Source organism: Carassius carassius, chromosome 23 (genome assembly GCF_963082965.1).
Source record: "Carassius carassius chromosome 23, fCarCar2.1, whole genome shotgun sequence".
Lineage (NCBI taxonomy): Eukaryota > Metazoa > Chordata > Actinopteri > Cypriniformes > Cyprinidae > Carassius > Carassius carassius.
The window spans coordinates 23289736-23433914 of record NC_081777.1 but is presented as its reverse complement, the minus strand read 5'-3'; the positions used below and the strand labels follow the sequence as shown (position 1 = coordinate 23433914).

General features: G+C 37.2%; 3 protein-coding genes across 6 annotated transcripts; 2 read left to right on the top strand and 1 right to left on the bottom strand.

Moving 5' to 3' along the window:
- Positions 1-35392: 35392 nt before the first annotated feature.
- Positions 35393-112376, bottom strand: zfpm1 (zinc finger protein, FOG family member 1). Its single transcript, XM_059506618.1, has 9 exons — positions 111961-112376; positions 71422-71565; positions 67410-67565; positions 53114-53247; positions 41308-41410; positions 41007-41225; positions 39012-39242; positions 38670-38897; positions 35393-38282 (listed from the first exon to the last, which is right to left on the bottom strand). The coding sequence occupies exons 1-9, from the start codon at positions 111998-112000 to the stop codon at positions 35914-35916; spliced, it is 3624 nt and encodes a 1207-aa protein (XP_059362601.1). The 5' UTR covers positions 112001-112376; the 3' UTR covers positions 35393-35913.
- Positions 112377-115778: 3402 nt separating this feature from the next.
- Positions 115779-122456, top strand: LOC132101565 (carboxylesterase 5A-like). The gene is made up of 13 exons (XM_059506617.1): positions 115779-115932; positions 116107-116302; positions 116888-117026; positions 117158-117291; positions 117413-117566; positions 117862-117966; positions 119177-119278; positions 121023-121163; positions 121278-121358; positions 121562-121703; positions 121785-121931; positions 122104-122176; positions 122239-122456. Exons 1-13 carry the CDS (start codon positions 115863-115865, stop codon positions 122402-122404), a joined length of 1650 nt encoding a protein of 549 aa, XP_059362600.1. The 5' UTR covers positions 115779-115862; the 3' UTR covers positions 122405-122456.
- A 1004-nt stretch (positions 122457-123460) lies between these two features.
- kiaa0513 (KIAA0513 ortholog) lies at positions 123461-143347 on the top strand. 4 transcript variants are annotated; one of them, XM_059506614.1, is made up of 13 exons: positions 123461-123558; positions 128655-129066; positions 129742-129841; positions 131460-131533; positions 131677-131747; positions 132661-132865; positions 132958-132998; positions 133257-133335; positions 139382-139459; positions 139944-139973; positions 142119-142199; positions 142327-142421; positions 142828-143347. In XM_059506614.1, exons 2-13 carry the CDS (start codon positions 128705-128707, stop codon positions 142875-142877), a joined length of 1266 nt encoding a protein of 421 aa, XP_059362597.1. In that variant the 5' UTR covers positions 123461-123558; positions 128655-128704; the 3' UTR covers positions 142878-143347. The 4 variants fall into 4 exon arrangements, with proteins under 4 accessions (XP_059362597.1, XP_059362596.1, XP_059362598.1 ...); XM_059506613.1 differs by having other exon boundaries at positions 128594-129066; XM_059506615.1 differs by lacking the exon at positions 139944-139973 and having other exon boundaries at positions 128594-129066.
- The last annotated feature ends 832 nt before the right edge of the window (positions 143348-144179 follow it).

Below are 144179 nucleotides of genomic sequence, written 5' to 3'. Positions count from 1 at the left end.
GCCGTCACGATGTTTGTAGGATCCTGAAGAGCTTTATGTATAGCGTGTGTTTCTTCTATTGTTCTCATTATCACTGAAGGCGTCCCTGCCCTCCGTTAACACTGTGTTTTCATGTATGTCAGTGTGAACAGGTTCTACACAGTGCAACTTAATTTGTCCTTTCCAGCCTCCGCAGGGTGCCGAATGCCAGAGCTGCTTGGCCATGATACTACAGCGATCACACAGTGGCTGTGTTTCCTCTCTATCCGGTGTGTGTTGTTGTGTTTAAACATATGTTCCTTCTTCTGCAAGAAAACGGCTGTGTCCTTTAAGACATTGATAATTTAGCTGGGCCGTGAAGCCTGGCAAATGAAATGATGTGTAGCTGGACAGTTAGTGTGGAGGTGATTACCTCACTTGTTGTTTAGTGCTTGAGGCGGGACGTAACTTAATAACAGAAATGCTGGTCAATCCTCTTCTAATCAGTTCTATTGATCAGTTCCCTTAATTACAATCAAGGCCTAATCGGCGGAAAAGCTTGCTCTATTACTCTGATCCTCAGTGTCACATGATCCTTCAGAAATAATTTTAATATTTCAGACTGGTCTCATTGTTAATAACAATATGTAACATTTACAGGTAAAAAAGAAAACATACATTTTTAAAACAGAACCATTTTATTGAAAATAAAAAAGAATATCTAAATGTAATGGCCAGAAAAGTGAAGGAAAATGACAATTTTAGAATTAAAAAGATACTTTATTATTATTGTTGAAAACATTTGTGCTGCTTATTATTTTTGTGGAAACTGTGATTTTTTTTCCAGGAATCTTTGATGAAAACAAAGTTCAAAAGAACAGTATTTATTTGAAAAAGCAATGTCTTTCTGTCATTGGTTAAATCACAATTTCTGAATGGAAGTATATATATATACGTATTTATCTTTCTGACCTCAAACATTTGAACAAAAATTTCCAAAGCTTAGTCTGCTCTGCTATAGGGCCACAGCCAAAATGCTCCCATGGCCATTTTTAGAAAAAGAAACCAAAATTTGATATTGGTGAATGTCTTGTACTGTGTGCAGTGCACTTGTCATGTGCGCTTGTACGAAGGTCAAAAAATAAAATGACCTCTCCTCTCAGGCCAATCGCAAGTGCACCTGCTCAACCCCTAAAAGGCAGTAAAGGTAATAAAATGTCAATTGTTAAAGGTGCTCACCTGTTCTTGAACTCAAGGTCTACTCGTTTGATGTCCACACTTGAATGATCGGTTTTGGATTACTGTGCTTGGTTCACAGTAACCACGTAAATGGCAAGACAATGAGTTGTATGGTAATTCTAAATTTAAAAGTGTAGGAAGAATAAAAGACTGTGAGGGTTAGCTGAGAGCCTGTTTTTTAAATGTAGAGGACACAAGCTTGGGGGATACGTGTGTTTTGTTAGACAACAGAGGGAGGATGGCACTTCAAACACACAGTGTACACACAAACCAAAAGAGCACTTCACATGAACAGCTCGCATCAGTCGTATGATCTCATACTGTCTGATTATACAGATATGTTCTCAGTACATTTGCAATGTCAAGGACTGAAAGGAATTATTAAGTCCATAGCAATTAAATAACAATGTAGAACAGATCTCCAGCAGACTAGCACTCAGAGCCCTTGCAATATAGCAAAAGCATTAAAGGTTAAAAGCATGCTGCCTTCCAGCTTCACAGAAAAACTATTAGAGCAAAACGAGGAAAGAAATCTGAAAAGGCCTTCTAGAAGGACTAAAACTTAGATTCTTTTTTTGTCTAGCAAAGAAATATTTAAAATATGAGATTGGCTCTCGTAACCTAAAAAACGACAAGGAAGTGATATTAAATATTAAACTGCTGACAGACAAACAAGAAGGAAATGTAATGCTTCGAACAAACCAACCAAGTGATTTATACTCAAATGACAAAATAATTTGTAGCTGTTTCAGCCTTACCAGCTAAAATGTCAAATTCATAATGTCAAAAACATATAAACCAGTCATATTTTAAGCAGCGCTGAGCTATTGTGTGGCAAGCCGCATGATTTATTCATTAGCTTGTTTTTGTCACAGCAAGTTAGATGTGATTGCTGCCTACCTTCTGTTCCACACTGATTTAGCCACAGGTTGACAAACGCAAGGGGTGGACAGGTTGTGGGGGTGTTTATCGTCATGGCAATAGACAAGGTTACTTCAGTCACGGACTGTGTGCAGGTTAAGAAAACCCCATGTGACATTCTGCTACATGGAGTAACTTGAAAGTCAATGTACTGTAAGTTGCGTTTTGTGAATGACAGTATGGAGGAAGACATCTGGATATTTTTTGTTCAGTGCATCGATCCTGGGAGATGTTTTGATTACATTTGAGTGAAGAAATTAAACTATTTGTACTTCAGCAGCTGAAAAGTGAACAAATACACACACACTAAACCTGTATAGCACATGGGACCTTGTAAAAAGTAATGTACAAGTAGCCATGGAAACAAGTCTAACCCTTTTTCCACTGGAGTAGACGTTTTTCACATTTTAGCTTTCAAATTGGAACATTTCGCTGCATCTGAGTAAGGAAATCAATTACACTCATTTTTAAGAGAAGTACACCCTTATGAAACAAAAATATATTGCAGTATATTGGAAAATATCATGTATATATATATATATATTTATTTTTTCCAATATATTGCAATATATTGAAAGCGGCAATCATTTGTATATTTTGCAATATATTATGTAATATATGTATCATCAATATATTATTAAATGTATTCAAATATATTATATATTAGAAAATAAAAAGGGAAAATAATATATTACAATATATCACAATATATTTTAAGAAATATATTGGTAAATATATTTTCCTTTCGTAAGGGCATTGTTTTTGGGATTAAATAAAATGACCCACTTAAATCATTACCACTGTTAATTATTAAATTATAAAAACAATGCACTTTGTTTAATATTTATATTAATACATCCATGAGTGACTTCTATAAGCCACAATAAATTTTTAATCAGCAAAAAAATTTACTTTGTGAGGCAGTGTGGAAAAAATGGGTTTAGTGAATGAGGACGCCGCTTTGAGAGATGATGAAAATATCAAAACACGGCAAGTGAGAGTAGTAGTGCATTTTGTGGGGGCTTGCTGGAGTGCTTCAGGGTTTAGTGTCGTGTGTAACTATTCAAAGGCAGTCACATGCCAGACTGGCTCTATGAATTAAACATGGCAGAAACACTGGCACAAAGACAGCTGCATGCCCGTGGAGTGGTGATAACCACGTCTTGAGTAGGAGGACGACCTCCAGAGCCCTTTAGCAGAGCCAGACAGAGAAAAACATCCATCAGAGGCTGCAAAAATGCAGGTAGGCTTCATGACAGCACATTAGTAGCTCCTGTTGAGCAGTTCCTTCAGACTGAGACTCTAAAGGCATAGCTGAGAATTACTGAAAAATATATATATTTTTATATTATAGTCCCATTTTATATTAGGTGGCCTTAACCACTATGTACTTACATGAAAAAATAAGTACAATGTACTTTATATGTTTACATTGTATTGCAAAATACTTTTGCTGCTATTGAGGTGGGATACGGGTAAGATTAGGGACAGGTTTGATGGTATGGGTAGGTTTAAGGGTGGGTTAAGGTGTAAGGGATGGGTCAACAGTCTAATTATATAATGCTATTTAAGAAATTAATTAAAGATTACGTACATGCAATAAAAAAAAAAAAAATATATATATATATATATATATATATATATATATATATATATATATATATATATATATATGTGTAAGTACATTGTAAAAATACGCCCACAATAAGTATATCAAATGATTAAATGTAAGTACATGGTAGTCTAGATTACCTAATATAAAGTGAGATGTCTTTTTTATTCATAATTACAGATGTCAGTTGATTAAATAAACTAGATGGTGATTTATCATGCAGCTTTACTTGATATTGATTAATAAATTGTGCCATATTTTCTAACGTGTGCCATCATTGTGTAGCGGATCTGACCCGAATCAGACAAATTAAAGAGTCGATCAGGACTGTGGTTGAAACACGAGCCGAATTCCTCAGAAAGGCAACAGGAAGTCATGAATCATTCCGTGCCACAAGTCCGAATAAAGATAACCAACCAACCAACTCTTTCACAGAATTAACACCACTAGAACAATTATTGACAATTTCAATTCGGAGAAGAGATTGTTAAATTTGGGGCAAGTAATTGAAATGCAATGCCGGACATCACATGTAAACCCATGAGAGTAATAAACACTTCCCCCCAGCTAGCAGAACCAGACTGAAATTCCTAAAGGGGGCCTTTTAACATCTGGTCTCCACAGAACATCCCTATGTCAGATAATGGCACAGAAACTGTCTTTTCTACATATATATGGACCAAAATGAACTCAAAAAGACTTATAAATTAATATCAGTCCATCGCTTCACTCCATTTTCATTTATATGTAACCCACACATTTGACTATCATGTTTATAATCACTTATTGTGTATGTCTTTTAATAACTATGGGATAGCTTAAGGATTCATAATCATGATTGGTATGTTTGTGATTGAATCTGCTTGCTTGAAACAGTCCTGACCATCAGTTATTTGTCAAATGTATCATATTCGTGTTATAGGAATCATGTCCAAAATTATACCCTTCAAGAGCGGGAAAATTCGGACCACATGCTTGATAAGATAACATATGATTTATGATACCCCCGAGCAAAGACGATATCTGATTTGTCAAGACATTTGAGGTGTGACAAACAGGCCAGTTTAAATTGCTTTTAGCTTTTAGCTTGCGTTAAGCTTCTGCTATTAGTCATGCCTGTTTTTAGTTTGCTTTTAGCTTTGCTTCCTAGCTTTAGCTTTTAGCCATGCTTTTAGTCATCACTGAGGGCGGTTCCAGCGTGCTTCAGCCTGCACGCCTGCTGCTACTTAGCCACGATGAGAAGAAACACCACCTAGTCTCGCCAAACTTTACTTCTTTTCTTTTCGGTTTGAGAGTTTCGTGTTCTGAGTTAAGTTTTGTAACGCCGTGTCGGACCTCGACTGCCCATTCAACTTCAACCAGACACACAACTCTGCGTCTTCAGCCAACGTCCAACCACGGGCTTCCCAAGACGTCACTTCAAAGACTACTGAACTTCCAGCCAATCAGCGACATCGGGATACCCTTTTCAACAACAACTTTACACTGGCAATGTACCTCCAGACTGATCTATACTGGTGTATCTAATATAATTTTAACCTCATTGAGGAACTCAATGCGAGGGTTAATTAAGTGATTGATGGTTGTTCATGTCTATGCAATTTAACATATTGCTGTATACTTGGGATTCCATATTTCCATTCTCTTAAACTCATCTTTCCCTAACGTTCGATCTTCCTGCAACTTGTGTGAATGTGTGAGTGCGTGCGTTTATGTTTTAGATTAGTTTATATGTCTTAGATTTATCTAATAAAGCCTTATTCATATTGAAAAGAGAAGTATCTTGTGTTTTGTGTTTACAAGTTAATGTCTTAAACTGCCGATCTTGTTACTGTGCTAATTGATAGTGTTTTCACTATACTTTGGATATTAATATCCAGCGCAGATTTGATGTTAAACGGCTCGTTCAGTGAATCGCAGGGTATCTCAGTGATCAGCCGTGAAACAGTGATTCTGTTCAAATTCCCTTTAAAATCTTAAATGATTCCCTTTGAGCTAAATTGACCTGTTTCCCTTACAATTGCAATGCTGTATATATCAGAAGGCTCAGGTAACTGAAACCAGCTCTATTTTCATGTCTCTCATGTCACTCTGCGGATTCGCTCTCGTTTAAAACAAGGGAAACTGGTGGTATTCCATCTCCTAGCCTGAAAAGTCTGTCTTGCAGGATCGACCAAAAATGAGCTCCTGAAACTAACTGCCAGATTCTGGATGATAAATTCTTCAAACAGAGGTCCAAGAGGATGTCATGCTGGTCCTTCAAGGGTCACTCACAACTTATCTGTCCATAAAGCCTATAAAAATTTTGTCTTAATGTATTTCACAATACTTCCACGTTATTCTTCAGTGAGAGTATTTTTTTTGCATTTTTTGCCCAAGCAAAGTCTCTGAGAACCTGACACATTGCTGGAAACGAAATGGTTCCTGATGGTTTTACACCTAATTCTTCATATTTATTCTTTAATTCTTTTGCAGTTAGCATGTCTTTTCTATTCCACCTGTTATTTCTGACTCCGCTGTCCCAGTGAGCACTTCGCATTCCAATGGTCATGTCTTAACTTTGCAATTTCTGTATTGCGTTAGTTTTGAATATTGAGTTAAACCTCTTTTTTTGCCTCATTTTATCAGTTAAAGAAAACATGCCTAATAATTCTGCACACCTGAATATAAGGAATTTTTCATTTCCAGCTGTCATGGACAATTATATATCACTTATAAATTATTAAATACAAAATCAATAGTAGTTATTAAGATTGATGTGGTTTGGACTTGGTAAAATGTGCTTGGAAAAAAATATCATCAGAATATCAATGTGTCTATAGGGCTGCACAATTAATCGAATTTCTAAACACGATTGCAATTATGGATGGCACAATTACATAATTGTTCAAAGTGACAATTAATCGCTCAAAGTCCACTTATGTTATTCTGTGGCTTAAGATGTGTTTTTTCTTTCTACATGTTATCTTGAAGGTTTTTCCTATTATTTTAATTTTAGTTTTAGTATAACATTATAATACCATTCAAATTCAAATTCAATTTTTTTTTAATATAATTTAAAGAAGAAACCAATCTGATGTATAGTTGACATTTGAGGCTTAATACTATAGAAAAGTACAAAAAGTTTTTCAGTTAGAGTGCTTTCAGCTTGTTTATTTTCATAAAAAAATACAGCATGCAGTTGCATTAATCAATGGTATAAACATCATTCAATGTAAATGGTGATAATCATATATAATAATCACAATTCCAATTTCAAGGAAATAATCAACAATTGTGATTTTTGTCATAATCGTGCAGCCCTATGCTTAATAATTATGCACATGGTGTAAACTAAAATCTGTATTTTTATGTTCCTGTGGTAAGTACTTCATTTAATAAATGAAAAAAAATACACATGCACAAAAATGAAGATGATTCAAAGATATTACATTATTGTGCCAGGAGAAAACAAGAAATAAAAGTCAATATATATAGGTGTGTCCCAAATCATGTACTTATGTATTCTATGACATTTTGTAGTATAAATAGCGAGTAGTGTATTAACACTGAAAATACCAAAAAGAAAAAGTACACTTGAAGTACCTGGATGATGCACTTGATGCAATAACCAAGAAAATGAAGTGTGGAATGTTGGACACTTCATGCAATCAGCTGTCACAGCTTTAATTATGTTGCGAACGGGGAGGGGCAATCGGACTTTGATTATTCATGAGAAAATAATGAATCATTAGATAGGACATTGGCCTAAACCTAATCCACTGGCATAGTCCATGTCAGTTTGGTCTATCTGAGATGTTAATGCTATTCAGCAGCAACTAACTGAATTTATACCTTTTCTATTTATTTACTTTTAGATGAAACTCACGTGGAAATTAAATTATAGACCCAGCAAATTATTATCCCATTAAGCCAATATAGTTTTGCAAGTACTTCTGACTTATCAATGAAATCCTTCCCATTTTATAGTTTTATATATATATCCAGTGCATTGTGGCAAAGATTTCAAATGTTTTTTAATATCCACTAAAATAACTCAAGTAAAGAAGTAACTTTAACTTCTGAAGATATGTTGTTGTGATACTGTTCGCCCGGCTTAACTTTCAAACAGTTTAGTTTGCGTCATGCTTTCTCTTGAGACACACTTAATCCTGCATTCTTTAGTGTCTGGCACCTTTTGGCTACTTCTGAAACACACACACACAAACGAATATGCGGTATGACTCACTGTTGTGAATCAAAATAAGTTCATCTATAAGATCTATATGACTCAGATCTGTGGGTAGCACATGTGTATGGTTTTGTGATCCTTCTGGAAGAAATGTTACACACTCCTGGCGATTCCTGATGGGAAATGGATTAGCCCTTGTGCTGTGGCGGCAAGGAAATTGTCACACTTAATCTCACGGTTCAGCTCTGCTCTGGAGGAAATCCTTCTTCTGGCCCCCAGGAGATGTTGAGGTGAGAAGAATGATTGACGGCTGTTGGGGAGCTCAGGGCACCTCAATTCAACTGTAAGTAATTACAGATCAATGACATCTACTGTCAAGTCTGCCTCATTTGGGGGTCTTCTCTGTCTGTCTCTTTAGTCAGAAAAATAATAATACAAAAAAAGAAGAACCAAGCACCGAGAAGTGTATTCATCTGAAATGAAAATCTAGTAAACTCTGAATGTTTGTGAACATATGCTGACAGTTGTGAGAGGCAGAAAACACATCTGCTCGGCACTGCTGCTATTTATCTGTGTATACCAGGAGCTGATGGCTCAGTGCTTGCTAGAGTCTGATGTTATGACCGTTGTTTATACGCTCTGGTTGTTTTTATGTGTGAATCGATAGGTCAATCTAATGGTGTCTCTCCCCTCCTTGTAAAATGTGAGCTAACACTCATTTGTATGGAGGCTTCTGTGACTCTAAACATAATGTTTGCATTTAAAAATCTAGTTTGGAAATGGAATGGCCTTATACAAAAATGATAAATTGCCTGCCACGTTAACCTCAAAACATCGCCTGTTTCTGGAGTTAACTCTCTCCAGCAGCAAGTAATGCATTGGGTTGGTGAGTGGTTGTCATGCCAGCAGGTAGATGCCTTGTAGGGGGATCATCAGCTCTGTGGTGGGGCCAGCCTCTCGCTGCTTCATACTGATCTTTAATTGCCCTGTAATTAAATTAGGCCCTGTCAGAGAGTCGGCCCAGATTATCTGGGTCATGAGCAATTTTCCCTCGTCTCTTTTGCTGTGTGCAATCGTCTCCTCTGAGCACTCGAGCGTGGATAAATACGATGGCAGCTCCTTCCACATGAGCCGAATGTCCTGCATCTACAACACCTGCTTCTTTATGGAGCCAACCTGCCTGGATTAAAGTGGGGCAATGAATAAAATAGTAAGACATGGATGGAAGGAAGAGAAAGAGGACAAGAAGAAAGAGAAATCGGGTGTAAACATACCAAATAGATGGTAGAGATATAAAGAGTTTGTTACCTTTAGAGCCATATCTAGACTAATAAGAAACCACATAGCAACAACTCAGGAAATGCTACCAAACATCTTGCAAAACACGAGCAATTACCTCGCTAATTGAAACATTTAAGCACAAAAAGACGCATAAGAGCATAATTTAGCACCCACATCTCGCAGCCCATTAAAACTGAATTGTGTTTTGTGTCTTAAACTTGATCGGACAAACACAAACTTGTTTAACTTGAAATATCTGTCTTGGTGAGTATCCTCGAAAGACTGTCTGTTATATTTTAATCGAACTTAAACAGTTGAGAAAGACATTGGATCGCTGATCTATAATATATAAATATATAGTCATATAAAGATCAGTGCATTGGATCCATTTAAAGTGACCGCGCCCAATTTATTATTTACTCTCGGTGTCCAGAAAGGGGTCATGAACTTCCTCTGTTTTTTTTATTATACTCTGAGGTCCACTTATAATGTTATCAAGACTTCAAAATATTACATCATAGAGTTGTAATTTTTTCTACAAGCAGTCATTTGGTACACTGGGTTTAATAAAAACTTTCTTGTTAGTCTAAAAACAACTTAAAGTTCTGAAACTTACAGGATGTTTTTATAGCACACTGACCTCTTACATGTCAAAAGATCAAGGGAGTTCATTACACCTTTAATGTTAACCCAAGAAAATAAAAGAGAAAATCACTCACTGCTTTGAATTCTTAAACAAGAATGAATCTATATTTAATTTATACAGTAAAGACTAATGCTATTTTACATTTGATTATTTAGATTCTGTACCTGAACACCTAAAAACTTAAATCATTGTTAATTTGTATCTTTGTTCTGTTTATTTATTTGTGCAATTTACATAATTTCAAACAGGGCCCACAGACACAAACCGCAGCTATGGCCCTGGAGCGGGGACACTATCACGATAAAGTATCACCAGGTAAAATTAATACAAGGAGAAAAGGAACATAAGGATAAGTGAAATAACTGAAAAAGCATAACCAGTGTGGTAGTGCAGCTATGAGTTACAATTTATTTTTACAGCATTATGCAATGTAACTAATCACAGACATATTTGTTGATGTCTTGCGTGCAATGAGGTGTTGAAGTTAGAATCCATTCACTGCTCGAGTTTTTGTCCAGGGCTAAGTTCTGCAAGCACGATAATCATCTTATTATAACAAAGTGTAGACATGATGTAAATAGGCGATTAATTGCAAAGTGTAGACAGCGTGATTGATTATAACAGAACTTTGTGAGATGGTGATGAACTATGAGTGACAGCTTTTTCGTGATTATAAATGGAGCGCACCTTGAATGGATCCTAGGCTACATTTAGCCCAATCAGAATTTATGTAAAAATTTAGTTTTTCACATACATGCTGCAAACTTTGGGGAATGACTCTTGAAATAGCAATAATTGATGTAGTGAACAGAAATATATGTGAAAATAACCACTGGGCCACTGGGTAATAGTAAACCGCTTTTTTTGGACTACATATAGTGTATAGTCATATAGTATCCCATCATTGTGTGCAACAAAACTGTAACAGACAGAGTTCACGTTAGTTCAAGACTGCACTCCCGAGGTTTCTGAAAAAGCTTCTGGTTGTTTGTGTTGCATCTGTGCTCATGCTAGAGGAACAGAAATGGCTATTAAAATGACCCTTGCCATCAGATTTCTATTCCAGAAGGGTCTCTCTCATAGATCTCAACACCAGGAGTGACCCCTGACCTCTAGTAATAACCCACAACACAACATTCCCTCTTCTCATGAGACGGTGCCTTCCGAAATCTTGAGTTATGTGTGTATTGCATTTGTTCATAATGGCTTTAGGCTTTCCAATCTGTATGAAACAACAACTGATTTATCTACATTTATGTCCATACAAAATATTTCATTGTAGCATGATAGGCCGCTATTCAGAGTTTAAAATGTGTGTCACACCACGCTCTCAAACAGACCAGACAAGAAAACAGCAATGCTATTTGTGAATTAGACTTCAATTATGCTTCTCGCTCTCCACAGAAGATGACTCTCTTGCTTTGTTTTTCTTTTCTGCATCCCCTCGACATCCAACACCCCTTTCTGGCTCCATCAAATGGCTAGGGGAGATGCATGAAAAACAAATTCCCAGCATTTGAAAGAATAGAGAGGACATTGATTTGGGGATTGAGCTGCTTCATCTGAAAAGAGGAGAGACAAAGCGTGTGCATTGACTATGAGTGGCTGAAAAGATGGAGGGAAAACAGGGACAGAGACAGCATGGTGATCGATGGAAGGAAGAAAGAGAGAAAAAGACAGTGGCTATGATTAGGGAAGTAGAACAGCAGGTAGAAAGGGTGGCATTCTTTAGTTATCGCAGAGTCAGGGTCACGGCGGCTTTGGAATATAACTGCACACATGAACACATACTGTAGCCCAGAAGAAAGAGGTAATATAAACCAAATCAGTACTGAAAAATAAACCTTACTCAGACGTGTAACCCCAAGAATTGTTCACCTTTCTCAATATCATGGAAAAGACAACTCAAAAATTATCTCATTGTACTATTACAGACAGAAAACATAGCTGTTAGCACTTGAGAACGTCTCAATTTGAAAATGTCTGACATGTCTGCCAAAGTCTGCCTTACAAAATGACTGAAGCTTACTCTGAGAAAATTACGGTTTCAAGAGCTTTGTAGAAATATACAGTGGGGCCTAAAGTCCATGCTGAAAATCAAAACAAAGTTTTGGGACAACGAAAACATTGTGATGAAAAAGTTGTGAGAAATATTTAATATTATGCCTAAGCACTATTTTAGTTTACTACTCAAATAAACAAATTAAAAGAAAAAAGATACACAGGATACTTTGGATAATTGGCAAATCACACTGGGAAGCAAGATCATCTGGTTGTAAACAAATTTGCTGTTTCTATAAAGTATTACTCTATATGCTTACCAAGGCTACATTTATTTGATGAAAACCCCAATAAAAACTAAATATTGTGAAATATTTGTGAAGGCAAAGCTGAATTTTCACTAACCATTACGCCAGTCTAGTGTCACATGATCCTTCAGAAATAATTCTGATATGCTGATTTGCTTCTCAAAAAATATTCCGTATTAATCTCAGATTTGAAAACAGTTTTTTAACAGTTTTTTTCAGGATTATTTAATTAATAGAACATTTCGAAGATATCACTTTTGAGAAATTAAAGAGTTGTGACTTCCTGTCTGTAATAAAAGAGAAATGGTGGTAGTTTGGGTGGAGTAGACGTGGTGAAACAGTAATTTTAATGGAATATAAACTGATCATGTTGTGTGTTGTGATTGGCAGGATTATATGTACCTCACATTTATTGGTACAACCCGAATTCCGGAATAGTTGGGACGTTTTTTAAATTTGAATAAAATAAAAACTAAAAGACTTTCAAATCACATGAGCCAATATTTTATTTCACAATAGAACATAGATAACATAGCAAATGTTTAAACTGAGAAAGTTTACAATTTTATGCACAAAATGAGCTCATTTTAATTTTGATTTCTGCTACAGGTCTCAAAATAGTTGGGACGGGGCATGTTTACCATGGTGTAGCATCTCCTTTTCTTTTCAAAACAGTTTGAAGACGTCTGGGCATTGAGGCTATGAGTTGCTGGAGTTTTGCTGTTGGAATTTGGTCCCATTCTTGCCTTATATAGATTTCCAGCTGCTGAAGAGTTCGTGGTCGTCTTTGACGTATTTTTCATTTAATGATGCGCCAAATGTTCTCTATAGGTGAAAGATCTGGACTGCAGGCAGGCCAGGTTAGCACCCGGACTCTTCTACGACGAAGCCATGCTGTTGTTTTAGCTGCAGTATGTGGTTTTGCATTGTCCTGCTGAAATAAACAAGGCCTTCCCTGAAATAGACGTTGTTTGGAGGGAAGCATATGTTGCTCTGAAACCTTTATATACCTTTCAGCATTCACAGAGCCTTCCAAAACATGCAAGCTGCCCATACCGTATGCACTTATGCACCCCCATACCATCAGAGATGCTGGCTTTTGAACTGAACGCTGATAACATGCTGGAAGGTCTCCCTCCTCTTTAGCCCGGAGGACACGGCGTCCGTGATTTCCAACAAGAATGTCAAATTTGGATTCGTCTGACCATAAAACACTATTCCACTTTGAAAAAGTCCATTTTAAATGAGCCTTGGCCCACAGGACACGACGGCGCTTCTGGACCATGTTCACATATGGCTTCCTTTTTGCATGATAGAGCTTTAGTTGGCATCTGCTGATGGCACGGCGGATTGTGTTTACCGACAGTGGTTTCTGAAAGTATTCCTGGGCCCATTTAGTAATGTCATTGACACAATCATGCCGATGAGTGATGCAGTGTCGTCTGAGAGCCCGAAGACCACGGGCATCCAATAAAAGTCTCCGGCCTTGTCCCTTACGCACAGAGATTTCTCCAGTTTCTCTGAATCTTTTGATGATGTTATGCACTGTAGATGATGAGATTTGCAAAGCCTTTGCAATTTGACGTTGAGGAACATTGTTTTTAAAGTTTTCCACAATTTTTTTACGCAGTCTTTCACAGATTGGAGAGCCTCTGCCCATCTTTACTTCTGAATGAATCTGCTTCTCTAAGACAAAGCTTTTATAGCTAATCATGTTACAGACCTGGTATCAATTAACTTAATTAATCACTAGATGTTCTCCCAGTTTTGAATCTTTTCAAAACTGCTTGCTTTTTTAGCCATTTGTTGCCCCCGTGCCAACTTTTTTGAGACCTGTAGCAGGCATTAAATTTTAAATGAGCTAATTAAGTGGATAAAAGTGTAAAATTTCTCAGTTTAAACATTTGCTACGTTATCTATGTTCTATTGTGAATAAAATATTGGCTCATGTGATTTGAAATTCCTTTAGTTTTCATTTTATTAAAATTTAAAAAACGTCCCAACTTTTCCGGAATTCGGGTTGTAATTTGCCATCCAACCTTTATCTACAAAATTTTTGAGTAAATAGGAAATGTTTCTGATATGACTGACTTCATGAGTGGGAAAAAAATGAATGAGGAATAAAAGAGGACCTCGTATAGCAGAAAGAAATGCTTGGCAGATGTCCACAACACACAGTGTAAATCTGCAACGTCTCGTGTTCCAACTAAAGACTATGTTTGCTTTTCTTTGCTTTGCTCTCAAGCTCACTATTTAAATCTGGTATAACTTTAGTCTTCAGTGTCATAATGGTCCTTCATAAATCATTCTAATATGCTGATTTGCCAATGTCAAAATCGACAGCTCTTATTTTTGTGTTAAATATGATAGATTTGTTTTTCAGCATTCTTTGATGAATAGAGAGTTTGAAAGAATCTCATTTATTTGAAATAGAAAGCTTTTGTAAAATTGCAAATGTCAGATGTCTACTGTTACTTTTGATCAATGCATCCTTGCTGAATAAAATTATTATTTTTTAAATGAATATTTCTGACCCCAAATTTATGAATGGTGATTATGTAAATACAGCATTACATATTAACATCTGATGTGTTGCCTTTAGTTCAGCTAAAACTATGCAGACCGGAGGACGGAACAACATTTGAAAATAATGAACAAAATTAATTAAAAAACCTAATGGTACAACACCATCCCTGAAAGAATCTAGCTGACAGTGTAATGGGTCCAAGACTCTTAAAGGATCAGAAGTCAAACTCAGTATAGAAAAGATGTTCTTGAAACTTGAAAATGTCAGAGCGAACACAAGCAAACTTGAAGAGCTCATTCCAAGATGAAAACCTTGACCTCCTGGGCGCTTTGTACTTTATGTATTGCAGACGAAAAGGGCTCTATTAAAATTGATCCACTTAAAAAATCTGAACCCTCTTCTTCCACAGAACCAGGCTCTAACAATGACAAAAATGACCACAGATGAACCGTAACGTTATTTGAGTAACCTGTCACCACATATGAATACAACTTATGTTCATGGTGCCTATTTGTCAATTACGGAGCTTCACAGGTCCTGCGCAACTTTCACTTTAATTGTATGAAAAAAAAAAATTAAGAAAGAAAATGCAAATCTGAGACAACATTAAAATAACTGCTTGCACTATTGATTTAAGTGAGCGTCCATCATTTATCTACATAATAAAACTAGTTGCAATTTCATGTTTCATGTGGCTTTACATAACGGACACAATTAGCTGTGACCCCTTCAAATTTCAAAGTATAAATCCACTGACATGCTTTGGCCGAATGTCCCTAATCTTTGTAATGAGCCTTGTGGAAACATATTTGAGGAGAAAAAGAAACAGCAGAAGAAATATAATAGACCTATAATAGACCTTCTGTAGAGCACATGAATGGACAATAGTTTCTAATACAGTGGCCTACTGGATTCTCAAAAGACATTATTTGGCCTCTATTTAGAAAATGTGTAGATTTAGAAAATTCTGTCCCATAACTTAAGACAGTTCAGCTAAAAATGAAAATTCAGTCTTTATTTGCTCACTCTTGTGTTGTTCTGAACCTGTATGACTTTCTATACAATTACAATAAATAGGGACTGAAGCATTCTTTTTGAAGCTTGAAAGACTCATGCCCATGATGACTATTTGAATGGAACATTGCGACCAAAACCATTAAAAAAAAATTCATTTTATTTTTCACGGAAGGATGTCAAACAGGTTTGAAATGACACAAGGTTGTGTAAATGATGACAGAATTGTTCCTTCAAGCCTTCTATCAGCAAAAGACCAGCAAAAACACATTCATCTGACTGCTCAATTGTCTGAGGATGACAAGATCTGAGAGCCTTTGGTCCTTTTATTCTCATACGCACACTTTTAGACTGACAGTAAGAAAAAAGACACTTACAAATGCCTGACTTCTTGTATAACACATAAACTTACAGTGACCTTTAAAGTTGAGATAGTGGTAGCCGAGGTAGTGAAATGTGACGGACGAAATGACCAGTCAGTGGCAGCTGCCTGAAGGGCCATTGAGCCGTTACCACATGCTGAGTCATTGGGGAAATAGTGGCTGGTGTATCTAGAGGTGTTGAATATAATAACAAAATCAGACATACATCCACATGTCAAATAAACACACAGATCAAAAATACAAAAGCAAAAGGGGGGAGACAAAGGCCCACTGATAGAAAAGCAGGTCCATGGAGAGACAAGTCATTTTAATAATGGAAGTATACACAAATTACACAGACTTTATTTAGTCTAAATGATTTTTTTATCAAGAGAAATCATGAGAATGTTGCAGCGAATCTTTTGAGCCTTTGAGGAGCAGGCTTCCGTAATTACAAGCCAGATAATAACCTGTGTGATATTCTCAAATCGTCTTTAATAATGCCTCGTGAGGGAGCGCTGATGGGCTGCAAATGGGCAGAAAACTGATGGAGAAATTCCAGAGATGGAAACAAGGATGAAACGAAGCGACTATCAGTGAACTTTTCACACGAGGCCGTTCCCAGATTGCATGTCACTCTGCGCCTAATGAAAATGAGTTTTTATCTGTAAGAGCCTGGTCGTCATGGCCTCTTTTTTCTCATCTCCTTTATGTTGTTAATTAGATATTCCACCGACAGACTGCGGAGATGTCATTCCTAACGCCCCGCGTAACACGTTGGCGAGATATTGGTCATGATTGTGACTCAGTATATCGCAACTGTAAGGCTGCAGAATTAGACAGAAAAACATTAATTATGATATGAGTCTTTCAGAGAAAATCACAGCCACTGATAATATTTATTATCTGAGAACAACCTCCTAGGCTCTCAGTGAGTTTTTAATAATTTTGACAATTTTAAAATAAAACAATATGGTTAAATACGAATTATTTTATTAACATATATGTATTATCTTCTTACGTTATACATTATGCATAATACATTTATAGATATGTTAATGCTTTGAAAGAAGTCTCTTTTGCTTACCATGGCTGCATTTATTTTAATGGAAAAATATAGTAAAAACAGTAATATTGTGAAATATCATTACAGTTTAAAATAACTGTTTTCTATTTCTATAAAAAAAAATTATTGATTTCTGTGCTGGCAAATCTGAATTTTTGGCAGCCATCACTTCAGCTTCATTTCTCATTATTATCATTATTCAGCAAGCACACATTAAATGAATCAGTAACAGTAAGTACTTTTATGTTAGAAAATATATTTCTCTTTCAAACAAATGCTGTTCTTTCGAATTTTCGTTTCATAAAAGAATCCTTAAAAACATCTATCACGGATTGTACAAAAAAAAATTAAACAGCAAAAAACACCAATAATAATTGATCAAATTCAACTTTACAAGAAGAAATTATATTTTAAAATATACTCAAATACAAAACTGTTATTTTAAAATGTAATGTTATTTCAAAGTATTACTGTTTTTAGTGTATTTTCTATTCAAATAAATGCAGCCTTGCTGTACATAATAAGAAATGTTTTAAAAAAAATGTAGTGAAAAAATCTAACAATTTATTTCTGTAGAATTACAATGACTCGCGATGTCTGCATTATAGTAATCTCTTTATTGTGAATCTTGTATTCCTGATCTTCTGCATAGCTACTACAAGTGATCTGTTCTCTGTCATACAAACAGAGCCAAAAGGAACAGCATGGTGAAATCTTGCCTGCCAGCATACAGCTTCTGTTTGTGACCTCGGGTCTCTGAACAAATATAACTTGGAGGGGGCGAGAGAGAGAGAGAGAGAGAGGGGGGACCGGCAAAATGAAAGAAAGTGCACAAGAAAGAGAGAGGATGCATCCGTCAGGACAAGAATTCATTTTAATTCAAAACTGAGTTCTCAGGATTCCTGTTGAATTGCTCACTCGCCCAGAAGTGACAGCACATAGTTTAAGAGTGTCATCATGCTTGAAGGCCAGTGCAGTTTACCATCAGCTAAATCTACACCCGAGGTACTGATGATTCTCAGCTTTGTGTTTCATAGCTGACTCATCTCCCCTCAAATCAATCTTCACACATCTACTCTCAGCCCACTTTCTCTTTAAACCAATTCTAGACTGTAAGGGCTCTTATGGTACAATTTAGTAGTGATTTGGGTCAAATTCACACAGCATTCAGCATTTTTCAACTGGTGCACATCATTTAGATCCAGAATAAAGTGGGTAAAATCGAGTCAGCCAGTGGATGAGAGTTTTACTGTATAGTGCATTGAAGCCCAAAAATGGCAATGGTCGTTTAGCAATTCATTTTGAAAAGACTCGTTTTTAGAAAGACTACTTTATTACTGAATCATTAAAACATAAAAAAGCAAATATACTGAAAATAATTTCAGCTAAACCAAAGATGACCGGTTTAATCTCTTGGATTTGCAAAAGTTAAAAACTGGTTAAAAGCAGGTAAACTCAGGTACTGATTACAACTACTATGCAACACATATGAAAGCACAACTGAGCTTACTGACAAGATACGCCTTGGTGTGACTCACTGCCATGGCAACCGCAGGATAGAGAGAGAGAGAAAGAGAGAGAGAGCATTTGATATCTGGCTCTGCATTTTCTGTAAGAGAAAAGGGCAACTTACTGACATTAGCACTGATGATTTCATCAATTTCAGCATTGAGGGGATTAAAACAGGTACTGGTTAATGAAAGCAGGCAAACCAGGTAATAACTGCAGGTGCCCTGTGTAGGAGTGAGGGTTTATGCACTGTACACACAATAATGAGACATGACATGACTATGAGTCACAGCTGTCTGAGAATGGACATGAGAGCTGGATTCACGTTGAGATTAATCAATCTCTTGTAAAACTCTAGTAAAATGTCTAAAGTACTTTTTGAAAGTCTTTCCAGTAAATTGTGTTTTTAGAAAAGCGGGCATATATGCCTTATTTATATAGTTTGGAATGTTTCATAATGCTTCACTTTCTTAACGCTTGCATGTTTTCATTTTGCAGGCACTTTCATCTATACAGTTTATTCTAACTGGACAGGAATATTGTTATGTTTTCAAACATTTAAACCAGATAGAGTTAACCTTACAGTATAGTACTCAACACTGATTATTGTTACTTTCAAAATCCTTCATCACTTAAATTGAGATTATTAAAATGATTTATAAAGATGATATTTCATACTAAAGCACAGCCACCACAAAATCAGACTTGCTTTGAGACCATTCTGAAGTTAAATACAGATTTAAAACCATATCAAGAAATAGTTTAGTAGCTATTATACTGTTTTTGAAATCAAAATCAAATCTTTGCATAGTTATGACAGGAAACGCTGGCATCTAACAATGCCTTGGAATAAAAACAAACCGTTAATCTTAAAAAATAAAGCAATAATACAAACCCCAAAAAGGAAATTACCTATTCTGTGTACTAAAGTCCTGAAACATTAGTGTCTCATATTTTAGAGCAGTCCCTGCAAATTATGAAAGAAATCAATTAAATTTGTATGTGGGTGTGTGTGAAAAAAAAAAAAAAAGTATCAGAAAATTAAAAATATTACCCCCTTTGTAATCATTAACACTCTCATAAATGACTAAATTAATTACACACTTTTTTCTCGCTAACTGTAACTGATAACAATTACTTTTATTTTGTAATTAAACTAATGTACATAATTTAGTTAAGTGTCCCCAACACTGTGAAGTAATGACTGGTGGAAATTCAGTTAAACAAATTACATTTTAAAATATATTATAATATAGTGCATTACAACAAAAGTCACTTTTAATTGTAGTTATATGTCACAAAATATTTATACAGTTTTTACTGTATTTTTTTATCAAATAAATGCAGCTTTAACTTGGTGAGATAGAGATATAAAGAGATAGATCATTCGTAGTCATTATATAAGTTTTGCTACTTAAGTGTCTAAACACTTTTTGAGGCCATTGTAGTTTTTAAAACAGTAATTTTCATTTGGAAAGTGAAAAGAGTAGTATATAAGAGTGCTACGGATAAAAAATGGCAAGGATAAAAATATGCATTTATAAGTGAAGATTGAATGAATTAAAAGTATTCAAAGACTGTAATCATAATCATCCTTCTAAGCAATCTATTACTGAATAAATAATCAGCTAATATAATATCAAGCAAGAATATAAGATAAAAGAGTTAATTGCATTGTTCATGTTAATTGTATCATTCATTTTTAATCACAGCCAGATGCACTTAAACGCTAGAGTCTCTCCAGCCTGCGAGTTCACATCTGACCCTGACTACTCGCTCCGAAGAGACTTCCTCGCTAGAAGAAACTCTCATGTAATGTGTAGACCCCGAGGTCTTCAGAGCCCTGGGAGCTCAGCGGGCCTTGCTTAAGGCTGATAATTTTCCAATCAAGCAGTTCAAAGTAAAGCATCAACTGTAGCTCGCAACTCGATTTGGCTCAGGCTATAACAATAGAGGGTTTTTTTTCTATCTTCTCCCTCTTTTTCCCACGTTTCTATGGAGGCATTTTACAACCAACAGTACCGTGATGATGACTGCTTTAAACATGACTTCCTTCCTTCTACAACATTTTAAACATATTTTGTTTAACATTACCTTTTAGAGAATACAATAAAAGCCTTAATAGAAATCTGTCAATAGTCAGTCATACTAGCTCTCACTGGTGCAGCTGCCATCACACTATTTATGTGAAATTATAAGTCACTAATGATATTCATGAAGAAAAAAAAGAAGAAGTGTGAATAATTAGTTAACCTTTCAAAAATCATCCAGCCATCCATCCTTGGTTTAGAAGGAACAGGCAGATCTGCATACATTAGATAGCAAATTAGCAGTGCAGTGCCCTGCATCATTTAACCCAAAAAGCCTTTTTGTTGATTTCAGAATAATTAACTGCACCAGGGAAAAAAGTAAGCATGCAAACAAATTAACAACCAATTAATTCTTTTAAGACTAAACTTTTTTTCATACAACTTTTATATGAGTCATTTTTGAAGGTCTCAGGCATGAAAATGTGAAAACCACTGGAATATAAGTTTCAATATTATAGATAAACATAACATTTGACTGATGGTAAGATTTAAGCATCTAGTGAATGATATTAAGGACGTTGAGGTCATTTATGAAGTAATGGCTTGTGTTTTCCTCATTTCCTCTATTCTAAAAAAGCATCTGCCAACTCACAGATTGAAAGAGCTGTGAATTTTAAGCAGAAAAGGCCAGCGCTGTCAAAGCCTCATACCAGATTTACATGCTTATTGGCTGTAGGACTATTCAACCCAAATCTAAAGAGGCTTTTTACATATTCAGTTTATCCTTATTAGTTGTTATAATCATGGACTCTGAGGGTAAAGCTCAGCTGTATTTATGAACAGCAACCATCCATCCATCCTTTTCGGAGCTGAGATCAGGGCACTATGATCTGACAAATATAGCAATGCTGTTGCTCTAATTGCTCCATCATTTGAGATCAAAACCAACTCTGTATAAAGTTCTTGAATAACAAGGTATTTTCTTGAATGGCTGAAATGCAAAATGTATATTTGTGTCTAGTGGGTTGTGTGATCCAGATTAACATGTCAAGCACAAGCACACATAATGTCAAAACACATCACTCTTGTAAGCAAGGCACAGCATCAAGCACTCACCAACAGGCAATTTGTTATTTTTGTAGCACTTAACATCACCACTCATTATCAGTTAATGTCCACTTAAGTGCAATATGGAGTGAGTGCATCAACATCTCCCTTCACTGGGGTCTGGCTGTTCTAATTTACTGTAGCATCCTTTTTTGTCAAGTGTTTTCATCCTTATACACCTCCTTTTGTCATTAACCAACTAATGATACCTTTGATAGATCTGTAGCATGTCACGGGACAGGGGTCTGCAAGTCCCTGCTAAAAAAATAAAAACAGCCAAATCCAGTCTGTTGGTGTTTGTTGGTTTAAGCTGGTTTAGACAGTTTAAACCTTTTACTAATATTTTGAGTTGGAATGTTACAGGGTGGAAAGTCACTGAAAACAAGCCTGATGACGTTCTTAATTAAAAAATATCATTACACCACTGTCGTGCCACATTCCTGTGCTCTAGTATATTTTTAGCAAAAAAATATCACTGATTTTCCCCATAACCGAAAAGTACAGAGAAATGTCCATGTGGTGAAAACACTTGAACAATTATATCACACACTCCTTAAAAATACGATGTCCAAAAGATCCTGGGAATAACAATAATTTTAAATGGAGGAATTATCACAGCAAGCTTGGAAAAGTACCAAATCTACTCAAGTAAAAGTAAAAAGTAGCTCTTTTAAAATTTACTTGGGTAAAAATTACTTAATTTTACCAGTGGGAGGGAGGCAAAAATGGGATAGGCCAAGGGTGTTAAACTGAGTTCCTGGAGGGCCACAGCCCTGCACAGTTTAGATATAATTCTAATTAAACACATCTGATCCAGCTAATCTAATCATTTAGGCTTATTTGAAAACTATGGTATGCGTGTTGGAGCAGGGTTGGAACTAAACTCTACAGGGCAGAGTCTGACACCCCTGGGATAGGCCTATAAATCTCAAACCAGTTGTTTTTAATTAAAGGAATTAGTAGTTTAGAATAATAAGACTTTTGGGCTGTTACCAAATAAATTAAATCAGTATCAACAAAAATAAATGTTTGCAATGCAGAGGAAACACGGAAGCTTCAACTGAACTGGAATTTACATTTATTTACACACTGTTAAATGCAAGCATGAATGCATTTAACCTGCAGTTACAAATGCAGAAATAATATTTTGATATAAAAGACATAAAGGGCCCTATAATGCACCTGGCACAATACGACACTAGGCGCAGCAGTTTCAGTCCGGCGCCGTTCGCATTTTCCCATCCAGCGCATTTTCCCATCCATATATATATATATATATATATATATATATATATATATATATATACATATATATATGTGTGTGTGTGTGTGTGTCAGAATTAGGCTATCTATTTGAAGCATTCAGTCTTTGCGCTTGCCAAATTCCGCCGTGTAATAGTAAATCCGTCATGGCACGAGCGCAACTGGCTCTTAAAGGGAATGGAAGATGAGACTCTGATTGGTTTATTGCACGTTACGCCCAAAAAACACCCATTACTCATTAAGAGAATAGGGACAACCTGTTTAGACCATGCGCCTGGGCGCGCCAACCGTTTTTCCGTCGTTAAAATAGCAAAAGTGGATTTGGACATAGTGTCGCATACTCATTTGAAATTAGCCTGAACCTCTGTCTTTTTGGCTAATCTGTGCTTAATTTAAACCTTAAATTCAACAATGCAAGTAAGGCAAGGCAAGGCAAGGCAAGGCAAGGCAAGTTTATTTATATAGCACATTTCGTACACAATGGTAATTCAAAGTGCTTTACATAAAAGAAAGTAAAATAATAAGAATAAAACAAGCAATTTTAAAACTTTTAAAATTATTAAAAATGACTTATTTAAAATGAATTTAAAAAAGTTTTTACATAAAATAAAATAAAACAAAACAGTGAAAATATATATTGCAATCAGTTCGTACATTGCACAGTGCTCATTCAATAAATGCACAGCCAAACAGATGAGTTTTAAGTCTAGATTTAAATGTGACTAGTGTTTTAGCACATCTGATCTCTTCTGGAAGCGGATTCCAACTGCGGGCGGCATAGTAACTAAAGGAGGACTCCCCTTGTTTTGTGTGAACCCTTGGTATTTCTAACTGACTCGATCCTAATGATCTGAGTGGTCTGTTAGGCTTATATTCAGTGAGCATATCTGAAATATATTTCGGTCCTAGGTCATTTAGTGACTTATATATGAGTAAAAGTACTTTAAAATCAATCCTAAATGTAACTGGAAGCCAGTGTAAGGACCTGAGGACTGGTGTGATATGCTCAGATTTTCTGGTTATAGTCAGAATCCTGGCAGCAGTGTTCTGGATGAGCTGCAGCTGTCTAATGGTCTTTTTGGGAAGGCCGGTGAGGAGCCCATTACAATAGTCCACCCTGCTGGTGATGAAGGCATGAACAAGTTTCTCCAAGTCTTGGCTGGAAAAAAAAGATCTAATTCTTGCAATGTTTTTTAAATGATAGTATGCTGATTTAGTTACTCCTTTGACATGACTACTGAAACTAAGGTCTGTCTCCAGAATCACACCAAGATTCCTGACTTGATTTTTAGTTGTTTGACCCCTAGAGTTAAGGTATGCATTCACCTTGAACACTTCATCTTTGTTTCCAAATGCAATGACTTCAGTTTTTTTCCTTGTTTAACTGAAGAAAGTTCTGGCACATCCAACTATTAATTTCATCAATGCATTGGCAGAGGGAGTCGATTGGGCTGTAGTCATTTGGAGATAAAGCTAGGTAAATCTGGGTATCATCAGCATAGCTGTGATAGGCAATTTGGTTCTTTCTCATTATTTGACTTAGTGGAAGCATATACAGGCCAAACAAGAGCGGTGCAAGAATTGGCCCTTGTGGGACTCCGCATGTCATGGACGTCCACTTAGACTTATGCTCTCCTATACTCACATAATAGCCTCTCCCTTCTAAGTATGACCTGAACCATTTGAGTACCATCCCAGAAAGCCCGACCCAGTTTTCCAGTCTCTCTAGTAGTATGTTATGATCGACAGTGTCAAACGCAGCACTAAGATCTAGCAATACCAGCACCGATATTTTGCCAGAGTCACAATTTAAGCGAATATAATTTATTATCTTAATGAGTGCTGTCTCTGTGCTGTGATGCAGTCGAAAACCAGATTGAAAATTGTCCAGGTATCCAGTTGAGTTTAAGTATTTGTTCAGCTGATTAAAAACGACCTTTTCTATAATTTTACCTATAAAAGGAATATTAGATATTGGTCTAAAATTGCTCAAAATGGTGTTATCAAGATTGCTCTTTTTCAGGAGGGGCTTAACAACTGCATTTTTTAAGGAGCTTGGAAATGTCCCAGAAAGAAGTGAGGCGTTCACCACTTCTAAAAGATCTGCTTCTAAGCAGTTAAGCACACTTTTGAAAAAAGATGTGGGAAGTGTGTCAAGATAGCAGGTTGACGATTTTAGGTGCTGCAATATGTCTTCCAGAATTTTGCTATCAATTGCTTCAAAAATCGACATAGTATCTTTTTGATATTGTGGCCTAATCTGTCTGACCTCTGCATTACTTGAGGATGTGCTAATCGCCTTCCTGATATTGATGATCTTCTCAGAAAAGAAGGATGCAAACTCATTGCATTTGCTGTCTGAGAGCATTTCACTGGGAATCTGACTTGGGGGGTTTGTCAGTCTCTCAACAGTGGAAAAAAGAGTACGAGTGTTATTTAAGTTACTGTTTATAAGGTTTGAGAAGAAATTCTGTCTAGCTGTGGGTAGTTTCACATTAAAAGCATGAAGGCTGTCTTTATAGATGCTATAGTGAATTTCAAGTTTTGTCTTCCGCCACATCCGCTCGGCTTTTCTGCATTGTCTTTTCATAGTCTGAACTGCTGTTGATCTTCTCCAAACTGATTTCTGTCTGTTTGTTTTATTACTGACTATTATTGGAGCAATATCATCAATAACATTCTTAACTTTTGAGTTGAATGAATCAAGGAGAATATCAACTGAGTCTGCAGAAATGCCTGGTGTTAAAGATATAGCCTCCATAAATAATACACTTGTGTTCTCGTTAATGCATCTCCTTCTGACAGAGACCGATCTAGATTCAGTTGTAGCAGACATCAAAATATCAAAGAAAATACAGAAGTGATCAGATAGTGCTATGTCCTTAATAACAATGGATGAAATGTTTAGACCCCTACTGATGATTAAATCTCGAGTGTGTCCACCTTTGTGTGTGGGTCCATGCACATGCTGAGTCAAGTCAAAAGTGTTTAGAAGTGTTATCATTTCTTTTGTAGTTTTGTTTTCTGAATTATCTATGTGAATATTAAAATCCCCTGCAATAGCAAAACAGTCAAACTCTGAGGAAATCATTGATAACATTTGTGTGACCTCTTCAACAAAGGCTGGAGAGTATTTTGGAGGCCTGTAAATAATAATAAACAGAAAGCGTGGAGCACCTTTCAGCACAATCCCTAGATATTCAAAAGACAAGTACTGACCAAATGACACTTGCTTGCATTGATAGACATCTTTAAAGTAAGATCTGATTAAGCCATAAATGTCAATATGTGTATATATATATATATATATATATATATATATATACTTAAACTTGAGCTCTGTTATTGGCTCTCAGCTCTTGTACCTGAGAGATATATCATCACATGCCAATAAAGGACTGGAATGGTCATAGCGTGACAGTAAAAGATCTCTAGCTGAGTGAGAGAATCAAAGGTGTTTTTAGAAGTGTGTGTTTGGACTAATGAGAGATGCTGTGAGGAAAGAGTGACTCACAAATGCCTCAAACGGGGGTCAGATACCTTGACCTTGCCAGTATCTGTTTGATTGCAATATGTTGTGTATAACAGCATCTGATTTTACCTCTTCTTTCACACTTCATCACTTGCTGTGAGACCAAAAGGGCAAGGTTTGGCCTTGCAAATCGTGTACTATACACTATTTCTTCTACCTTTTTTTTCCAGAAGATGAATCATCTGATCGGGGTGGTGACATCTGTAAAGCCCAGCATTAAAACCAGCTATTTAAGTTGACGGAAAGAAAAGACTACTCAACTCTCCTGCTGACTGTGTGTTCGGTTTTACTGTTTTAATAGCTTTTTCATTCCTCTGCATCACTGATTTTTATGTCTGCCAGCAAAGAATACATCTAGAACAGAAGAAAGATAAAAGGAAGAGAGGTCAGAACTATGTAGCCTAGCTCAGTTCATTAGTTTATCAATGTTGAGAGGTTAGACACCTTAGAAGCTGATAGGACCTTTGTAGTATAACATTTTTCATCCATAATGCTCGTTATAACAACTCTTTGAATGCTGCTTGAAAGGATTCATGAGAAAGGTTCGTCAGTTATGTGCCTCTGATAAAAAAACAAACAAAAAAACACCTCATTAGGACTGTTGACGGTTGGTCGTTAAGGAACTGAGTGTCTTGTGGTGTGTCTTAAATTAGTCTCTGCTACAGTCGATTACTTACTCTCGATACCAAATAATCATCTTTTTAATAACTTTTCTGAATTTTATAACTCATTGTAGCTCAACAATGCATTACAAATAAAAACACCCCAAGATATTGCTGTAGGCTACGTTCAGCATTTACAAAATAATAAAAAATCTACAAAAATGTGTTTTCTATCTATCTAAAAAATCTATCTATCTATCTATCTATCTATCTATCTATCTATCTATCTATCTATCTATCTATCTATCTATCCCATTTATGTACATTAAGTTACAGGGCCCCACACCGGGCCCCGTGTCAGCTAAGAATGGACAGTCACAAACGTCAACATCATACAACTGCATCTCGCTGGACAAGTAGCTTGTTGCAGCTGTAATTTCTTAGCAAGCTACTGATTACAGCTGACCTATATCATTACTGTTGATAAATAGATTTAGATAGAGTTTAGATTTGTGCAACTTTTAGTTACTGACCCTATCACTAAACTTCCAGCCCAGAAGAGATAGAGAATGTGTGCAACATAAAAAGGGAAGAACTGCAAGAAAGAGTGAATTATGATATTTTGTTGTTTTTATTGTTAAACATGCTGTATAACAAAAATTGAAGAGCATTTCCATGGGCAAGGATATGACTGTTCATCTCCACTATTGCTGTCAGCCCTGAAGTCATTAAGAAAATGAAAAACACTGATGGAATAAAGAAGTGCCAAAGCATATTCGGAGATGAGCTCAGCGAAGGCCAGGGGAGGTTGCAGAAGATCTCACACTTGATGTGTATTGAGGATGCCAAAGTGGACAGCTATCTGCTTTGGGTACTTCAGAATAATAGACCACCTGACTTGGATTGCTGTTACCAAAGCCACTCAGAATAGCACCTCCACTTTAATGTCATTTTTTGGAAGGTTTAACCTATGCAGAAAGACAGGTGGCAGACACAGACAGGTACAGCAACATCACGACACATGATTGAAAAGACATTCAGAAAATTCAAAATCGGCTCGAGAATACACAGCATCTGAAATTGCATTCATTGACTTTATCTGCATTGCCAGCTGTCTCACTAAAGGCTGTGCCATTTTACAGCATTCAGATGACTAAGAGGAAAAAAGAATTGTCGCCAGATACTAAAAGCGTGAATTATGGACCACTTAAAGATAATCTGACCTTCATGAACATGCACTTGATTACATGGGCCACTTGGTTATAATCATCACTGTCTGTTACATGCTGTGCTAAATTGCATTCTTGCACTACAGGTGAGCTTTGTTCTCATATTCCTTTATTGATTAGTGTATTTTGCACAGACAGACTCTATTTTCACTCTTTGTCTCTGTTCCAAGGGAGATCTATGGGTCACAACTACAATAAATGGGAAATACGTTAACTGAATCCTAAATTAGGTTTTCAAAACTACTACAAGGAAAAACATGTCAAGTTCTTGTAATAGTCCCTAAAGAGGAGACCTCTGGGTCATGATTCTCTAACCCTTTTATTCTGTATTCTAGACATGCTTGGCTATGAATTAATCAAGTTCAGTATGTTTTATGACCTGGTATGTGCAGTTGAAAATGGTTGAATTAATTTCAGTGTGCAATAAATACTTGTACACTCTTTAATAAAAGGTTCTTGGGGGAACCAAAAAAATTAATCTATGGCATTGCTGCAAAACCGGAATCTATTTTTAAGAGTGTACATGCATTACTTTATGGACTGATGTTATGGGCTACCCTTGACTTCAGAACATTTTAACCCTTGAAAATGATTGTTTTTAGATAGATTGTATTCTACTTGGATTATCAACAATAAAGCCTCCTCGTATATTCATGTACATTCAACCGTTGCAAGTCATAGATTATTTTAAATAACTAAATTCTAGCAGGATTTGTGCATCATTATGCAGAAACGGAAATGTTAAGTTTTCACCACTACAATTTGTGAGGTATTATGACCATTAAAACACCTAATGGATTTTAAATACCATTCAACAAAACATTTTCCTTAAAATAACATTCATTTTGACTATGAAAGCTGAAAGGCTAAATTGCCCTCCACTCCCTTTAGGACAAGAAGTTATTCATTATTCAAATCTTAAAGTCCGCGTCAACCGGAAGTTGCAAACGACTTTTCTCCAGTGTTGTGACGTATTACCGAGAGAAACAGAATACTAAATGAGGAAAAATAGTGGGTGTGGCTTTTTCCAACTAGCACCTGATTGGATCTAGAAAAGTAGTTAATGACAGATATCTCACAAACCCGTGTTCTGTCCAATTTCTCCAAGGTATTCAAGTGTGAAGTGCTTCGAGCATACCCTTGAGCTCTCTTTTATCACTCCTTCCTCGAAATGTAAAAATTCGAGCCATCTGGACCGTAACGAGGGAATTTTAGGGAATGGGAAAAGTGTTTCGTGAGTGCCACAACCAAAAATGCACCTCCTCGCCATCTCTCCTTTCACGCGCTGTCAATTCTCGCTGCTGCATCCGAAAACTGAAAAATGCTGCCTTCGGAGGTCGCACGTCCGAAATCAATGTCAGCTTCATTTCCTGTCTCCTGAGATGCCTTCATCTGGCCGGTTTTTGAAGGCAGCATAGATGCATCCTTCGCTGCCTTTGATATCCCACAACCTGGGCGTTCCATTCTGTGACAGTTAAGCCAAAAAATTAAGATGGCGTCTGAAAGTTGCGGTCGGTGGTCAGTTTGTGTGTAAATGTATGTTTCTGAACAACGTTTTCCACTTTTTATGTAATTTCTAGCGAGAAATTAATATTGCAGTAATGAAATTTCCACTTAGTTATCACCAAAGCTCTCTATATTTTCCTGTAGATCATTAAACCATTACTCCGCCTCAGAAGCCTGTCCGAAATCCGTTTCATGAGGTGCCTTCGGGCAAAAACGCTGCCTACAAAGTCATTGCCTGAAAAGACCATAGACAGTAAAAGAAATGGACACAGCGACCCCATTGGATTCAACAGAGAAAAATGAAGTCAATTAGAAGCACGCACTTCCTGGGGGTCGAGCGTACTGCGCAGACTCAAACTGAGCTTGATGACGTAGATGTCATGTGAGCAACCTGTAAGTCTTCTAATCGCTGTGCCAAGAGAAATCTGAATCAACCACCAAATCTTCCAGAGAAGGCGAGCGTGAACAGGAGCAAAGTTTGGAAAGTATTCTGATTAATTATCTTCCTTGACTTTATGCCTCCACGTTCCCCCAATAGCCTCATAGACCGTAAAAGAGTGCCTGCGAGCTTCTCCTCCTGTCCATACGGTAATTTTTCTACTGTGCGACAGAGAGTCGCTGGTTATGACGCAATCGTTAGCCTATTTTTTACAAAAACTGCTTCTACGGGACCATAATGTAAGATACAACGTAATGGAGCCTTTTATACATTTTCGTGTTTCTTTAGAAATAATTAATGGACAAATGGAGTCTTTAAACGCCTCAGATGTAAAGTAAGTCGCTGTCAAAGTGATGCCAAAATTAACGGGAGTCAATGGAATGCTAACAGCAGGTGGGGGTCCGCTAGCCAATGGCGGCGCCCAGGGGTGCTTCAAAAAAATATGAAACCCTGCCCCCCTGGATTAGACAGTAAGGCAGCAAGTCATCTGCCTAAGTTTTCGGATGCAGCCACAGGCAGCCCGTGACCCGTCAGTTAGAGGGCCGTGGTTACATGGCTTCTTGTCAATTTCTCACTGCGGTATTCAGGATTGGGAAAACCTTGATTTTCCAATGTCTTCATGTACAAGTTGCACATGGATCTTAGCTGGACAACCTCTTTGCATTCAATCACATTCCTAAGAATGTAATCCTTTACCACACAATATGACTTGTTATGTGCTGCTATCTTCTGGGCCTGCAGGCTGTCAGTGTTGTCTGCTGCCTTTTCTACTCTCTACCTTCCACGCTCATGGGTTTGGTACTGTGTTGAAGTTGTTTCTGCATGATGGATGATACTTAGCTTCCATTACAAAAAGGTCCTTGCCCTGCACCTTGCGATAAAGAGCCTCTTTCTTTAATTCCTGTGCCCTAGGTACTAGTCAATAACTTTCCAGGCTGGTTCCTTGTGTTTCCAACTCTTAAACTTTGTACGCTCTTCAGTCTTGCCCTTGAACTTGGATTTTGCTTTGTCACAGAAAATGCACTGATTGGGAAACAAGAAGGAACACCTTCTTGGAGCTCCTTCAGATTGAACTGACAGTGATTTGACATGGCACAGAGAGTCCCTTTTTAATGATAATGATTCACCAGATGTAGAAGCCTTTGACACTTGTAAACGATCTACACTCACCTAAAGGATTATTAGGAACACCTGTTCAATTTCTCATTAATGCAATTATCTAATCAACCAATCACATGGCAGTTGCTTCAATGCATTTAGGGGTGTGGTCCTGGTCAAGACAATCTCCTGAACTCCAAACTGAATGTCAGAATGGGAAAGAAAGGAGATTTAAGCAATTTTGAATGTTGCATGGTTGTTGGTGCCAGACGGGCCGGTCTGAGTATTTCACAATCTGCTCAGTTACTGGGATTTTCACGCACAATCATTTCTAGGGTTTACAAAGAATGGTGTGAAAAGGGGAAAACATCCAGTATGTGGCAGTCCTGTGGGCTAAAATTTCCTTGTTGATGCTAGAGGTCAGAGGAGAATGGGCCGACTGATTCAAGCTGATAGATAAGCAACTTTGACTGAAATAACCACTCGTTATAACTGATCTATGCAGAAAAGCATTTGTGAAGCCACAACACGCACAACCTTGAGGCGGATGGGCTACAACAGCAGAAGACCCCACCGGATACCACTCGTCTCCACTACAAATAGGAAATAGAGGCTACAATTTGCATGAGCTCACCAAAATTGGACAGTTGAAGACAGTTGTTGCCTGGTCTGATGAGTCTCTGATGATTTCTGTTGAGACATTCAGATGGTAGAGTCAGAATTTGGCGTAAACAGAATGAGAACATGGATCCATCATGCCTTGTTACCACTGTGCAGGCTGGTGGTGGTGGTGTAATGGTGTGGGGGATGTTTTCTTGGTACACTTTAGGCCCCTTAGTGCCAATTGGGCATCGTTTAAATGCCACGGCCTACCTGAGCATTGTTTCTGACCATATACATCCCTTTATGACCACCATGTACCCACATCCTCTGATGGCTACTTCCAGCAGGATAATGCACCATGTCGCAAAGCTTGAATCATTTCAAATTGGTTTCTTGAACATGACAATGAGTTCACTGTACTAAAATGGCCCCAACAGTCACCAGATCTCAACCCAATAGAGCATCTTTGGGATGTGGTGGAACGGCAGCTTCGTGCCCTGGATGTGCATCCCACAAATCTCCATCAACTGCAAGATGCTATCCTATCAATATGGTTCAATATGCCACTTTCTATATAATTTTTTGATTTTTCGGGTTCCGGTCGGGTGCAGCAAAGGGTTAAAAAAGAACCCCTTGGGACATTATTTCAGCTTGGTACCTGGCAGAACATGAAAATAGACACTTTAAGGATTTTTTAAAATCAGGTGGCATAAAAAAAGCCGGGGGGTGCGCGTGGACCCCTATTTCCATCTAGACTAAAAAGCAAAGAGCCTTGAATTAATATGAGATGTAAAGAGGAGATAAGTATTTATATATATATATTTTGATTAAAGAGTGAGTAATGAAGTTACAATGACGAATTATCCACAGGTACAGGCATCCAACAATCTTTTTCAAGAGCAGGGGGCGGAATAGCCTTGATACTTTATTCATATAATTACCGCTCTGGTTTAGCGAGTGTGCTGTAAAAGCATGCTGCCTCTGGAATGGCTGCGTGAGCAATACTTTTAAATCGACGAAAACACACAATAATGGCCAAAAAGTAAAATAAATGAGTAATAATTCACCTTGTACAACAACCTTCAGTCTGTGAATGTAAATATTGATGTGAACTTGCTTGTAAGCTGGCTGTAGTATAGAACAGAACATCCTTTCGACACTGATTTGTGCTTCTTGTTAGCAGGTACAAAGACTGTATTAAAAAGATCCCTCAAAGTTGTTCAAGTATTTTTTTGTTTCAAGGGCTAATTCAAGGGCTGATTTTTGGACCATTCATGCTATTTGTTCGCCCCATGCAACTACTAGTGGAGATTTTTCTACTGTCCAGTTAAAAATAAAAATAAAAAATAAAACACAAAGCACAGTAAATGCAAGATAGTCAGTTAATAATGACTCCAATTTTGGTCTGTTGTACACAAAGATATTTTTCTGTAAACTACACATTAAAGTATGGTTTCAGAAGATGTGTAATGGGCTTTTATTTGCTTTTTGTGGAACTTCACAGTAAAAACACTCCGTCTGGATATTCTTCTCAATAAATATTTTCAAAAATAAATTAAAAAAATAAAGCAGGGCTTGATATGGTCCAATTTTAATTTTTTGTGTGAACTATCCCTTGTTCTCAGACACATAAAAGTAAAATATGCCACCAATACAAACACTATGTGTTAAAAGGTTGAGCCAAAGAGAAAAATAAATAAATCACTTAAAATAACAATGGTATGCAAAGTTCCCAGAAAGCAGAATGTGTGTTGTATCACAGTCTACAAAATACTTGGAGAGAGAAGAGTACGACAAGTTGTCATGCACTTTGAATGTCCTTCTGGACTCTTTATTTCCCATGCATAGTTTGGACAAGTGTGTAGTGGAACTTTTTGTAGCTGAAAAAAAAAGAAGAAAAAAGGAAAAAGGTTGACATTCATAATTTTTCCATCAACAATTTTAATTATTCACAAAGTATTTTAATTATCTTTAATTCGTTTTAGAATGTTCTAAATTCATGATTAAATCCTTCGGGGATAGGTTTGGACAAGGAAAAGTGCTGTAAAAACATAAATACATACAAAAAAGCTTCTAAAACTAAAACATTCAGCATTTTTTGTACAACACAGTGCAATAGAAAAGGGATCTGGAAAGATAAAAGGTTTTCAGCACTGGTCTTTTGGACTTGTGACAGTTGCTAAATGATAAAACAATGGAATTGTAAACGCCTCTGTGTGAGTTCATGACGGGTGCAGCACCTTTTCAAACCCACAACAGCATAGAGAAATTTAAACTGTTCTCATTTGTACTCGTTCCTGTTCTTAACACAGAGACGACTGAGGTTGCATTTTTGTAACACAGGAAATGGGAAACACCACTGGTAACATACACAAAGTCCACTTAGTGGGGGAGAGTGATGAGCATTGTGGACGTTAAGTGACCCGTTGTTTCAGACATATTGATGAGTCTTTGTTAAGGCTTTGCCAAGGTAGCCTGCACAGGAGGATAGATTGCATGACGCTGTTCTTTTCAACATACACGCACATGTAAAGGAGCATACACATCACAGAGTCATCATTGAGAATGTGAAATTGAAAAAGGGAGAGAAACCGAGCGAACGAGAGAAGGACAAGAGGGACACTGGGTTGCAATACGAAAGAAGCAATACGAGCAATGAGTCAGTTTCAAATTCTCTTGCTTTCAGTGGCCTTCAACATCATTCAGCAGTGTGCAAGACATCGATGTGAATCTATTCTATGCTATACTTCATTTCAAGCTTAAAAAAAAAGAAACAAAGACCAAACAAACATGCTTTTCTTTGCATGTCCATGACGGTTCGTCTAGAGTACAGATGGCACTTTTTCAGTAGGTCAAAAGGGTTATGGATTTGAATCTGTGAATGTTTTGTGTTCAGCAAGGTGACTAGAGACAACATCTAACACTGTTTGAAATCCAAACCCTAAAACCCCAAGACAGTCCTTAGATCCATGATGCACATCCATCTAATGGAAAATGTGTCTGGAAACGACGACCAAATACTGAGACAGTACAGTGTGTGCCGTCTTCTCCCTTGCTAGACCAACACTTATAGAATTTCCTCTCGAGTCCCAATGATCAATACAAAAAATTCAAATATGACACACATTCATATGCAACAACCAAGAAAAACACCACACTGAAGATTGAAATGGTTCCTTTTTACAGTTTGAAAACGAAAACAAAATCTTTCTTTCAAAAGAAACTAGGTAGTATTTAACTTGCATGAAATGCATGAGCATGATAGATGATAAATAATTTCTTCACATTTTTTATCATTCAAAAACTTTCATCTTGAACTGGTAACCAGATGACACCAATTTCAACTGGGTTTCTCAGTATTTACTCCATTGTTTTTTTTTTGAGTCAGTGTATTGACAAAAATCTGCAGACAGGGGTTCTATAAAGACCTCCACTAGGGGTCAGAATTAACCCCAAATCAGTAATTTAACACAAAACAAAAATGGCTCAGTCAAACAATCTTACCAATTTACAATGCCACCATTGATTAAAATGAACATAAAAACTTAGGAGTGATTAAAACAGCATTTCCAAAGCTAATTAAAGGGCAAGATGTTATTTCCATCAGCAGATTTTTAAACTCACAGATGAAAGAAGATGTCTGCATGGATAAGAAGATTGGTCAGTGGGGCACATTCTGTGTGTGCAGGTAGTCTCATCTCTTAGTGTAATACAAACTTGACCCATAACGTGTAATAAGTTACGATAGTAACAACACCAGATAACGCGGTCGGCATGAAGATGTCCGTATCTGGCTAGTAACAGTCCCGCTATCATGCTCTGGTCAGGCAATGCCGTGATTGGCACTTTTATGCATGAGAGGAATTGCAGAATTGACTTGGTAGAGGGCTCACTTGACATGTTCGGCACTGTGAGAGGAACAGTAGTATTTTTTGTGTGCAATGAAAGTGGAGAGGCTGCTGAATTTGATGTTGCACAGCCGGCAGTAGCGGGTGTTCCCATTTTGCAGAGGATAGGCGAGGGATGTTTTAGGTGTGGACAGAGTTGTGTGGACGTGGCTAACAGCAAGACCTGCCTTTTCAAGGAGGAGTTTGGGTAATGGGGTGTGGCCTAGCTGCCCAACCTCTCTTAACGCTTCAGGCACAGGTGACACAGTTACTCCTGTAGGGGAGAGGGCAGGGGGTCCGGTTTTCGGAGAACCTGACCCCACAGACTGGGGTTCTAGCGGACTTCCATTAAGCACAGGTGAGGAAGGAGATGTAGCTTCAACCTTGATGCTCCGGCCATTCACGCTATCCTTACGGTGACGAGGGCTTGGTTTTTTAGGAGGGGTGAGAGGAGCTCCTTCCCGTGGACTAAGGCTAGGACTAGGACTGACTCCTGAGGACTGCGTTGACTCGGCATGTTGTTGTAGTGTGAGCACCAGACCATGAGTGGTTTTAAAATGCTCCATCAGATCACAGGTCAGTGGTCTGTTGGGAGGGCAGTAAGGACACACCACTGGGGAGGTGCTGGGGGTCTTTGCTCCCTGCACATGTGGTGGAGTGGATTCAGAGCCAGGTAGGGTGGATGGATGCAGAACCGCTGCAGTTTTGCCCGTCTGAAGCCCTTTGGTATCAGGGTGCACATCCAGTGCTCGGTTCTTTGGAGAAGTGGAAGCAGGTCTCTTCAACCGGTTAAGCTGTTCAATAGTGTGTGGTTGCAGGGTTGTTGCAGGGCAGTAGTAAGTCTTGTGGGCTAGGTAGTTCTCGATGCTGTTGAAGCTAATGCTGCAGGCAGTACACTTGTGGTAGTCAGTAAGGGGCAGTGCAGGAACACTGCCCCCTCTCTGGCTTTCTCTTAGTCTGGGTCTTTTACTCAAGTCGATGGGTCCATCACCTTCAGGGCTTGAGCTGCGTGATGGGGTGGATACTTGGGGCAATGGAGGAACGGAAGGGCCCTCTTGTTTTAGCCCCAGTCTTGTTGCTGCAGGTAAAGCAGTGGCATTGGCCAAAGCCTCAGTTTGAGCCATGTGGATCTCATACATCTTCTTGCGCTTGCGTGTGCGGATAGGTTGGGGAAGGAAGGCGGCCTTACCAGAATTGGCCCTCTGGTTGGTGGGATCATGTCTTGAGGCGCAGTAGAATCTCTTGTGGACAATGTAGTTATCATGGCGGCTGAATCGGATGTTGCAGGCCTGGCAGAAGGTGCGAGTGGGATCATCATCTTGGTCTTCAGCAGAGCCACTAGGACTTTGGCTACCCTCGCTGGCCTGTCCTCCCCCAGGTCCCTCTCCCTCTGAGGAGGACGAGCAGGTGGCCTCTTTCAGCCCTGGATCCTCTGTTTTCACCTCCACTAACTTGGGCTCCAAGGCCGTGCCTCCTGGGGCAGGGTCAGGGTAGCTTGGAGAGGCCGAAGCTGCGCGGCTGACCGGTCTGGCCTGGGGTGAAGCAGCATGAGCAGCAGGAGGAGCAGCTGCTGTGACTGCTCCTTCCTTCATTAGACCCGCTGCCTCACCTTGCTGATGCCTGCTGGAGCAGTAAAGTCTCTTGTGGACGTAGAAGTTGTTGATGTTGTTGAAGGTGATGTCACATTCGAAGCAAGTGGCTCCTTTGTGAACGCTAGCAGGAGAGCCTGGAGGGTAGAAGCTCTGCTGTCCAGCTGCTGGTCCTTGTCCCTGTTTAAGTCTACTGTGTACCATCTCAGACATCTTTGCCAGGATTTCAGACGCTTGCGGCATTATGGCAGCTTCAGAATTGAACATGTACTGCGGTAAGAACACTGCACCTCCAGGGAGAACCGAACCGCCTGTTCCAGGGTGTATGGGACTGGAACCTGGAGTGGGACTGGCTGGCTCCGTCTTAACCGCCACTACTGTGGGGCTCTTAGGTGAAGCAGAATGAGATGAGCTTGCCTCCACAGCATTTCTTTGAGGACTGCCTGCCTGTTCTTCTTCCTTTGAGTCATTTTCATAGTCTGAACGTGGCTCCTCTTTGATATTGAGTTGGCTGAGGGGACTGCAGCCTTGAGAGGCTGAGCTGCCATTGGCTCCTGGGCTGGAGGAATCTGGTCGGGGCACACAGGCAGCAGGCTCTGTCTCTTGCAGCTCTGGAAGCTCAGGGGAAGGAGGACTGCTCTGGCGAGGCACAGGGCTCCTCTCAGCTGGAACCCTTACTTCCAGGTGTGTGTGAACATGCTGCTGAAGTAGTGCAGGTGTGTCAGCGGAGTAGCCGCACACTTGACATTTCAGAACAATGCCAGAGTCTCCTGGACTCAAACCTGTCACAAAAAAAAGAAATGAGACTTTCAGATACAGGACGACTCCTTTAAATCTTGTAATTAAGAACACTTATGTCTAACATACAGTATTTCAGCAGATCTGATGAATAGTTCTGACAACGTTTTAAGGACAGGATTTCATGTGTGAGTATACTGTGTAAACATGTATTTGAGTTATTGACATGATTTGAACAAACTGTTGTGTGAATAAAATGTATTCACTTATTTTTTTCTAAATACATTTTTCTAAACTAACATGCTTGAGAATTTTTTTTTATATAAATGTAAAGAATTACTAAAAGTATGAGGTACCAATATGCAGCATTGAAACTAAGTTTGCACTGGATTTGTTTGTGATCTGCAGACTTCACATATTAGAGTGGTTACCTGCAGCCAGAGGCAGTTTGGGTGAGTACACCTCACTGTGAGAGCCAGGCTGGCAAACCATGTGACTGGTGACCAGGTGGCTATACAGGATGTCTCGCGTTGTGGAGATGAAACCACAGCCGTGACACACACCATTCAGTGAGTCTGTGTGAACCTTCAAGTGCCGCTCACAGTTCGCCTTGGTGGTGAAAGCCGACAGGCAAATCAAACACACAAACGGACGCTCTCCTGGAGACACATTAGGAGACAAAGACATACTTACAAATCAGTCATACTGGATAATTCACTAGTACACATTTACCAATGCACACGTGCCCATGTCAAGGAATGAAAGAAACTCACCGCTATGTGTTCTCATGTGGATCTCCAGAGAGCTGGCACTGGGGCAGCTTTTGTTGCACTGTGGGAATGGACACAGCCTCTCGTTAGGATACGAATCTTTAGGCTTGTCCTGTGGAGGAGAGGCCGAGGTCTGCTGCTTCTGTCGGCTTGCGCAGTAGTACATAAGATGGGCCTGGAGATTTCTCTCACTCCTGTACCAGATCCCACAGTCTTTGCAAGGAAAAATGTCTTCTGCACACACAAACACACAAAATACAAGTAAGAACAAAGCTAACAAACTATTTATATCTCGAAAGAATAATCAGTTATAACAGAGAAAGGGTTTAGGGAAAGGATATCCACTAATTTCCTGGTGCTGTGTAGTTTTGTGCATTGTGTGAACAGACAATACATGGATTATACAAAAAAAAAACTTATTAGAAAACTCATACTTAACAGAAAAATGTAATGCTATTTATCCCATTTATTCTAATTCATACACTTCATGCATTTAATCATAAGTGGTATGTTTAATGTTTAGTAATGCACTCACTGGATATATAACCACACGCAAACATAATACACACACAATTATAAATCAGAGAAAGCAATCAGAATTGTTCCATCATCTCCACGGCAACGGGCACAGTGAGTTTGTGATGTGTGCAAGAGTGTGTGTGCACGTAATCGGGCCGATCTGGTGTCAGGGCAGACGTTGAACAGGCTATATTTGACAACGACCGTCACATCCCAATTATCCATCTACTGGCCGCCCAGCTAATGCAGTGGGAAGCACAAAGTTGGGCTGATCATGTTTTACCCTTTTAGCCTTATTTACAGTGATTATTCATGTCTTCATCATGGCATGTCCGTGTCCACTTCCACTCTTCATGCAGTTTAGAAGAGGAAAGGGCTGTTCCAGCCAATTAACGCTGCAGCTGTTGGAACTGACTCAACACTGCCACCTACTGATGATGAGTATGAATGACAAGCAGCTTAAAGGTGAATGGTGTGCCATTTTTTCCATGTTAAAATACTTAAGCATTTCATACTTGAAAAATTAGTTTTTTCCTGTTCAGTTTCTGTTTCCTTGTCTGCTGAACTACGGTCTTTTTCATTTTAAATCCTGTTTGCAACATCTAGCAACTAATATGTATCTTACACAAGTTTTGTCTCATTCCCCAATCAAATGTACAGTGATTCTTTAGATTAACATGTGAGAAACATACAAAACTATATTAGTCAGTGATTATGTATAAAATGTATTCACTTATTTTAAATTTATTTCTTAAAAATGTTAATATGCACACAATCATTCAAAGGTTTTGGGTAGGCATGATTTTTGTTTTTAACCATTTCTAAAATAAGTAACACGCTCTCCAAGGCTGTATTAAAAATACAGTAAAAATTTGAATACTGCGAAATATATAGTTTTAATAAATGAAAAAAAAAACAGTTATGCTGCCTAATATTTTTGTGGACACTGATTATTTGATGGACAGAAATTTCAAAAGATTAGCATTTCAAATAGTAAAGACTTTTCACATTGCTACAGAAGATTTCTAATTTCTGATCAATTTAATGCATCATTGCTGAATAAAAGTATTAACTTCTTACAAAAAAGAAAATAATCTTAACTTTTGAATACCAATGTGCTACTGAAAGACTACCAAATTCATATACCATGGTATATAAATGGTATATGTTATGATCATAACATATGATCACAACATATACCTACAGGGTACGTGTCCATTATAACAGTATTAAATGAATATTGCCATGTAATAGATAGTACTCATGGTACTTTTTGTGGAAGCAGAACTGTGGAAAGAAGAACTTTTAATGTCCTAAAAAAAAAAACATGAACATTCATTTTACTCCAAGTACTATACGTCATGATTTTTGCACATATGCACAAACACGGCCCACTATCCCTAATCACAGACATAAACACTCATAATAATGCAAGAAACTGTATAGACATGCTGTGTTTATCAGCAAGCAGTGACTCACTATTAACGACAGCAGTTGCTAAGATGGCAGCCATGCCAGCCTGTTGAGGGAGGAGCTGGATCTCAGAGTGCAAAGCTGCAGGGTACACAGGCTCCTCCTTCACCCGCACGCTCTGGGCCTGAGTCCCCACTGAGTGTTCCGTGGTGGAGCAGGACAGTGTTGCAAAAAGTGCATCTCCACTGGACAGCTCCTGCGTCAGCTTACAGAATAACACTCCTCCTGTAAATCGAACAGTCACTGTTAGAGTCTCCATCTAATCATGAATGTGAAAGGTGTATATGGGAGTGTTTTGGTGTTGTACCCTGATTGTAGATGATGCAGTTTGACTCGGTGGGGCTTGAGGTCACAGGAATCCTTCTGAGCCAGCAGTCTGCCTCCTCACACTCCAGAGACATTACAGGCCTCTAAACACACACAAAGGCAAAGAGAAACAAGGTCAGCTGTGCAATTTTAAAAGAACACGGGCAGATTTAGAGCAACACTTCCAGCAGATTTAACACAGAGGGTATACAAAAGAAACTGTTATGTTAAAACGAAAGCTATTTATGGTTAAGATTTCTCATTTCCTGTTTTATAATCTGGGTTAATTTGTGTCCTTCATACATATATATACATATATATAAATATATATATATATATATATATATATATATATATATATATATATATATATATATATATATATATATATAAATTTTAATTAATTTAAATTAAATTAAATTTAAATTAATGCATTTAGCAGACGCTTTTATCCAAAGCGACTTACAGTGCATTCAAGCTAACATTTTTTTTTACCTAACATGTGTTCCCTGGGAATTGAACCCACAACCTTTTGTGCTGTTAAACGCAATGCTCTACCACTGAGCCACAGGAACACATATACCGGTATATACATACGAAAGATCTTGAATATATTTAAAGGGTTACATAAAGGGGAAAATTGTGTCATTAATTACTAACCCTCATGTAAAATAGCTTAACAATCTCTCTACACATAGATTCAAGTAGTACATTTAAAAATAGCATTTTAATATTTTTAAAATGCAAGATGCAAGTTCAGTTAACATAACATTTAACATTCACAGAATATGGTAAAGAAACATCTTAAAAATAAATAAATAAATAAATAAACTTAATTTAAAAATCTAAAATATATTTTCTGTTATAACATTTTCATTTTGAGACTTGCCATTAAAGCAGACATAAAATAAGCTTCTCTGAGATAAATAATTATAACAATTTTGTATATTATTATCATTAGTAGTAGTTTTATGTTTAAATTAATATTAGCTTAAGAATATATATATATATATATATATATATATATATATATATATATTCGAATAATATTTTTAATTGGTCATGCCTTTAAAATAAACAATACTTATTCTGCAGCATAGTATACACTCATTTCTGGCTTTCTATGGATTGGTAACAATTTAGCCATTGGAAAACCCTTATAGGCTGAACATTACTAACTGTCCTCAGTTCCCATACATTTTCTGCCGTCTATACAAAATATATACTTTTGAATTGCACTTTTCAAGAGACAGCCACCTGTTTATCTGTGAGAGACACAATGACATTTCTTTCAGCTTAAGAAATGGCTTTATGTTATGTTCAAGGAAATACAAATAGCACATTCACATTTAATCCCTTCTTCCTGATAATGTGCCATTAAAATTCAGCATGAAGCATGCCTCTTTTAAATTTCAATATTATAGAACCAGAATTCCTGACCAATAAATAGTTTCTAATTTTGCTTCTAACCACAGACATTAAAAGGGTAAAAAAGGACAAAAGACATCCTAGTATGGGGACTGGGTAGAAGGATGCAAGGAGTGAAAACAGATGGGGGGGGGGGGGGGGCTTGGGGGGGCTAAACAAAACAGAAAATCTCCAAGAAATTCTGGAGGTTTGAAAGTGGATGTGGGTATAGCAGATCCATTTCAACCGAACATTTTCAGTAAACTTAAAGTATGCCAAGGCAAGCTGGCATATATCTGAATAAACAAACCTGAACTTTTCCACAAAAATGTTTCATTGTTTAGCTGAGGTATACTTAAATAGATTTAATTGGAAAAACACCCGACTCAACTTTAGATTTAACAGAAATTCTCTCACAATGAACTGCAGAACGACTGACAAACTGTCCCAATCCAACCACAATAAGAGCATTGTACGGAGATGATAACAGTGTGTATATAATAGAAAAGGTTGTCTCAATTTTGTTTTGGCTTAAATTCAGAAAACTGATTGACTTGACTCATCCATTTCACTAGGTGGCAGCATTTCTACAGGGCCAGTTCAACAACAGCCTCATATTTAAGAAAAGCTTCCTCACTCATTCATTCACTCGGCTACACAAAGTTAAAAACTTGCCCTTGGGAAGACTAGTCCTTCTATCCCTGACATGCTACCAAATCAACTTTAAAGACAAATGAAAAGACATTAGTTCAACTGTGTAAAGGAGGATAAAAAGCCACCAGTCGAGAGGATGAGGGGAAGAGATGGGCCACAGAGGAGGACAGCTGAAGGGTTTCTTTCTAATTCTGTCTGTTCTTGCCTGAAGATACAGTCCGTATTGTATTTCATGGGGAACCAGTGCTGATAAGGAGATAGGGCTCCTTTTGTTTTAATTTGAAACCCAATGCTGGAGCCGTCTGTGGCATAAGTGCTGCGTGCTTCTGCTAATTTGTTTCAGACTCATTTAACACGACTCGACTTTAAGCTTCACAAAAGGAGAGGGCAGCCTGGTCAGCCCTCGCCTTTGACAAAACACTTCCAGACAAACGCGCTCTCTAATTAAACACACACACATATTGACACACAGACAGATCCGCATGTGCAGATGCACACGAGGAATAAGTGAAGATGTAAATGGTTATGACCCACTATCAATAGCGAACAAGAACCGGTTCAAAACAATCAAGACGATTATTTCAATCTCTCTAAATAAAAGACGGCTTTAAGTGGCCAGGTGACTAGACACATCACTTGGGCAAAAAAGGACCGCAAGATCTAGCAGAAAAAGGCCAATATTTAATGAGGCCCAAAGTTTTGGTAAAATCACAGCATAGGATTTTTTTCCAAATCTTTAATACAATATTTTTTCCCCCAAGGATAACATTTTAAAAAATTGTAAGAATGATCATCTGATGATGAATTAAGTGGCACAAGTGATTCCAGACTACAAAATGTAACATCTGTTGTGACTTGCATATCTTCTAACGGCCTTCACATCAGTTGAAATTTCATCATCAGAAGTTTATCTTGGAAAGCAAGCGTTTCTGCTTCAGAACTCCATGTTGTGACACATGAGGTACAATCCAGACCCATGCAGTCTTGTGCAATATCATGGATTCGCTCTAGACCTCTTGGTGGCTTCTGTTTATTTCAGGATTGAAACATGAAGAACTTAACAATAAAGAAAACAACATAAATGCAAAATTTAATTTTGGCTCTGCACTGCAAACAATTCAATTCAAAGATATTTAATTCAAAAGTTAAACCATCTAAAATCATTTGAAACAAGGTAAATTTACTTGAACAAACAACACTGAATAAAATATTAAGAATATTGAATTTTTTGAAACAAGTGCATCCTGTGTTGAAAAAAACAAAAACAAAACCGACTTATATCGAACACGTTCTCTAAAGAAAATTCTAAGAACAGTTTTACTTCAAGTGAATTTATCTGGTTTCATCCACTTTAAGACATTGAACTGGTAAACAGACTAATTAAAAACCAGTTTTTGCAGTGTACTGGCCAAAGGCAGGTAAACTGGGACAATCTCACTGCCTTTTTCACTATTTAAATGAATAAATATTGTGGCTTAATGCGAGAAATTGACAAATAGACAAAGTTACCAGCTAAATGAAGAACAATATATGACAATATATCAATTTTGGATCCTGTTTAAATGTATTTGAACATCATATATTAATACTTGTAAATCATGCTTGAGTTGTCAAGTGTCAAAGATGCCAAATGACCAACAGTTTTTTGTGACCAACAAAAAGAAAAAAAAAAGAAAGAAAGATGTATTCTTCTTGTAGCAAGCCTGAAAATGCAGGAAACAAGTCATCATGGCACCTCTGTGTGGGTGGCTAAAAGACCTACACAGAAGACCATCCTAAAGGAAGAGCGCCACATGTATTAGAGTGTAACCCTGGCGTTGGTGAATATACCCCCCACCCCCTGACGCACAAGGAACTAGGGTACTTTGAGAGCGGTGCTTTAAGCCCCACCGAGTATGGGGCTTTGAGGAACAGTCTAAGCCCCCTCGTCCGAGCCCTGCTCCCTCATGAATATTAATGACGACGGCCGTGCTTTAATCTGCCTGATCCCCGCACTGCTGCCGCCGCCCTGATAGCGAATCTAATTATTTGGTCTGATATTAACCAGCCCCCTCCCTCCCTCCTCCTCACACACTCACAGCATCAGGAAAAGACGTAGATGTACCTTTCCACACACACTTGTGTACCACCAGCATACCACAACACGTTAAACACACTCCCACAGTCAAACCCGCAGCGTTATCATTCTTAAAAACACCCTCCTCTCGTTCTGATAAAAGTTGAATGCATATGATTCTTGGATGATTTTCGTTTCTCATTTTACACGTCTCCTATTGGCAGGGCAAAAAATCTTTCACCGTCTCTTTTTAAAGAGAGAAACAGGACCGTATCTCTCTGTGACCCAACAGTGTGACCCCTCGAGTCAAATCCATCCAGGTTTACGGAGCCAATTAAAATCCATCAAATTGACTGACCTCATCTGCCGGCAGTCAAAGGAGAGGCCGGTCTTTCTGACATTCTTAGAAATCATTCATGCATCTCTGGAACACACACTCACTATGCTTCACATGTGAATGTTTTACGCATTAAACTGTGTGCAAATACACTAAAACCGATGATACAGTGGAACAAGGTTTTAAACGGTGTTTGCTGAAGATGTGACCGTATGCGTCTCACTATGTGAAATCCTGCAGTTGTCTGTGATGCAACACTTGCAAGAAATAAAACAAAGCTCTGGTGTGTCATAAAATAGCCTTTGTTAACAGACGCCCACTTAAGTGTTAATTGTCTCAATTCAGTGAATTACTGAAGAAAAATGTTTCTTGACTTTGCAATAATGAATATGAGATGGAAAAGTTGAATCACAGCTTTAATTTGACAAAAATATAACCAAGGAAAAAAAATCTGCTCTAACTGAAAAAGCTATGCACCAGCCGTTACGAAAATTAACCATGATTTTATTGTAGTAAAAGTGTAGTAACCATGTTTTTGGGTGTATTGATTAGCATATGTATTACCGCAGATTTACTACTAATACCATGATTAAACGATGGTTAATCTGTGGTTACCGTGGTTTTACTATAGTAAGCAAGGTTTTTTTTTTTGGTTTGATTACTTTTCAAAACTGTTTTCTAGTAGGCTGACTGGCTCATTTAAACATACTGCTGTACATGCACAATAGAATACAGTTTAAAAGTGATCTTTTTTTCCATTTTAAAATTTAAAAATAGTTTATTTCTGTGAATTTTCAACCATCATAACTCAGTTCTTTAGAGCCACACAATCCTTCAGAAATCATTCTAATATGCTGATTTTGGTGCTTAAGTAACTTTTTTTTATTATGACATTTATAATAAAACATTTGTGATGCGTATTATTTTTTAGGAAAGAAATGTTTTCAGGATACTTTGGTGAATAGAAAGTTCAAAAGAACGGCATTTATTTCAACTTGAACTCAAACTTCTTATTCTTAAGCATCAAACAGATCTCACTTTTGATCAGTCTGATGCATCCTTGTGGAATAAAAGCATCAAGTAAAAACTATTTGAATGGTAGTGTACGTATGAGAATAAGTGATATCCACAATATTAGTTTGAACTGTTACATGCTAGTCCAAAGTGTATAATACTAAACAGTCTCTAAGAAAGGGAATTTTGCACGACAAAGAATTTGGTCTTTGACAGTCTGATTTGGTTTTGTCATTTTGCACATAATCAACAGGATTACAATCAGGAAATCTTGGCCCCTATTCTGACATAAATTACATTGAATTCATTACACTGGATGAATTCTGCTGGAAATGTTGCAGGCCTATTGAGTTATTCCCATATTTCACATTACAAGTCAGCTCCAATCGAACAAAAATTTTATTGTGTGGATAAAAATTATACAACGCTTCAATCAGAATAAAATAATGACTTCATCTAACATATGTTTGTCATAAGGAGAACGATGACTAAAAGGAAACTAACACTGCACCCACTGTACAGTATGTTTCTTCAGAAACAGTGTCCTTTATCCCTTTCGTTCTCATTTTTCAGCTTTTTACTCCAGCGTTATCTTCTTCTGTTCCTGTTTCTCCACTATCTCCACCTTTATCCCTCTCCTCATCTGTCCATATCCCTCTTTTATGCTCCGCCACACTCTTTGTCTCCATCTCCTTCTTGCTATCTATTCGTCTTCATATCTCTCCACACATCCCTTTCTCACTTTTCCATCCCCCTTGCTTTCTCTTTCTCCCAATCCTATCCCCCGTCTTCCCCTCTCTCTATCTCCTTTCCACAGGAAATGGTTTCTTTCCCAAAAGGGGGTGGGTGGGGGTAGAAAAGGGGTTCATACTGTCCCAAACAAAGAGGTCAGTGTGTGAATCCTCCAAAAATACAGAGAAGAAAAGGAAGGGCGATAACAATCAGAAACCTTCTCTCATCCGCCTCTCTCACACACACATCCTTTTTTCCCCTCTCCTTTTCTCCATCTTTTTTTTTCAGACCTTGTTCACACACACACATCCAAACAAATGCACTTACGCACAAGTATGAATCCAAAGCAAATAGCAGCACATCTTCACATACTGTACACATCCCTCCAAAGAAAGCAGCAACCAGGTGTTATGAGCAGCATGCAAATGACATGTAAAATGGGAAACTCTGATACTTAAAAAGGTTTGATAAGAGATTTGAAAATGAGGAACTCTTGGAAAACGGGCTCCTGATCTGCCAGTGATCGGGTTTTGAGATAGACGAAGGTTTCCTCTCTCCACTCCTCAGCCATCATATCTCTTTCTGTCGTTTTCTCCACCGTAAAGCATGCAAATCCAAGTACATGACGATCAAACGCTAACCGAACGTCTTCACACGTATCTCTCACGTGATGTGTGTTGCTGCTTCCCAAAAAAAAAGCAAGTATGCTTTAAATTAATCAAAAATGGCAGTAAAAACTCTTACATCGTTACAAAATATTTATATTCAAATAATTGCAGTTATTTTGAACTTTCTATTTTACAAAAAAAAAATTATATAAAAAAAAGGTTAAATATTATCCACAAAAACATTAAGCAGCACAACTGTTTTCAACATTGATAATAACAAGAAATGATTCTTGAGCACTAAATCTCACTAGAATGAATTCTGAAGGATCATGTGACACTAAAAACTAAAGTAGCGGCTACTAAAATTCAGCTTTACCATCTCAGGAAGAAATGAACCTTCTAAATATATTAAAATAGAAAACTATTATTTTAAATTGTAGTAATATTTTACAGTATTACTGATTTTTGATCAAATAAATCAAATAAATAAATCAAAATGATCTGCATAAGAAAAAAAAATCTTACAAATCCCAAACAAGAAAGAAGTTGAATTGTGTAAGATTTTTAGTTTTAATAGAATATACTGTATGTATATACTGAATTAATAAGAAAAAATAAAAGGGAGGTATATGCCTATTTGCCAATAAGGTAATACAAATTAAATTTATTTAAATGAGTTTTTTCTATTTAATTAAAATTTAAACTACAAGTACAAAATAGTCTTTGATTGATTGTTAATAATTAATTAGAAAGTTATTAAATCAAACAATCAATATTTAGACATTTTTAATGAAAAAGACACAAGACTTTACACTTCATCCGTGTTTTGTTCAAATCTAATTTTCTGCACATTTTTTAATCATCGCCTTCTGATGTTCCAACCTCTACATTTCTCAACTTCTACGGGTGGAGAGTAGGGAAAGGTCCTTAGAGAAGTCCACAGGTGCCAGTGTGTGATGCTCTCAATTGGACTCCCATTTGAAGCCTGACTAGCTTCCCCTTTTATCATTATGTTGATAATTGAGAGGAGCAATAATTAAGGGTATTCATGCATTCCTTTCAGGGAAAAGCATGTGTAGCGAGGGGTGACTCTCTGAGATCACTCTACTGACAGATGTAGATAAACCAGAGATTGGGATGAGGGTAAACAAACCCTGTTGGTGCGAAAAAGAAGGTTGGGTGAGAGAGGAAAAAAGAGAGAAGATGAAGAGCACTCACCTTCACGTGTCCTTTGTGGGGTGGCAGGGGGGGGGGGGGGGGGGGGTGCAGGGCTCCCCCCAAAAAAGTGGGCTGGAGAGCAGTGGGTGGCGGGGCTTATCTGAGCAGTTCTCCTGGAGAGATTATTGGGGGATTAGTTGGGACGCTTGTTTCTAAAACATGATGAAAAGGCGCTCGGTGCATGATAACGCTTTGAACTCCCCACCCGCTTCCATCGTGCCTTAAGGCGATGTTCCACGAAATAACAGGAGATGCGAAGCGGAAAGAACAATGGCGACGTGGAAGTGGGAGTCTGGAAGTGAGAGTTGTTCTGCTCTCGCAACTAGCGAATGTTTTTTTTGAACACCAAAAGTCTGACTGACAGTTCTGCTCGTGTCAACATCAAAACTAGGCTAATCATGGCATCAATGGCAAGTCCTTAAATGTTTACAGTACAATGAATACAGATGCATAAGGATAGAAACATGGAAAATATTATTATATATGAAATATAAAATTCAGTGCTGGGCAACGCTTAATTTTTTTTTATTGCGATTAATCACATGATTTTCTGCGATTAATCGCATTGTTATGCACAGAATTCAATAATGAATTCAAAAGTAGTGTATTGTGCACTTTTTTCATTTAAAAGTATTGCTATATGAACAAAAGTGCAATAACATTTGGTTTGCAAACACTTTAAACAAATAAAGTGTTTTTTTAAAGCAGTATACATTTTACATAGTAGCAGTTAAAATATAAAATATACTTGTAAATTTCAATTTAGCCTATTACATAAATGTAATTAAATTAAATACAAAACCATTTGCCACTTCCAGGGCATTAACATTTTTATAGAAAATATTTGTATAGTTTGTTATAGAAAAACAAGTTATGTTCAGAGTCCAGAGTCTCGATCATAACATTATAACGGGCATCTTCCGTGTAGAGGCCTGCACTATTGCGGGACCCAATGTAAACCCAACGTAAAAGAGGTGGGCCAGACCACAGTTCAGTTGGGTAAAAGTGATAGATCTGTAAAGCAATACATTGTGAGAGGGCCGTGTGTTACCGCGGTCTAAACGACTCCAAATAATAAACCACAAAGTTAAATGATGCACTCCACTGTGCTGAGCTAGAGCGCTTCTCCGTTGTCTTAACCAGCAATCAATAATGAAGTCGTGATTACAAGCACGTTGCATTCTTTTCTGTTTAAAAATAACAGTGGACAGTGGTTTGTGAACATTGTGTTTGGCCAAAATAATTTTATCAGGTGCGTTCATGTGAGTGCTGCTGAAGTCTTAGGGCCACCTCAAATGCTCTCATTGGTTGAGATGCATGATGACTGTCATCCCAAGCCAGTACTGATCAACATCCCACACCTCCTGTGACCCATGGTTTGTCTGTATGTGTTTTCAGAGCCAGTGAGCAACAGACTCTCATAATAATAATAAAAAACTGCGTTAATGCGGTTCAAATAATTGACGGCGTTAATCAATTAATTTGTTAACAAGATAATAACGCCTCAGCCCTAATAATATTCTATGTTCAAAGAGTGGGGTCATTCAATTTTTTTAAAGAAATAAATATAACTTTTATTCAACAGGGATGCAATTAATTCAAAGGTGAGGGTAAAAACTTTTAATATATGCTGTTCACTTACGCAAATAAATGCTGTTCTTTTGAATTGTCTATTCATCAAATAATCCTGAAGAAGCTAAACTGTTCTCAGTGTTAATAATGCTAAGAAATGTTTCTTGAGCACCACCATAAGCATATTAGAATGATTTCTGATTGATCATGTGACACTGAAGTCTGGAGTGATATTTGCATAATAAAACTGTTTTACTGTATTTTTGATGAAAACAAAATGTCTTAGATTTTTCTCAAAAAAAGTATAATATTACAAAATTACATAATATTATAAACCTTATTAATTTTAGTAAAAATTTGTGAATACTTTAGGACAGTTCAGTCACACTTAATGCCTATAACAAACAGCAAGAGCTAAATTTACTGTAAGTGTATATAGGTTTCCCTCAAATTCACACAGACTCCTGGTTTGTTCTATAATCTAAAAACGTTCATATATTTTTCTATTTGTCCAAATGAGCTTTTGGCACACTGTAGCTCATTAACGTTTTGTTAGATGTCTATTAAGAAAAATAGGTGTGTTCATAGCAGTTATTTCACATCAGCTTTCAACGTGTCTCAACCAATAAGATTTTGGAGCAAAAACATTTGTGACGGTGATAATGGATCTTTTCCAGAAAGAATCATTAATAGAAAAAATTTCAACCTTCCTTGAAACAGTGAAATGACAGTTCATATAATCTTTTTCAGTCTTTGGGTTATCAAAGACGAATTCAAATAGATAAAAGATGTTATAGTGGTTTCAGTAAAGATGCAAATAATAGAATTTACATAAAACAGCCAGCTGAAAGTGATAATCAATACAAAAGGATCTGTTTTTAATGGATGACAAATTCAGTTTCTCTCTTAACATTTTAAATGTTACAAACTCCTCACACACACAGTATGACCAAAATAAATACATCTGGGTATAAAAGTGTATTTGGAAAGAATACAATATCATACTTCATTGTCAGTGTTTGCAAATAGCCCACTTTGCATTAACCCAACACATTTTGTGTCTCAGATGAAACTCTACAACAGAGAGACTGAGAAAACACAAGCACAGCCATGACAGGACGGACCCTGACGCCCAGTGACCCCAACAGCTCCAGACTCAGGAGGATGTGGAGGGGCGGTGAGAGATGCCGTAGGAATGTGAGATGCGACACACTATCTCTGCCAGATACACACTCCTTCAACGAAGAGATAGCGGAGCAAGAGCAAACGCGATAGAATGTGAATGTGAAAGTTCTGAGCCGAAAATCATCAACAAAGCCCTGCCTCGATAATGAGATTTTTTTTTTTTTTAAGAGAGAGAAAAAGGAAGGGAGAGAGATTAGGCGGAGGTTGAGGAAAGGTACAGAGAGGGGAGGGAGCGCTGGGAGCACGGCCTTAGAAATTCTCATAATAAATGAAATCTTAGAAATGAGAGCCTATCAAGTAGAAATCAATCACTGGGGTTTGTTGTCCAAGAGGATGGCGCCACGCTGAGATAAAAGAGAAGCGTCCGTCTCGGGGGTAGTGGGGGGGGGGTCTAACCAATCTCATGCAGGAACGGCTGAGCACAGTTCAGGGGGACAAAGATGACACTCGCTCAAGACATGCATTGACATTTGCATCCACCCATACTCCCATGGATTACTCCTCACTTTGAATCAGTGCAACGCAGACGTCCGCCCATCCTTATCCTCAATTTAACAGGTCAGCCAGGGAGGTGAATGATAAATTAATTCCCGTTTTACTTCACACTATACACAATACTTATATTTCGCTGCCTAAACACACCAGTTTAGAAACTGACATCATATGCAATTTTTGTATGCTTCCATCTTCTACGGAAATCAGCCAAGCGAGGAACTTTGCCTGTGTGTAAGAGTGTGTACGGGCCTGTGTTATCTCTGAAATGTTTGAGAACATGCCAGGAGCCAGGAAACCTCTCCCTAAGCTGATATCACATGATCAGATAGACCTACAACATATGACTGAAACTCTAATACAACACAAGGCTACGGTATATGGTAACGTGTCCACTGATATTCCCAATTCCTATATGGTAGCACCATGTTATTTTTACCAGGGTTATTATAACTAATGCTATGACACAACAAAGCTGAGTATCTTAATCAAATATCTAAATATATCGCTGACCCCTACTTATCCCTCTTACCTCATTGGCAGGTCCATCTGTGGTCTCCCCTGATTGGATGCTGCCAGAAAACGGACCCCACACGGTGTCACCTGACAGGTCCCTGAGGGCCAGGACCTTGAAGTCATCAGCACTGCCGCTCAGCATAAGATCATCTGTTTAAACAAAAAGCAAGAAAGAGTGTAAATACTTCAGAACAACAATTAAAAGCAGGTCGAGCAGGAGTGTTAGTTTGTTTTTCAGTGGTGTTTGATTAGGTAACAGCTATTTCTCATATTTAAGTAGTGAAGCACCAATATCACAATTTAAGCTGATAAGTATTTTCATGTTATGGCCGATAACTGATAAATGGATGCTTTTAAAACTCTATACAATTGTGTCTAAAAAAATAAATAAAAAACAAACACCAAAAACCAATGGTTTTCAATGTTGAGAAATTATGTTCTTAGCAATGCATATTACTAATCAAAAATTACGTTTTTATATATTTATGGTAGGAAATGTACAAAATATCTTTACTTAATATCCTAATGATTTTTGGCATAAAAGAGAAATGTATCATTTTGACTTACACAATGTATTGTACAAATATACCCGTGCTACTTATGACTGGTTTTGTGGTCCAGGGTCACATATATTAGACTGAAACAATCAAATGAAAAAAAAGAGAACACAGAGAACTAATCTAGGAGCCAGAATACCATAGTTATGTATGCAACAGTATGCAACAACCTACTGTAAGAAGTAGCAACCACACAGCAATTTGCTAAAACCACTCTGAACACCATAGAAAACCATATCTACTTCTGTCTTTAGCATCATTGAGCATCAATTCCAAAATCGACTACGAAGTCTAGTACCACTAGGGGGAGTTTGGCACTCACCGAGCAGTGACACTGGACCAAAACAGAGAGAACTTCTGTACTTCCTATAAAAGATAAGTGCAGTGTGATGGGAGTCAAGGCTTTGGTGAGTCACAAACACAGGCCTGACACAGGAACAAACACAGGCTCCACAAATAGAGATATGGAGCAACTGACACCTAAGCCAACCATTCACTCAACCTAGAATTTGACATATTTCGATTTTAGATACATTTATTAAAGAAGCTCAAAATGTTCTTGCTACATTTGGTAACAGAAGGAGTTTCCCTGAGGAGGACGACCAGTGGTTGTGCTCCACTCCATTCTAGCATCTTCGTCCCAGTGAAGCTCTGTTTAACTACCCCCCTCCCTTTAGCCCCCCCCACCGGTCTCGCTTTTGGGGGTCGGGCTAAAGTGCTGGGTCCGATAAGAGTGTTTGTCTAACACTCTCCATGTCAAAACACTCATCTATCTTCTCTGTATCTATCCCCACCAGAGAACAACAGACAGACGCTGATAAAATGGCTTTCCCACAGCCAAGACGTGGAGCAGGGGAGGGCGTGAGGGAGAGAGAGAGGGCAACAGGAGCGAGAGAGAAGGGTACATAGGTGGAATGGGACAGATGCTGGACAGAAACACGGCACAGAGCGAGACTTGTCAGGAAATATAACTGCAGTTGTCTAAAAGGTAGTATTAAATGATTAGTTATAAATCGGTCAGTGGTGGGTTTGGTTGGATTGGGGTGTTATTAATGACAGGCTGGGCCTCTATCAGCAGTCTGAAGTCCAGTGTTCTACATCCACAGCCCAAAACTCCTATCTACTGTATGTTTTCTAATCTAAGCTCAGCATCAGTGTCCACCCTGACCTCTCACATGACCATATCTAATCACTACAGCAGCCATTATTAATAGACTTTTCTCTTGAAACAGGTAGCCTTTCAAGAGAAAAAATAAATATATGAATCAATTCTGAATAGGTGAATTCAATGAAAAAGTTAACAAAAAACTAAAAAGGATTTTGAGAAATTTTTACCAGATGTGACTTTTCTTGTTTTTGCAATTTATTTTTACTCTCAAAGTTGATTCTCATTAGTTTATATATATAAAAGTTTTATATAATTACATTGAAAATAAAAAAAAGAAGCCACTTATCTATTAAAATAGTTGTATTAATAGTAAATAATAGTAATAATAAAAATAACTGATGTATAACCCTTAATTATTATTACAACTATACACTAATAAGTATTAAGACTCATAATAAATAAAAAATAATTACTGTTAACATTATGTTATATATAATGTAATATATCAAATGTATTATATTTATATTATCCAATATATACATTTAATATAGAAAGGGGGGAAAGAGAGAGAGCGAGAGCTTATAAATTCTTATCTTTATCTTCACATTACAGTGTTAAGAATGAATGATTTTTGTATAAAATAAATTAAATATTTCAAAATACTTTAAAATATTAACAAATTAAACATTAATATTTAATACATTTATAATATTAAAAATATTTTTTAAATAATTAAAAAAAATATTAAAGATTAGGATTAAATAATAATTTAAAGATTTAAATAAAAATAAAATAAATTATATTGTTAAATACAACACACACGTTCTCAACAGATTTCATGAAATTCACCCAAATGTGGTCATTCGTAACATGATGCACCTTTCCATCAAGCTAAACAACCATAACCCTCGTGAGCAACCCAAACACCTCCTCTGTAAAGACCAAGAAGTCTTATCTTTAAAACCCTACCATTTTCCCATACAATACACTGACACACTCATGACGCTGAACCTTGTGTTGAGCCACAGCAACTCCCCTACAATAACCCCATCAACCTTATCGATAGCTCTGCGTGACCGGTTCCCAAAAATGTACGCCACCCGATAGCGATGAGTCCACACAGCTCTTATCAATAGCTCTACACACTGGCAGTGTCCACATGAGCCTTATCAATACTCCTGCCTCCACAGACACCGAAGCAGCCAGTGTGCTATATATGAAAAAAAAGAAAAATCACCCCATCATTAATGCAACACCATCATACAAAACAAGAAAGAAAGAAAGCTGAGTCCATCTATAATAACATACTAGAGGGAAACGGTCTACAAAAAAAAAGCACTTCTGGAGCAGCAACATTGTGGTAAACACCCTGAAGGCAACACAAATCCCTCCACGGTGGGTGTTGTGCGACCGGTCGTACTCAGAGTTATCACAGCCACACACTTCCTTTGAAGGAGATTCACCTTAACTCAGCTAAACCAAACCAAAAAATAAATAAATCAGTGACATCCGAAATTTCCTACAGTCTCATTTAATGACCAGTTTTTTTAAACAAATATATTTTTTCTTCTTGTATGCAGGGTTGTTTTTCAAAGATATTCTGGGTTACCCTGTAACTGTTGTTATGGTTAGTCCGACTGTTAGTTAGAAAAGCCAATGCTTGACAATAAAACTACCAGAAGAGAGAGAGAAAAAAGTAATTATTACAAATGTCAAATGTTTTCCACTAGGAATTGTGTATGCTAACACACACACACACAGGAGAATTAAATAAACAGTAAAAAAATTACATCACACACACATGCAAGATTTTGCAATTATGTCTCTGTCAAAACCCGTTTTATTATTTTAGCGAATCTGAAGTTAAAATAACTAGGGATACCGATAAATTGAAACCATATTGGCTATCAGTCAGTATTTGATCATTATGGACACATATTTTGTCCAGAAGCGACAGCATTAAGCACTTTTAGCTTCACAAGACTTTAATTCATGGACTAGAGTTGTGTGAATTACTTGTGGATAAATGTAATGTTTTTATCGGCTGTTTGAACTCTTATTCTGATGGCACCCATTCACTGCAAAGGGTCCATTAGGGAGCATGTGATTTAACGCTAAATTTAAGTTTAATAAATTTAACTTTAACTTAATTAAAGCTTTAATTTCCGTGTGAATTATTCCTTTAAACTTAATATAAAAAATAAAAAAACCCTAATAAAATGAGAAACCATTTTTATACTGAGCATTATAATGCTCTGATACCGAACTTCACTTGTAGCATTTAAAATGACTGATTTTAGTTATTTTCTTTATTCATTTAGACAAACAATATAGAACTTTGATATCCACCATTTATCTGTTATTACACACAACATTTAATTAAATTATATTCAAATGTATTAGTACAATGCATTTCACAAAACATGTTGTTTTAAAGCAGCATCACACAAAATGTATGTTTCAACGGCACAATCAGGAAGTAACCCGTTATCAGTCAAAGATGAGTCTGTCACACAAAAAATAATGATTAACTATTATTAAATATTAACCGTATCTGCAGAATTTGAATCCCTAAAAACAATGCATTCAATTAAACAACACAATTCGCTCTTAGTAAATTATCCCCTCAATATATTTTGATATTTGACAGGTAACAAATTTCCCTTTCAGCTTTAACCTTATCAGAGATGTTCTTGAAAAACACTCGATATCAGTCCAACACAAACAAAGATCCTCATATTCTCATAACAGCAACATTGAGTAACTTCATCTTTTTAAAGCCCCAGTGACTCCTCTTTATTAGCTAAAAAGAGCATGTAGTTATCCAGTCGCACCTATTCAGGTTTCCGTGGCTCCTTTGGCTTCTCTATCAGGACTAATTGATTTTTAAAAAGACTATTGTTGATATCAAGTGAGCAGATCGCTCCACGGCCATTGATTTTTTGACACAGTACAACAGGAAATCTTTATCTGAGCCACACTCCGACCCTACGCTAATAGGTGGGGTTTAACCTCTGCTGAATGACAAATCCCACACTTTCTTAACCCGTACAGAGTGGAAATAGAGTGTTTAAGTGTGTTCACAGCAAGCATGTGTGTGCAAAGGAGTGGTTATTCTGTAGTTCAACAGGAGTGATCAACAGACACACACACACACACACACACAAAACACACAGTCCCTGATAACTCACCCAAGCATCCGTGGGTCAAAGAGTTTAGTTGAGAAGATACAAATTTCTGGGATAGGCATCGTATATTCAGCGCGGCATCATTTCCATTTTACCCTTCTTTTGCTGGGTGGAGATAAGACACCTGCGTTGCCACTCTCATCAGATGAGCTTCAACAGAACTTTATCATTGACATTTACTACTGTTTACACAACTAATTTCTCTTAACTGTACTTCTGAACTTTTATCAGACCAACACAAGGCCTGGAGAAGAGCCGATGCCAAACAAAAAATATGCAAAGGGGTAGGGAAGATGAACCGTGCTCAAACAGAATGCATTCCACACTGCTGCAAAGATGTGGCTTTGAAGACACACGCCTGGAGAAACAAATAAAGACTTTGAGCTATATGTTAAATTCCACCATGGAGAAAAAAAATTGAAGTGTTGAAGCAAGTTTATAGCAGAAATACAGGTCTGATAGAATTATATTTCGGTATAAATAATGTTTGACCAGGATAATGTAACAAGAAATAAGGAATCAAGAGAATAAAGGACTGTAACACAACCTCACCACCAAACGTGGCAAACGGCTGCTCGACGACTTGGTGTGTCCCGGGCTTTACACACAACCTCACCACCAAACGCGACTTTCAGACACAAGGGGTCAGTAGGCTTTAGGTCAATCACAGCCATAAACCATGTTTTGCTACAGGGACATTAGTTTCTAGGTAGATTTTGACTGGACCAAAATGTCCTACATGAGAAACATTGTGCATTTTAAATGCAAATATATATCCTAGAAGGATTTTAGCCTACATAATGAACCAAAATGTCATCCTACGTGAGAAACATTGTGCATTTTAAATGCAAATATATATCCTAGAAGGATTTTAGCCTACATAATGAACCAAAATGTCATCCTACATGAGAAACATTGTGCATTTTAAATGCAAATATATATCCTAGAAGGATTTTAGCCTACATAATGAACCAAAATGTCATCCTACGTGAGAAACATTGTGCATTTTAAATGCAAATATATATCCTAGAAGGATTTTAGCCTACATAATGAACCAAAATGTCATCCTACGTGAGAAACATTGTGCATTTTAAATGCAAATATATATCCTAGAAGGATTTTAGCCTACATAATTAGCTTTAAAGCAAATGCACATGAACTAAATTCCACAAAACTCTAAATTTGATTTCATGGGGGATTTAAATGATGTTTAACAGGTAATACATTGCTTTGGGATACTAATTTTGTGTTTAATTCTCACCCTTAATGCTGTGATTTAATTAATTTATATATTTGAATGTCTTCTGGTTAAGAGACCATATAGATGCTCTATAATCTTCTGGATGACTGCAGGCCTGATCTCGCGTGTGTGTGCGCGTTTTTTCCTTGTCTTCCACCACTGTTACCCTTTCACAAATTGAAAGTGAGGACCTTCCAGAAACTCGTCCTGATAATCACACATAAATTAATTAGAAAATGTTTCTTGACATTCTCGCTGCATAGACAGGGGAAAAGACTCCGGGAAAAGCCATCAAATTAATTGTACGGTATGTGACTTTGATAATTAATTCAATAATTATTTCATGTCTACTTTAGCAACTCCTTCTGGCTGGAAAAAAAAACACATTTTGATGATAGCGGTGTAAGGATTTAAGTTCTGAAAAGAAAATATGGGAAATTACACTGAAATACAGCAGTGAGAGAATTTAAATACCAAAAACATGACTTTGGTGGGCGAAACCACACATTTGGACATTTAGAATGCATGCATAACACTGCATTAAATAACAAAATATAAAACCAAGTGGAACCTGCAAACAAATGATTCTAGACTTTTTCTCAAAACATTTTACTAATTGCTTCAACCAAACCAGCTCCAAGGTAATAAAGTATTTTTGTAAACTGTTTATGCTTTAAAAGAGTCCTTGGGGTTTCTTTCTTTACAATAAATGCCTGAATTGTTAAGTATGGTTTGAGTCCATTACATGTTGCAAATTAATTAAATTGTGTTTGTTGTACTCTATAAAACAAAAACAACATGGCAGACGTGGGAAAAAGGCCCCATTTCTACAAAATAAAATGTTTCCAGATATTTCTCACAAATTTAAACATGCTCAACTGTTTTCAAGTTACGAATGACAGATGCAAGTGGCACACAGAGAAGTCAAGGCCTGGTGGAGGGAAGATATAGGGCAGGAGGGAGAAAAGACAAACTGAAATGCGGGGCACAGAGAGAGACAGGAAACGGCAGGAAAGCGCAGGCATCTGATAGGGCTGGTAATCGGCGTGCCAGTGTCCCGGCTGCTGCTGCCAGTTCGTGGGCCACATGGAGCAGCTGGAGAGATAGCAGCAGGGGACGGCAGTGAGAAATGTTTCTCCAGATTAAAGCCCACACCTCTCAATCATCAACATGGGAAGTGAGTGACAGACAGAGAGGGAAGAGTATGTTCTTAATTACAGATAAATGCCCCTTCCTTCACAGTCAATCATCATTGTGTGATCTGTATGCGCAATTCACACACAATGCTTCTAAATATAAATTGTTTCAGTCGGAGAGTTTTGTGTGACGTATATTAGGTTGCCGTTGAGCTCCGTTTAACCACAAGTGTGGGACGATTGTCCCACAGCCCACTGTGCACAGTAAAGTTCCAGCATTCTGCAGGTGTTTAGGATGCATGCCAAAAGCAAAAAAAAAAAACAATACTTTCATCAGTGTAAAAATATAAACTGATAAATTCAAGATATTTGTTCATGTTAACTTATGATATGAGTTTTAACTTAACTGAGTATAGCTCATCAGAAAATGTAAGTCGAATTTGGTTTCTTCTTTCATTTTCTGTCAGATGTTGCAAAAAATCATGCACCAGTGGCTGTGCCATGCCCAAAAGTAGCAAACCAAAAAGAAAAAAATAATAATAAAAAAAAATTTTTTTTTATATATATATATATATATATATATTCTGAATGCATTTAAATTCTTAATGCATTTAAGACATGTTAGTCTAGCAGCAGGGATGCCAATATTACATATTGGGCCAATACACTGAGAAAAAAAATGTAGAAACCGTTTTAACTCAGAAATTGCTAGTAAATTTCACTATTGATTACAAAGATACAGCAGGTAACACACTGAATTAAATGTGAAATTTAAGTAGAAAAACTGAAATAGTATTTTCTTGTACAACAGTCTAATAATACTTTACCGATAGGTGATAGTCACAAACAGATATAGCTAATAACCGGATATTAAAATACGATTTTGTGAAAAAAAAAAAATCACCCAAATTGACTTTTAACATTGTAAATGTTTGACTTTACTTTTTACTATGCAGTATTATAATGCAACATATGGATATTAATGTTGTGATTTGCTGACGATTAGATTTAAATGTGTTTTTTAATTATTAGTGTTGTTAAAGATAAACTTTAAGTGAGCGTTAGATGGCAGCAAAGATGATCTAAATGTAAAAACAAGAAATGAGCATGCACAAATTAAATATTCAATATACAACCATTATTAACAGATACAGATAAATTACAATTCCCACATGTCAGGTAAGGAATCTGGGGAACACGCTGCGCTGGGATAACAGGGTAACGTGGGGAAGTGAGAGCGACTGAGAATTGAAGTTAACGGTCTGACGCTGGTCCCGCTCTGCTCAGCCTCAGATAACAGCTTCGCCCGAGTCTCTCATAGTACAGCACGACCACAGCCGGATCTCAGGAAGAAATAATGAAAGATTGCAAAAGAAGGCAAGATAATCAGAATAACTGAAAACCATCAACTTCACAGGCTGCCATTCTGACATATCTGTGCTGCGAAAACATACACGCCAACACAGGAATGAAGAAAAAAACACATTAAGTTTAGTACCTTGGCAAAATACCAGGTGCTGTTGTACAGTACAATGGCACTTTCAGTAGCTCTCTGAAAACACCTGCTATCATGCTCCTTTTTTCCATGAACCCATTACAGCATTAAACTTTCCAGTTTTCTCTCTAAATGTATTTTTCTAAAGAACCAAAAGAGCTCCTACAGCATGCAGAAGATTAATGGTCAGACACAATTACAGATCTGTGTATATCTGATATCATATTGTTTTAAGTTTATGTACTTGAGCCTTTTTTATGGTTAGTATTTATTTTGTACTGTTATGTGTAACCTAAATCAGCTTAACCACACTAACCACATAACTGATGAGTCTGACAGCATGTCAAGATTATTAGCATGTTTAGGCTGAGCTGAATTTTTCAGAACAGAGACCAACATAGCAGTTTCAGGTTTCCACTAACCTATGCCCCAAAAGACACACAAGAAATTATAAGAATGGGAAAAAAAGAAGAAATTCAGCTTTGTTCAGCAGGATATAGATCATCAAAGGTCTAGCAAAGCATCAATGCCACCAATGCCCTTCCATTTAGAGTGACAGCAGATCAAAATAAACTTGTGAATGAATCTTTTGAATCAACTTTGAAATGCTGAGGACAATTGGATATTATATCCATACACTACGGCGCTCTGATCTAAGCTTCCTCATTCAGGAGCGAAACAATGGGTCCAGGGATGAGATTGAATGACTCGCCAGTGAATTTCACTCCCTGCAATCGGTGTTGTAGACACGTCTGATAAAACCTCAGACTGCAGGCGCTTTTGTCTTCCTGAGAACAATATAAATGTTTAACAAGGACTACCACATGCTACACTGTATAATTAAATTTGGTAATATTCAGGTTTTTTTTATATTAATTTCATTTAAAGCTTTAAAGTGTGAACTGAAAAGTGTAACCAGTGTGGCATATCTAAACATTGATACTCTTATTAGTTTAAGAAATCAAAATCAGCCTGACACAGCAACACTGAATTGGGATGGGGCTCTTTGTTCAACCAATGGAAGTGTTCGAAAAAAAGTGTTCAATAACAAATCGCTATTTTTGCTATTTTTCAAGAATTCGAAAACACACATTTCACCTTGAAAGTGGCATAAAATGAGAATACAATATTTACAAAAAGTACAAGGAAATGCTCAAATAAGAAGTTTGATGTCTAAAATTATTATATATAGACAACCTCACAAATAAAAGTCTTGAAGAAATATTAGTAAATAATAATAGTAATAGTGATTAGAGTTGCACGTTAAATCACGTGATATTTAATGCGCATCTCGTCGGTAAGGCTGGTTCTGTAATCAGCAGTAAATCTCCATCACGTAGCATGTAGCATTTACTACACAGAGCTGTTGTTCACTGACAAGCAGTGCAAAACGTGCAAAATATGATCGTGGTTTTGCGCAGCTTGTCACCAGCTTTACTGACAAGATGCGCATTAAATATCACATGCGATTTAACGTGCCGCACTAATAGTAATATAGCTAATAATAAATACTAATCTTAATAAATAAAACATTAATATATTTATTCAAATTAAAGGTACTTTTTTTTAGATTTATTTTTGACTTTATTATTATAGGACAGTATAGAAGTGACAGGAAGCGAAGTGAGAAAGAGAGGGGGGGCAGGATCAGGAAAGGTCCACGAGCTGGGATTAGAACTCGGGACACCCTTAGCATAGCGGCGCTATAGACCAATTCAGTGTTTGCAAACAGTGATGATATTTTTGTGGGCAGAGCCTATCTAGTAGCAGAACATTTGAGTTATAATGTAGCAGTCTATGGAAGCCATGGAATAAAATAAATTTAAAAAGGTTTTTACATTTAAAAATGCTTACTTTTTTTCCTATCTCGGAATTCTGAGAAGTTAAAACAATATGTCATTCTCTCTTTTCCTCTTTGCTCAGAATCATGAGTTCATATCACTTCTGGGTTTTTTTTCCTCAGAGTTGACGAACTCACTATTTTTTTGTAAAATCGACATAAACTTGCATTTGCAAGAAAAAGTCAGAAATGTGAGATAAAATGCAAACATTTTATGTAAAATGTTAATAGTAATAGGTTTCAAAATTATTTCATGCTGTAACTGCAGGGCTAATACAATACGTTACCTATGAACTGCATATGTGGATATTATGTCGACCTATTGTTTAAATCAAATTTATGCTTTAAAAGTAGAGTAATCATAGCAGTTTTCATCCATAGTCTGTTCATCTAAACATCTGCATTTAGTTTCAAATGCATCTTTGATGACAGTATTATATAAAATGTATTTACATTGCAATTATGACATCCAAAGGCACACAAATATTTTTTGCTCTTATTCCATGGATTTTACCCATTTCCCTCCACTTTTTACTAGTGTTGCACGTGCAGTTGCAAGTGACATAACTGTGAAGTCTACTCTAAGCCCACAAGGTTATCGATGCCAACTCAACATAGTTTTTAAAGTTATTTAAATTGTAAAAAAAACTTAAATATATAATATACACAGTCTTCTATTTGCAGGAACATTTCATGACATTGGACTGACATCTGCAAATACATTTCTTTTTCAATTTAGTTCCACTCACTCCCCTTTCTGAGCTGTGCTGATATGTTTTTAATTTTCCAGCGCTCAGGACTCTTCAGGAGGTCTATGCAGATTTTCCTGCTTCTCTGCTGACGCTGTAAAACCTGCCCAACACCTCCGCACCTATCAGCGTCCCTGCAGCCCTCTCATCAATGCCAGTTCCAGCACCCGCAAATAATTTATCAGCATTTAAATGCCACTGATAATATGCACACGCTGCTCCCTCCGATCCTTTATAATTAAATATGATAAAATCCCACCACACCGGGTAAATAATAATAATCATTATTATCATTGCCATTATAATGCTTTATTGGAGTAATTTGAATAACTTGCGCGGATAAGGAATGCTGGTGGGGAGAGAATGCTGGGCAAGCAGGAACGTTATATGCGGAGCTAGTTTAGTCAAGGTCTAATTCCATCCAGTGAAACTCTAAAAGAGAAAGCGAGATGGAGAGAGAGAAAGAAAGAGGGGGAGAAGGGGGAAAAGGAGCAACGGTCCGCCAGCTAGAAGGGATTACTGTGACGGCCATTTGCATATCAAGAATTTTAAGCAGAGAGGAAAATATCAAACCCTCCAGTCAGCAAGGTCATTTTGAAGATAATTTTTTTCTTCATAATTTATTTTGCATATCATGCAGCAGGACACGTTATAGATTAAAAAGCTGCTTTGCCATATCAACCCATTCCTGACACTTCTGCATCACCACTGCCTATCAATTCATTCAACGGAACCCCACCCTGAAAAATATTCTATAAAGATACAGAAGCAATTAACAAACAGCTAGCAAGAGTTTTCCACGGACGTTACGTATGGATGCTTTAAAGGACAGTTATCCTTTGATAACATGGTGAATTTGTTTTAAGCATTCCATTTAACAAATATTTTTGAGTGACACTTCTAAATGGTTGTATAATACGCTAAAAGACTTTCAAATGTTCTTTTTTTTATACAGAATTCAAACTAAATTGTGCCCAGTATACTGGCATTTCTTAAAGACCTGAATTTTACAGCTTCAGAACTGATAAGGAACTTATAAATAAGCATACTTGTTTATTTATGGCCTACGTTCTATCTCTATCTCTTTATCTACGTGTTTGTGTATGCGTATACAATAAAGCTCTATGCAAACTGATAAGAATGACATTGGATGAGAACCTGCCAGCTGAGAACTTTCAGGAAGCATAAGGCCAACATACGAAAGGTTAAACAGAAATAGGAAAACACTTTCAGAGATATATTCAGTACAGAATGACAAAAACGCGGGAAAAATGCAGAAATGATGTGGTTGGCTGCCACTACACCTTCGTACCCTAGAGAAAGAGGTAAAGCAGGAGGTGACATCATCAGACAAGGCCCAGTCATCTCTAAATGAAATCAGTCGGGTCGTTAACACCAGAACTACACTAATTACAGTGAAAAATGGGAGGAACGCAAACGGTCCCATATAAAATGGTTGAGTTCCCAGAGGATTATGGAAAAAAGAGGTGACGTACACCAAACGAATGCAAGAACAAACACACTCCTGATGCTGAGGGGCCAAAACAACAAGAAACAAGGAAGAAGTGCATGTCTGCATTCGTCAGGGGGTGTTAGTGGTGATGGAGAGAACAGTGGTGGGAGTCATGACGATAAGGGAAAAATTGAGACCGGTCAAAGTTTCCCTTTTGCCAATCGTGCTCCTGATAAAGGCAGCGCCTGCTCCAGTACTGATAGAAGGCCTATCTCTCTCCTGCTCCCCCCTCTTCCTCATTCTCCTGGCAGTTCGTTTGCAAAAAAAAAAAAAAAAAAAAGCCAATCGCGCTCAGATCACCAGCGCTGTCATCAAGCGGCTACCGCACAGCAATTAATATCACTCCAATTACTGTTAAAAGGACAGTCTGGAACGGGACGATAATAAACACATCCTTGACGTGAAAAATTAAAACACACATACACGCAGGGAGACACACATATTTAGGCGATTTCTAAATATTCGAGATAAAGAAAATGCCTTGCATATTGAATCATGTCATACTCTACTAGATCCCCACTATCGCTATAAGCTGTACGTAGTGCTCAGCCCTGTGGTCCTGAGAGAAAAAGACGGAGAAAATGATAGAAAATGCCATGTTACGTCAATCAGGCTGATATTAAAGATTTATAGTTTGTTTTTACAGCGAGTACAGTAAAGTCTTAAAGTTCTAAGGATATCTTAAGGTTTTATACAACCGGTATGAGGGAAAGGCAATACAACACACAAAACATCCTAGAGGCTGATGCATACTTATTATCATGCTTTTGCAATTTTTGGTCTTTAACAGGGTGATTGGGGGCATTGGGGGCAACTAGGAACGTTGTTGCAAAGAATAAGGCCCACTAAAGTTGAAAACCTGAACTGAAACTTGATGAAACTAGCCTAAACCATTCTTTGCTCAATTATTCTAAGCTGTTATGGTTTACTGGTCTCCCCTGACTGATCAGCTGAAAGTGAATCAGGGACTGGCTGGCTGAGATAAAACACAAGTCCCAACTTTAAAAGAGACTGTTGGTACATTTCTGACACATTGTGTGGTCAATAAATGCACTGGATATTTGTCAAGTATTTAAATGAGAACTTTGTGATCTGACCCTGCAGTTAAAGCATTGTTTAATGAGGCTCCCATGGGATACACATCAAAAGTTTATCTGAACTGGCTGAATTCTCAAGGCATGCCGCAACTGTGATGTCATGGGGTTTGTGGTAAACCATTATGCAGCACTGAGAAAAAGTGACTAAGTTTTGGGAAGTGTACAGTAGGTTCACAAAAGTGATACGAGAATGACAGTACTTACTCTGAAATTTACAGGCAGTTCAGACTGAATCATTTCTGTTTTCAATGTGAAACTTGATAAAGTCATGGCCTATATTGTTTCCTGGTCGCCAAGCTGAGAGTTTGAATACAGCTGGCCCTTCCTGAGTAGCCTGTGACTCATGCATCAGTTAAACACTCCTGAAGGAGGGACAGACAGAGACTGACCTGGGCCATTCCACTGGGGTTTCCCTTCCCTATCTGCCTCTTCTTCCTCCTCCACCTCCTCCTCCTCCTCCTCCTCATCTTCTGTACAGTGTTTTGGTCCTTTCTCATCTTCCTCACCCTCATCCGGCACCGCCAGGGACTCGTGGGTTCTTGGCTCTGTGGAAAGCCATTGGAAAAATTTGACAGGGAAACAGCATCACACATATTAGTCCAATTCTAAAAAGCTTGTTTGTGCAATTTAATTTGTTCTATATTATCTGGAGTACTTGTTTTGCTTAGTCAATCACAGCATCCTGCACACAAAAGTTTTTGTATTATGATCGTTAAAATGAATAAAATATTTATTTAGCAAGTCAACATGAAATAAATGGAATAATAAGTTAGTCATTATTACAAATTACTGTACTGTACTGTACCACTTAAGAGTGATCAGCTTCATCCTGTATTGACCAGCTGATTGTATGTTACTTAGTATATGATTACATTTTTACATGTTTAATCACTAAATGTTTCAACGACTTTCTCAATAATGTTTGTCACAACTGCCAATGGTGAGCTAATGTGAGAAAAGGTTTACTACCAACCATTTTATAAGTAATTATGTTAAAGCAATATTATCATCATATAACAACACACTACTGATCAAAGAAATAAGTCTCTTACAGCTCACCAAGGCAGCATTTATTTGTAAAAAAAATTTCAGTACAAACATCAATGTTGAGGAATATGGTTACAATTTGAAAATATCGGTTTTCTATTTTAATATATTAAAAAAATAATAATAATCCTGTGATGGCAAAGCTGAATATTCAGGAATCTTCATTGTCACATGTTCCTTCAAAAAACTGGTGATCAAGAAACTTTATAAAGAATTATGATCAGTGTTTAAAATAGTTTGGATCGTTGCATTCTAACTGAACGTATTTTTTTTTAAACGACTGTAAAATCGATCACTGTAATTTGAGTATTAACTTCTTTCAAAGCAAAAATGTTACTGTCCCCAAACTTTCAAATGGTAGTGAATAATTCTAAATCATAAAACATGAACAAATATACAAATATTAAACCTAATATCAATATTTTTTATTGTTATGTATGAGAACAATTGGTCATCTTTGGATCATGAGGGTGATTTTTTTTAAATGTTTTATGTTTTACAGTTCTCCAATACTCAACAAATGAGTGTGGTGGTCTTGCTCTGATGATCAAAGGTGTCATTCAGCAACACATACACCCGAGCCCTTTTGATTTACCAAGCGAGAACTGGAAACCCCTGCCAACAGACGGCCAGCGTCTTCCTTTTATTAAGGCCGATCTTTTTCATCAGTGTGAAAGACAGAGTACAGATCTCCCAGACATTGATGCCAATGATTAGTTATTCCCTTTGATCAAAGCAATCACATTGCTGATAGCAGTCTCTCCTCTCTCTTTCGGTTGGTTGAGTGCCACTGTTATGCATACGAGTAAACTGACAAGACTTCTTGTCCTCTTCTCTCCCACACTCGACTTTTCTTCTTCTCCCCTTCCCCAACTCCCTCCCCCTTCACCCCTACCACGATTACAGTTCATCTTTGGTGCACAAAGGGCATGTTTACCCTTGCATTCCCGTGGCGATAAAGAGCGATAGCTGCCGATCGATACCAGCCATAAATGTCCGTCCACGTGACGCAGGTCAGAGCTGCCATTATTAATGCAACAGGTCAAAGATAAGATCTTCATCATCAAATAAATCTCACACGCACAAGCCCTTCTCATCAACCCCGACAATTCCACCCAGGCCCAACCAGCTTTCTAAGCCCGTCCCGGCGCATGTCATCCCGTGATGCCCCTCCCTCCCTGCCTAAGAAGCCCTATTATTTTCAGCTATAAATCACATTGAATGGCACATTGATTTTATCCTGCAGCGCTCAGCATGGGGAGAGGAGCTGGAGCCACAGTTATTGCATTTAATATTATCAATATAATCTCCCATATCATCTGAGCAGAGACGGCAGGTGTATCAGGAAAAGAGGGTGGGGTGAATGGGTGCTGCCACCATCTTGGCTCCTCGACAGTCTCCTTAGTCTACAGCACATGCAAACACACACACACACACACACACACACATCATGCCCCAAACCCAACAACCTCCATTCATCTGATAACAGCAACTTCCCTTGTCACACCTGGAGGGCAAAGTCACCCAACTTGGTCCATTCTTTCTGGCTGGCCTCATTTTTTTGAGTCAAAAGTTCTTTTACCCAAACAGATCATAGTGGCAGGGTCAAGTTCTTTTCTTGTAATTTACAAAGGGCTCAATTGTATCATCTCTGAGTCCAACATGGCACCCCAAAGTGGGGCTAGCTAAGATGTTTCCATCCAGTTCAGCCTTGACGAAACCATAAGCCGGATCAGGCCCGTGATCAAACCTCCTCACTGGGTTTGAGATAACAAAAGGTGTTCGGGAACACGGAGCCATCTTTGCTTAAGGTTTATCAGCTTCTCTGCTGATACGGACGGGGACTTCATCAGATCTTTCTTCGGATTGCTTCAGACTGACCCTTTCGCATGGAAACCACCAGCCACTCTGTCATTAATGATTATTAAAAGCTGGTATTTTCGTTTATATTTATGTTTTACAGGTGGTTATCAGCACTGTATGTCCTGTGACTGGTTGAGTGTTTTTCTAAAGCAGTTATCAGTTGGTTATCGCTTGTCTCTTTCTCTCCCAGATGGTGGATAAGGGAGCTTGCCTTTATTAGCCACTGCTGGCCTGATAAAGACCTGGTATTGATCGCAGGTTGAAAGAGCAGGTTCGTCAAACACGGCTGATTTACAGAGGCTGATAATAGCAGCACTGGGCAACAGTGGAGCCCGAGGGGTGGAGGCGAGAGATTGATAGAGGGAAAAAAAGGGCTAAAGAAACACATTAACATAGACCCTCTTTTTACAAATAACACCTCAACTGCGAACTTGTATGTCTAAATACACACACACATGTGCACAAACAAAACAGGGCAATCTCTAAACTAGTCACGATTAGCACCTGACACAATTTCCATGCGTTTATCAAAAGCAGCCAACGAACCGACTCTTATCTCCTCAGTCCCCAATTTCACAAGAACAGGAATTTTCCAGATTAAAAAAAAAAAAAAAAAAAAAAAAAAAAAGAGGAAAAACAGAAATCTTAACTAAAAATGTGACTTACATGTCTTACAGCTGGAAAAACAAACAGAAAATGCAAGTCAACCATATACATCAATGTCCGCAAAAATTATTTTGCCTCTTTAAAAAAAGAGAGACACCCTGTTTTTTTTTATCTATAAGATATAACACTTTCAGAAACTAAACCAGTTAGATTAAAACAATCTAATTTTAAAGTTACGATGGGCTCTCTTCACATGAAAGCATTTTGCCTCATTCAGTGAGCATTTCCTTTTCCTCAACAGTTTATTATAATTTATAGGATTAATTAGGGCATTATTTACACTCTTCTTTTATTTCAAACCAGAATGCTTATTTTTTTCTCAGAATTTTTCCTATAGTGTAAAACTATAAAAACACTACATAAATATAAAAGCTATTGTTAAAAAAAAAAAAAAACATTCCAAGTTCAATGAAACCTCTGTAATCAAATATGGAAGCTTAAGATGCATTGTGCCAGAATGGACAGCAGCATCAAATGGTAAGGGCATGTCCATTGATATATCTACAGCAGATTTTCAGTGAAGATTTTAAATCTGTACTTCAAAAGAAGCTATCATATGGCTCTAGAAGTACATGGAAGGTGCTTTAATGGTGTTTTTTTTTTTTTTTAGCTTGATGTATAGAAAAAAAAAATGATTAACCAGTTTTTTCCAGACGATCGGATGCGAGCAAGATATGTAATAATGTTGTCAATAGACTTCAGCATTAAAACGGTTTCATCACAAAACAATACAAGTTATATCAGACCATAAACACACTGATGGGAACATTTGGGCAGCTTCTGATGGTTTTCATACAACAGCTGGTTTAACATGCGCCATTTCACCTTCGTTATAAAGTGGTGTAAATGAAGGTGGACTTGAACCGTCACACTCTGCAGAGTCCTCCTGGTCTGAAGCTCCGCCCTCCTCTCCTGAAACACTTACATCATCAGATGGATCCTCACCTCCATTAAGATCCCCAATAGAGCCTGCAGAGAGAGAGAGAGAGGGGGGGGGGGTCATAAAAAGAAGAGCAATATAAACGAAAAGTCATTTGACATTAAAAGGCCTTTTAAAAGATCCCGTATCATGCCAAATCCTCAATTGAGAGGCTTTAGATAATGTGAATAATATACCCTGTTAATGTCTTAAAGGAAGTAGGGTGTTCTATAAACAAAAAGGGATAAAGTACATGATTAAGAAAGAAAATTCTGATTCATTTCAAACCTTCTTGGTACATGCCTTTTACAGCTTTAATTGGTTGGAAATCCCAGAGCTTCAGACCACAAGGAAGTAAATGAACATGGTGTGTGTGTGTTATATCGCTGGCCAGGGTGATGAACTCATTTGTATAACTCAATACATTCCCAGTTGGCAGGAGTTGAACCAAACCTTACATTTTCCAACCATGATGAGATAATCAAACGTTAATGTTTAAAAAAAATACCTATTTAGTTAGCTGATCTTAAAAAAAAAAAAAAAAAAACTTTTTAGGCAGTTAAAGGGGTGGTTCGGGATTTTTGACATCAGACCTCATTTTTAGGTCAGCCTGGTTGTTATTCATCAGTGGAGACATTTTTTTTTTTTTTAATTATCCAGTCCTTATATTTGGATAGTTGGCCGATGCTAGGCTAGCGCGAGTCAATGGGTATATGTTAGCCAGCCATTAAAAACCATTTTACCCACTCCACAGTGCACCAAACGCAAATCAATTATAACACTAGACTATCGATGCAAATGTCCGTTGAGAGAATAATGTTAGAAATCAAACTTACCTTTCATCTCAATGATCCTAAAGGAACTAGTTTCTCAGCCGCTGCGGAATTTTACTTTGCTCCGGTTAGTAATGATCAGTGTGCCAGCGGCAGGTAAATACACTTGCGTCATGTGTGGACCGGCTCACTCGGTTGCCTAGGTAATCAATATCACTCCGCTGCTGCTGTCGACAAGGCTTATGATTACAGGGAACAAATTATAACTAATGCAATGTGATGAAAGGTAAGTTTGATTTCTAACATTATTCTATCAACGGACATTTGCATCGATAGTCTAGTGTTATAATTGATTTGCGTTTGGTTCACTGTGGAGCGGGTAAAACGGTTTTTAATGGCTGGCTAACATATACCCATTGACTCGCGCTAGCCTAGCATCGGCTATCTATCCAAATATAAAGACTGGATCATTTTTTTTTTTAAAAATGTCTCCACTGATGAATAACAACCAGGCTGACTTAAAAATGAGGTCCGATGTCAAAAATCCCGAACCACCCCTTTAAGTTTGGTGATAAAACTAATTGTATAAAAATTTTTTTACCATAAAATCAGTTTTAAATAAATTTTTTTAGAGAGAACAAGCCAGAAAATAAAAAGAGCTCTCTAAGAGTATTATAATGAAATACTTGATAGACAAGGGCTGCTGTAGTGGACACCGCAGCGGTTTGCATGTTAATTCAACCATCGAAGTCTGCATTGTTATTCTAATGAGGTTTAAGATGAGTAAAACTACAGTATAGCTAAAAATAGAAAAATCACATAAATTCACTAAAGCATTCACATTCTAACACTTCTAATTCTCAACCAGGACACCCACTATTTGTCGCATCTGCATCTAAAGCAAAATAACCAAGGGTCGGAAAATCGGATTTTACCACAGTTTTTGGTAAATTAATTTTCATTAAGTTGTGATGAACAGAGAGGGGATTGTTCGGAGCTAAAGCCGTGACTGGAGGCGTATATATTTACACTTCCTAGAACAAAGAGGCCTATAATCTATACAAAGCACACAACAATACCCGTGAATAAAGAGCCTTGTAGAAAAAGGCAAAGGCAATTTTTCTAATTCTGTTAATTTCACTTCCAAAGCAATTAAAACGAGGAGGAGATAATGCTTGGAAACAATCACTCCCTGACAAAGAGTTTCTGTCTTTGTAAATGAAACATCTTTAGGCTAATTTCGACTTCCACGCCTGCATGGTTCACTGTAATTTCAGATAAAATTAACACACTTAGATTTGGACCTTAGTAATAAAGGACGTGAGAGAGAGAAAAGTAAAAAGATCGATCCCATACGCCATATTTTTAGAATGCAGTACAGGCCTTGCTAGATCTAATTTTCTATATCTGTGGCGACATTTTCATACAATTAATTTTCCTTTAATCATAATTGTACAAAGGGGCTCCTCTGTTTAAAATTCCAATTACATTTCCTGTTTAAATGTAAGTCTGAATTATGATTTTATTTCCTATTACTGCCCTGGTTAAATGAATAAATCGCCGCATCACTGCTTACAGACATCAAATGGCGTGGAAAAAGTTTCTGCTCAACCTCTTCATCTTATTCGAGGAATAATATGTATCTTTCACAGAACCGAACACAGAAAAAGGATTGCCTACATTGGCAAAATGTCAGCAGACAACTTTATTTGTAGTAAGTTTAATGAAGAAAAAAAAAATCTGGCACTCAGGAACATTTATCATATGTAGAAATGAGAGTGCTTTTGATATATAAAAATCGCTATGAAATTTAAATTAAACCTGAAAATTAATAATAATTATTAATGTTATGGTGTGAAATATAAATGATAATATAATACAACTGTAAAAGCCCCCATTCGGTCTATTATGCAAAGCAAAAGAAAAAAGATGAACTGAAAAAAAAAAATCACTTTTGAGTTCTAACTGGCACTCGAACAGGCAGAACAAAGTGAGAAAGCTGATGAAGGCGGAGGAGATAGTGCTTTATTAAGCGGCTCCGTCCACATCAAACCGGTGCGCTTAGCGGCAGTGATTAAACGAAGAGACAACACATCAAACCTGAGCCCTGATTAAACGAACAAACGTCCTCACCCTCATGTTAATCACCACATTACCAAACAGCCCAAACACAGCGGAAAAAAAGAACACCGCTTGTATCGGGAAATCAGGGACTTGCGAAGAAAGATACTTCGAGGAGAACTGGGAGCTTAAGGGTGAGAGTCTGTGTGTGTGTGTGTGTGTGTGTGTGTGTGTGTGTGTGTGTGTGTGTGTGTGTGTGAGCGTTCAGAGAAGTACTGCGGTACCTGACTAATAATTTCAAGCACAAGTGGCCACACACATTGATCATAGCCAAGGGCATTAAAACACTCTTATTAATATTAATTAGATGGATCCAAGGATTAGACCGGATCCCGGGCACTTGAAAGCACAGCATCCTGCATGAATCAAAAGGAGACCACACCACTGTATCATTTCGAACTGATCTCTCAGTACTAAAACAGCTGATGAGAAGACTGATCAGTTTATATGCGGAGACAGGTAAATGGAGCTATTGATCTGCAAGCTGAATATGTGGTGAAATGATTGATGAGCCAGTCGAGTGATGAGACAGAGGCCTGGACGGGACTCGTGTCACCAGCATCGCTGGAGCTGTAGATAAGCTGGGAGCCTCGGGGCTTGCACAGCACTGGCAGGACCTCTGCGGACACGCTGACGTACAGGAGTGGACCGACAATTAGAACCAGGCACTTTCACAATGGATTAAAGTGAGGCAGTGGTGCAATATTATTAATCATTGTACTAAATTAACAGCTTGCACTGTGGAGTCTCTAGGACCTGCAAATATCTAAATGACTATTTGTGCTTCTATACATGTTGTGTTATTATTTACACAGTCATACATTTACAATTGAAGGGTACAGAGCAGGCCTGCCACAGAAACTTACATTAGTTTGTTTTGTGCATGGGTGGTGTCTATTAAATATTTAAATATGTCGCATAGTGTGACATGCTCTATTCCATCTAAAATGATCGTAAACAGCATTGTACTGGTTATTTTTGCTGAATTATTCATGCAATTGATCTTTCTCAAAAACCTGTCCTTCTAAGTTGCTATGTATGACAAGCCATGCCGCTCTCATACTACATGTCAAAATATCACGCAGTAAGAAAACAAAAAAACAACGCAGAGCAAAGAGGAAACTGACAATGTGCCAAAAGACAAAACAGAGCAGGTTACATCAGGTATGAAACAGGGTCTCTCAGCTTTCAAATTTGGTCAATTTTTTAAGAAATTCAAATAATAAATAGTTTTGACAGATCACTGTATTGCCTCAGTTCAAGTGGCACGTGAACCGTTGTCTTTTCATATTTACTTAAAGCACAAAACAAAAATGAATGTTTATTTGCGAACTCTCAATTGTTTTCCTTTATTAATCATACATGAAATATGTTTTGTCACAATGCAGGACCATTTAAAAAAAACATAAAAGAAACACTCAGACTTCTTATTCTGTGCAATACAAAAAGGAGATGTTTGGATAAATGTTCATGCTGCTCTTTTACATTCAATGAAAGTGGATAAAAGGATCATAGAATCTAAATGCCCTTTTTTTAAGGTCATACGATAGTTTTATGTGAAAAACATACCGATATTTAAGTCATGGTCACCATGCACTTTTATGAAGCTTGGATATTCTTCCGTAAATAACTCCTTTTACAATAAACGGATGGGAGTTATACAGGTTTCAAAAGATGTGAAGGGAAGTAAACAATATCTGTAAAATTTCTTTAAAGTCTGAACTAAATTTTAAAAGAGAGCGAAAAAAGAGAGGGGCTTATAAATAAAACACAGCAAGGACCAGAGTATATTTACACAATATCTTTTGTATTTGCCAAAGCATGAACATAAAGTGTTAGAACAAAGAAGAATAATTAACCAAAAACTCTTAAGACCGAGCACGAGCACAGAACAAATAATAAAGTTATACTCGACGAGGCTTGTTAATAATGAAATAAAAAGAGTAAACAGCGCAGGAAGATACTGTTCTCATTTCCATCAGTCAAATCACACGAGTGAGTGATTATAATACTTATGATAATGACTGATTATTGTAAGGTGATAATGTGCTGGGCATCAGAGCACTTCAAACGGGCCTGACTGATCCTCACCGTGGATTTGTCAGCAGGTTGTCAAACATCAAACAGCCGTGAGCCCAGGACACTGCAAAGAGGCACATTTAAAAGACATCCCTCGATTTCCTTATCTTCTTCTCTCACTCTTTGCTTCCATCTCTGCATTTTACATCCCTCCATCACGTTACTGTCTGTACCTTTTCTCTGCCTCTCTTTCGCCTGTGCAAGCTCTTTCCCTTCCCCATTACTCTCTCCTTTCTTTCACTCTTCATCTCTCTCTCTCTCTCTGACTGGGAGCGTCACTCTGTGTGGATAGCTGCGAGCCGTTCCCGGTTATCGCCTCCTGCAGACTCTACCGGTCTGATCTGTCTCCTCTTCATTAAGCAAATACGCCGACGTGGAAATGAAAACATAATAGCTATTTGATTTCCAGCGAGATATTTTGCATATTGGTTCGGAGCTGATAGTGGAATTTCATCAAGTCGTTTTTTTTTTTTTTTTTTTTTCATGCTTTAAAAACTGAATTACTGAGCTGGGCGGCTTCGGCAGGATTTCTTTACATTGCTGGGAAGAGGGAAGGAAGGAGAAACGAAAACGAAAAAAAAAAACACAGAAACGGCAGCAGCGGTTCCCCAGGAAGAGTACTTAAACGATTAAATATCCCCCATTCCCCCTTTTCTCTTTTTGATAACGGGGAGGGAAAATTTTAAGAATTCACAGTGCTTTAGGTTCAACTATACTAATCAGAGATAGAGAGAAGAAAATTAACTCCTTAATGAGCAAGAGCTGTCTGCCAGATAATGGTCAAGGAGAGGTGATAGGGCTGGAGACTGAAAGAGAGAGAAAGAATGGAGGAATAAAAACAGAGAGATGGATTCACCAAACAGGGGAGAAATCAGATTTTACCCCTCCTCTGGAAATTGTTCTTTGTGTCCACAGAGGGCAGGTGCGATTGTCTGCAATGATATCTCTAAGGTTACAAGCCGGTCAGCTCACCATACAGATGAATGGTGCATCTGAGGGTATTTCTCATGCCCCTTTGAGAGAAAAACTACCCCTGCAAGTACAGATCAACAAACCTGCTCTCACCAATTTATCAGAGCCTTCCTGTAGAGGAAAGAAAAATACTACTGAGGTCTATTTTCCCCGTTGGAACAGTTGCAAGCACTTCTTGAGTTCTTGTCAAGTCTTACTATTTCTGTCACAACAACAAAAAAAAAGTATATTTCAAGTTATTACATAAGACTGTAGTTTAAAAAACCTCGTATTCACATGAATGAAAAGAGCGAAAAAAGCCAATTTCCAAGACTTTTCCATCCTTAAATGAACACAAAGAGGAATTTTCACCCAATTAGATATTATAGAGCTGAACATAAATATATTCACTATAGAAATTACCTTGACTTTATATGGCTTTTCCAGGCTTTTAAATGATTTCAATATTCCCTGATGGGTTTCCCTAACTACGGGAGCCTCGTATTACACAGTCAGATTATTTTTATTTTTTTTACCACTTTCATTCATATGCGGAAATATGGAATATAGAATTAGAAAACCTTTATTGTTGGCCTGTACAATACCACTGAAAGGCCTGGGGTCAGTGAGACTTTAAATAAATAAATATATAAAATGATAAATAATAAATAAAAAGTTTTATTCAGCAAGGATGCATTAAATTAATAATAAAAAATAAATAAAAAAAACTAACCAACCCGGTAACGGTAATATATGTTTAAAATACAATTCTAAATAACCTAGATACTGTAAGTGACAAGAAAAGTCCACAACACTCACTGAGGAATATAAGCACTAACTGAGCCCATTTCCTGGAGAGGTCAGAAGGCACATTTACCCTCGTCTGAGACGACCCTAAACACCCCAAGACTGGTACCTCACCACACATAAATCTTGCACCAAGCCACCTCTCTGCTTCACCCCTCCAACTTTCCTTCCATCGCTAGAACAACAGAAATAGATTAAACAGATTATATGTGCAAGTAAACGAACTCATATCGGAGCATGTGTGTTTGTGTTTGTTTGCCGAGTGAGAAGATACAATAGGAAAGACTGTGTGTGTGTGTGTGTGTGTGTGTGTGTGTGTGTGTATTTGTGTGTGTGTATTTGTGTGTGTATTTGTGTGTGTGACTATTTATGAGAATGACTGAAAAGGAATAGCTAGGAGTGAGTGAGAGAAATGGACGAGTTATATGAAAAGCATGTGATGCAGAGGAACCTTTCCTTCTGAAGGTCAGGATAGATGTTGGAGGACTGGGAAAGAGTGTGTGTATATTATTTGTGAATTGCCCATTGCTAAGATTGAATGTGTGTGTGTGTGTGTGTGTGTGTGTGTGTGTGTGTGTGTGTGTGTGTGTGTGTGTGTGTGTGCCTTCTCAATAGACTTGCGAGTTGTTCGTGGGGAAAGAGACAGATACGGATGGATGAAATAAGTTGTTGATTCAGTCACCCCTCCTCCCCACGAATCTTGGATGGTGGGAAAGTTGAAATCTGCTGCTATTTTCTATCTTTTATCAGGCAGCTTATCTCCTGGCTCTTGTCTGCGTGCCTGGCTTCGATAGTCCAGGGTCTCCACTCTGGCTGCCTGGCAACTTCACTCCCCCCAGTTCAATCTCTCCTCCTCTCTCCTTGCGCCACGCTCGGCCCACCTTGCACAAGTGCAGGAGGAGCGAAGCGGATCATTTCTGTTCACAATTTAAAGCGGAAATGTTCTTAAGAATTGTGGAGCAGACAAAGATGTTAGAAAGACTAGATAGCGGACTACCAAAACATACCAAAAGCATTATAGGGCCAGGATGGCCGATGAGCTGAGAAAAATTCAGCTTAGGTTGACAATAATAATTAATCAAATGTTATCAATCTTTATTTGGATGAAGTCGATTCTTAAAAATTCTCCAAAATTGATTTTTAGTCTATGAGGTTTTCAGCTGATGTTTGAACAAAACTTCATCAAACATTATTTGTAGTGAATCTCCCATCCAGTAATCGCTCAAATGAAATTCAAACAAGAAATGTTGTATTGACACACTTTAATGTGCCATGACAGATCATTGTATTTGCCTCAGTTCAAGCAAGAGTGGATGAACCATTTCAATTTGTATATTTAAACAACAAATTGTTATTGTAAAAAGTTAAATACCTAGTAACTGAGAATAAAGCCCAAAGTAAACTTAATTTTTGATGCAAATGCCTAGCGCATGCATATAGCAGATTGCACAGCTTCCAAAGTATGCTCCATTTGAGCTTCATCCTTGTCCAGTGTTTGCAATATTTCTATCCTGTTGTTCTATTCCAACTTTTATGACCAATAAAAGTCAATCTTTGTAGCCTATTAACTAGAGTTGCGGAAATCTTAATGCAGAAATCTATTTTTGTTGGCTTCTTAAGTAGTTTGTTGTTGTTCAGTTTTATCCATTTATTTTCGAAAGTGAAACAATGGGCAGTGTTGACACTAATTGGGCAAACTAATTCCCTCCAAAAAAAACAAGGTGCATGTATGAAAAAAAAACTTGATGTGTATGCTTAAAAACCAAAGCATAGCCTGTTTTGGGCTTTAATTAATTCAATACTACAAATACTGATAATAATACAAAAACAGTTCTCTAATTAAAAACGGACCCATTATGTGTTCATGCTGTTTAGTTTAGTAATTAGTTCAACGACATGTTAACAACAGTTAGCAATAAGAAGCTCACTATGCTTGGAACAGAAATAGAGAGATGAAACTGTGAAATAAGCATTAAAAATATCTGACAAGCATATGGACATCACATTATCATGCTTCTTTATCTGGCACATAATTCTCCGCCTCTCCACCACCCAAATGGAGGTTCAGAACAATACACAAATGTATACGTGTATGTTTAGCTAAATAGTCTCTTAGCTGCATCAAGCTCTCTGTCTATTCAAGAGGTCAGGGCAACAGCTGCCAGGACGCGTCTAATGGAATAATGAGCATCGGTGCAAATAGAGCTCTGGGGTTACGCAGGGGTCACAACCTGTTAACACACACACATACAAGCGTAATACAGGAAGGCACGCATTCTGCCCTGTATATGTATGCTTACATTCATGTTTTAGCTGAAGATTGTTTCCAAATTCTGCATTAAACACAAGCTTTATCTTGACTTGTCTGTCAGCCAAAGAAAAAATAAGTGTTAACACTTAAGCACTTACTATAGAGGTCAATGGGGCAATATAAACATTAAATAAACAACAACCCAATAGACATATTTATAAATTAAAAATTTGTAAATGAAATTTTTTTTTATCAGATTTGCAATTTACACTGTATTTGTAGTGCTTTTACCATTTATTCTTTTTTTTTTTAAACATACAAGCAAATTTCCCACTTAACCCACCCCAAACACTTAAAAATGTGAAAATACACGTTATTATTATTATTATACTTTTCTTCATTTTTTTATTATTTGTGGTGGGATGGCTGGAATATTCTGATTTCTGATTCTATATTATTTGCTAAGCTACAAAAAAATAAAATAAAATAATAATAATAATTATAATAAAATAATAATTGTAATAATTATAATAATAGGTGGGTTGAGGTGGGTTTCTATCATTATAAAACATTGGTGACTTTTAATAAATAACGTACAGTTTATTAAAACTTTCCTCACACAAAAAAACTATGCTGGACGTTTTCTGGCAGAAAATAATAAAATATTCCTTTTTGTGCTCCACAGAAAAAAAAAAATGTGTTGAGCTGCTCCAGGTTGAGTAGATGCGTACAGTAGAGTAGATGACAGATTTTTTCATTTTGGGTGAATTATCCTTTTTATGGAGGTCTAAAGACAAAAGATATTGATATCGTTTTATTTAATGAAACTCACCCCATCAAACACTGAACAAGGTAAAAAAGACTCTCATAGTACTGGTGAACCGCCTCTCGAAGACATTGTTGCATTTGTTATCAGACCCTAACTTGATTGATATGAGCTGTCCTTGGATAAGCCTGAGGCAATATTCAGACACATTCTTTTCCCATGAAAACTTCTTCAATTAAAGCCGCGTGAGCCTACAAAAGAAACAAGCGCAGATTAAACGAATATCACAAGTATACTTTAATATCAGATGCTGTACACTCCGAGACACTTTGCATGTTTGCATGCTCATATGTGTGTTTTATACTATATCTAAGAGTGAATGTGTCAAAAAGAGACTGCGTCAGCGAGGCGGATGGGTTAAAAGAGTAGAGGGAGGATGAGAGCGATCCCTCTAAAGACTCATCTTCACCCAGAACGCTTCTGAGACTCTTCAGAGAAAAAAGGGAGAGGCAGCCATCGCGACGGTATGTGTAGGAGACGCCTCTCATCCTCCTCTCCCTCCCTCCCTCCCTCCCCTCACCATTCCATCATGCCATTCACTTTCTCTTCTGACAGAACACAGCAGATCCATCATCATCCCCCTACTAGAGATGATGATTCTCACTCTTCACACACATTCACACACACAGACGTGCACACGGCCTTCACCGTTTATCCAGACTCTGACCTTGAGGTCTGAGCTTCAAGAAGACAAAGGGTTGTGCAGATCTTCCAGCTCCCCCGTACAGAAACATACCCAGCTGCTCCAGTCCTGACTAAAGACTAAACATGGCAGATCACACAAACACACCGCGGATGTGCAGACTGAGGCACAAGACCACAAGATACCCCAAAGAAGAGCAGCAGAGAGTGGTGACTAAACATCAGTAACATTATATTTTCTTTCTGACTACTTCAAAGTTCACAAGAATTGTCATTTACGGCACTTTACTTCTGTAATTGATGAATTTGTGAATGACAGTTGTTTGGGTTATAAAAAGTGACAGATCTATACTATTGTAGGATGAGGCCATACAACAGCCTGCAGAGTTTAAGTGATATCAATACAAAAGAAAAGGTGTTTCACCTTTAAGAATTGTAACTGTGTGCACTGATAAATAAGTAATGCGCATTAAGAAAGTAAACAGAATTTTATGCTATAATACACTCTATAAAATGCTGGGTTGTTTCAACTCAACCTTGGGTCAAATATGGACTAACCCAACTTTTGGGTTAAAAATTTAATTACAAAATTTAACCCAACAGCTGGGTTAGTCCATATTTGACCCAAAGTTGGGTTGAAACAACCCAGCATTTTTTAGTGTATAATATACAGCAATAGTTGGTGGACAGTTATTATTGACACCGATAATAGAGAGGGGACACAATTTGGACATTGTTAACATGTGTATATTTAAAGTTTGAGGTCAGTAAGATTCTTTTTAAAGAAATTAACACTTTTATTCCACAAGGATGCATTAAATTGATCAAAAGTGACAATAAATAATTTCAAAAATGTCAATTTCAAATCAATGATGTTCATCAGAAATTCTTATTATAAAAGTACCTTAGAATTAAGAAGCAAAACTGTTTTCAACATCGATCATAAGAAATGTTTCTTAAACAGCAAAATCAGCTTATTTAAATTACCTTAGAATAATTTCTCTAGGATCATGTGACACTGAAGACTGGAGTAATGGCTGCTGAACATTTGCTATGACAGAAAAACATTTCTTAAATACAAATAAAACAGTTATTTATATTTTTAATTATAGCATTATTTCGCTTTCATTACAGCTTCTACTCTATTTTGACCAAATAAATGAAGCACCTGTGAGCATAAGAGATGCTTTTCAAAAACACACAGTCTTTTGAATGGTATAGTGCACATTTAAACTTAAGTTAAGTGTTTTCTATATGAATATTTTGGTAGTTTGAGTGGGTGTATTTGTATATTTCTTTTGCACTTCTTGTCAAGAGGCAGAGAAAAGCCCTTTATGGCTCTTATATGATTGTTATGACTTAATCACCATAAAAGCACATAAAAACAGACAACACAGCGAGCTACTGGCTGGTCATACACACACATACTAAAACCCTTCAGCAGTCTTCATCAGTCAGAACTCCATCATTTTCACTCCTCTAACAGTCATGTAAACAGTTAATGATTATTCACTGGTTTAAACATTTTCTTTGTTTTATACAGAAGTAAGTCACAAAGGTAAATGTAAATAATAATAATGATGACAGAATTTTTCATTTTGGGTGAATGTTTCACTTAAAATAAAGAACCACCTTTTAAACCCACCAAACCCAAAAGCCAACAAAATTAACAAGCCGTACAAAAGACTTTTGTTCACATGCATTCACATTATTCGGCTGTGGTCAGATGTACATGTACGTATGTGCCACATCTGAGGTACAAGCACAAAAAAAAAAAAAAAAAATTTATCTGCAGGATAGAAGAGAGGGAAAAAGGCAGGATTTGATGTTGAAATGTTATCTTTCACCATTGTCGCACAGGCACAAAATAAAAAAGTAAATAAAAATACAGCGATGTGTGAGGGTGCCAGAGATAAGTATGGAGAACGTAGGGTGGGGGTGGTGAGGGTAGATGAAGTAGGTATGTTAAGTATAAACCAGCTCACAGCTGGCAGCAGGAAAGAAAAGGGGTATTTTCAAGAGGCAGGGCATCACTGGAGCCCTCAGTGCCTCCGATAACATCCATGTTGAGAGAAAGAGAGAGCAGTACAGAAGGGGGAAGAAGAGATGGGGGGGAGACAAGGGAACACAGCCCGGGAAAGATACGTACAGAGATGCCGTTTGCGAAAGGAAGTATCACCACCCCTCGAACGCAAAAGTCACAACGGGATTTCTGATGGGAAAAATGTGTTCTTTTCAGATGAGAGGAAGATAAAGAGAGCACAGCCAAATGTCAAAGATGATAAATGAAGTAGTGCACGGAAACACCAGGATACTCTGATGTGCATGTCTAAGACATGAACAAACAGAACATGTCTGTTTGCTCTCTTTAACAAAAAAAGTTACACAAAAAGAACAGCAAAGAGATACACATACTTAAAGGGATAGGTTGCCCAAAAATGAACATGTTGTCATAATTTCTCACCCATAAACAAGTAATTTAAGTTCTGAATGAATTTCATTGAGATGAAAACAAAAAAACTTTCTATACGATTACAAGAAAGCTGGAACTAGAGCTTTCAATATTAAAAAAAGACACATAATCATTCAAATATTAAAAAAAAGTAGTCCATATATCATGTAATTTTAAGAAAAAAGCCACTGAAGTCCATTGAAAGCTATATGATTTCAGACCAACATTTTTGTTATTCACAATCAGTGTTGGGTAAGTTATTCTTAAAAAAGTCATGAATTACTCGTTACTAATTATATCTTCAACAGTGTAATTAGATTACTGTACTATGGAAGCACATGGGTAGCGATATTCAATTTGGAATGTAATATGCAAAATGACAATGCAATATGTAAAATGGCAATGCATTTCTGTATTTACATTTACATTTTCCAATACATTTGTGCAACGTTTGGTGCAAAATTAAAATGAAAATTAAATTACATAATTTTCATTTGCCATTTCATACACCAGTTTTAATATGTAAAATGAAAACTAATTTTAACGCTTTATAAGTTGCAAAATTAAAATGAAAATGTATTACAGAAATGATTTGATATGTATAACATGTTCAAGCAAAAACTGTGGCAAAATTATCATTTAAATGCTATTTTTCTTAAATGCATTAACACTCACAGTCAAGACACTTACGATTGCGTTTTCATTCAGTGTCCCGCAATGAATGTAGCAAAATTCAATGTGCACATTGAAAATGCATTGCGAGCCGATCACGTGTCTGCCCCCTCGCGCCATGTCAATCACTGCGTGAACAAGGCGGGGCTTGCAGAAGGTCAGAGACTCAAATCTCAAGAAGAGGATTCAAGTGAGAGAACATGGACAAGACCGTTGGTCCGTGTACGTTTTGATCATTTCGGTTTATGGCTTCAATATTTCATTCGCACTTGTGGGCGGGGCTGAAACGCTGCTTTCATCTGATTGGTCGAATCGCTCAACCTTCAACTCTGTCTTTTCATTCTTTCAGGCAGAATAAGAAGCACCGCTCACTGTTAATTAGCATAATATTTGAATCAGATGTAGCTGGGCACATAATTCGTGCTGCTGAGACCTGCAAATTATTTCTAGGTTGTAGTATTGTATGAATATTGTCCCACTGATAAATACAGTGCAAATAGTTCTGTCTCTTTGGAAAAAAGTGAAGTGGAAATAAAAATCATAAAAAAATCAATAATAGACTAAACAGTTCCATGTCTCTAACATTTACCACTCTCATATTTTAAGTCATAAGGCACTAGGTATGTGTGTGTGACATTAATAAATAATTGTAAAAATTAATATTGTTACATTTCTGAAATAAAAATAGTAAAATTAGCTCTATGCTGCTCAGTGCTCCTGTAGCCTACCCCAGAGCGCCCTCTCGCGGCTGTAGACGGTAATGTTTTCTCTTGGTTCTGAATAAATGCGACTTATATATGTTTTTTTCCTCGTCATGACGTATTTTTGGACTGATGCAACTTATACCGAAAAATACGGGTAACATTTTTATTATTATTTATTATGAGAGTAACTGACACAGACTAGAACTTTAATGTTTCACCAAATTCAGCTCAGATCTTCAGACTCGTCTGGCTTGTGTTGCTGTATAACTGGCCAGACTTACCTTCCCAAAAAATCCTATTTAATTTTATTTCATAAATTTAACTATATTTATTTCCACTTCACTGTTATCCAAGGAGACAGAACTATTTGCACTGTTTTTATCAGTGGGACAATATTTATACAATACTATAACCTAGAAATAATTTAACAGGGTCTCTTGCAAGTCGCAGCAGCACGAATTATGTGGCCAGCATCATCTGATTCAAATATTATTCTAATTAACAGTGAGCGGTGGTTTCAGACATTACAGTGCTTCACTCGCACTGACTCTTATTCTGCCTGAAAGAATGGAAAGACCGAGTTGAAGGTTGAGCGATTCGACCAATCAGATGAAAGCAGCGTTTCAGCCCCGCCCACAAGTGCGAATGTAATATTGAAGCCATAAACCGAAATGATCAAAACGTACACGGACCAACGGTCTTGTCGATGTTCTCTCACTTGAATCCTCTTCTTGAGATTTGAGTCTCTGACCTTCTGCAAGCCCCGCCTTGTTCACGCAGTGATTGACATGGCGCGAGGGGGCGGACACGTGATCAGCTCGGAATGCATTTTCAATGTGCACATTGAATTTTGCTACATTCATTGCGGGACACTGAATGAAAATGCAATCGTAAGTGTCTTGACTGTGAGTGTTAATGCATTTAAGAAAAATAGCATTTAAATGATAATTTTGCCACAGTTTTTGCTTGAACATGTTATACATATCAAATCATTTCTGTAATACATTTTCATTTTCATTTTGCAACTTATAAAGCGTTAAAATTAGTATTCATTTTACATATTAAAACTGGTGTATGAAATGGCAAATGAAAATTATGTAATTTAATTTTCATTTTCATTTTGCACCAAACGTTGCACAAATGTATTGGAAAATGTAAATGTAAATACAGAAATGCATTGCCATTTTACATATTGCATTGTCATTTTGCATATTACATTGCAAATTGAATATCGCTACCCATGTGCTTCCATACTGTACAAATCACTCTCTGGAAAATTTCTAAATCCTATATCAACCTCGACAAGTTAATGATACAAGGATAGACATGAAATGGTTCTTTAAAAGGGGTCATATGATGTTTTCTTAAAGATCATTATTTTGTGTATTTAACAGAATATGTTGACATGCTTTAATGTTCAAAAAACATTCTTTCAAATACTGTACATTATTGTAGGTCCTCTATGCCCCGCCTCTCTCAAGCGCATCGTTTTCTACAAAGTCCCTCCTTCCGACAAGCGCAGTCTGCTCTGATTGGCCAACTGACCCAGTGCATTGGGATTGGGCGAACACTGCAAGCACTCGTCGGAAATGTAACGCCCCTTTCCATGATCGCGAGCTTCATCTTTCACAATAAATGTAAAAACAGTTAATAAGTACTTAGTTTTACTGTTAGTTCAAGCCCTAAAGAGGAACAGAGTGGTGTGACAGACACAGTGATGAAGCTCGTCTGTGTTTGCAGTACACAAGCCACGGACGGTTAAAACAGCTGACTCCACTGTCTCTCTCTCTCTCTCTCTCACACACACACACACACACACACACAACACGCAAAACTCAGCATTTAAATAGTCAATAGCAAATACTTAAACTAATAACAAAACTTATTCAGAGACACCAGATTGTCGTAGCAAAGTCAGAATTACCTCCTCTCCTAGGTTCACGAAACGGTCGTCCATAAAATGCATTGCTGTTCTGTTGTAAGTAATCTTAAAGATTCCTAAATCCATCTACTTTCAGAAGGCCCAATAAAGTGCTTTTGCTTTTGCCTAGATACGCACAGCATCTCCCTGACATGACTGCTTCAACACTGACTGCGGTTACTGAAACCATGCTTTCTTTCTTTGCGAGAACATTTGCAAATATGCAAAGATTCCCACATAGTGACTTAGACGTGGGGGCGTCTTTGAACGAGCCTTTTAGGGTGTGTGGCAGAGTCCTAACTTTGATAAAGAATATCTCTTTGGATGAGAGACTTCAGTCTTTGCAACCTTACAGATCTTCATGTACCAAGAGCTTGTTACACTCCAAAGAAAAAGGAAACATTTTAAATCGCATCATATGAACCTTTTAATTCTTTCAAGTAACTACGTAAATTATTCTGGTCACACTTTAGATTAGGGTCCAATTCTGACTATTAACTAACTATTAACTATGACTTTTGCCTCAAAATACTCCTAATTACTGCGTATTAATACTTAGTAATGTAGTTGTTAAGTTTAAAAATTGGACAGGATTAAGGATTTAGAATAAGGTCTTCCAGAATAAGACATTAATATGTGTTTTTAAGTAATAATAGCCAATATCCCATTAATATTTATGCTAATAACAAGTTAATTGTGAGATAATAAGTTAATTGTGAGAATTGGGCGCTAAACTGTTACAAATATTCTTATTAACCAAGATATTAAAAGTGAGAAGGATACATTAAAAGCATGCATTTTAAGGTTAAATTTTAAATTTTGATGTTAAATCCACTATTGTATTGTATATAAATGTTCTACAGTCTATACACAGTATTAAGTTCAATTACATAACAAGTAACTGTAATTAAATAGCAGAAAAAAATAAAAGTAATCCCTTACTTTTTCAAGGGAAAAGTAATTAAATTACAGTAATAATTACTTAGTAATTAAAACACTGTTAACAATCTCATTCAGCGATTCATTAATCAAATAATTTTTTGTGAACTGGACCAATAGATTAATCAAAAATCTCAAATGATTAACTTTACATTTTTTTTAAAATGCACTTTTCATATTCAATAGAAGGAAGTCATTCAGTAGTTAAATGAATAATGACAGGACCTTCTCCTTCTAGTAAGCTTTTAACAGAGACAACTGGACTGAGTCATAAATAAACACATATGAGTGATTTATAAACCAATCACTCAAACCGGTTTTGTGAACTGGATCTAACAGATCTGACTCAAACATTTCCTTGACTAATCAGTCCTAATTTACCTTCATTATATTACAAAGAGGGTAAACGATATTCAACAATTTACTTGTAGTACTCAACAAAAGAAAAAAAAATTATACTGTTTAGACATGGTGAGTGAATCATGACAGAATATTCCCCTAGTGCAGGGGTTTTCAAACTGTGGGTCACGGCCCACTTGTGGGTCACAGAATGGAACAAGGTGGGTCGCACAAAGTCACTTGGCTGCAGCTAAATTTGCGTTTCAATGACACACACACACACACACACAGTTCAGTCTAGGGCTGCACGAAAGTGACGAGTGGGAACAGAGCGAGGCCGGTGGAGTGATTGGAATTGAGCGACACCTGCTCGACTCACCGGTCTCGAGAACCACGGAGGAGATCGGAAGGATACAAAAGAGGAGCGTCCGTCTCCCCGGCAACTCACTCCAGCCCACCGCCTCGAGCATCCTCCTTCACCCTGCTCGATGGCACTGCGGATTCACCTCAGCGCCGAATGATCTTCGGCAGCGCGTCCCTCCTTCCTCCCGGGCTTCGGCACCAGTCTAACACATTAAAAACTTCTCAATCACGGGAAGGAGGAGGCGGGAACCGGGAAACCACTCATCACAACGATATAGCCCACCAACATTAATAAGGACTGCAATATCCTTAGTGTGATTTTCGAATTGCAATTAAGTCCGCGTGCTTTGCGTGTTTTGAAGCGCGGGCGCGCACGAGTTATAATAACAGTGAAGGTCTCAGAGCAATGTCATTAAAAGGTTAAATCGGTCCGCATTATTAAAAGAGAAAAACTTGCTCACTTCAATACACTATATTCTGCTTGAGATTGCATACACCAGAAAACAAATGTTACGAAAACGGTTTCAGGTAGGCCATGTTCATTCATTTCTATCGTCCGTTTGAACTCTGTGCACTTTTTTCGTTCGGGAAACGGTTTGTAAAAAGCATTTCACATGTACAAGGTGAGCAGGGCACAAACGCAGGGTTAATTGTAACACTACAAGATTTAAACATTTCCACATAAGAAAATGTACAACAACAAAAAAAAAAATGCAAATGCAATACTCCTTGACGTATCATCTCTTTTTAGAGAAAAATTTGCCAAAGTTCAGAAATCTTTTGAAGATATTGCTGAACATTAATTTAACCATTGCTAAAGTAAATTTCTGCCTGAACTTAATGTCATCCAGTTTTTTTCTGTTTATTTAAAATGAGACACGTTTATTATAATTTTTTACCTATTTCACAATTATTTTAATCTCCAAACAGTTTTAGATAGTTCTGCTTTGCTTCTTATGCTTTTCTAAAAAAAAAAAACATATTTTAACGTCTGTAAACAAAAATTAAAACAAATATTAATAGTGAATTTTTTCAGGTGTACTCTAAAATAAAAACGTTTTAATTTCTGTCATCAAACTTAAGTAAGATTAGGCTTAAATAATATCAACCTTTTTTTTTTCCTCAAATATTGTGGTGGGTCATGAAATAGATAACACTTGTCTAGGTGGGTCGTGGAATGGAAAAGTTTGGGAACCACTGCCCTAGTGAGCTGATGACAGCTGACTGCTGAATCACTTAATCACTCAATCAAAAACACACAACTTATTCACCAATTGCCCTAATGTATTTCATTACATTAAAATGAATTCAGTACTCACTGGAAGAAAAAGACACAAGCGGTGAGTAAATAATGACAGAATCCTCATTTTTGGGTGAACTACTGCTTTAACATTATGTGTGCGGATGCACGTACACAAACACCTACCATTAATTAGCGTCGTTATCTTCACAGCCTCACTAAATCTAATTACAACTGGTTTGTCATTAACCGCGAATGATGGTAAGGAAACATTAATGAGAGTGACTCGCTTCAGAAGAACACTGGTAAACCAACTAAATGAAATGGCCACTTCAGTTTGGGTCAATAGTTCAGTGGTTACAAAGCCAGTTCAGTTTCTCTTAGCAGGGGAACACAACGTCTCGTCACCCGCGAACAGGATTCTGTTGTCAGGATGTTAGGTATTAGCTTCACGACAATTAACGTACGCTAATACAGCAAATATTTGAAGATGACTTACTCGAACTGATAAAGGTTGCACCATTAGTGTGAAACATTAATGGTATCCACGCTAGGCCTTGTCATAAATCAAAGCCAGCCGTATAGCTCTCAACAACTAGCATAGCCGCTGTTTATCAGTTGTTTTAAGCGCAATTTGTGAATTAGCAGGGTTAACGGACATGACAGAGAGCTGAGACCAGTCTCGTCCGATGTGTGCCAGGATGAGGTGTGTCTGCATGTGTATGTGGATGACTGTAGATAATTTTAATATCAGGCTGGTGTGGATTGCTGATAATGTTTTAAGGCAGGGCCCTGTGGACTGAGCACTGGTAGTACCTATCTGTAATTAGTAACCATTCTCTATCGCTGATAAGATAAACACACCCTGACCTTTTCCATTTGGTCGCCATGGTAACGCCTCCACCCCCCCACCCCCTTGATATTATTTTAGTGATTAAACAGCAAATAGCAATGAGATGGAAGAAACCGATAGGGATGATTAATAATGGTGTTTGGTTGAAGTGAATGTATGTGAGCGTGTGTGAGGGGGGCCGTCGGTGTCAGAGAGGAGTGTGAATAGGCTTGGCTTGGCTTTTTTGCGGTGAATAATGGAAATTTAAGATGAGGCAATAGGAAATAAAAGCATGGGGTGAGAGCGATAGATGTCTCGTTTCTTTCTTTTCCCTTTTTTTCTGCAGAACACTTTCACGGGGAAGAGAATATTAATGCGTCTGTCTCTTTCCTCCCTATCCAAGCTAAGCCCTTTACCCAGAATACCTCCATTCTCATAATTCAACTCTTAAGACTTATCGCTCTTCTGATTAATAAGAACTCCTGCACTTCAGAACCCCACTGACTGTAATAGTTTTTCCAATTAATGTGAAAAAATGCCATAATGCATAACAGCGGTTCGGCACATATATGTATGAAATGTGTTAAACGTGATAACTAGGTTTTGGAAACATCTTCATGACGGTGGTAGGATGAGGGTATTGAATTTCTTTCCTAAGACTTTAGAAACTTTGAAAATAAATGCGAGGGATGCGATGACAGTATAAACATTCTGGCCGATACTGATAAGCCAGTAGTTATTTTTTTGTTGTTATGACCTGATAAATGCCTGATATTAAAATGTTGTAGTTAGAATAAATAAACAATATAATAAAAAAAAAAATCTAAATTAATGTTTAAATAATACAAGAGAATTTAGGCATCATTATACATTATAATGTACAGATTAAGAAAATAATAATAATTTGGAGATTTACTTATGTACTGACTTTTGTACTTATGCTATGTACTTTTTTTTTCTTTTCTTTTTTTTACAATACATTAATATATAGGGCATCCCTAATTAAAGCATTTATTTATTTATTTTTTGTTAGTTAGTTATTTAGTGGTAAAAGTCTATGCAAATAATCAAGACAAACATCGGATTGAATCCTAATTGATTTTCCGGTCAGTTAAAAGATACTGATCAAAGAACTTTATGAAAAGGATTTAAGAAAAAAAAAAACAATCTATGCCCTGAAATATGACAGAAACAACAACAACAGGGTAAAAGAATGCCTTGTGTAATATAATGTCTATACTGAAACCAATATATACACTTCAGTTTTCAGGCAGAACCGAGGCTTCTCTCTGCAGCCTGTGAGAGTGCATTTGCATAAAAAGGAAAGAGCAACCGTGCATGCAAACCGGGTCCAGTTGACTGAAAGTTCACAGGGCCAGCAAGAGAAGGGCTTGACAGCTCGTATCAGGCTGATCTCTGTTCTGATAGGGACACCTTCCCAAACTACGGCCAGGGGAGAGCTCACAGACTTCACACAAACTCGGAAAATCTGATGCCACTGCCGTAGATTCCAACGTTAACATGCATTCGGTCGGACATAAGCCTATGTTACTATACTGACATCTCTACAACCACTGACCCGAGCGACTCTCTGGAATGTGGCTGTCATCAAGGATTTTGGGATATCTGATGAAGGTTAGCCATTGCGAGATACTTCAGAGATAGACCTCCCGCCATATCTGCAGAAAGGAATGCCTGGCCTGTCCGAATGGATAATGCTTCCCATGCTTTTTTAGATCTGACAGAAGAATGCTCATGTTCAAACTAATGTAAGATCCCCAATAAATCCAGCACTTTACAAAAATGACAGAAACAGACACCTGTGCTGAACACTTTTAGAGTAAATGTGGATTTGATACTGCAGTGCTAGAGTAAGCCTTCTTAAAACAGGGCCACAGGACACACACACACACACACACACACACACGTCTGCACTGTAAGTCTGCTCTATTGCTTGAGTAAGCGAATTTGCCTCAGCGATGGCTGAGGAGGCAATAAGGCGACAGACAAAAAAGGATAATCTTTTATCTCACAATCCTCCCCACTGATTTTTATAGTCCATATCACTTCCCTGACAGTTGATGTTCCACTTTTCTTTTTCATTATTTATTTATCTATTTTTGCTTTGTGTGAATTCAGCTAAAATACTTCTAAAGCCCTTAATGGTGCTATCGGAAGCCGGGATCTGCTGCCATGCGCTGCTTTTCATTGGAGATATTTTCCAGGCCGACCCTAAAGAAACGGGACATTATCAAATGTCTAACGAGACTGACACGGCCAATTATTGACAAATTATTCCTTCCTGACTCCCTTGATGAGCAAAGACTTCCTTGATGAGCGCGCAGTCCCCCCTCTGTCCTCTGGGCCCGGGGACTGACGCCTATCAGATTCTATTAAACGCTCTGCACTTCTGCGAACAAAGCTACCCTCGCCCTGCGTCACATTAGCTTCCATTATACGCTCATGAACTTTGTCATGATCACAATGGTATACCAGTCTTTTAAGAGCTTTTAAGACTGAGAATTCCTTTCTGTTTATCAGGAGACTCAAAGATGACTTCACACGAGAAGGGAACGAAAGGCATGCTCTTAAGAAGGTCAGTCGTGGTCCAATTCAGATGAGAGTGGGAGAATTCACTAAGAATGATTTGTATACACTTCCAGCATTGTTTATTTGCATCCACTTTTGGGTTGTTTTAATGCACGATTCACAAAATAAATTAGGACGCAAATACTGGCAAAAAAAAAGAATACAATTTACTAATAATATATTAATAATAATCTCCACTGCAATACAGGAGCATAGTTTTTAAAGAAAACAAGGTATGTTTGTAATAAAAACTATGATAATTAATTCATTTAATACCAAATATTGTAACTAGGCATGTGCCAATAATTAAAATCTGGTCAAACTTAATTTATTTTCATATTATGACAAATAGCCACTAAATGACCAATATTAAAATTAATCATTCTATATTATTTTATCTAAATAAAATGAAAGATAAAAGTATACAAATAATCACTTTGGAGATCTGCAAAATATTACTTTTAAATGTTATTAAATAATTCACATTTTTAAAGATTACATTTTAGTGAGCGTAGGGGAAATGCACATGCACAATAAAATATCAAATACCGATACAGGCTAATAATCAAATATCGTACCAATATATTTTAATTTTAAGTGATCGGTAGATGGCTACAAAGATAACTGAAAATGTTTAAATTGGGGAAATGAGCATCACAATTAAATTTCCAATACTGATAAATTAATAACAAAACAAAACTCAAATATAGGCTGAAACTAATATGCTACTATTATCACCTAGTTAAAGCTAGATTGAAGGTTTTTTTGCATTGACGAAACATCGCACATCTCTCCAAAGACTGAGCGGAGCTATTTTTGTTAAACCACAACAAATCTCGAGTAAAGACTCAGAAAAGCTATTAGCCTGAAATTTGAACTCTAAGCACTTAATATCTGTCAGGAAAATAATGCTTTATCGGCTATTTGCACTGTGCACTAAGTACTCGCTCTTATCAAATGCATCGTCATCAGGGGACTTTGAGGCATGACACACAGACTGATAGATGGGAGCAGCTGATGTGCTGGCTTTAGGCAGAGAGGTCACTGGGATGATGGGCCAGAGGACAGTGCTGGGGAAGGACACGCTCTGCACTTGGTCTGGGTCCAGTTCCAAAGTTGTTCGTGGGATTGGAGTCTGGATATGAGAAGCTGGTTCTTCAACATAATTAGTTAGTTAATGACAGTGGACAACAAAGCAGTCCACATGACATCCAACTGTCCTCTGTAAACTTTCTCATGAGGGAAGCGACTGTACTAGTTTATTAGAGGCAGAGATAAGCACTTTCAATCTCCAGCCAAGACAGCCATGCTAAGACAGCAACTTTATCATCAAGATGTAGTGATATATGTGGAATTAAAATTAAGGTTGGATCATATAGCTAAAACAATGAATTCTAATTTTTTTTTCAGCCAACGTTCACTTGACATCAGCCAATGTTCAAATCTCCCTATATATTGTTATATTAAATTCTATTTTAAAATGCTTTATACAATCAATCAGACGAACCATCATTTCAACTTAATCACTATTTTATCCAGTAGATTTAGAAAGTTGATTAAATGTTGAATGCAAGTAGATTAGAAAGTTGAATGCAAGTAAAAAATAAACAAAACATTTTTCACAATTTTTTATTTTACGCAGCAATACAACACTCAATGCAACCATATATCCTGGAAAGTGAAAATATGTATTGTGTACGGTTACAAAAAACTTGAAAGTTTAGGCGGGTTTAATTTATGCATTTATTCATAAAAACAGAGACTGCACATACAACAAGTGCATTAAATATGGGAAAACCGTAAGCTCACACATTTGAGCCTCCATGTTTATTATCATTAATCAATTAAAAATAAAAGGCATTTTTTAATGACATACAATCATTACAACTTTTTAATTGAATGTAGTCAGGGAAAGAGTGCAAGCATGTCTGTCTAACATAAGTCTGTATTTTTAAATAAGCAGAATTACAAATATTTCTAATCTGATTAAATTAACATATCTATTTTAACTCCATTTTGGCTTAGTTTAAAGAATTGTGAGAGCATCGCATCTTGAGATCAGTGTATTGACCGAATAGTCATATGTCAGTGCATAAAATTCATATATATATATTTTTTTTTTTTACTAAAAGAGACATAATAAAGAGAGATATAAAGTGGAAAGCAGGTATGTCTGCACAATAACAGGGTCTTGACCTCTAACCTGGCGACTGGCGCGGGGTGCCAACATTTTCCTTTCTCTCCCTTCTTTCATGTGCGGCCCCTTCATGCTCCCTGCCAAGTCCACATCCTCTCTAACGAGGGTGTAGTTTCTTAACATTCATCATCGCTGAACTCTGAAACTTTATCAGCTCCGGAGCACGGCGCCATGGCCCCGGCCCGGCTCGCTCCAGCTCTCAGATAGGGCCGATAACACACTGATAGATTACAGCAGATTGTTTTACTTCAGGGGACACTGCTGCCTCTAATACTAATACTTAGACAAGACTCACTGCTTACGGAGGGAGAACAGAGAGAGGGAGGGATAGAAGGCACAAAGAGAAAAGGGCAAAGGAGCCAAGTGTGCGCACGTACACATATGTGTGTGTGCGCAAGTAAGGGATATTCACATGGAGATTGTGATCAAAATGGCCTCTAACAGTAGCACAGGTTTAAAATGACCGTTTTCATAGAGATTATACATTCCTTTCACTCCACAATCTGATTTAATAATGCTCAGTATCACAGAAACTCAAATGCTGCATATTGCCTTTGTGCGCAACTTCTCAACATTAAAAAGTGCTGAAGTATGTTTTGGACTTATAAGCATAATATGCAACAAGCGAGGCATAAGGCAAAGATGTTGACTAAAATTACAGTTGCATGCAGTTTAAAGGTCTCCAGCCTTGACGAATATGAGAAACAAATGTATGAGTAAGCCTTAAATGACATGTACAGGCCAGCTGCAGTGAATCTGATATGTATTGCACATAAAAAGCAATGGCTGCCTGAAATGGCCTGATAGATCCAATCGAATCATAGATAACAGAATGTCGATCCACAGTGTTCTTCCCCACAATGAGGAGTTTTACTCATTTGTAAAAACAAAACTGTGATTGGTCACTTAATATGTCATTTAGCAGGTCTCTTACTGTCAAAGTGGGTGGTTCCCACAAAAAAGTCAATTTTATGTATATTTTACATGTACATGCTTAAGCACAAACAAAATATACGGTTGAATCTTCTCACACACAGGCCGCTTTCACAAACAACAGCCTGAGGCACAAAGACAAGAGGAAATCTGAAGTGTCCGGGCGGGCGCAAGACTGGAGTACAACCTGACCTACAGCTAAAAAAAACAACAAAAAAAGGGTCAAGTGTAGATCACAAGGACTCCACAGAAAGACTCCTGACTGGACCACACTAAGATGTCAGAGAACATTATTGAATAAATGCAGAAGTTATAAGGTCAGTAATTTAAGGTTCTGAATATGAACTGACTATGACTTTATAGTCAAAAGAAACAGCAACGCAGTAAACCGCCATTCAGAATAACAGAAATAATCCATAATAGGGAAAAAAATCAACAAAAAAATTAATTAAATTAAAATAAATCTGAAAAAAAAATATGAATGTTTTCAACACTTAAAATAATAAGAAATGTTTTTTTAGAAAATAAAAAAAGTCAGCATGTTAGAATTATTTCTGTATCATGGGACACTAAAGACTAGATCAATGGCTGCTGGAAATTCAGCTTTTCCATGACAAAAAAGAACTACCATTTTAAAATACATTAAAACAGAAAATTATTTTGAATTTAAAATATATATGCCCGACCCAAACTTATGAAACAAACCTGAGAAAAATAAAAATGGAAATAGAAATTTCATTAGACTACTTTATTATACAAATGATACAGATCACTTTTATGGTGCATGTTGGTTTTAAGCTTGAGAGCTTGAAACCTTCTAGTTAGGGCTGGGCGATATACAAAAAAAAATGATATCTCGATATTGTCAAATTTTTTACGATATTCGATATACATCTCGATATGTTTGCATTTAAATAATAAAAAATAAAACATGATTTTCTTTTGCCCATTAAAAAAAAAAAAAAAAAACATTTAGATTAAACAGCTAATTTAAGCAGTTAAAAAATCTAGACCAGGGGTTGGCAACCTACGGCACGCGTGCCAACAGTGGCACGCAGAGGGATAATCGCTGGCATGCAAGCAATAAGGAAAACTGTATAATGACGTACAGTTTGATGTAATAACTTCTCATAGTCACACAGCCTGTTAGGAGCTACAAATACTATTAAAGTGTGAGAATTAACTTGCATGGATGCACGTGCAAACACTGCACATACTAGGTGCTTCAGATCAAAGCCTCGGTCTAACAGCACTCGTCAATGTCAAAATGACTGAGATGGCCAATCAGATCAAAGTAGGCGGGGTTTACTGTTCACAGAAGCAGAGCGCGAAGCGTCAGTTTAACGTTAAAGAGAGTGAGGTAAGATGAAGCTGCAAATCAATTAACATTAGTCAACTTTTAATAATACGTTTTACCATAGAAATGTTAAATGACCTAAAGCTATATCCAGTGATGAAAAATTTTCTGAAATATGGCCATTTTGAGAGAAAGAAAGTGGGGGGGGGGGGGGTAAATTGTCTCTCTCTGCAGACAATAAAGCGATTTTGCCCCTTTGTTGTTGAGAAATATAATGTAGCGATTAAGTATCGATTAATAAAAGTAGCGTGACAACACTCTGAATGCTACTTTTTGCACAGCACGATCTCAGATCTCTGTGTGCGAGTGGTGTGTTGTGTGTGTCTGTGTGTGCACGTTCATCAATTAAAGCAGTGCATTAACGTTGATTAAACGTTAAAAAAACGTTTTTTTATCGTATAATAAAAAATTGTGTATGTACCGTTTAAATATAGAATTATATCGGGGTGTGTGTGTGGGGGGGGGCTGTGTTGGCACAGTGGTTAACCATAAAAATAAAAAATGGCACGTCATGCCGAAAAGGTTGCTGATCCCTGATCTAGACCAAGAGATCACTTACTGCTTTTTATTAATGAATACATGTAGGCCTATATGTAACTGAAGCAGTGCAAATTAAGTAACAGTTACAGAAAGTGCATTCTGTCAACTTTTTAGTGCATGCAATTCACAATTTAAACTATGCAACTGGGATAAGTATTTTATTTTAATTTTTTTTAACAAGTTTTTAAGCTAAGAACACAAGTCTGTCAACTGTCTGTGGTTTTAAGAGAAGCTCTGTGGCATGAAACTGTTCCTACTGACACTAAAAACCCTCTTAGATGGGGAGCTAGTTGCTGAAGCACATAGCTATTTCTTATATATAAATATATATAAATCAATACCAAAGACTTTTGCATTCTCTCTGTCTATATTATGGAAACTGGTAAACATATCAGTGAAATTCCCCAATAGTAATTCCAAATGGCCATAGCCTATGTTTCTCTATTCAAACATCAGCGGTCGAGTAAGTGCATTTATTTTGCGATCACAAATGCAAACAATACAGTTGAGATCTCACGACAGAACACAGACCGGCTGAACGACGCTTTCATTAGATCGCTAAATTCCAGCTTGTTAGTGTTTTCAGATTATCGTCGGGGGCTCTTCCGCAATGAGGAGTGAGCACGTGCGCATGGTTGCCAGATTGCTTAAAATAAGCAAACACCGGGCAGAAAATGTATCCTTGTAACAGTGGAGCTATGATTGGGAGATTTAAATTATTGTTATCTGGCAACCGCTATCATTACAGCTCTCGTAGTAGAGGGGCGTAGAGCAGTCAGCAGTTACAGGTTCCTTTTTTGGACATTCGGCGCGTTCTTTTGGGAAAGTATGCTTGAATTTGAAATATTCGATATTCCCGATATATTCAAATTGTACATCGTCGTCAAAATTATTCCGATAGTATCGCTAATATTCGATATATCGCCCAGCCCTACTTCTAGTCAATATAAACTATAGCTGTAAGGCAGGGGCTGCAGAACTGTTATTCTATCATATTTCATTTTCATTTTTGGATGAACTATCCCTTCATGACACAAATGTTTAATCATAATGCAACTGTCAAAATGAAAAATGTTTAGATGAATATTAGTCATTGAACGGAGCCTGCCAAAATTGGTTTAGAAGTGTAAAGCAGGGTCAATTACACGGAACATCCCCTTCCTTCTCTTTCTGCTGGAAGTGAACTGCACTGCACCCCAGCGATCGCCCAATCAGCTGTCTTCAACAACAGCAGACGCCTGTCGCCCACTGCAACACGCCTGTCCACTGTGTCCAGCCTCTTTATTTGGGTCAGACTGAGGTTAGCCTTATCAGAGGCCAGCAGCTCTAAAAACGCTGAGGTGTGTGTGTGTGTGTGTGTGTGTGTGTGTGTATATGTTATGAAGGTATGTGTGTCTACTGAGAAACAGCTCAGAAAGGGTTAACTCAGGACCAATCACTCACTCTTACAGCTACAGAGAGAAAAAGCCACACAAACTGATCTTTTCATGCTTCTCTCCTAAAAAAAATTATCCTCCAAAACAACTGCCGTCGGAAAAAAAGCCTAATATCCCTGTATATTCTTAATTTTTGCATCATCCGCTTTATCAGCAGGCCCCATGAATAATCCGTACGGTAATTTCTTTTCTTTCTCCCTTTTTGTTCCTGGCATTTTGGTAGAAAGAGATAAGGCATAAAAAACAACAGAAGGGCTAAGAGAGTGAAAAAGACAGATAGATAACATTGATATCAACTCCTACACAAAGCAGTCATTCCCTTATCAGAGCTTTTTAATCACACTTTCAATATTTTTTTCTTCTTCTTCGCCTCCACTCCCTGTTCTTTGTAGCCCAACTGAAAAAAAAGGTCTACTGCCCTTAAAAATCTAGGCAAGGTTTTGGTATCAAATTAACCTTATGCAGGCTTTTTACAGGCTCGCTAATGTGAATAATTCAGCACACAGGGACACACGGCTGGAGAGATCGTGTGAGCACAGCTGTGTCAGAGGACGCGTCAAAGATTTTGGGAGCAAAAACTATTTTTTTTTCAATTCCTGTTTAAATCTATTAATTTGTTTCCTAGACCAAATGCTGGGGGGAAAACAGACACATTCAGACATATAGTAATAATTTCAAACATGCTCATACTCCCACAGAAAGTAAAAAGCCTCTCTAATCTATCAAGGTCAGTTACAGTGCCCTGAACAAATACTGCGTTGTTTAAGAGAGCAGTTTAAGTGAGCTCTCTATGTAAGCAGAGAACAGACGCTTAGACAGAAAGACAGGAAGATAGAAGGACAGATAACGAGTTAGACAGTACAACAGACAGAATTTCAACACCAATCGGCCCAAACTTCCGGTATTAAGTTATTGAAAAGTGACAGTAAATGCACTGAAGGACGACAGATATATTCTGTTGGGGTAATTCTTTACCAAACATGTTAGCTGGTGTTATTCAGAGGACTATTTTCAGTGAAGTCTCGACAGATGGATAAACTAATTTCAGTCAAATAGATAATATGTTCATTGTGTCATCAGATGTGCACTACTGCTCGAAGGACTGGGACCTTTATTAAAGAAATTAATACTTTTATTCCACAAGGATGTGTTACATTGATCAAAAGTGAAAGTAAAGTGTTTTTACTACAAAAAGAATCTATTACAACATATAAATTCTATTATTTTCATCAAACTTTATATCCATCGAAGAATCCATGGTACCATGGTTTCCACAAAAATGCAGCAGAACGACTTTTTTCAACACTAATATTAGTAAGAAAGCTTCTTGAGCACCAAATCAGCATATTAGAATGATTTCTGAAGGAACACGTCACCCTAAAGACTGGGGAAACGCATATTAATTTTATTTAAAAAAAAAATAATAATAATAATAATATTTAAGTTTAAATTAGACGTCATTATCATTTCATATCATTTTTTTTTCTCTCCAGAGACGTTTTTCTCTGAACTGTTCTGCCAAATTTTAACTAAAGATATTCAGTACGTTCACATCAAAAAAACATCATGCATCGTCATCAAGAAAAATATTACATCCTTTATATCCTATATCCCTGATTCCACCCAGATAAGAACACATGTGCATGAAATCACCACTTATGGTCAAAGCAGAAGGACCCCCTATATTTGAGGTACCCCACTAGATTAATGGCACAACTCTGACATCAGCAAAGTGATCCAGGAAGCTTGAGAGGAAAATCCACAGCTGGATGGTTGAAAAACACAGAAGCAAGAAGGGAGAGACGGAATGGACATGGTTTACTATACACAAAATGTAATCAGTTAGATCAGCATGGTATCTCGGTGGAGCAATCGCTGATAAAAAAAAGCACCCTGGAAGAGCGTGTTATTGCAGATGGGAGGTCATCAGCAGTGATAGGGCTGCCCACGCTGCCTGGCTACTTCCTCCGGTTGCCGTGAGAAATCAGCGGTCAGCAAGCTACTAGCTGTTTCCAGCAATGCCAAACCTGCACAAATATTCAAAGCGGTCGGGTGACCCAGTGTTTCCGAGCGCGAGCGTTTAGTCAGCGCTTGTTTATGCAGATGGCGATGTGATTGCGCGTCGTAGAGTGTCAGTCGACAAGATTCCAAATGTAATAGTCCCTGAGAGGCACTTGAATGGAGTCATTCCCCCATCACACTCCCCCGCCCTGCAAAACTTTCTTATTAACCGCACCATCTCGCCATCTCCCCACATACCCCTCCTTTCCCCCATTCCTCCTCTCTCCTTCTCAAATAAACCTACAAAGAAAGAGAAATTAACAGAGGAGACGTTTTTCTCCCTGCCGCCCCTCTCCTTTCTAGATAGCGCAGGAAGGAATGAGAGAAACAGAAGGAGAGGGGGAGAGAGAAAGCGATAGAGACAGAGGAAAGGAGCAAAAGAGAAAGAGGGAGAGAAAAAAAAAACATAATTTATCTGTGTATTATCAAGAAAGGCAGACACTTTAATCAGTCAGCTATGAAGTCAGTATTTCCATTCTTATCTGTTGCAGGAGTGGAAATGGAGAGCAGATAGTGTGCTGGGAGCCCATCGGTGGGCAGGAATGATAATGGGAGAGAGAGGGCTGGCTATTGGACCGCTGTGTCAGCTCTATCTGCACCCATTATCAAGGGCCTTATCGGCGCTGCCATCAGCCAAGCTGTAATGGGGCCAGTTCAACTTTCCACATTATCATACCGCTAAGACCTGGTTCTAGTGAGGCTAGAGGTCTGACTGGAGACAGAGTGAGAAGAGGCAGGAGAAGGGGGTGGGGGGGGGGGGGTTACAGAGAGACAGTTGTCTGGGGGGGGGGGGGGGGTCGTTGGAGAAAAAGCGAGATAGTGGTAGATATTGGGGATGGGAGAGAACTGGGGTAATGGAAAGCGGACAAGAAATGAAGGGGAAGAGATGGAGGAGGGGCTTATGTGAAAGGGTTGGTAAGTCGAGACTTTGATTGACGGAATGGAACTTGAAAAGTTGAGTTTGGGGAAGGCCTAGACGACTAAAGTCCATTCTGAATGATGATTTAAAGGGATAGTCCAACCATCGTTTACTCATCCTCATGTCGATTCAAACCTGCATGGCTTAATTTTCTCTGTAGAGCTTAATAGAAAACATGCTGGTAACCAAACAATTTCGGCTTCCATTAACAAAAAATAATATGAAAGTCAATGGGAGCCAAAACAGTTTGGTTACCAACATTCAAAAATCATACATAATTTCATTTTTGTGTGGACTATCCCTTTAATAGAGGCAGTCCTATCATATAATCATCTATGTAATGATAATATTTTTTATTGTGATCGTCTACAGGACTTTGATTGACAGGCTGAGAAGAAGTATCCTTGACTTTTAGAGTGCTTTTAAGGTACGTAATAGAACGGGACATCCAAAAGTCCACAGTCATGGAATCTCAATGATTACCAAGTCTTATGATATAATCATCATGATAATGATAATATTTTTTCTGTGATTATCCAAAATGATAAGACCCTATGGATGATGACCTTTGACAGGCAAGATTTCATTTTAGATACTGTTAAGATAACATTCTTTGGAATTGGACCAGGATTGCACAATAAATGGATTCAATAGAAGTCACAGACCAAACAATAAATTCCTAAACAGCATAGCGGAGTACAAACTGACCTATTTCAACTCTGCAGGTTTATAAAACACAATCCTCCTAACCTTCATGCTAGTATGACAATGCTCACCTACTTATTGGAAAGAATGCTATTTGTAAGAATGCAACTTTATGGCCAATTATTAAAAATTCTATAATTTATATTCTATCCTTTAAAATAAATTATACTATTTTAAATGGTATTTAGGCATATCATAATTTTAAATTATATGTAGTGTCTATATATGGGATTCATTTTAGATTAGATTAATTTTGTTGTAACGTTCGATGAAGGCAAAGGCAATTTAAATGTAAAAAGAGCAAATGAGCATCAATTGAGGCGGGCCGCCACAATATCAAAACTGACTGGCACAAATAGATTTTCCAAAAGGCTTTGACTTTGTTGAATAAACAGGAGCACTGCACGTTTTTATATCTCTGTATTTCCAAAGGAAATCAACTGTCTTCAGAAAATGTTTTTTTTTTTTTTGCATAATGTTCTTCTTAACTTTAATAATAAAATAAACAAAACCAAAAATAGCGCGACAGCCCATGACGGATGACTGTCGCGCACAAACAAAAAACAACATAAATAGTCCAGGCCTGGTCCTTTCTCATCCTTCACTGTTGTTCCTCCTCCTTTTTTCCTTCCAGAGCTCCTCGATGGGACTCGAGACCGGTGAGTGCCACAGGTGTCGCTCATTATCATTCACCCCACCTGCCTCGCTCCGTTCCCACGGCTCTCGGCCGTGTAAAGTAAATGTTTGTAATTTGTTAAAGGGCTAACAATAGGAAACATGAAAGGGATAAAGTGAAAGAAGCATAAGTGAGAAAACCATGACCAGAAATAGCACAGAAGGCTAGCCAACTATCACCTTAAGACATGCACAATGTAGTCTTTCATGTCACTATTTCATGCCAATTAAAAGGACACAAAAGGCTAAAACACTTTATAAATGTGCTAAGTTAACATGGACTATTGGCAGTTCGGCTATGAAATTGTTATGTCTGAAATGTATGAATGTTAGAACTTTTGCAACATTTCCTGTGGCTTACGCTCAACAAAACTGATCTGATTCACACCTCACATACACATAGCCTACACTTCTCAAACAGAAGCTGGAAGAGGTCTGAGGCTGATCTCTGCCGGTCTTCCTTCTCTTTCTAGAGCTAGCCAAGTGGAGTGTGTGAGAGCAGAAAAAAGATCCACTCTGGTCTAGACCACCTCTGTTCAGGGGTGGCTCCCTGGAGGCGGTCTAACCTCTCCTCTTTCTAGGGCCTTTGTCCCAGCTGCCCTTCTGTGCTTATCTCTTCTCTTTCCACCTCTCCTTATGAAACATGCCCGGTGTTCCCTTCCCACAAGAGTCTCCTGCCTGGCATATAATAACACCCAAGCATGAGTTTTCCACACCGTGAGCAATAGGGATACTCAAGGCAGCATCTTTCAAATTGAAAAAAAAAACAGGCCAGTGGTAGTTTATAGTAGAGATGTGCAAAACTATAAATCTTCAAAACTGACCACTCAAACGATTATTGACCATAGTCGAAATATAATCGACCATTCTGAGAAAGAAGCAGGTAAATGATAAGATGCATTTCAGGGATAAATAAATAATGCATTTCAAATTTTATTGTAAAAATTTCACAATATGCAGCCTTGTGAGCATGAGAAACTTCTTTCCAAAATCACACACACACACACACACAAATAAATATTGCATTTTAGATAACAATTATAATTACATTTTTATATAATAAGACATTTAAAAAAAAAATGTAGCCAGTATATACATTTGATTTATATTTATATAACTCACAAAATGTCTATCAGCAAGCTAAACTCTTCTAGGAAAGTTGAAAATTAAAAATGGAAAATTTGCAAAACTACATATTTACTCAGTAAGTTGCCAAACCACAGGTTTCAGTTCAAGTGATCTCAGTCATTCACAATGTACACATTATAGTGTTCAAAAAGCTAGATGAAAAAATAAATGACAGGAAGAAAATCTAAAGCCAGTTAACCTCTAGTCAGTTTTTGTATTCTTTGACCTGCCACCCATTCCAACTCAATAATCCACTTGTCCGGATCATTTTGGAGTCTGTAGTGTCACTATTGTGAGTATAAAACATTAAATAATTAGTAAAAACCTGACCTTGTGCATTTGATTACATTTAACTCTTGGCAGCCATAACAAGCAAGTCAGTGAGGACTGTTACTATCCCAGAGTGTTATATTTTATACTCTGGGACAGAAACTCACCTGAATGCCATTGGGATGTGACCTACAAATTTAATCTATGGCCTTATGGTTCAGACAAATACACCCAGCTGAACTGTTTGCATAAAGCCCCATTGAGATATCTGTACTTATCCTTTTAAAGGAGGGAACAGTATAGTGTCACTCTTGAACTTTATGTCCTTAACACAACATCAAATTGACGGTCCACACCCCCAACCATGCCAATTAAGCACATCAAATAAAGAACATGACATCAAACCTCAGCGTGGAAATCAGCCAATCTAATCAACCCTGTTAGCCGTGATCCACATCAAATATGGCTCCTCCACATCGGACAAATTATCATATCTCCATTCTCCTTAAGACGCAACTCATTAACTCCAACCAAAAAGCACAGAAAACTCTATTACACCAGCCTTCTAGAGAAAAAAAATAAAATCTCCCTCCTGCGATGGCAAATCTCACCTCCGCCGTTTCTATCAAAACGGCACATAAAAATAAGTCCTCTCCATAAGATGCAATGTGATAACAGTGTATTAAAAGATTACTGCCCTGTTCCCATCTTGTTTTTAATTGCATTGGGGCCAGAGGCCAGGGGATCCTTAATAACACATTAATATTTTATTCTCATCCACCGCTTCACAATCACATGCAACTGCAGATGCATTTAAGACTTTATGCCATGTCTGCATTTGGTGGTAAACATTTTGGTAAACATTTACAAATATTTACATAAAATATCCTAAACAGACAAAACAAAAAATGTGGTTGATTAGATTCTTTTGCAAATATTATATTGCATAAAAGACTAAATCTGCATGTATGTCAGTTTAAAGACACCCACTGGGACATTTAACTTTCTGCTTTATTTAGCTAGTTTTTAGCTCAAGCTTTTTATGACTCTATATTACAAAGGAAGAAGTGAAGATTTAGGAGTGCTAATGGGTCAGTGAGGGTTCAGTTGTCATAACTCACTCGACTTCCCCTTGCGTAAACATTAGGAAAGAGCAATAATTCATCAAAACACCTAAAAGCTTTTACTTTCACTGTAGCAACGAACAGACACTTCCTAAACGGTAAATTCAGTTAAACTTTTTGACATTATTTTCAGTCCATACAGATCAAACTCGCTCACCCAATCAGGAGAGCTCATCGGCTGGATCAACCAGTACATCACCGGTTATTTGGAACAAAGAAACTATTTCAGAACAAAAGTAATGGCTAACGATTTGGGTTTTAGCAAGATACTTATTTTTGGGGGGGGCTCACTAGAAACATCAGTGTTGAACATCACAAATAGCATTTATGAGGTTAATTCGTCACAGAATCCTGAAATAACATCAGTGTTTTTACAAAAATGTTAAGCAGCACAACTGCATTGATAATAATAAATGTTTCATGAGCACCAAATCAGCATATTAGAATGATTTCTGGAGTAACTGGAGTAATGACTGGTGAAAAATCTGCTTATATCACAGGAATACATCGTAACTGCCTTGGCGAGCATAAAATACTTCTTTCAAAAACATAAAAAAATCTTACAGTTCCCAGTGTTTTAAATGGTCGTGTAAATATAAATAATTGGTTTTGTCTTAATTTTACCACAATCTTAGTATCTACAGGCACATGCAGTTCAAACGCAAGATGCATTATTAGTAACAATCATTAAAAGCAGGACTTTGAAGATCTGAACCACCTGCTTTAAAGATTGTCAGATACCAGAAATCATTGATAATAATTTTTTATCAAAATCATGAAAGCCGTCCTTGGCTTTGCAACACATTATAAAGACTTTATAACTTTCTCACAGTGTTCATTGCACCCACTATCACTCAGTATCTAATATCTTACTGCAAATCAACGTTTCAGCCATACTGCTGACGCCACATTCTTGTTTCCTTTCGCAAGGCGTAGAGCTGAATACTTTTTTTTTTTTTTTTTTCGCTGTTTTTCACCAAAATGCACCCTGCAGATTAGCATCGACGAACAAAAAAAACCCTTGCATCTCAATGCTATCTAACAAGATCTACAGTGAGTAATATGTGGAATTAGTTTTAATTAAATTAATCAACAACAATGGTTGTTAGGAGAAAAACACAAGGGTGGGAACCAAGAGGATGGGGGAGTAACTAAGGGGGGAGAAAAAAATGCATTCACACCTATCATCTAATTATACAACAACATTAATCACATTAGGACTGGAACTGATTGCCAGGGTCCAGGGCCCTGCTGTTCTTACGTGTAGCTTTGTTATTGCAGCAGAGCCTCAGCTCCTGCCTGCTCTGCGCTGATAACAACTTTTATCACACTTGGCGATCTCTATCTATACCAGAGATCAGGCCCCAGGCTTTATCAAAAGTTCACATCGAGCTAAAAGCAGAACAAAGAAGGAAAACACACAAGCAAAATTGGCGTGTTTGCGTATGTGTGAAAATGTGTGTGCGAAAGTCTGTGATCTCTCATTTTTTCAATATTAAGTATTAAACTATACCTCAGGGTCAAATGACCCAGAGACGCTGAACCTAACACCAGCAAAAGCTCTGAGAGCACTTTCAACAAAAACAGGAAGAGATCCCATCAGTTGTCCACACTTTCAAAAGTGCAAGCCCAAGGTACAGGAGGTGGTAACTCAAACAAGTGCATTGTCTAGCTTCTCTAACATCCTCTGGCCGCTGACGCCAAATTCTGGGAGCTCATGAATAATTCACACCGACCTCCAAGCCGTTTGAATGATGTCACTCGGCTGCTATCTGTGAGAATCTCCTTTCTGTTATCTCCCCAATCATCTCAACGGCTCGCTTATCAGCCCCTGCGATCTCACTGAGGCAGCTGCTTTTAAAACGCAGCATACATCCATCTACCATTTCTGTATTCCTGCCTCTCTCTCCCCCAGCCCTTATCAGCCCTGCCATCTTACTCTCCCCTTATCTGCTTTTCTCCCTCTCTTTTTTTAACTTATCTAGAGATACACCAAGCCAGTCCCAAACAACAACAACACAAACATGAGAAAGATGAGAACGCTTCAGCCAAATGTAATTATAATCCCAATCTCCCCCACCCACCTCGACGTTGGGACTATCTCCACCAAGATCGCCGCCTTGCCTATCTTGTCTCCCATCTCAACTGCCAAAATATAAGCCCTGGGATGTGGCCCCGCTAAGGCCGTGAGCTAATCTCGCCATCAGGGAGTGGTGGATAATCTATCAGCACGATCTTCACCATTGGGAGAGTGACGCACAAAAGACAAACAAAAATATTTCCTCTCAACACATTCTTCCATGACACTGGATACCTCTTTTAGAGGGGCCGGGATTGTTATCCTTCCAGTAAGAGTGTAACAAAACAATACAATCTTATTAGACACAGTCGTCTTCATGTTTACATACGCAAAAAGGTGAGATAAAAGGGGCGATGTGACGTCCATATGAGCTCCCAGGTTTGGTAATGGGGAGGACTCACCTTTAGGGTGATCTGGCGCCAAATCTGTGATACTTTTCCATCTTCATCACTCCTAATGGGACATCAATGGGGGATTCGTGGAGATGGCGATGTGTACTTCAAAAGTCACCAGATATGAAATCTTCACAGGGTTCAACGTTTCAGGAAAGATAAGAAATGTTTATGCTGAATCTTTCAAAACATCAGCTATGACTGGCCTTAAGTAGTAAAGCTGGTTCTACTGTTTGCAGCTGCCTCTAGGTAAGAAAATGAGCTCTGCAGAAACCAACCAGAGATAGCTTTATATCAGATAAGACATCTCAATTAAGAGGACGCCTTCATGGGTCAGCAGGTCATGGGTATTACTGGTCAACGTGCTCGTATAACTCTCCAGTCACTTAAACAAACCTTGATACTGTCCGTTTACACTCAGTGGTTTATGCTAATGTTGCCTTATCAGACCATTTTTCTTTCCTATTCAAGAGTGGCTTTCTGCCTTTGAATCGCATTAATATTTATTTTTTTTGAGCAGCCCTTTCAAACTCAACCTCCAAGATATTGCTACTGTGCTTATCGCCTGAAAGCATCTCTTCTGGATGAAGAACTGAAACAGCGCCCGGGCACCAGAGCAAAACGACTTTTCAGCGCTGTTGGTTCTTTTCACAGAAAGAGAGTGAGAGGCAGTGGTCAGTGAATTTGATTTTTACTTTAGGAATTTAATCGACCACAAAATGCTGAGGGTCACTTTAATCAAAAATGGATTTGCATCACCTTCACTTTGTTCCAAACCTGTATGACTTTCTTTCATTGCTGGAAGTCAAAATAATCTCCCGCTTGCTTTTTGCCAATCACAATTAATGAAGAACGAAGATGTCAAGTCTCAGAAAATATGGTATGTCATCTCAATAGTATAATAAAAGTGGCTGATAACACTAGCACACTATATTCCAAGTCACATGATAGTTATTCACTAATAATCTTTCACTCCAGTGAGCTGTTAACGGCTGCGACCAGTTCAGTTGAACTCAAGAACCAAATAATTTTGTGTTATGAACAAATATTTCTGATTGGTTTTGTGAATTATATCAGACGAATTAAACATTGCTACTTTTCTCAGGAGAGTGACAAGATATAGTTTCTCCTTTTGCTTGATATAGCGCTAATCACTTTTATGATTATATTGCATCATTTTCAAGGGTTTAGATCTTTGGTCACCATTCTTTCTCATTAAATGGAAAACAGAAACCAAGACATTCTTCAAAATGTCTCCTTTTGTGTCCCGCAGAAGTCAGTCAAAAGTCTTCCGCATGCAAATAATGACAGAACGTACTATCTTGAATACAATCGTAAAAATGTCATTTTGAGACCGACTAAAGGGTTAAAATGGATGGATGAAAAAAAGATTCCAATTGTAATCCACTATCATGTGGAGGGATCAGCTGGGCGCACTATCTGACGTCTCATCTCTGGAAAGAGAACTGAAAAGCCGGAGGAAAATGCAACAGCAGCCTCGGTGCAGCCACAGACAGAAAACAAATAAAAGATCCAATTTTAATCCTTATCTCGACTGGGATCGGATCGCTGTTTATCTGAACTCACATCGTCTTTTTCAGAGAACAGTGACGTTTCCACAACAGTATTAAACAGGAAGCCACTGTTACATTTCAGTTGGAGCAGACGAAAGCACTTTTAAGAATTAAAAAGTCAAATAAAAACGCGTTTATTACACACAGTTATCGCCGCTGCGTTTGAAAAATGAAGCGTGAGTTTGTTCAGCGGCGTTGACGTGCCGCGCTCTTTCACAAAATGAGCATCGCGTCCTAAAAGCAGTTGGTTACTATGGTGGCAGTTGTAAATAAATGTTTCCATTTCTAATTTTCTGCGGTCTTAATACCATTAAAACACAATGAATGTTTGAACAGACCGCTCATACATCTAGAGCGTGCCATTTGTCTCGTGTTAATAGAAAGATCTTGTCAGTTTCCACGAAACTGTTTAAACGCACGACAACGCTGCGCTCACAAAAAAAAAAAAAACACACGCAATCCAGTCAAATGAATAATAGCACACACTTTTTTTTAACAACGAGTCACCATTTACAACAGCAGCACCGGTACTAGTTAAACTTTAAACGCTTACGTTTGATCTGCCGGGGTTTGCTCTGCTTTCTTCGGGACATACTTATTCCGTCCTTCGTGCTCAGCTTGCCGGGATCAGTCCACCGGGGTCACTAGCAGTAACAGCACTGTATCACAGCTCTCTGCCCCTCCGAAGACACCCGCATGACCTGTATTTTGATATTCAGAGCCGCAAGAGCTACCTGTGGCCGACTTCTCGACGTCTTCCCAGAGGAGCGATGTATCCTCTCTCCGTTAGTCACAATAAACTCTGCCGATGTTAGCCCTGACAGCGCATATGCTGCTGGAGGCAACTATACCTTTAGCTTTTTATGATTTGTTTAGGTCTACACCTGTGAAGCACAGAGTGAGCGCAGTTCTTGTCAACAGGGCTCGATCGACACATGAAACAGTGGCGCTGATATGTTATGACACGCCTCCGTCACGCCCCTTGCGTATGATGACATGCCGCACGCCGCTAACTACGCTCGCGCTCCCAGCAAGCTCTCTATGCCCCTTAAATCACACTTCCATCAGTGCAAGGCATGCAATGTGTGCTGTGCGCCGTTTGCATGAAACAATAGAATAAAAAAATATTCTTAAGGATGAGTGTATGCGGAAAAACTTGATGGACTGTTCAAAAAATAATGTGGTTATTTACCACTAACGTTACTCGTTATAAAATCAGTATTATACTTTTATGTTGCATAAATAATATATAAACGATTATACATAAATAGTAATAATACTTTATTATAATATATTTTATATTAATACTTATAATTATTTATAATTTTATTTATAAAATACATTCTAATCAACTCAATAATATTCTCGAATTATTTCTTGAATTATTTAATGTATATAGACAGATAGACAGACCGACATACAGACAGATGAAATACAAAAGTAGTACAATTATAGCTGGTATGATTGCCAAAAAAAAGGGGGAGCACGCTATTACTGTTTTCTTTGCACATATTGTATGCAGGCACTGTGACCTCCTCAAAAACTCACTGCTTCCATCTAGTGACCAACGAAAAACCTTATCTCATGCTTCACTGGAGAGATCAGAGTCCGGATCGAGGGCGCATTATTATGGTCAAAAAAGGGGCCCTCGCGAGCACTCTTCTGAACGCTAAAATGACAAATGTGACACCTACGGTCTCGTGGACTTAACGGACACGCGCACGCTGCAGCCATTGTAACTTCGCAAGACCGCAAGCACATGAAGTGTATTCCATTTGGGACAGGGCCCATGGTTGTAATGAGCTATTCAGACGTCACGACCATGACCACGTTCAGCCGTCAGACTGAAGGGCTGGCTACGTGAGACTAGTAATGAGCTGACTTATACACATTCCTCTCCAGCCACAACATTTGAATATGAGTCAAATACATCAAAGTTGTCATATGTTAACTACCTGGAACTTTTAAGGCAACCACAAATAATACCAAAGAAAAAAATAATAAAACACTTTATATTTTTTTTTGTTGTGTCATAATTTATTAAGGTTTGTTAGAAGGTTTAGGGCAAAATATTTAGGTGGACTATTATTAAACTATTATTTACTAGATCAATGTTTGGCCTTGTTAATCTTAATGTTGGAGGAACATTGTTCGTATATTTCATGATTAGACATGATGAAATCAACATTTAAAATAAAAAGTATTATGCACTTATTATGACTAATTGACAAGATACAATAAGATAAAGCACTGAATACATCTATATTTTGAATGCCGATTTTATTTTTTTTTAAAAAAAGGTTAGTAATAAAATTGTCTTTTGGATGCTGGGCACAGTCCAATCCATCCTTATACCCTAATTTTTTTTATTATGTGAGTAAAATAAAAAAAATAAAAAAAATTATTTAAAAATAAATATTACTAAATAAAACAAATTAAAGAATGTAAAAAAGACCGGTACAATAACAAAATAAAGGCAATTAAAAAATAAAAATAAATCATTTTATCAAATAAGCAGTGTATAGATTAGAAGAAACCCGAGTTATAAATGACTATCCTGATGTTTACATTTATGGTTTATGTACAGTATGATAAGGTACTTTATCTAGAAAGTATCATGTAAAAAAAAAAAGGCTATTTTTGTTCAATGGAACATGAGGAATTTCAAAGAAAAAGCAACAGCCACGTTTATATGGGAGGCCGTTTGAGGCGAAACCCTTTGAAAACTTGTGATACACACTGAAACACTTGCGTTACTCACTGAAACACTTTCGATACACACTGAAACACTTGCGATACACACTGAAACACTTGCAATACTCACTGAAACACTTGCGATACACACTGAAACACTTGCGATACTCACTGAAACACTTGCGATACACACTGAAACACTTGTGCGTATAAGTGAAACACTATATATCTGTGCAAATATATAAAAACTTGTTATATAAAATATTAAATATATAAGAAACATTCTCACGTGTGAGAGAGCATTAACATTTTCAGTGTGTCCGGAAGTCGTTTCATTGCAACAGGAAGTTATAGCTCAAATATTCTCCACGTATATGGCTCCTTCCAAACTTGTTTAAAAAATTAGGTATTTGTTGTTATTCTTTACACTAGGCTTTTTCGTATGTGATCACTCGTGTGTTATTGCCAATTCTGATTTCTGATATATATATATATTTTTTATATATTATTATTACTTTTTTTTCTCATGTTTTGAAAGGGTAAACTCACACTCCAATAAAGTAGGTGGCGATAATGCACCTAACTTTGGTGCTACCCGCCATAATAGCGAAGAAGAAGAAGTAGTATAACTTCCGGTTGCAATGAAACGACTTCCGGACACACTGAAAATGTTAATGCTCTCTCACACGCGAGAATGTTTCTTATATATTTAATATTTTATATAACAAGTTTTTATATATTTGCACAGATATATAGTGTTTCACTTATACGCACAAGTGTTTCAGTGTGTATCGCAAGTGTTTCAGTGTGTATCGCAAGTGTTTCAGTGAGTATCGCAAGTGTTTCAGTGAGTATCGCAAGTGTTTCAGTGTGTATCGCAAGTGTTTCAGTGTGTATCGCAAGTGTTTCAGTGTGTGTCACAAGTTTTCAAAGGGTTTCGCCTCAAACGGCCTCCCATACCGTTTACCTTTTATGTTATTTGGCAGTCACTTCCCAGTACCTCCCCTAATTCTAGACCAATGCCTCTCGAGCTTGAACTTGCAGTCTTGCAGATCAAATCTTGTATTGAGGGCGATAACCGCTATGCCACAACAGCTAGTCAAACAAATTAAATTAAAAAAATTAATAAATAAAAAAAAACAATGAAATCAACTAATAAATGACTATCACTGGAAGCAACTTTTAACTTCTCAGCTTTAACCTTCAAGAATTCCTGGCCTTGTTCAATAAATCCAACACAAGACATGAATTATTAACTTACCTGTGAAGAATCTGAGTCTCTTTGACACTCTCTGTATAAGCACACACTTTATCGCTGGGTACAGCATGAACCACTTTGACAGAAGAATTTACTGTGGTGGCAAATTAAATTATCCATATGATTGAGAATGATTGAGAATAATTATAATAAAAATAAAAATATTTTGATTTTGATTTGATATGTTCGGTTCACTTTACCTGTAACTGTAAGATTTTAGAACTCTTTAATCTAACAAACATGTCAGTACAGACCACAATGATACAGAGATCAAATTCTAAACTAATTATGATTATTTATACAAAGAATGGATTTTTGTCTCCTCAGTCTGCCGTACAGGGATTCAACTTTGTACACATTAAACAGCTGCTCTGTTTTTTTAAGGGGGTAAAGTGTAGAATCAGGTTAAAGGCCAGTGTTTTGTAACTGAGCCTGTGGGATATATACATTTTGTAAGCTCTTCATTACGACTTGAGTTTGTATCAGTCTTTAACGAAAGAACTATGATAAAAGAAGTTTTGCTCTGCCTGTGCTTGACCCTGGCACCTGTTTGGACAGCCCCTGTACAGACAGGTATGTCTTATATCGCTTTTTAAATAATATTTAACATTATACAGTGAAGTAGTATCTTACTTAATTATATATTTTACAAATATTTGAAGGAGTATTGTTATTTGACAGAAACATAAAATAATAATATGTATTAAATGATGGGTGTTAATGTCAGATTGGTTTGTATTTATACAGACTCTGGGCCGGTGGTTGTTCTGAAGCATGGCAGTGTCCGTGGACAATATATGAAAGTTAAAGGCTCGGAAAAGGTGGTGGAGCAGTATTTGGGTATTCCTTTTGCCCAGCCACCTGTTGGCCCCCTCCGTCTGGCTGCACCTGTTCCTGTACAGGGATGGGAAGGCATAAGAAATGCCACCCAGCACCCAAACATGTGAGTATGGCAATATTCATAAAAAATAACTGTGATTTATGAAATATATTTGTACTAAATTCCTTATTTACCTCTAAATTATTATATTCCACCTATACAGTATAGATACACAGTAAAAATAGACCTGTGAAATGTATGGTAAAAATAATTCTATATTTAAATGTGGTAGCAACATTTTAGAATATATGAGACTGAAATTAACTACACTTTTCATTAACTGATGCAATGTTAATATTAGATCTAAAGAAATCAAATCTGTTTTGTACCTGTATAATTTTACTGATAACCACCATAATAATACAGGTCGTAAAAGGGACAAAATGAGCCGTTCTGCACGCTGAGGTATATACTAATATACAGTAAAATGTGCATACAATGTCATTCACACAAACATGTCTATTTTGTATACTGTTCATTTTCACTTCCAAAATATGTACATTTAACAGCATTTTACTTTTTTATTTGGTGTAATGTCCCGCTATAGATCTATCACAGTTTTTCACTGTACATGATAAAGGAATTTGCCATATGTACCATAGATATACAAATTTTTTTTACAGTGTACCTTCTCTCGCTGTATTCTAGATGCCTTCAAAACCCAGATATTCTGCCTATAGTAGCAAAATCAATGGCATTGGATTTCACACCAACAGGAGTCTCAGAAGACTGTTTGTATCTGAATGTTTACACTCCTTCTCAAAGATCAGAATCAGATAAACTTCCAGTGAGTACTGAATAACGGCTTCTCTCATCTAAACCAGAGGACTTACGAATTCAAAGTAGAACTTATTCTATTATGCTTTATTGACAATTTCCCCAACCCCTCTGACAAAAGAAATTTATGCAAACCAACAGGTAATGGTCTGGATTCACGGAGGTGCTCTGGTAAATGGGGGTGCTTGCACATTTGATGGATCCTCGTTGGCAGCCTATGAGAACATTGTTGTGGTTATCATTCAGTACCGACTTGGAATATTAGGATACTTCAGGTATTCATTTATGGTAGAGAAAGTAGGCACAACTCATGCAGTCTGTCCCTTGAGAATGACATCAGATTTCTTTTATGCTGCTTCTGCAATGGGTTATAATAACATATGCTTCTGGTTTTAGCACAGGAGATAAGAATTCTCAAGGTAACTGGGGTTTCCTAGACCAGATTGCTGCGTTAAAGTGGGTGCAGCAAAACATTGAGGGTTTTGGAGGAGACCCCCAGTCTGTCACTATAGCTGGGCAGTCTGCAGGAGGAATTAGTGCCTCTTTTCTGGTCAGTAAATGTTTTTAAAAGCACCATTATCTTTATTATCTTTCTCTATTGTTGCATATTAATTATTTATGTGCCTGATAGCATTAATAACTTTTCTGATGAGTCTTTAAAAAACATAAGTTCTGAGTAAATTCCTTGTGGTCCTTTCGGGCTTCCCCTGGAAATATGATAATCAGTGAATAGCTGAAAGACAAGTTGTTAAAACAACATAAGATCTTATCCATTAATAGATTCTCTATACAATTCAGTGCTAGGATCAAGTGTGTTCTAAAGATATATACTTATGTTCTTCTAGACATTGTCGCCCATGACCAAGGGGCTGTTTCAGCGGGCCATCTTTCAGAGTGGAGTAGCAACTATGATGGGCTACTCTGTCAAAGACCCTCTGATGCATGCCAAGGTATTTAGCCCAAATACAACATTAAATGTGTACTACTCAACAGTTAATTATAGGGAATCTGTAGTATTATGTCAGATGCCAAGAATTTTAGAGTCTTGTTTAGTTTAGTTCAGTTCACTTTAGTTTGTCTTTATTTCATTTCCTGAAGGCAGTTTTGTTTTAGCATTTAGACACATAAACAATACATTATTTAAGCACAAATACATATAGACTAATGCATAAACCCTTAACTTTGTACTTATTTTGTACTGTTCTCTGAAGTCCAGTGTTATCAAGATTTTTACATCAAAAAATCATAATTTAAAAGCAATAGGCTATTTTCTGTCCTGTTTTTGACCCCCCTCATCAGAACGCTCTGTTTGAAAGTAGCAGACCAGTAGTAAACGCCCACTGCCATGATGATTGGCTAACACTTGAGTAGCCTATGTTTGATGGATGCTGTTGTGATTTAGGTTAAAAATGCACAAATACTCATATCAAACAATTTGTTTATCAGAAAAAGCAATAGTGATCACGTAACAAAATACATTTGTGTGGTGCGACATTACTATAGGATCCAATATAGTTGGCACAGCATCGTGCCAACTAGCAATTTTACTGAAGCAGTCTGAAACTTCATTAAAAGTAAAGTTCATCCACTCTTTCCGAATGTTGGGATCAGAAGGAAAGCAATGCAAATACTATTTCCTTCCACAGTTTGGCACTGCACAGCATCTTGTCTGAGTCATCTTTTATTGTTTTATTTCTGCGTAAACCTACACGTCTGCCTCCTTCGTAAACACTACATGAGGCAATCGGTGGGCGGGGCTAAAGAGGCAGCCATGAAGAAGCAGGTGTTGATCTTCTTCTGCGTAGGCGGTGCTTATCCAAACGATTACGTCACAGAGTAGAACATTTCAAAAGTTGTTGTTTTGGCAGACTCCCTTCAATATAATCTGTTTTTTAGACTAATGATAAAGTTTTAAGTTCTGAAACTTACAGGATGTTTTTATAGTACAATGACCTATTTGTAAAAAGCTCAAGGGAAGTTTTGTTTCTCAGGTAATGACCCCTTTAATGTCCTCCCAAAAAAGTTAAATCAGAATTCAAAAGCTTTACAAAAAAGCACTTCAGCACAGCCTGATTCGAAAATGCATATTGACAATGCCTAATGTAAGATAATTACTGTCAGTGTTTAGAAAAGGTGATTGTGTGTGATCTGCTTGACCAGGCGGTAGCAAATGTCACTGAATGTGACTTCAGCTCTAATGAAGTGCTGACCAAATGCATAAAAGAACTGACTGAGGAACAAATCATCCATGCAACTAGAAAGGTAGGAGCAGAGAATTTGAAAAGAGATGCTTTTCAATAGTTAATGAAAAATAAATGCAATTTTTTTTCTACTGGTGATAAATCTACTCTATAAATATACAACCCGAATTCCAGAAAAGTTGGGACGTTTTTTAAATTTTAATAAAATGAAAACTAAAAGACTTTCAAATCACATGAGCCAATATTTTATTCACAATAGAACATAGATAACATAGCAAATGTTTAAACTGAGAAAGTTTACAATTTTATGCACAAAATGAGCTCATTTCAATTTTGATTTCTGCTACAGGTCTCAAAATAGTTGGGACGGGGCATGTTTACCATGGTGTAGCATCTCCTTTTCTTTTCAAAACAGTTTGAAGACGTCTGGGCATTGAGGCTATGAGTTGCTGGAGTTTTGCTGTTGGAATTTGGTCCCATTCTTGCCTTATATAGATTTCCAGCTGCTGAAGAGTTCGTGGTCGTCTTTGACGTATTTTTCATTTAATGATGCGCCAAATGTTCTCTATAGGTGAAAGATCTGGACTGCAGGCAGGCCAGGTTAGCACCCGGACTCTTCTACGACGAAGCCATGCTGTTGTTATAGCTGCAGTATGTGGTTTTGCATTGTCCTGCTGAAATAAACAAGGCCTTCCCTGAAATAGACGTTGTTTGGAGGGAAGCATATGTTGCTCTAAAACCTTTGTATACCTTTCAGCATTCACAGGGCCTTCCAAAACATGCAAGCTGCCCATACCGTATGCACTTATGCACCCCCATACCATCAGAGATGCTGGCTTTTGAACTGAACGCTGATAACATGCTGGAAGGTCTCCCTCCTCTTTAGCCCGGAGGACACGGTGTCCGTGATTTCCAACAAGAATGTCAAATTTGGACTCGTCTGACCATAAAACACTATTCCACTTTGAAATAGTCCATTTTAAATGAGCCTTGGCCCACAGGACACGACAGCGCTTCTGGACCATGTTCACATATGGCTTCCTTTTTGCATGATAGAGCTTTAGTTGGCATCTGCTGATGGCACGGCGGATTGTGTTTACCGACAGTGGTTTCTGAAAGTATTCCTGGGCCCATTTAGTAATGTCATTGACACAATCATGCCGATGAGTGATGCAGTGTCGTCTGAGAGCCCGAAGACCACGGGCATCCAATAAAGGTCTCCGGCCTTGTCCCTTACGCACAGAGATTTCTCCAGTTTCTCTGAATCTTTTGATGATGTTATGCACTGTAGATGATGAGATTTGCAAAGCCTTTGCAATTTGACGTTGAGGAACATTGTTTTTAAAGTTTTCCACAATTTTTTTACGCAGTCTTTCACAGATTGGAGAGCCTCTGCCCATCTTTACTTCTGAGAGACTCTGCTTCTATAAGACAAAGCTTTTATAGCTAATCATGTTACAGACCTGATATCAATTAACTTAATTAATCACTAGATGTTCTCCCAGCTGAATCTTTTCAAAACTGCTTGCTTTTTTAGCCATTTGTTGCCCCCGTGCCAACTTTTTTGAGACCTGTAGCAGGCATTAAATTTTAAATTAGCTAATTAAGTGGATAAAAGTGTAAAATTTCTCAGTTTAAACATTTGCTACGTTACCTATGTTCTATTGTGAATAAAATATTGGCTCATGTGATTTGAAATTCCTTTAGTTTTCATTTTATTAAAATTTATTAAACTTTTCCGGAATTCGGGTTGTACACATTGAAAAGAGAATGGAACAATTTCTTAGACCAAATGACTTCCTTAGAAACACATTTTCCCTGGAGCAACAGTTGATGGGGAGTTTCTTAAAGCTCAACCAGAGGAGTTACTAAAGCGCAAAGATTTTCATAAAGTTCCAATTCTTGTTGGAACAACAAACCATGAATTTGGATGGATGATCTTTCAGGTAAGTATCGGACATTTTTGTATGGAATGTTGAAATTAAATAAAAAGGTATATGAACCTTTATGACTATTTTTTAAATAGTAATGCATGTGCTATTTCTTTATTTTTATTTCAGGCCTTATTCTCAAAAGACTTGTTAAAAGGGATGGACAAAAAAACAGTGAAACAATTGATGGAAATTTTTACCAAAAATGGAGTAAAACTCAACTTCACTTCTTTCTTTCCAGATCATTTGTAGTGATTTCGAAATTAAAACAGAGATAAAATGCAAATGGATTTTCTTTAATTAACGCATTCTGAGTAATTTGTTAGTATTTGCCCCCCTCTAGTGAACAAAGTACAAAATAGCATTTAGGAGAATCTGTAGAATTGGTGTAATCCTTCATTCTGTCATCGTAGACGCAAGGAGTCAATGAAATCATAGCAGAAAAATACCTAAAACATGCTCAAACTCCAGAGGACATTCGCGATGCATTTACTGAGATGATTGGGGATATTTTTTTGGTGATTCCCTCCATTACAGTTGCATCTTACCACAGAGGTTGGTTGTGATAATATTTCACCATCAGTGATGTGTTATTGTTGGTTTGCTTTGTTATTTTCCATTATCTTAACTTCACAGATGCTGGAGTGCCTGTGTATATGTATGAGTTCCAGCACCCGCCAAGTATATTTAAAGATCTCAGACCCAGCTTTGTGAAAGCTGACCATGGTGATGAACTTGGATTTGTGTTTGGGGCATGCTTTTGGGATGGCCATATCAAAGTGGGTATGCAGATCTAAGAACTTGTTTCTCCTGGCAAATTATTATGATACTGCACATTTATACTGAACAATTTATTATGGCTGGGTTTTAAAACTGCAAATGATCTAAACAAAGTGAAAATGTTAATGATGAAGCGGTGATGTTGTTATGAATATTACCTCTTTATCATCCACAGGAACGCCCACTGAGGAGGAAAACCAACTATGCAGAACCGTCATGGGATACTGGGCGAACTTCATTCGCACTGGGTAAGTGGTACTGCAGTTAATGATGATCCTTCATTCCTTAAATAATTATTTCATTTCCACAGATCACCAAATGGTCCCAGTCTGGTGCACTGGCCTGTGTACGACAAGACTAATAAATACATGAACCTAGATTTGCAGCAAAATGCGGGACAGGATCTAAAGATGGACAAGTTGCTCTTTTTCACTGAAGAATTACCTAAAAAGATTGTAGAACTCCACAAAGCCTAGTTATTTCAGCAACAAACATGATGCTTCTACTTTAAATAAAATCTAATTTGCACATGTATGTGTAAATAATTATTTTGTCTCCATGCAGTGAAATTGTTCCTATAAAACCTTTTGCACTTTTCTGTTATTCTCAAATCCAGCCAAAATCTGATCTTTATTTGTTTGTATTTTATAGCGAAATATAGTAGCAAAAATAATTTCCAATTGCTTTATTAAAGAGTAAAATGTATATTTCTATTTAGATATCAAATAGTATTACCAACAAATAATAAATCATTTTGTTGTAAATAAATAATAAATCTTACCAATCAAATGATTTTGTATTTCAGTACAGACTGAGTTTCAGGTTTTTTTATTATAATATATTTATATACTATATTATTTACTATTTACTAATTTTTTATGCATTATTAAAGTAAATAATTATAATAGGCCTACATATATTTTCAAAACATAACAGAAATAATAAATAAAGAATAGGCCTATATTAATATTTATTATATTTATGCTTTATAAATTGTACTTAAGTTTTGTTGTGTGTATATATATATATATATATATATATATATATATATATATATATATATATATATATATATATATATATATATATATATATATATGTGTGTGTGTGTGTGTGTGTGTATATATATATATATATATATATATATATATATATACACACACACACACACACACACACACATATATATATATATATATATATATATATATATATACACACACACACACACATATATATATATATATATATATATATATATATATATTAGCTTGTTCAGGTGTGTTTGATTGGAGTAGGAGCTAAACACCGCAGGACAGAGGCACTCTAGGACCGACGTTATATCCCCGACGAAATATGAGATATATTTACATATTTCATATAGCCATTTGTGTTATTTTAAAGTTTGATGCAATAATACACATGAAAACGAATGCGAAGGTGTTCGCAACTGTCAGCATCAAAAGTGAACAGTAAAAAATACGTGCAGTCACGTGTCATCTGGGCCTCGTCACTGGATTCCCCATCAGCCACTGATCATGTTGCGCATGCGCACACTCTTGACTAGTTCAGAGCAGCCTATACATCTCTCACGTGCTGGGAAGACGAAACTCCAGCTGGAACATCTAGGGTAAGTATTATCTGACAACACTTTATCAGGCGACTTGACGTTAACAGTCAGAACATAGGTGCTGTCATGTCAATCATGCATTTTTCTTACACACGAAGCGCGAATGAACCTGGCGTGCTAATAAAAAGTATCATTATCGATATTCATTAACGCTACCCATAAGTTAAATATATGCGCGAACTGTTGCATAAATGCAGTAAGCGACGGAATGAACGAGACTCACGTACTTACAGCATTTTCCGCCTTTCTTTCCGCATGAAAGTGTGCCATATGATTGTACAGTATTGTTTACAATAAGAAAGTGTAGAGGGAGGTTTAATTTTGCAAGTGTAAACTTATCAGAGTGCTGGTGTGAAGAAAGTATGAACGATTAGAGCTTTGAGAATATGGCTCAAAACCTAGTGAGCTGCATATAATTTTCGTTGTGTGTACCTATAATGCTTAATTTCCAAATAATGCTAATAAGACAAAAAGCAACCTGAGATGCTGATGCATTGTGGGTTATCAAATTATTGCTAATGAAAATATGTATTTGTTATGGAGGCTAAAACTTTGGACCAGTATGACTGTAGGGTCTCTGATGGATGCTGTGAATTGTCTTTTGTTACATACATAAGTTGGTATTTTAACAGGTGCTATTTTAAGACAAGTAAAAGGTCTGAAGCAGTGAAGCAGAAGTGAGATGTTCTCAATAGAGAAATCAATGTTATTACCTGCAGCTATGTGGAGTCTAGTTTCTTCACAGTTTCTTAAGATTTCTATTTCTGCTTACTGTCTGGGACTGCTTTTCAGGTATGTCACCTGACTCCTCACACAGTATTTCAATGTGTTTTAAAAAAAAAAAAAAAGTCTGACTGGATCAGTGCTTGATTTATACTTAGATATATCTACAAGCCATTGTAGAAAAATATATTTTAGGGCATGTATTATATGGTACAATATAAAATACATTTTCCCAACTCTAGTTTGCTTATGATCTAAATACCTGTATTTATGGTGTTATTTTTTTATTTTTGTATACCGTAATTATTATTATAATTTTTTTTTTTACTGTTTAAAATTAGGCTCCCTTTTTCCATTTTTATATTTTAATTATAGTTTTTGTCATTTTGAAATATTACTATTTAGGTATATTTTTCATTTCAGATTTAGTTTTATTTGTTTCAGTTTTAGTTTCATTTGTTTGTAATTTTAGTCTTCAACTTTTCATTTTATTTTATGCTGAGGGCAACATTTCTAACTTTTTTTGGTTTTGTGTCAAGGTTTTCATCTAATGTTTATATTAGCGCTGTCAAACAATTAATCGAATCCAAAATAAAAGTTTTTGTTTACATAATATATATGTGTGTGTGTGTGTGTGTGTGTGTGTTTGTTTACTGTGTAAATATAAATACACACACATGCATGTATATATTTCAGAAAAATATGTAATGTTTGTGTATTAAATATATCTATTTATGAAATAGATTATATGAATATAAATATATACATCAAAATAACCTTTATTTTATAATCTTTAGAATAATCTTTATTTTATCTCAGCTTTATTTTAATTAAAAGTTTTTAATAGTGGTTTTAGTTCACCACAATAACCTTGTCATTTGTAGCCTAATCATGATATGCTTAAACATTATATGCTATGATATTTATTGTTAATTAGATGCTAGCATTTGTTTCCTTATTATTTTAATATCACAACCCAATAATGGCAAGCCATTGTGCTTTGCATTTTGGTTGCTGAGTTCTATTAAACAGTACGTTAGTCAGATAAACCTGGCATCAAGGCTTGACTGCAGGCCTCTTAAACATGGCTACATATTTTTAAACTCTAGTGGCTGGAGATAAGAGTGCTCTTGTTTCCAGCCAAGCAGAGGATCATTTTTCTTGTCCTATCCAAGTGTAGGCCATTGATGAAAAGCTCAGTGTTAGAAGCAATTCTCAGTCTGCGTGTTCTGTGCTGGGTCTCAGGAAAAGAGTCATTTTAAGTGACTTTTATTGAATCTGATGCTCTCTGGTTAGAAGCATTTATCCATTTAGGCTTTGTTTATGTGTCTGGTTGTGCGGCATCAGTCAGCGAGCGGCTGTGCGTTAGATCGTACAGGATGGCAGTCTTAAGTTCACAGCGTCTAATAACATGACAGATACGAGTGAGGTTGCCCTTAAGGAAACAGAAGGACATGTTGTGTAATGATGCAAATGAAACAGCCTCAAATTAACCTCTCTGTGGCCTTACTTTCACATTAGAGTCAGACTCTCTCACACTATTAATACAGAAACTTTTTACACCCAATATAGATTTCTGCAAGCTCTTGCATGATTTTTTAATCTTTTTTTGTCTGGTAACATATCACTATCGTGCATGCCGTGGTTAATAATTATTTAGTTCCCTGTAACACAGACCCTCAGTTTTACTTCTTGTTTCTCTACCAGCATGTAATCTGAATCAGGCTTTGCATTTTGCTTGTAATGCATAAACAAGTGATCTAGTTCAGTGGTTCTCAAAGGGTCGGTTACAGGTCAGTTCTGATAGAAGAGATAGAAGGAAAAAAAACAATGCCCATATAATGGGATAAATAAAGGGAGAAGAAAATGCTTCCTATATTTTTTGTTGTCAAATTGTTTTGTATATTATTATTATTATTAATAATTTTATTTCAGGCTTTGCATTCATGAATATATTTGTACGTGTTTTGTGTGATACAAATTTTAGTAGTGTTGGGTCGCCACATCCGATGTTACATCTGGACCTTGACTCAAAAGTAATTAAAAGCCACTTTTCTAGCTTACCAGTTTCCTAGTTTTTGACTGATTTGACCTTGCACACAAGCCAACCCAGTATCTCCCTCCCTGAGACATTCATCACACATGTAATTATCTTTTTCTCTGCTCTGCTGACTCTGATATCACTGCACCACTTTGGTAACCCTAACCCATGCAGTCTCTTAAACCAGTGGACCAGCCCATCTGTGTCCCGTCACTTTGACAGCAGATCCTCTATGCTGGGCCTGAGGCTCACGATGAAGGGGCATTTTGTTGCATGGATGGATGGATGGAGTAGAAAGAGAGGGCAGTGCTTCAGTGCAGGGTAGCAGGAATATTGCAGAATGTGCATTTACCCTCTTGGATTTATAAAGCGCAAGAAAACAAGCTTTCCCAGAGAGACAGCCGTGTTTAGGAGTTTAGTATTGGTCTTAAAGCTCACCCTAACATACAGCTGTTTTTTCCGGTTTGTGCTTCTCAAAGATAAGTATGAAATGAGGCGGGTGAAATTCACACTCTCTGACTCTCTGGTCACTGTTTATGTGTGTGTGTGTACTTGTGGGTGTGTATGCCAGCCAAGTCACGCTCCTCCAGCTCTGCATTATGTAACCGTCCTCTCAGTCCTAATGCATTTCTCAGAGTTTTATTAAAAGCCTAAGGGGGTAGTTTCTGGACTTTTTAAAATGATTTGGGTATAGTATGATTGTTCTTCTGCATGTAGAATTTAAATATTTTTTTCATTCAGTTTGATTTACAGAAACTGCTGCTCTAGTCTTGCAAGGTTAAGGTTGGTACACACTAGTTATCACTTATGGATAATTTTCACCGATAGCCAAAAAAAAAATTATAATAATATTTTCCAACCAGTTCCTAATAGGTCAAATGAATCCCAAAATTCTAAATTTCAAAACAAAATGAAAGAAAAATCCCCAAATTTCATTTCGAACTAAGTTATACTAAGACAAGACAGTAAAGTAATTTGCAAATAGCAGGTAAAAGTGATAATTCTGTCATCATTTACTAATTTTAATGTTGTTCCAGACCCGTTTTACTTTCATCTGCTGAACACAGAAGATATTTTGAAGAATTTAGGCAATCACACTGTTTCTGGACCCCATTGACTTCCATAGTATTGTTTCCCCCCATGCTATGGGGACCTGTTTGGTAACCCACATTCCACAAAATATCTTATTTTGCAGAACAAAGAAATTAATATACAGTAAGTTTGGAACAAAATGAGTGTGAGTAAATGACAGAATTATCTTTTTTGGGGGAACTGCCCCTTTAAAACACTGATCCAACAAAACCACTAGCGACAGTTGGGGCAAAGTGAACTAGCCTTTCATTTGAGAAGGAAACGTGTTATTCGTCTTTAGAATCGTATGAGGAGCAGATGGCATTTTCACACAGGCAAGATTAAGTACTTGTGCATATTATACTGTATCCATGATGTCAAATCAATAAGCATTACCATATTTGATATCTAGAGGTCTGAGAGTGAAAGACACTAACTGCATTACACAGATGACATCACTGAGTGCTTCATAGTAACACATGCTTTTGCACTGAGATTCTGTGCAATGGATTCCATAATGCAACATCATATTAACCAGCTCTGACAGACTCTGTTTTGCTTCATGCTGTTGTCAGTCTGTATAAACACAGCTGCAAGGAAGTTTACCACGAAAGAAGACATTAAAGTACTCAACCGTAATGTTACACTTCATGAAAATATTTTGAATGCTTGATGTTGTATGTTTATTATCATTTATTATCACAGCATTTATTATGATTAATAAAATAGTTGTATATGTATTATAAAATAATTATATATATATAATACATTAAAAATATAATTAATATTTGTCCTTTTATTTAGCATTTTTTGCATGCGGGATGCATTTATGATATCAAGCATTTCTATTTCAATGATAAAATGGAAATAAATGCTGTTCTTCTGAACTTTCTAGTTATCAAAAAATCTTGGGGGGGAAAAAATCCAAAATCCAAAAATAATAATGGAAACAACAATAACTATAAGAAATGTGTTCTTAGCACCAAATCAGCACATTAGAATGATTTCTAAATATTTGAATATTAAAATGGATGCTAAAATTCAGCTGTGTATCACAGAAATAGATATTAGAAGTAGGTACTACAATCTTTCATTTATTTTAAGTTGTTTTATTATATTACAGTATTACTGTTTTTGCTGTATCCTTCACTAAATAAATGCAAAACGTTTAACCACAATTTAAAATTGTTATTTTTTTAGGTTCAGCTGCTGCGACAAAATTGTGGAGCTACAAACAGCGGTTCACTCTGTTTTTTTTTAGCTGACATCATCATACCTCACGTAGTGACCGAATTACCCCCATAACAAAGTATGGAGGGGGCCGTGGTGAACAACCTCATAGACTTTGACTCGCCCCCAGAAGGAACAGCTCCCTCTGTTCTCGGACCTCCCAGTGGGGTGGGATTTTTCTCATCTGAGCCTCTCGTCCCTGAGCCTGCGAGCGACTCCACGATGGAGCCCCTTCTACCAGAGCCCCCACACACTTCCCACAGAGAAGAAGATAGTGATGCCACCGAATCTGCCGACAGCTACAACGAGGACACAGAATCCCCATCGCATCCGCCGAGCACGCGACGGTCCTCATCCTGCTCCAGTCACAGTGCTGAGGACGCAGAGGAGACGGAGATAAGAGCCTTCATGCAAACCTACGTGACAAAGCTCTTCCATGAAAGGTGATTTGCTCCACAAACTACACCTAAAAGGAATGCATCAACCATGAACACAAAAAGAGATGTTTCGTAGAATGTTCATGCTGCTCTATCTCACGAGTAGGGTGAATATAAGACTATAAAAATAACTTTGGTGTGCTATTCCAAGTCTTCTGAATCCATATGCTAATTTAGTTTGATGAACAAAGCAAATGTAAGTTTTTATCTTTTGACAATTTCCGCCATAGCTCACAAATCTCATTCACAAAATCAGACACAGTGCTACTGATAAGATGCACTTAAATTACAGACTGTTCCTTAGTCAAAGCTATTGTATAGCATCAGAAGCATTAGAATATAGTGTATGAGTCATACAGACTGCTATTATGGGACTTTTTTGTTCTTACTGGAGCTTGACAACCCTTTGTGACCGTGTACTTTTGGGGTATTTGTATATACTTTTGTTCTCCATGGACGTAAGAGGTTTGAAACGAGTAAACGATGACAGAATTTTCATTTTTTTTTAGGTAAACTGATCTTTTGAATGAGGAAGAAACTTCACACAGAATTATAGTCACATGTCAACTGATGTGTATGTTTGCATTTGTTCCTGTTGTTTGAAGTGCTCTCTCACTCTCCCTATCTCTTTCTCTTCCTGCCACAACTCCTGGTTCCTTTAATTCTCTTTTCCTTGCTCAGGGAGAACTTTGATCAAGAGGAGAAGGCTCGCTTTGGAGCGCTGTGCACTGGAGAGAACGGCAAAGGCAGGGAGTGGTTTGCCAAATATGTTTGTGCACAGGTATGAAAGCAGCAATCATGAAAACACAATCACTGCATCGCTCTTTTCCAATTTCAAAACATTTGATTTTGAATTGTCTGAGTTATTATGGGAATGGCCATTTTGGGTGATGGTTTTAACCGTTTTCACACATTTTGCACCTGAGGTGTGTAAACCGTGTCGCTATCATTAATTAAAACTAGTACTTTTAAAAATTATTTTTGATGTTGAAATAAAATATAAATATTGAGGTGAGAAAATGTAAAAAAACTAACTTACAACATAAGTGAAAATAAGAACGATTGCATTTGTTGATTGTGTTTGTTGAATCACTAAGTTGGAGTACTCAAGTGGCTATAACTGAAATAAAAAATAAAAACTACAAACTTAAAAAAAATTACAAAAGTACTTAAATTAAAATGAAAATTCAAACTGTACAATTATAAGCTAATTCTAAATATTAATAAATACTTTAATAGCATATAAGTAACATTAAAAAATCACTGTGTGAGAACGGTCATATACATTTCTTCACACCATACGTGTGAAAAGCAGCAGTAAAGCAAATTTTTTAATTTACTAAATATAGCAAGAAATGTTGCAAATGCACTGCAAATGGTATTTAGCAACAGTTTTTGCAACAAAGGATTTTATGAAGCAACACAAAATAATGCAGCGAACTACACACCCATTGTTTGGAAAATGAGTTGAAAATTGTTTGAGTACTTGGCAGTCAAAATTACCCAAATCTTTGCCATTATTAAAAAAATATAATAATAATCTTTAATAACAATGATAATTGAACAATACTGTTAAATGTAATCTTTAGGAAGTTTTAAAAATGATTATCCATTTTTCAAACGGTACATTATAATGTTGAGATTAGGGCTGCACGATGTGTCGTTCAAGCATCCATATCGCGATCTACGAATCCACAATAGTCACATCGCAGGATGTGCGATGTAGGCTGTCGTAGTTGATCCGTTATTCATTAACTGTACGGGCCAGCTGCTCCCCGGCCCTTGATGAATGTGATTCGCGCAGAGCGCGCGAGAGAGAGAGTGCGCGCGAGACAGAGAGAGAGAGAGAGCGTGCGCGAGAGAGAGAGAGACAGAGGGAAAGAGAGAGAGAGAGAGAGCGCTTCAAACAACACGAGCGCTGTCTTGCTCTCTCTCCCTCGTGCATATTAATCAATTGACACGATGGTGTCGATGTTTAAATCATTTAAAATGAGAATGTAAGTGTGCTCACCCCATTTTTGTTTGTAAGAAAAAATTAGATTAGATTTCATATCGCAATATATATCGCAGAAAAATAAAATATCGCAATGTCATTTTTTCCCAATATCGTGCAGCCCTAGTTGAGATGCTTTTAAAATCATTGTGTGTGTGTGTGTGTTTTAATTTTTCATTTATTTAATCTAGATTTTATCTCCATTTCTTGGTTGTCTGCTATAACATGAAAATAAATATTGTTCATGGTTATCCTAAAATGCATCACTATATTCATCACGCACAGTCTGTTTAGACTACATGTACCATTTGCATTCTCAAGTCTTTTTCAAAGATAAGAGAACTCATGCAATAGAATGTGCATAAACAAACACAGTTGTGATGATAACCATGTCTTGTGTTTGCAGCGCTGCCACTCCAAATGTGTGAGTGAACAGACGTTCTACAGGCTGGTGCAGTCCTTCGCTGTTGTTTTATTTGAGTAAGTACATCAGTGATAATATCTCAGATATCTTGGAAGCCAAACCAAACTGTTAAGAGCTAGGTTTTTCTGTAGAGCTCTTGGCAAGTCATTGTGTGGCAGGTGTGTGACTTTCATGTGACTAATATTTGATTGATTGACAGATGTCACCAGGTGGATGATTATGGCCCAGCCAAACACCTCATGACCATGTGCTTCACATATTACTACATGGGTAAGAGAGTTCACCGTTAATATTGAGCAAACATACTGTGAAGTTGTGCAGAATGTTAGAATCTGATAAAGAAACGGCCAGACCTCCTCTCACTTCCTGTTACAGCCTATGACTCGGATATTACTGGCACTGCCTCTTATTGTTTTGGTCAAATTTAACTGTGCTATTTTAATGTGTTTTCAATGGAGGTTGGTTTATATGACCTGCTATAAAAACTAGTGACGTTCGAAAAGATGCATATATATATATACACAACAGTTCATAAGTTAAAATTATTATTAAACAAGGATACATTTAGTAATTGTTCAAAGGTGAAAGTAAAGACATATAGTATTACTAAAAATGTATATTTAAATAGATGCTGTTCTTTTAAAGAAAATTCAGCTTTGCCATCACAGAAATAAACTGCACTTAAAAAATTATACTTAAACTGAGAAGAGTACCTTAAATAGTAAAAAAATTCACTGTTTTTACTGTGTTTTTGTTCAAGTAATTGCAGCCTTGATTAGCATATATGTCTTCTTCCAAAAATATTTTAAAATGTCACACACTGCAAATTTTGAACGGTAGTGTGATTAACTGAATAAATTCACCAAAATAAATTTCAGTAACACTTTAGTATAGGGACCAATTCTCACTATTAACTAGTTGCTTATTAGCATGACAATTTTTCTTATTGAGTAGTATACAAAGATGCATTATGTATCATGTGGTGCATCACTGCTAATGATTTGGAACCGTTTTGTTGTCATGGTAAGAATCATTTTGGAGTCAAATCATAACTCTATAATCTAATTGTAAAGTGCCCACTCCTAATATACACCGTGTGTAACTGCCTAGTATGCCTTTTTAATTAAATTCATTTTAATTTCTAATGAATATGTGTGTGTGTGTGTGTGTGTGTGTGTGACAGGTAAGTTGCAGCTATCTCCCACAGAGCTGCTAGAGAGGCCCAGTGGGGGGATCGACTGTTACCTGCGCAGTGGAAAGGTCTGGCTCTCTGGGAAGAAAGAAACTGCAGAGCGAATGCTCAAAAACACCTCCGCTAAGACTGATGTTAAAGGATTCTTTGGAGGTCTGGAGAGCAAATTGAGAGGGCCCTTGGGCCAAAAGAATGAGTGGGTGATTTTCTGTCATCGTTATTCACTCTTTTAATTAGTGACGCTTCTGCTGCTCACAAACTCATCTGTTCTCATTCTGTCCTCCTCAGAGACACGGACAAACCTGCTGAACAGAAAACCAGAACTCCAGGTAGTTCACGATGTACCACCGCTGTGTTTTTAATCAGGTTGTTTCTCAACTGTAGTAATCTCTTGTCTTGTCCTTGTCTTGTCGTGTCTCACATAGGGTTTTCTCTATGTATATTGGTGATGTGAGTTGGTGGTTATGAATTTGGTTGGTTACCCAAACCATTCATTAGCTTCCACCACTGTGCTGTTGAGCAAGACCCACAGAGACGTGTAGGTGTTTGAGTTATTAACTGCTTATCTCTGTCTGTGTACTCTGTAGTTTCCCCGCCTCTCTCCCCGGATAGAAAAGAAGAGGAGAAAATCTACCTATACACACACCTAAAACAGCAGCCCATTTGGTAGGTTGTCAGAAATCTTTTTTCCCTATATAATTATTCAAATGTACAGTTTAAGAAGTTGTTTCTGAAAAATATCCTTTCATATAATCAGCATTTTAATGAAACATTCATGTTATTTACATTTTTTATGGACCACATTTGTGGGGGTCCTGTCAGTGTCTCAAGTTGTTTTAAGTAGAGCCCGACCAATATGGATTTTTTGGGGCCGATGGCGATATTAGCTCGAAAAGAGCCGATATTTTGATTTTAAAAATAAACTGGATATTAGACCCATTTCCTATAAACTGCACTTACACAACATTCAATAGCAAAATATCTGCCTGTTCTATGTATGTGGGCTGTATAAACCATTTTCCAGAAGGGATTATGTTAAAAAAAAAAAAGCCTTAGATTACAGTCTCAATGAATAAACAATTGCACATCAAAAGTATATATTTTTTTAATGATCAAAAAACAGTCTGGTTTTAAACATTTAACACTTTTACTTTCTTCCAGTTGAAGCTGGTTTTAACAGTTTGTGTGTGTACTGTAAATAAATTATAATACTAAAGTTAAAGTATTTGCAGAAGTAGTCCCACACTTTGCTGCTACAGCATTCACCTTTTTCAGCCATCTGTAGGCAGAAAGAGAGACGGAGAAAGAATAAGCATGTGTATTAATAATATCACCATGTATCATTACTCATGTTATCATTAGAATTATAATAATAATAAACAGGGATCTCCTACATAGGCAAAAATTAGAAATATATATATTTTTGTATTTTTCAAGCAATAGGTATGACCTATTACCTACTTATATTTAGCAATATTATTACAACATTTTCCTGTTATGTCTGTAAAGTTGCTTTGAAACAATATGTAAAAAAGAAAAAAGCGCTTGTTCAGCTCACATTTATTTACATGTCCCCTCTGGTTTAATAATTTCTGACGCAGCTACTGTAGTTACTGTAACTACACTATTTGCTCTCACAGACACATTCACAACGGACCCGTATATCTTCTCTTCTCTTTGTGCAGTCTGAATCAAAACATCGTCATGCGCTGGTGAACGTAAAGTCAGCCTACTGTTACCGGAAGATTACGGAATCAATTCGAAGTTGAATGGTTAACGTTAGTGTCATGAACACACCGCTGTCAATTTTAAGAAGAACCACCTTCAAACAAGTTAATAGCAAGCATTTAAGGGGCTTGCTAAAAAAGGAAGCTATATTAGCGCTAGAGTAACGTAACAGTATTTGTTTTTTCGAGGCACGCTATACATAACTTCTAGTCATTGACTACACGCGGCCCCCTGCCACAGTTACGCGGTCATAATGTGCAGATATATTTAGATATATTATCTGCAGATATATTTAGAATAAGTTAAACGCTAACGTTATAGTTTGACCTCTTATTAACGTTCGCGCTCTACCACTGATAAACATGGTATTAGCTTTGTTGCTAATCTAATATAGCAATGCATTAGCGGCTGTAAGTGATGTTACAGAATATTTAGAAGTGATAATGATAGGACCGTTAGCTAGAACTACCACACTGTTTTTATATACAGTGTATGAACTAAATCTACAATCATTTCACATGACGAACGACAGACTCACCGTCAAAAGAGTGCACCTCCTGTGGCTTGGCTGATAGCTTTCTTCTGTAGTGGATTTCTGGCGCTGTTGTCAACTGGGGAGTTGCAGAGCTCCCTCTGGTGGGCACACTATGCAACACTCATAACATGAGTGAAGCATGAGACTCTGTTTCTCATGTTTCATCGGCCGTTATAAACGCCGATGCCGATTTAAATGCAATTAGCTCATATCGGCCGATAATATCGGCCGGTCGATATATCGGTCGGGCTCTAGTTTTAAGTAGCTGTCACATTGGTTTAAACATTGCATGCCGGATTAAAAAAATATATATTTTAATGATTATATATATATATATATAATTATTTTTTTTTTTTTATTAAGTTATATTTTCTACAACAAATAATACAATACTATTTAAATTTAAAATCTTTAAAATGATCCTAATTTATTGCAATGCAATATATTTTAAAATGTAATTTATTTCAGCAGCCAAGCCTTCAGTGTCACATGATCCTTCAGAAAAAATTCTAATATGCTGATTTGCTGATCAGAAAACTGATAAGAAACTTCCTTTTTGCAATCAATGTTGAAAAGAGTTGTAATAGTGTTATGGAAACATTGGTTTTTGTGGGAGTATTCATTAATATATTAAAATATTTTACACTATATAAATTATACAGTGGGGAAAATAAGTATTTAGTCAGCCACCAATTGTGCAAGTTCTCCCATTTAAAAAGATGAGAGAGGCCTGTAATTTTCATCATAGGTACACTTCAACTATGAGAGACAAAATGTAAAAAAAAATCCAGAAAATCACATTGTAGGACTTTTTTATGAATATATTTGCAAATTATGGTGGAAAATAAGTATTTGTTCACCTACAAACAAGCAAGATTTCTGGCTCTCACAGACCTGTAACAAGTTCTTTAAGAGGCTCCTCTGTCCTCCACTTGTTATCAGTATAAAACACACGTGTCCACAACCTCAAACAGTCACACTCCAATATGGCCGAGACCAAAGAGCTGTCAAAGGACACCAGAAAAGGACATTATCTCAGACACCTGGTTTTCTTGATTTACCTCAAAATGTATATCAAAACGTTTTCAGTTCATATGCTATTACATTGGAACCTAGATTTAACATTTTACAAATTTGTAACCCCACAGTCCTCCCGTTGAGAGTTCTAATAACTCTCACATAATACAAATTTAAACTTTCATAAGTCCATTCTATGGCCTATGTTTCTTAACATAAGCCCCATCTTCAGTCATGTAACTTGAAAAGGTTACAGGCACGTTTAACTTATTCTGTGTCTTATACTAGATTTACTTAGGTGTATTTTTAGAACCATAACTCTTGACACATATGGCATGGATGGTAACACGTTGTACAAACTACATGATGACACAGAAAAAATCATGTAGCATAAGAGTGGAAGTCTTGAAGTCCATGGCGTCCGAATAACTGTGAAGTCTGTTTTCTGTAGTCCATTTCGCACGTAGATTCAGATGATTCTTTGTCCTCATGAAGCTGGTTCATGGATGTCTGAGGTGATGCTTTACACCAGGTTGTCACATATGGAAATGACTTCTCATGCGCACACATACCTGCAACACAAGAAAACAAAGAAACAGCAGACCAGCAGTTTTCATGCATAGACATTTTTAGACTTCTGTCGATCGTATAGTGGTTTTAAGTCTGGTGATCGTATAGTGTTTTTCTCAACCTAGTTTTAAGTAATTTGACACCTATGGACCAGTGAGGTGGGGATAAAACTATGGACAGGGGAACCTATGAGGAAGTCTTCACCACAGGGTTGGCCCCCGAGGCCTGTTGCAATTCGGTTCTTCCCTGGGCTCCTCACTGGTCTGTGTGTGTCCTAGTCTGTCCCTGTAGTTGGTGTGCGAACTTTACTGGGTGACATCTCCATCCTCTAATGAAACATCAGTCATAACAAGACATCATAACCCAAAAAGAATAGGAGTGACTGGAGTGTGCTTTAGTATAGCTTTGAAGGCTGTGAGTTTACTTAACGTTCTCTCAATGAAAGGAAGTGACAGTCAATGTATTTACAAAGGATCTTTCATCTTTGTTGTACGTTACTGGGAAGTTAAGCACTCACAGCCCTTACAGTTAACACCTGAGCAAGCTGCTCCAACAGTTAGGTGACGTGGGGAGGGGCAGATTCAGCGTAGTAAGTAGACGGAGTAAGAGCTGAGTAAAGCTGTTCATTTCTCTTAATGTCTTCTTGCTTTTCCTACACTCTTTCATCCAGTGTCCAGTTTTACCACAAAAATGACAACTGCCCTCCTTCTTAGGACTTTTACATTTCTGTCGGTTCTCTGTTTTGACCTGAAAAGATGCTGCTGCAATCTTTACTCTGGCTTTGACATCAGAGTTTCTTTCCCAAGTAACTAAACTGTCTAGATTACTTTTGAGAGTTTTGTTAGACCAAGTTAGATCTAAGAACGGCAAAGCTTTTCTGTACTCAGCTACAAGGCCATCTGACCAGATGCGAACTAATGGTCCCTTGTCCTCTAACACACTTTCAGGATCATCAACTAATCCACTGTAAGTTACTGCTGGCTGACAAAATCTTTCAGTGTATTCACTCACAGTTTCAGCCTCCTTCTGTACACAACTAGTGACCTTTGACCAATCCACTTTTGGTCCAACAATATTCTTTAACTCTCTCAGAATTCCCTCTCTCAATTCATTTTTACTGGCATGTTGTAGTTCAGAAGCAACAGCAGACTCAAAACTGTTGAATTCAGATTCAGTTAGAATTTGTGACATCAGCTGTGTGACTTCCGCTAACGACATGTCATAGAGACGCATTTTGCTGCTCAATGCTCTTCTGAATTCAGTAAAATTTGTGCATACAGAGGGTAAGCTCTGGGATAGTCTCTCTATATCCTTAGGTCTTAGCCCTTTGGCAACAGTTTGTACTTGGACAACAGAAGAGTTGGCAGGAATACTTTCAGTTCCTTCAATCCTCTGAGATCTTTTCCTCGCTCCACATACCTTAACAGAATCTACAGGCACATCAGTTACTGACTGGATGGCTACATCTGTTTCAAAGAAAGCTTGTAAGTCAGGATAATTGTTATCAGTCTGACCAACTTCTTCCACATCAGTTTTTGTTGCAGCTTTGTTGCGATTCAGTTTCTTAGTCAAAGAGGATACTCTAGCTCTGAGCTCTTTGTTCTGTTCCTCTAGTTCTGAGGTACGCTGAGAATGTTGCGTAGCTAGTGCTAAACCAAATTCTCTGTGGCAGCAGATAATGCCTTTCGCATTGTTTTTGCGAATACATGATCCTAGTACCTTTTTACATTCTTCAATTGACCATACTTTTTCTGGATCAATACCAAATTTCTTTATCAAATCCAATCTGACTGACTCTGTCACTATTGAGTCCATGTGCTGTCCTAACAATGATTTGAACTCACTGTCTGTCCATGAAGGAGTAGCTAGTCCACCTTTCTTAGTTGTTGGAATCAGTTTAGGATTCCTTTGCAACATTTTGTAAAGTCTTTCTGACACAAAAGGACACTTCTAACACTTCCCTGGCAAGCAGAGGATAAAGACACAAACTATTAGCACTTTATGCTAAACTTCCCTGCCGAGACACAGAGGGTAGCAAAATATTAGCATGTGATGTTAATCTTCCCTGGCTAAACAGAGGATCTTTCATCTCTAAAATATAATTTTTAGAGGGTAACTTAGTTAACCAAACCCTACAGCTGTCTGTTAACTCTTCTCTGACGGCGCAGAGGGTAACACATTTGTTCTGGTCTTAAAGGTTCTTTTGGATAGAGGTACACTCACCAACCATTGGTTGTACAGAAAGATTCAGTCTGGAATGAAGTCAGATCTTTGTTGAGATTGCAGTATCAAACTGGATTAAGGTGAGAAGCTCTATCCGGGTCATGGCACCAAAAACTGTTGGGAACTCAGAAACGAAGACCAGGAGACTCTTGGGTAATCTTCAGCAGGATTCTTTATTGAGAACGGTCTGCGCGGCGCTGCAGTCATCAAAAGTCTAACTTGTCCCTAAGACATTGTAGTTTATGTACATTTTAAGGGGGCATATATCAAAGTATTTTGTCTCTCAAAATGTTGAAGTGTACCTATGATGAAAATTACAGGCCTCTCTCATCTTTTTAAATGTGAGAACTTGCACAATTGGTGGCTGACTAAATAATTATTTTCCCCACTGTATATCACAATTTTTTGCATTACATTAATGTTGTCAGATTACCAAAGAAAGTATTTTTTGTGAAACAAAACAAAATCTCTTTGCAATAAGACAAACTGAAGCAAGAAAGAAGGCCGGTGGGTTTAATCCACGTTCATCTACTTGTCTGTTGACATTTTGAAAGCAGTTTTAATATTGTTCAGGCACTATGTCCGATCACTCACCATATATAAATTGGTTGCATCTGTTTCTCTTTGTCTTCTTTAAAGGCACACTTTGAGGTTTTGGAACGCAGCGTTTTTCGATGCCGTCCACTGTGAGAGAAATAAAAGATCCCCCACCACGAGGTGAGAGATTGAAGGGTTTTTTCACCGTAGACTCTGTAATTCTTCTGACTTTTTATAGAGTGCTTCTTTTCTCTTTCTCCTGATATATCGTGCTATTAAACAAAACAGACTTCGCACGGCACCTAATGCACATGTTAGATTGCATGTTTGTTTAGACTGCGTGTTTGTTTGTGTGTCTGTTCAAGCCAGAGGGAGAGACTGAGAGTTTACTTTGTGTTTGATAGATTGTTAGTGATGTTGAAATAAACTAGCCAGAAGTTTCAGCGGAGGTGCGTGACTGTGTCCCCGGTGCATATGACAGTCTTACGGTGTATTTGCAGTATGGAGCAGTCCTGCAGCCTTTCTGTGCTCTTATGGTTACTCTTCCACACTGCTCATCATCCTCTCTTTCCTTTCTTTCTCTCTGTGGCTCTTTCTCTCTTTCTCTCTCTCTCTGCATGGGACTTTAACCCTTTATGTCCCATTGCCACGCTTTCTCACGTAGGCGGACGGCTGAGGAGGAGAAAGATGAAAGGTCTGTCCTTCATTCCGTCTGCTGCCCTGGACATTGAAAGATAGAGACAGGAAAGGCAAAGAAAAGGAGGATTAAAATGGAGAGGGGAAAGATAGATCGGTTAGAATGAACTGAGAGTTAAAGATTGAAAGGAAGTGGAGGGAGTTTGGGAAAATGTCTCTTATACTCACTAAGGCAGCACTTATTTGATAAAAAAAAAACTGTAAAAATAAAAATTTGTGAAATATTATTACAATTTAAAATAAACTTTTTTTCTGTAATAAAATGTAATGCATTCCTATGGTGGTAAAAAAAAGTATTCTTAATTCTTATTATCAGTGAAAATGGTTTTACTGCTTTAAATTTGTGTGAAAACCGCAATATTTTATTTTCAGGATTCTTTGATAAATTTAAGAAAAAAGTTCCGAAGTATGCTTATATATTTATATAAGTATATATTAAAAATGTATTTTTTGTTGTTGTAAGTTTTACAGCAACTTTTGTTCTTTGTTGCTTTTTTGAATAAAATTATTAATTTCTTTTTTTTTTTTTTTTAGCTCTAGAAATGTAAACGCTATCATTTTTAATGCAATTCACTGACTAGAAAATTCTTGGGTCAAAAAAAGTGGGAACCCCAGTAAAATCCTCTATATAATATATTTCAGCACAGGATCCAGTCAGGAAGTTGTGTAACATTCTGATAACATTTTCATCAGCACTCAAAGGAAACTAGATCCTCCCAAAAAAAAAAAAAAAAAAATACACTGACTCATGTTTGTCACATTTGCCTTAGACATAATGCTTTGTCTTTTTAATCATTGTCTACATTGCACAACTTTAACATTGTTTAAATTGATTAAATATTTATTAATACTAAAATACTAATAATTGTGCCATAAAAGTGAGTAGCATATCTATTCTGACATCAGGGAAAACATTAATAAATAAAAACAACCATACACTCTTGCAGGTAGTATAGTAAAATAAATAGTCTTACTAATTTAAAACTGAAAGGGAACATGGCTTTGTTGTTGATTTCAAAAGCCTTGCATCCAATCAAACACAGTATTTTGGCATGTTATGTCAAATTCATCTGGCCAACATGAACAGGTTGCATGACATGCCCTCATCATGACCTCACCATAATATTAATATATTTCAATGTTTAACCAAGGACATTTTTGTTTACCTTTGTACGATAAACAATTTTGGGACTGTTTTGGGGTCGGTGTAAAAAAAGAGTGTTCTGGAACCAGTTGGGAACCATTGATCTACATTATACAAAATGAGAAGAGGGAAGTGAGATCACAGTATTCACTCTTTGATTTTTCCTGTATTGTCAGAATGTATTGTATCCAAGTGCTTATTGATTGCTATGTCAGCTCCTACTCAGCGTGAACTATTAGAGGCAGCAGGCATAACTATTAATAGTGCTCAGTCTTACTTACGGCTGGGGATTTAAAAGAACCTCTAATGGTAAGTATTACACTTTGACTTGTAATTCTGTTTGTGCCACACTGTTTGTGCTACAGGCATAAAGGATTCATCAAATCAACAAATCTCTTCTAGAAGAGACTTTTATTATCACTTTGCAAAGTGTTTTGCTACAATTTTGACCTGGTAGGCTAAAAACTAACATTAAAAATGCATTGGAACAGAATAGAGTTGTGTAATCGTGTAAGACAGGGCCAAAAAAAAAAAAAAAATCCAGTAAGATTTTATTTTATTTTTTAGAAAAGGAAAATTTTGCACATGGAAAAATGCATAAATTTATTGCCTTAGCTTTTTTTCCTGTTTAGTGAGCTGAAATATGCCATGGTTCCGTGTTGCTCATATGCTTTTTGTTTTTTTAATTTTGTCCTGTTTTTGTTTTGATTCATTGTGAATCATGGCTACAGCTGACTGCTCACTAAAGCTTATTCTAAAATGTTTGTTGACTTTTGCATGAGCACCAATGAATGGCTAACATACATTTGGTCTTTTGTATGTTTTTTTTTTTTTTTTTTTTTTTCTCTAACCTATTTATTGTGATGTGTTTAAAATGTTTCTGAGTGAACTTTAACAATATAAAAGATATTGTGTTGATGATCTCGGATGGTCTCTCATGCTTGATGAAAGAAATATCAGTGACCTCTGACCTTGACCCCCTTGTTTTTGATCCTTCAGTGAAAAGTGGTGTCATATGACCAAGGAAGAGAAAGATGATAGCTCCAGATTTAATAAGAACATCACTTTTGGTCAGCTGGGGTAAGCTGCATGGCATTAGTCTAATTTTAAACACAATTACACAATAATAAACATTGTTCATTGCATGTTTTAGGGGCATTGTTTGGTATGCTCATATGCTTATAAATAATTGCTTCTGTTTATCCAGAACATTCACCCATAACATGGTAGCTTTTGGATTGAGCAAGAAACTCTGTAATGACTTCCTGAAGAAACAGGCAGTTATTGGAAACCTGAATGAAGGTACTGTCACTTTCCAGCTTTCTGTTTCAAATTTGCAAAAAAAATAAATACATTTATAGGTGTGTGACATTTAATTACAGTACCATTACAAAAAAAAAAAAAGTTATTGTTAAATACATTCAAAACAGTTTCTAGTGTGAGATATTCAGTAAATATTTTGTATTAGTATCAATCTTAAAAACAGTTAGTATATAAAATATTTTAGTGGAAACTGATGCATTTTGATGAATAAAAGGAACAGAATTAACTGATACAGAAATCTTTTGTCATTTACAAATGCCTTTACTGTCACTTTTGTTCAGTTAAATACATCACTACTAAGTTACAGTATTCTTTAAAAAAAAAAAAATAAATGATAGAGAATGTGTAAATATAATTCACACTTTTTATTATCCTTTTTTTTCAGAGCAATACAAGCTGCTATGTGACCACATTGAGCAGATGGCTGAAGAGTGAATATCCAAAACCATCAAAACTCTACCATTCACATCAGCATATCCATTCAAGCGCTGATGATCAGTATTCCACAAAGAACTATAGTACTAAAAGTGTCTTTTGAGCAAATACAATGACAAATAACGGACAAAAAAATAGTCTAACAATATCAGTATTTCATTAAATCATTATCAACAAAATGTATATATTAGTCAATATTTCTAAGTCCATCTGCTTTCCAGAAGTCTCTCCTGGTCTGTTCTTGTTATATGTTCCCATTTATTGCACTTTTCTGATGTTGTGTTCTTCCTGTATTGATAAATTGAGTATTAATTGTGTTGGTGGGGTCATCCAAATATATTGAGACTGGAACTATGTCTATTCCCCGGTTTAAAGTGCCTTTAGTCATTTATGTGAGATGTGATCTCCCCATTTTAGTACCAACAAACCTGCGTCAGCATGCTGTTATCCTCCCATGACTCTCTGGGGTAGTACTCACAAGTACACACCAGTAGATGTGTTCGTGTTCTATGGATAATGCTTGTGGTTGGAATTCAAGGCTGTTAATGAAAAGTATCATGCTGCAGCTGTTTCATTGTTGTACAGTGTTGTCTTTAGCGCATGGTATGCATGCACATTGTTTATCATCTACTTACACTGTTGTGCAATTACATTTCAAGCCAGTAGAGAGCAATCATAACCCTCTGCTTCGACTGTAGCTCGGTGGAGGTGGATGTCAACCACTGAGTGGGAACTTCAAGAGCTTGTATTGAATCACATGTCCTCCATCTGAGGAAAATGTAAAGTTAATATATTTGGTTTGTAAATACAGATTGTTTTGTTCACAGAATACTGAGGAATTGGATGCCAAATATGGGCTGGTTTCAACGGGTTATCAGATTGTTAGGAATTTATTTATTCAATGTCTGAATGTTGTTTTACGTGAGCGCATGGTTGTATCAGGAAAGTGCTGGATTCAGTATGGTCTTTGCATCTCAGATGATGTTGTTAATATTGTGCTGTCTGTGTACATTTATGTTCATATAGGCTCAGTGGTCTGCATTGTATTTTCCTAAGTGCCCTATTGGAACGTACCTGGAAACCAACAAGAGAGGTGATGACCTGTCTCTAATGTATGAGGTGTTTATTATTAATGTATATATTTAAAAAAAATATATACAAACACAATTCTCTTTTCCTGTTACTTGCATTATTATATTATAAGTCCTCATTCTAGAATCAACTATGGAGTATGAAAGCATCCTTAACAAGAAAAACCTGTCTCTTATGGTCACCAAGGCTGTGTTTATTTGATTAAAAATG

Coding starts and splice junctions, on each gene's coding strand:
- LOC132101565 (XM_059506617.1), top strand. CDS start 115,863: ATGATAAAAGAAGTTTTGCTCTGCCTGTGCTTGACCCTGGCACCTGTT. Junction 117,567..117,861: donor GAATTAGTGCCTCTTTTCTG/GTCAGTAAATGT, acceptor ATGTTCTTCTAG/ACATTGTCGCCCATGACCAA. Junction 121,704..121,784: donor AGTTGCATCTTACCACAGAG/GTTGGTTGTGAT, acceptor TTAACTTCACAG/ATGCTGGAGTGCCTGTGTAT.
- kiaa0513 (XM_059506614.1), top strand. CDS start 128,705: ATGGAGGGGGCCGTGGTGAACAACCTCATAGACTTTGACTCGCCCCCA. Junction 132,999..133,256: donor ACAGAAAACCAGAACTCCAG/GTAGTTCACGAT, acceptor TGTACTCTGTAG/TTTCCCCGCCTCTCTCCCCG. Junction 139,974..142,118: donor GAGGAGGAGAAAGATGAAAG/GTCTGTCCTTCA, acceptor TTGATCCTTCAG/TGAAAAGTGGTGTCATATGA.
- zfpm1 (XM_059506618.1), bottom strand. CDS start 112,000: ATGTCCCGAAGAAAGCAGAGCAAACCCCGGCAGATCAAAC. Junction 41,411..53,113: donor CAGATGGACCTGCCAATGAG/GTAAGAGGGATA, acceptor GTGTGTGTTTAG/AGGCCTGTAATGTCTCTGGA. Junction 38,898..39,011: donor CCACATGAGAACACATAGCG/GTGAGTTTCTTT, acceptor ATGTGTCTCCAG/GAGAGCGTCCGTTTGTGTGT.